Below are 138,583 nucleotides of genomic sequence, written 5' to 3'. Positions count from 1 at the left end.
AATCTTTCTAGACTCTATATTTTTATATAATTATAGTAATCTAGAATTATTATAGACTTAGAAAAGTTGTTCTAATTATTTATTTAAATATTAAAATATAGAAACACTATTTAAAATAGCTTACAACTACTATTAGTTTTAGCAGCTGTTTTATTTAACTTATATATACTTATATATATTTAACAACTTAATCTTTATTATAGAGAGTAATATATAGTATTACCACCTTAGTATATAGTAAATCTATATACTATAATATACCTTACTTTATAGATAATTAAAATCTAGAACCTATTTATTATATCTCTATTTATATATATATATATATTATATTTATAAGTATTTTATAAAATTGTTTTTCTTTCACTATTTTATTATATTCTTCTTTTAAGGTCTTTTAAACTAACTAATAAGTGTATATATTATATCTAGTTTTTCTATAGTTGCTATATTACTACCTATAAAACTTCATTATATCTATATAAATATACTCTTAAAGTATGTTTTCACCTTAAGTATTAGTAATTTCCTTTTCTATTTAGATTACGTCTAATGTATTTATATTAAATAACTCTTTTAAATAATTAGTTTTATTATACCTTCTAGTGCTTACTTATTATTTTATTTACTATATAAAGCTTAAATTATTTAGGTTTAAAAACAGCTAACCTATATTATATTTTATTAATATCTTTAGCTTATAAGGTAGCTACTTTAATATTAAATAATCTTTTTTTAAAAAGTAAAGTAAATCTTTATATAGCTTTATATTCTATAATTAGTAATTTTATGACTCTAAAACCGGCTTATATATTCTTTTTATCTTAAAAAGATTAAAAAATCTATAGTAAATATAAAAAAGAAATTAAATTTTATAACATATATATTCTATATCTCTATTATCTTTTTAACTTTCTTATTATATTAACTCTATTAGAATTAAATTATTAAGAAGTAGAGTATATAACGCTAATAGTATCTATTAATAAGCTTAAGTAAATAATAATAGCAATTAGAATTATATTTACCTATTTAGAAAAATATAGCTTAAACAACGTATTATATTATTAATATATTTACTATATAACTATATATTATATAGTTTTAAATACTTAAGTCTAATATAGATTAACAAGTATTAAAGAGCTAAAGTTTATTTTATAAATAAAAAGGTATATAAAAGGTAATAATATTTAATTTAATTTATTAATTATTAAAGTTAGTAGATTTATATTTACTATACCTATTCAAAGTTATAGTCTAGAAAACGCTTTTTATATAAGAAATATATATATGTATATAAAATTATTTTTATTTATAGTGTATTTATTTTTATTTAGATAAATATATTATTTAGTAGTAAATTATCTATATATATATTATAAAAGAAAGCATTATTTACTTTCTATACTAATATATAAAGATAGTATCTATTTATCTATATACTTAAAATAATAAAACCCTATTTATAATTACTAAACTACTTTATATAAAGCCTTTTATAATAGTAAAAACTTATAATAACTATTATATATATATTAGTTTTTTTATTAAAAGCTTACTCTTATTAAAATATTAAATCTTTAATTTTAGATTTTAGGTTTTATATATATATAACCTATATCTTTATAAATATAATATTTTTACTTAGTTTTTTTTTAAAACCTAATTCTATATTAGAAACTAATGTTTATTTATAATTAGTAATATATAAAGTTCTCTAATTATTATAATGTAATATATATTATATTATATTTATTAAGAAGGTAATTAGCTTTATTTCTTATATTATTAACTTATATTATAAATCTTTAATTTATTAGGATTATAAACTGCTTATAAATTATTCTTTTTTTCTACAGTAGTTGTTTTTATTAACTTTAAATATATTTCTTAGTATATAAGTTATCTAGTATAGTAGTTGTAAAGTATATCCTTATATATATAATAATTAGAGACTAGTTTTTTATAGAAACTTTTAAGTTCTTTTAATATAATTAATTATATATAACCTTATAAAAATAAAAACTTATAGTTATATATAAATAGAAAGTTATTACAGAGATAGAAGATATTTAAATAGATAAATATTTATTACTTACTATAATATACAACTTACTATATATATATATAATATTATACTAGCTTTAATTATATATAATACTACTTACTTTAAACTTTTATTATTTTATATAAAACTATTATATATATTTACTTTAAACCTATTGAAATAAGTATTTTTTAGCTTTATTAAGTATTAAAAAACTAAAATATATTAATTTGCTTTAATAAATATTTACTAACTAGTTACATAATATTTATTTACTAACTTTGTTTCTATTATTATAAATTTTAATAAGTAGATAAAAGCTGTACTAGGTAAACAAAAAGTATAGAAATAGCTTTGTCTTTATTATAATAAATATAATATAATACTTAAAGCTAAATAGAGATAGATAATAATAGATAACTATAATAGTAGTAATACTAAGTTTAATAAAAAGAATATTAACTAAATAAGACAAGATGTATTTAAAGTTAATAATAGAAAACTAAATTTATATTAATATTGTAATATATAAAAATGTTTTATCTTTATTATAGACTCTAAATAATATAAAAGCTTTATATTTCTATTAAGATTAAATATATTAAACCAAGTTTAAACTAAACTTTATAAAAGGTTTAACAACTTATATTTAGTTACTTAGTACTTTTAGATGATATATACATCTTAATAATATAATAAGTATATTATTTTAATTAAAAGTACTAAAACTTAAATATATATATTATTTTTAATATAAAATTAAATAATAATAATATTTAAAGCTATTTATTTAATAGTTCTAATTACTTATATTAACTTATTAGTTGTAAATAAAATTTATTTAGTAATTAAATGCTATAATATACTATAAGTAGAGTTATATACAAAATAATTAAAAAGTAATACTAGCTAGTCTAAAAAGTAGTATCTTTTACTAAAAAGTATTTTTAACAGTATAATAATAATAATAATAATTTAGTTTAATTTAGTTTCTTCTAAAAACATTATAAAATTTAACTAAACATATATAATTTAGATACTTTCAACAAGTAGAAAGTTTACCTTTATTAAAACCTTTTAAAGTAATTCTTTTAAATTTATATAACTAGCTTATAATCTAAAGATTATAACTTTTCGTAATATACTAATTAAGAATTTATTACTTATATTATTATAAATAGTTATATTTCAAACAAAATATTTAGCTATTTAAACTAGTAAAATCTACACTAGTAAAGGTTTAGCTAGATATTTAGAAAACTTACTTAAGAAGCAACAATAAGTTAATATTAGTAAAGCTGATATAAAATATAAGCTAGCTATACTAGAGTTACTTTTTAACTTTATTTTACATATATAAGTAGCTATTATAACTTAAAATCTAAAGGTAATAATAGAAATAGAAACTATTGTATAATAATAAAGATAAGTAGAAGCTAATATAATAATATTACTTAATTAGGTAATATATATATAATATATAGTATAGTTAGCTTACTTAAAATATATAAACTAAATATAAACTAAATATAATTTAAATTATTATAAATCTTAAAAGAGAATTATTTAGTAGTAGTTTAAAAAGAAAATATATAAGGAAATATTAGTAAAGCTGCCTTTACCGCCTTAATAGAGATATACTTTGTTTTTAAGCTAATTAGAAAGATAAATAGTAACGCCTATATATTAGTTTATAACGCTAACTATTAGCTTTTAATTATATTTTAAAGTTAATAATATAGTTTAACTAAGTAGTTTATTCTCTTTTAGTAAGCTTAAATTCTACAAGTTAATTAAAGTCTTATATTATAAATATATAATATTTTATTAAGTATAAAAAGATTTATAAAGTATTAAATAGATTATAGCTATAGCTCTTAAACTAAGTTTAAAGTCTTTTCTTAATAGCCTAAATAGCTAAGATTAGTTATATTCTTTATTTAAAACGATTTTGTTTTTTATAGATAGATATTAAAGATAAAAAGATGAAGTAAATATAAGTTAGTATATAGTCTGCTTTTTAATATAGCTCCTTTACTAATTATATAAGTAGAAAATAATAAATATATAGAGAAAAAAACATTTCAAGTTAGTAAAAATACTTTTATAATTTAACGTAAGTATTTCTAGCTTAAAGCAGCGTTAATAAACATTTATATATATAATATAAATCTATTATAGTATTATAAGTAAATTATTCTTATTTTTTAAAAATATACATAGTTTAAATAGTAATTTTACTATTAGATACTAGTATATATAATAGCTTATATATATAATCTATATTTATATTAAAGCTAGATATATATATATAAATATGTTTAGACTAATTAGTATTATTAATATAATTTTAATATTAACTCTATAATAAATAATTTCTATTTATAACGCTATCTTTAAATACTATATATAATTATTTTTAGTTTTATAATTCTCTATTATTCTCTTTATACTAAAAGCATTAAACTAGCTTCTTATTTACTACTATAATAATATTAAACCTTAAATTTAACTTAGTTAACTTACCTAGTATATAAATCTAGCTATTGTTTTATTTATTCTAGCTTCTAAATAGCTAGCCTTATTAATAGCTAGTTACTTTTAAGCTAGTATATAGCTTAATAATCTATATATCTATATAGATTATTCTTAAATATAGCTATACTATATTTCTTAGCTAGCTATAAAGTAATATTATAATTATAAAGTTTAAAATATAATAATATAAATTAAAAGAAGATATCTTATATAAATGCTATTAAAGGTAGACTTTTTACTTACTAAAAGTTACTATATTATTACTTTTAAAAACTCTTATAATAACAAAAGATATTAAACTTAACTAATATTTAGTAGTTATTATTCTACTTTTCTAGAGATTATAGATATAGTCTTCTTTTAAAAGGTATTACTTTTTATACTATTTAATATTACTTTACCTTAAAGTACTTTAAAAAAAATATTATCTAGAGTTTATTAAGATATTTATAATTAGTGTTTATATATAGGAGTTAATATATAGGCGTTGTAAATTAAATTATAGGCGTTGCTTTTATATAGGCGTCGCTATCTAGCGTTTTAATTAGCTAAAAAATCAGGTATATCCCTATTAAGGCGGTAAAGGCATCTATAGTAATATTTCCTTATCTATTTTATTATTTAACTACTTTTAAGTAATTCTCTTTTAAGATTTATAAAAGCGTAAATTATAGCCTCTTTATATCTAGTTTTATAAATCTTAAATAGGCTAAATATATTATATCTCTTATACTATAGATTACTACTTTCTTAAGCGACGTTGCTATATAAGCTTATATTTATTCTTATTACTAAGAAGTATTTCCTATTTATACTATTACCTTTAAATACTAGGCTGTAATAGCTACCTACTTATATTATTACCTATAGTCTTTCTTCTACTAAAAGTATTAAATTAGCTTCTTGTTTATTACTAAGATAAAGTTAAAATCTAGCTTTAATTTAGCTAAGTTGTCTTTTATATTAGCCTTACTAATATTAACTTATTCTAGCTTTCTATAAGGCAGCCTTACTTATAACTAGCTAAAGCTTAACTAGTGTAAACTTTACTAGTTTAACTAGCTAGCTGGCTTTTTTAAGGTATAGCTAGCTGTAATAAAGTAGGTTGTATTATATTTTTTAGCCTATTATAAAGAAAAGTTATAATCTTTAGGTTAAAAATCTAATAGTATAGATTAAAAGTAGATAACTTCTAAAGGTGCTACTAAAAGTAAACTTCCTACTTACTAAAAATAGCTAAATTAGCTATCTTTAAGTAGATTTTATAATAGTATAAGATATTAAGCTTAACTAAAATAGAATAGTTATTATTATACTTTCTAAAAGGGGTTAGAAATAGCTTCTTACTAAAAGGTATTACCTTTTATACTAGCTAGTATTACTTTCTAATTAATACTAAATAAGTTAATAAAAGTATTATTTAAAGTTTATTAAGGTATTTTAAGCTACTATTTATATACTTTTAGCCTATAAGTATTTTATTTTTTATATAGGTTTATCTAAAGTATAGCTTTTAATTACTAATTATATCTTATATAATATTAATAAGTTAATATAAGTAACTAAAACTATTAAGAAGGTAACTCTTAATATTATTATTACTTAACTTTATACTAGAAGTAATATAAATACTAAAGTTTTAATACTTTTAAATTAAATAGTATACCTATTATACTCTTAAAGGTATATATATAATATAAAAGTATTAAAAAAGTAATTATTAGTTATTAAACTTTTTATAAAGTTTACTTTAAGCCTTTTTAAAAGTATATTTAGTTTTAGTAAATATAATAATCTTCTATATAGTTAAAACCCTATAATAAGTATAAAGAATCGCTTTATCTACTAAAGTATTAATATATATTTAGTTTTTATTACTATATTAAGTTTAGCTATTAGTTATATTACTTAGTTAATATCCTTTTTATTAAACCTATTAGTATTATTATTATAGATATAGTTTTTAATCTACTTTTATTTCGCTTTAAGTATAATATTAAAGTTAATATAATAGATATAAAGCTATTACTAGACTTTAGGAAACTATTTATCTAATATAGCTTTTATCTACTTATTATAGTCTATAATAATAATAGTAGGTTAGTAAATAAAGTATTATTTAATTAGTTACTATATACTTATTAAAAGAAACTAAAACCCTTTTAGTCTTTTATTATTAATAAGATTAAATACTATATTAAAGATAAACTTAAAGTAAGTCTACCTAGTAGCTTAAAATAATAAAAGTTTAAAGTAATTAGTATTATATATACTATTAAAGCTAATTACTTTAAGAAACTACTTTTATATTTAAAAGTAGTAAGAAAAGGGTTATATAAAGCTAATAAAGTAATTAAGCTTATCTTCTACTTATTTAATAATATATAAAATCTTACGTTTATTAAATAACTTAATTAACGCTATAGTTAGTAAATACCTACCTAGCTTTTTATAGTTAATTTAAGCTTTAGTGTTATAAATATCTTATTAAGTAAATATTAATTTAGAAAAATACTTTTAGATAATAGTATATATATTATAAGCCTAAATTCTAACTTATTAGCTTATAGTTTTAATAGTTATTATAACATAGCGTAAGATCCTATTATATTATTTTACTCTAGTAGACCACCCGTCTAGACGGCCGGCCGGCCTATATAAAGTCGGTAGTCGCCTTATATAAAGCCGGCGTATATAAGCCAGCTTTATACAGCCTACCTAGTTTAGAGAAATTAAGCTACTTTTAACTCTAAATTACTTCCGCTATAGTAATCCTGCTTTATAATAATAGTAATTTTAACTAGTTAGGTAAACCTATAATAAAAAAGGTATATAAATACTTTAAAGCTAAAGCTATAATTATACTAACTATATTAAGTATCTAAATAATAATATAATAGCTACTTACCCTCTTTTTAGGCTTCTATAATAACCTATTATTTATAGTTATACTTTTAAAACTTATATTATTAAATACTAACACCTTTAATATATTTAAAGTTATTAAACTAATTATATTAAAAAGTATATTATATAAGCTAACCTTAAGCTTTATATTTATTCTACTTTATAATATATATATTAACTTTTATAAAAGTATTAACTTAATTAAATAACGCTTTATAAGTTAGCTTTAAGTTACTTAAAATTAATAGGTTTAAGATTTTATTTAAAGGAGGAGAAGATGATTTATTACTTTAAGTTTAATAAGAGGCTATAGTTTAAAAGGATGTTAGACTTTAAAAAGAGTTTTATTAAAAGGGTAAATAAGGTAGTAGGTTTATTTAAAGACCCTATTTATCTTACTATAAATAGATATACTTTTATTATTAAAGAAGTATAGCTATTAGGTTTTAATTAATTCTAACACCCTATATAACAAGCTTAAAAACACTATTAAACTATTTTATAGTAGGCTAAAAAGATTATTAAGTTTCTTTATTAAAAAGAAAGCAGCTATATTTTAGTAAGAGTTATAGAAAAGCAGTAGGCTAAATAAAGGTTTTACCTTTTAGATCTAAAAAGTAGTATTAAAGATAAAGTCTAGGTTTTATATTAAGGTAGTATAATAGGTAGTATATAAAAAGGCGTATATCTTATATTAACCCTAATAGGAGCTTAGTAATAAAGTTATACTAGCTTTAAGGATTACTAACTTTATAGAATTAACTAATATTAAGATAGCTGCTTTCTAAAAAGGGAGATAATAATAGTAGGCTAGATAATAGTAGTATATTATAATTTATTAAGTATTATCGTTTTAAATAAGGAGATTTATATAGAAGTATTACTACTAGCTTAACGCTATAGGATATCTTTAATTTCAGCTATAAAAGCTATTATAGACGTATATTATAGGTTGTATATAGTAGAGCTTTCTATAAAGAAAAAAGGTTAGATACTTTATTAATATCTAGTAGAATTTAATTACACTAATAATATTTTTTTAGCTAATTAAAACGCTAGATAGCGACGTCTATATAAGAGTAACGCCTATATATTAATTTATAATACCTATATATTAACTCCCTTATATATTTATAGTCTATAATACTATTATTTAGTTTATAAGCCTATATAAAGTATAGCTTTTAATTATTAAATATATTTTATTTTAAATTAAATAGTTACTATAAGTTATTTAAGCTATTTAAAAAGTAGTTTTTAATATTATTATTATTTAACTTTATTTTAAAGATAATATAAATATTTATTTTTAATATTTATAAATAAAGTAGTAAGTTTATTAAGTTTAATAATAATTATACTATATATAAATACTAGTAGACTTTATATTTATTATTAAACTTTTAATAAAAAGTATTATATATCTTTTTATAATAGGTTTTAGTTTTAATAAAAATAACTAGCTTTTATAGTATTAAAATATTATAAGAGATATAAAAAATAATATTATCTACTAGTATATTTATATATATTTAGTCTTTATTATTAATTTTAGCTCTAGCTTATATTACTAGGTTATTTTCTTTACTATTAGATCTACTATTATTACTACTATAGATAGAGTCTTTAATTTATTTCTACTTAGCTTTAAATATAATATTAAAGTTTTTAGAGTAAATATAAAGCTATTATTAAACTTTAAACTTTAATTTACTTTGTATAGCTATTATTTATTTATTATAGTTTAAAATATGAGTATTTAGCTAATAAATAAAGTATTATTTAAATGTTTAATTACTAATTATTAAATAAATTAAAACCTTTCTAGTTTTCTATTATTAATAAAGCTAAATACTATATTAAAGCTAGACTTAAAATATATTTATATAGTAGTTTATAATAATAAAAGTTTAAGTAATTAGTATTTTATATATTATTAAGCCTAATTACTTTAGAAAACTACTTTTATATTAATTTAGTAGTAGTTAAAATTTTAGCCCTCTATAAGCGGTCTAGTATAGGTTACCCTTTATAAAAGTAAACTATAATATATATTACTTTATAATATAGTATCTCTAGCCTATAATAAATCTTAATAGTATAATTTAGTTAAAAACAGTTAGTAGTATAAAATAGCTACTAGTTTAGACCTTACCTTAACTATTACTATATATATAACGTGTAGAATAAGTAAGCTGCCTACTTAAGCAAGCTGTCTACCTCCTTATTATATCTAAACTACTACTTTTTTAAACCTATATATCTTTTTAAATACTAGAGATAAAACTATAATATCTTGATATTCTTTAAGAAATACTAATCTAAATATAATAGTATTTTCTAAATTATTTTTACTATTTTATTTAAATTAATAATTCTTAAAAACATAAAAGTAGAGCTATAATAAGCTATTATTTCTATTTTACTATATAATACTAATAATTAATAATTATAGATTTATTTACAGCTTTATAACTTTTATTAATTAAGTTTAAAAGTATATAATATTATTTTTAGTTATATAAATATAAAATAGTATTTATATAAAAATATATTAGTTTAGATATAATAAAGAGGTAGATAGCTTACTTAAGTAGGCAGCTTACTTATTTTATATATTATAAGTAAAGCTAAAATAATAGATATATATAATATTAATAAAAGCTTTAGATGCTACCTAGTAATAGCTTTATTAACCTTTTTATTAAGGTTGTTAAACCTTATAGCGTAAGTTATACTAAATAGAGAGTACTTTTATCTAAAGTAATCTAAAGCCTTAAGGAAAAGCTTAATATAAATAGGTATATATAAAAGCCTAATTCCTATAAGCCTACCTACTAACTTATTCTTTATTATCTAAAAAACTAATAATCTTATTCTTTATAATATTATTAAGAAGTACTTCTTTTAACCTATAGGGCCACTATAGCTTAAGAATTATTATACCTTATATACCGCCTATAGAGATCTACTATAAACAGGTATAGTTACTAAACATCTCAGCCTTTAGGCTGTTAATAAGAAGACGTTATTTCTTAAGCTTTTAAATAATCTAAAGCTTAGTATATTTATCTTTAGCTTTAAACTTCTAGCTAAAGATAATAATAGGAAAATAGAAAAGATAATTATAGTCTATATTTCTAAGCTTATAAATATACCTAATAAACTTAATAGCTTTAATAAAGCTACTTACTTTAAGTACTTTAAGAACGTTATAAACGCTATTATCTAGGCTATTAAGGGAATAGATGCTATAAAGTTAGTTCTCTTATAAGGGTAGGTTGTATTAAATTATATTATAATATATTAAGGTCTTTTACTAACTAGAAGAGAACGTAGTAGAATTAAATTAGCAGGAGGTTTATTTAACAACAGCTAGATTTATCTTAAAAGTAGATAGTTAATAAAGGTATACTTAATAACTAAAGTATAAGCTAGCGAGTTATATAGCTAAATAGCTGTTAGCTGACATAATAGCAAGCTAAAATAAAAATCTTTATAAATAATAGTTATATAGATATAATACTAGATTACAGGCCTACTTTTATATTAATAGATAATAAGAAAACGGTTATATAAAGCTAATAAAATAACTAAGTTTATTTTAATCTATTTAATACTATATATAATATATTATTTCTTAAATAGCTAAATTAAATACTTTAGTTAATTATAGAAATTATAGATTATTTATTATAGACAACAGGACTACTTATATAGGCTGGAGCTTACTAAATATTAATATAGTATATTTAAAACCTGTAAATTAGTATATAGAAGAGAAAATAAGAGGTTAACAGCAGTATAAGCAGAAGTGTAGATATATCTATTGGCAGCCTGGCTGCTAAATGCCTGCCTGTATTTTAGTTATATAATCTAATATAAGCAGTCTTCTACACTATACTACTATATATAGACAGCGGCAACAGACATACATATGGTCACAGACATCTAAGCCTCTTTGACAACGTGCTTTCCCTCACGAAAAAAACGACAACGCAAGACATCTTCATCCACAGTATGGAACTACTGAGCCTCATCCGCTATCTTGTGGACTTTTGAAAGCCTACAAAGAGCGTCGAAGAAAGGTTTAGCTATTGCCAAGGCTTGGTTGGCTTGATTTCACTCTAGTCCGAATGGAATTGACATGTTCGCCACTTGACGTACGACTGCACGCGGAGAAATAACTCGTGGAGGCTCGTCGGAAGTACTCTAACGGCTCATGTGGCAGAGTGTGTATGGCCGGCTGCAAACAGCGGGGTGCTTTTGGTGTCGGCGGTGCGTGCTTGTAGGCAGGCATGATTCGGTTCCCGAGTAGGCTGTTCTGCAATGGCCGCTCGTCAGTCTGTATAAAGTGGTATTTAGAGACGAGGTTTGTTACAAGGAGGCCCTAGGAGTCGGAATAGAGTACTTTTGTTATGTTCGGGGTTATAGAGATGAGTATTGTTGTGGGTGACGGATCTCGAGCAGTGCTGATGGAGATCAAACGACAAAGGTGGATATTACGCAAGGACCGGATTGGTGGACTGAAGATTGACATGGCGAGGAACCCGACCGACCATGCTGTTGCAGGCGGTGACAGTGTAGGAATTCAAACTAGATGATTCCGGGTGTTTCGAGTGCTTCTGGGTTCTCAAAGAGGGTCCAATGCCCCGAGCGAGAGTCTTGAAGTATGAATTCGCCCAAGCATGTGGGTGGCGGTGGACGACTGCAGATGTTGGGGGTTTGGGAGAAGGCGATGCAGGCTAGGAGTCTGATAGCTAGATGTCGATGGCGCACACTGCCAATTTCAGCTGGACCGTATTCAGGAATTAAATTGAACGGGAATAGAGAATTCGGAGTGCTGGATCTGTCGCAGACATGGATACGACCGTGGCTGTAGGGTTGAAAGGGACATGGGCGGGAATTGGAGGGACGATGGTGATGGCAGGAATGGCGGCCGTCTCGAAGATGGTTTGACAAGATCTTCCGGAATATCTCGCGCGACGAGAGCATTGCCAAGTAGCTTTGTTGATGTCACGGACACTTTCGGCTGTGTTGGTGGTTGTGGATGGAGAGTTGAGACTGATAGGGAGGCACGGAAAAGGACGTCGAGAAGCGGGGTGGTTCGGCGCAGATGCTGAAAGATGGTATGGGTTGAGGATAGACAAGAGGAAAGCATCCCGTTGTGAGAGAATCCCATAAGCGGTAGTGGTGAAACGTTTGTTTAGGACAGAAAAGCTGGTGGCGAATGGCGATGAATAGACAGCTTGACATGATCCTACGATAATGGAACATGCTACCCTTCTGCTGGTGTCTCGGGTCGACGGCCCAACGTCGTCAGGTTGATCATCTGGAGGTCCTCAAATACTATCCCTGACCAGGCCCGCGTGTAAACCCATCCCTCTCTTGCTTGTCCCACTTTTAATTATTCTGGCACTCTAGGGGAAACCTATCACACGGTGTAATAGGCATGTTATTGCAGCAGTGTCTGGACGGGGTGGAACCTGGGGGGCTACAGTCTGGGTGTTTAGATTGAGGGCAGGCAGCAGACATTAAGCTACGGTGCGCGTTCGCTGTTCCTCAGGCCATTGCGCAAGGCCGAACCAACTGACGCGGCGTCTTCGGATTCCTCCACAAGGCGAGAGGTTGGCTTGTGGACATTGATCGCAGTCCTCAGACGGGACAAAGAGATGGCCATGTTGTGGACGCGTCGGAAGAGCAGGGCCAGGCGAGGGTAAGCTGGGTGGTGATTGCAGATATGAGATGCTGTTTGCAGGAATGAGGTGATATTGCGGCACGTTTCACGGGACACGGCGTCCAAGTCGCCGAGGAAGGTCGGATGGGGTTTGGGCGGGAGCTTGATGGGGAGAAGCCGCGAGGGAGAGAATGAAAGTCTGGCGAAGGCTCTTAAAGGGAGAGCGATGATGTAAATGGCACCGGCGTGGAAGAAAGAAGCCCAGCACGAGGGAGGCCAAGGGCAACGAGGATGATGGGCAGAGACAGGCGCACAGCATGGGAAAGAAGACGCTAAAGCAGCGATGAAATGGCAACTGGAATTGATTTTTCGAGTGGCAGGTGAAGTCAATGATGCTTTGGATCTCGTGGACACAGAAGGGCGGCGTTAGCGACGGGAAGGAGGTCGGCATCGTGGGTGAGAACGGGCTGAAGCCGAGGAGATGAAGTGCACCGAGACGGGGCGGTGGTCGTGGGCCGGGGGGGAGTGGGGACGCGAGGTCTTCGGCGTGGAAATAGAGCTCGACCGAAAACACCGTGGTCTGTATCGCCATTGGCGTTAACGTCCGAGTTAGAGGAGTTTGCGGGCACAAGGGAAGACGTGGTGAAGCAGAGGACGGTGGAGCCATTGCGCGGGTGGAGGTTTGACTGCGCCGGCAGTCAGCACGGCGTCGGAATCGGCATCAGCACCGGTGGTAACGGCGGGTGCCGGAAAGGATTTGGTGTCTCTTGGCTGCGGCGGAAGCCTGAAGAGTTGGGGAGAATTGAGTTCATCTCGGAGGGTGTAAGAAGGCGAGGAGGATTTGAGCTGAAACGAAAATCAAGAAGCCTCTCTTTAATGTGACACGTAACGCCAACTTGCACCTGTCGACGATTTGACACTCGACAAACATATGGTTAATACACTGTTGCCAAATAAAAGTGAAGTTGTGCTCCTTGCTTCCATCTCTCCCTCATTATATTTCCTCCGGCTCTTCGTCCCTAACTGTGTCACGTTATTAAGCTCATTATACTAAACGTGTTTAGGGCCAGTCTAACTATAGATCCCGCTGCCTCCGCTTTGCCTCATTCTCAACGATCCCCTCGGGACTCCCCTGCACACGACGACTGGTGCGCCTTGACGGTCTACATTTCGTCATCTAGCACAGAGATCAGCCTGCCATTCGCGTTCTTGGGCCGAAGCAGTGCGGCCCCTCTATTGTCCATGTCGAGCCGCACACGCACACCATGTACCCAAATGGCCTCAAGCCGGCGGAATCGAAGCGTCACGCGGCCCAGCAGTTCGACACGGGCTCGAACTACCCTAGCCCTCGCTCTCGGCCTCGCTTTCTCTCCGCCCCTCGTTTCTCCTCCCGTTCGCTTCGTCTTGTTCGTGGCTGTGACCTTGACGCCCGACGGCCTTCCACGCCACCGACAACAGCCTGCCATCGCCGACGCTCGCCGCTCGCTTCACCCAGTGCTTCATCGAGCATGTAGATACCCCGAGAGGCCCTTGTGCTTGTACTCCACAGACACTACCACTTTAGCTACTACCGCCACCTTCCCAAAGGCACAGCAACCTGAGTCTGTGTCGTCTTACCCGCCACGCTTATTTCATTGTTCTATACGCTGAGATCAGGAGAGGAGAGTATCCCTTCTGGTGTAATCACAACCTGTAGAGAGCGTCGGGAAATAAGCTGGTGGGACCAAGTACGACTTTCTCCAGGGTTAAAAGACTTTTACGAGTTCCAGGGCTTGAGCAGTGACTTGATAAGTGGATAAATTTTCCCAGTTTGAGACTGATCAATGATTAGGCGAGACTGGGTTTCTACCAAGTGTTATCCTTTGACCCTTATCCACTTCCACGTGCTCCTGACATCTGCTTAGGTAGCCATGACCGGTATCCCTGCTCCAGAGGTGGTGAATTTACGAGTTGTCCGGTTTTGAAATCGTCCTCTGCCGTGGCGTGTTGTCCAGCATCGGACAGCTTGTCAAGCCCTGTCCCGAGATTGGTGTTATCGAGACCTTGCAGATCTGTATCACAAACGAGCGCAAAAAACACAACACCGCAAAGCCAAACTGTTGCAAATAGGTCAATAGGAGGCAACGGTAGGATAGGAAGCACAGGACCGTCAGCTAAAGCCGGCAAGTTGGGCCAGCCACTCAGCCAGAACGAGGGGCATATCCCACTTCACCTTGCTGCTGGCTACGCAGTTAGACTTCCTATCTCCATAACTCAATACGACCACACAGCAATATCACCAAACTTTACGTGACTGTTGCTATCACTCGTACGAGTATCGCCGCCTGTGAGACCAACACAAACGAAACTTACACCAGACTAGCCACCATTAACAGGGCGAGTCGTCCAGTATGCTACTGATATTTTGCCCTCCCCCGTCTCCCTCCCCATCTGGGCTGGACCGAGGCGTTGGCACACCGTTATGCGTGACGATGGTGGGTTGATCTCTCAAAGATCTGCGACAGGAGCACTACGTAACGGATTTGGATTGGTGGCAAAACAGCCCATTGTTGCTTGGCCATGTGACTGGACAGGAAAGGGTTAAAAGTGGCCATGGCGTCACTCATCGGGCGGTGTCGATGCGAGAGCAGCTCACATGGTATGCCTGACGGCAGGGGCCACTACCACACCTCACTTGATCTATTAGTGATCTGATCTTATCTCATAGTATTAGCAAGCACAAGTGTATCCAGACAACTCCCTTCCACAGCAAATTCTCTCCGCAGACTCCAAGCCTAGCTAGGTACCTACCTAACTTTTCCCGACCAGTCCATCCGACAAAGTCTATCCGCTAATCCCACCTTAATCTAGCCCTACCCAAATCGCAATGAACTGTTCAGGATTAAAACCTTGACAATCAGCTGGTAGACGAAAGCCGGCATTTTGGAATCCTAGATAGGTCTTGCAGCAGCAGTCACACTTGGAAAACATAGACTTCTCGGTCCAGAGCGCCTTTATTTAGCAATGAAACGGAGGCAAGGGAGCCAGGTTCATGTCGAGCTTGCCGTCGTCACGGAGTAGTCTCGGAGAGGACGTGGCAGCCATGATCATCATGCAGGTATTCGAGAATTCTGAACCGGTAGCACCCGCAAGCTATAGCGAAATCACTGCCGACGGAGTAGGGGATATGTGATATGGGGTTGACAGGCATCAAACAGACGACGCCCGACATGGGGAAAAAAGGATGCCGTCTTCCGCAAAGAGGTCAGCAGAGTTCTCAATGGATAAATTCAAAGCGGCGAGGCCGCTGCTTCACGAGATGAAGGAAACACCGCCAAGCAAGCTCGTGAACGAGTCATTCACATGGCAGAGCCGGGCAAGCGAGCGGTGGCGCTGGGATGCAATGCCAAGTGCCGCGGTTCCGGGACCGTGGCGTCTACCTCACGCGGCGCAGTGGACCGTCCGGCGCCGCATGGACGGATACCCTCGCAAGCGCCCGCGGGATGATCCAGAAGGTCTATATAGGTTGTGACTTTGCGGTACATGGAGGCGAAGGTTAGGCCTACCACGCACCAATGTCATGACACACAAGCTGTGCACCATGTCCGCAATTCTCAAGGAGAATGTAAGGCATTCCTTCAAGGAAGCAGGCTGACCGACCCGTTCTGCTTGTGTCTCAATCCAACACTGTTCCTAGCCAGTCTGCTCCTAGCCAGTCTGCTGCAATCAGGCTAGGATAGGAAAAGACTGGACCTGGGGCCACCCACAGAACACCTTGAAACACCATTCTCACTCCCGTCAATCCGGACTACTTGCTTCTCAGTTGCTTCGAACAAACGCTCCATTCAGAACTCCCCTAATAGCACAAGCTAGCATTCTGGGCGACCTCGACGAAGCCACCGCCCACCTGCTGCAGCCAGATTGGGGAGGGCAGGCGAGGAGCAAGGCCGGCTCTGCGTCCCCTTGAACATGTTAAAGGGTAGCCCGGCGTTTCTCGAGACATAGGCTCGGGTGGTAGTGCGTGACAGAAGTGGCATTTCGGGCGTGATGCTCAAAGTCGCAGGCCTTGGCACAAGTTTGATCTTGAGAGTTGCGCGCAAACGGCGCGCCAACGGCATCGTTATCAACCCTCCCCTAGCGGCTTCTGTTTAATGTGCCGTCCTTTGCTGTCTGTCGTCGAGTGCCCCAGAAAGCGTTAGAGTGCGTCATGAAGACCCGAAGCGGCATCGTCCCGTACACGTCGGGATTCTAAAGTGGTACATCGCGTCTGTTCCAAGGTGTTAGGCGGTTGCCCCAGGTTGTTCTGCATCGGCAGCGCCTTGGAAGCGTGGTGGTGGTGGCGGCGACGACGACGACGATTTGGAACGAGTGACTATGAAGCACCGTCAGTCGGCAGCAGACGGCATCAGGAGTGTTGGCGATGTCTGGGGAGGTTGAGGTGGAGATGCAGAGGGTAAGGGAGCAGAGGGCAGAAGAGGGCAGAAGAGGGTTCTGACATGCGACAGGTGGGGGTGGAGCATGCGGAGGATGTGGCTGGCGTCGATGTATAGGTAGAAGGGTGTCATGGCAGAAGGATTAGGGAAGGGTGCCGTTTTCGAGATTATTGTCGATGAAGGCAATCCTGCGGCAGATGGCAGCCCACTCTTGCTCGTTGAGCCAGGTGAGCTGGTCCGATGGGCACCAAGCGAGCTTTGCTGAAAGGGGGCCCAAAGGGCTATTGGACGACGATTTCGCCGAGAACACAGCCGCGGAAGGGGTAGCAGTTGCGATTTTGGACAGGGGAGTTAGCCAGTGACTTGATGAAGACGGAAGGAAATAAAGGAGAGTTGGAGAGAACGAGAAATACCGCGGGGCTTGGCTGTGGGTTGGGCCTGCGTATTGCATCAACTCACGAGAGGAGTGTTGACGAGAACCAGGGCCAATACACTGACTGCACTAGACCACCATGCGAGGTACTGGATTGCCCGGACAATCTTGTAGGTCCTAATGAGCGACGCCGTTGACCCAACCAGCTGTTTCTTCCACAGAGTCTGTCATGGGGGCGAGGACTCGTCAGTCAAGTCAAGCAAAGGAAGGACGGGCACAGGCGGGAAGAGAAGGACTTGGAGAACTCACAGTCTTGTGGCCGCGTCTCGTTGCTACGAAATACCAGTCTCTCCGCTGACAATCAAGCCCGGCAGGAACTCCAAGCCGTCAAGGTCGGTATTCCTCCTCTGGGAGACGCGATCCAGATACGCCCAGTACGCGGCTTGCCACAACCCAATCTGCAGAACAGCCTCCTCAAAGCCCTTGTTCTTCTTAGTCTCGATGCTTACGGTGATGGGTTTGTTGCGTAGGAAAAAGTAAGAGGTGGAATTGACGGCATCCGATGGGAAATCTCGCCGGAGCTGCCTGAGCCTCTGCTGGAGCTGCGAGTCTTGCTCTGTTTCGGTGTCGATGTACATGGTGTAATCAATCATTTTAGACGGGCCTGCTGGGTGAAGACGGCGGTGCATGCGAGCGGGTGTCCTGGACGGGGAAGCCAAGAGTGTTAGGACTTGAGGCGACAGCAAGAGGTGTGAGTGAGATGGGCCGTGACACTTACGCAACAGTGACGTTAACGACACCACTATTGATCTCTTCTGGGTCTGGTCGAAGAGCGAGGCTTAGTAGTGGCCAGTGAACCTCGGCGTTCCAGATGGCCTCCGCGACCTGCTCGTCGGTGCATGCCGAAGTGTTGCTCATCACTTTGCGCAGTGAGGCAACTGGGACAATTGGACCAAAGCGTTCCGGCTCTGTCAGTTCGTCGAAGAACGTCGCCGGGTACAATGTCTCGTGCAGCAGGTCCTCGAATCGCCGGTGTCTCGTCCTATGTGCAGCGTGGCATCAGCGAGGGGACTTGATACGGGAGATGACGGGTGTTGTTCCAACAAATCTTAGACCAAGACGGCAGACGGCATTTTTGGGGTTTGTGAGACAGATATATCTTGCCAGCCCTAGGAACAACGCGAAGTCAACTGGAAAACTTGTAGAGGATCTCGCGGGTTGGGCGAGGGATTGCGGGAGCAGGGGTTCCAGAGCCACGTCTGCGTCGGAGAAGAGGGCAAAAACGGGGATGCCGTTTATCCACGTTCCGGGGAGGCAGTTGTTGTACGCCTTGTTGCTGTCGGCGCCTTGGTCATCCCTTTCGAGTCCAAGCATTGTCGAGTTGTTGTCGACGCTAACGGACAGAGCCACCTACGGCCGCTAAGGTGGTGGCTTTGCTGTTCTTTCATTGTTACTGCCGAGAGCTAGAGGTTGTAGTAACTGCGTTATGGTGCTGGGTGCTTATCTGTGGGGCATTGCAGCAGGCTGGGTAGCGACCGGCTTGGCATCGGGATGAGAGCCGATTGGGATGTTCTAGAGTTACTGCGGCACATTAGTTCTCGTTTACACAGATGCTTCCGTGGAGAAATGAAGTGTGCTTCCTGTGGTAGATACATCCGATGGTCTAGAGGCTAAGTAAATACATATTTAGTATGACTAGCTCACGCCCATGCCCATGCCTATGCTTAAGCCTATGCCTATGCCCATGCCCATGCCCATGCCTATGCCCATGCCTAAGCCTATGCTTAAGCCCATGCCTATGCTGCCCATGCCCATGCCTATGCCCATGCCTAAGCCTATGCTTAAGCCCATGCCTATGCTGCCCATGCCCATGCTTAAGCCCATGCCTATGCTGCCCATGCCCATGCTTAAGCCTATGTCTATGCCTATGCCTATGCCTATGCCTATGCTTGAGCCTATGTCTATGTTGCCTATCTTATACCATTTTAGATTAGGGCTGGGGTTATATAGTCCTTGCTAGTTATACCGCCTATGCTGTCTACACTGTGTATGCTATGTATACTAGCTTTCTATTCTAGTCTATATAACGCTAAAAGAAGCCAGCGTATGTTTAAAAGGGTTAACCCACACATCTGCAGCTACAGTAAGCGTACACTTGACTATCCTGCTGTAATAGTGAAGTATAGTGACTGCATCCTAAGGAATAAGACGCTCTATTCCCTCTCCCCGCTTCAGAATGAGCATCCGCGCTCTTAATTAGCGGGATCCTAGCTGTGAAGGTTTCAAGATGTTTATACTGAGACAGTCCTGTTACCTCTGAGACGAGAATGATCTCATCCTCAATGAGGTGTTCCTCTACGAAGTCAATATTCACCGGTTCAGACTGAGCGTTGTCTCTAGCTTGGATTTCCCGAATGAGATTGATGAATTCGGGATAGTTTCTGAAGTTCACACTTGTCTCGATATCTTCTGTAAGATCTATGTGATTAAGAATGCGACTTGGTGTAATCTGCGCACGCGTCTGTTCAGTGACTTGGGTGGCGGTGAGTTGCTAGACCTGGGTGCCTTCAACTATGAGAATCAAGCATGAAGCCGCTATTACTGATGTTTTTTATGTGTAAATATTTTTCTTTTTTGGGGGGGGGGGGGGGGGGGGGGATAGAAGCGGTATAATATTTGAAGAACAAAGGGAAAATAGTCTGAGACTTTAGGAAATACTTGACTTAAAACGGCGCTGGTCAGGACGAACACACCAAGCCCCGGACACCGCAGTGACGTCGTCATCTTATGTATTCGGATAGCAGACTCGCGCGAACTATCGTATAAGGGCCGGTATCAGCTTGACGGCAGTACGATAACTTGTCGGGAAGCAATCGTCGCCAGCAGCAATGCAAAACCAATGCTCAGGTCACGTTCACGGTTCAGAGGTAATGTGACGTTGTATTGGGGGCCAACGACAGCTTTTTTGAAAGCTACTGTTCTTAGGCCCTTTGCTAAGATTGTAAATATTTATTTAGGCAGCTGGCCAGGGTATGCTCAGCTCAAGCGGTCTGACGATGGCCTCCCAGGTCGAAGGCATAGCCGAGAGGGGATTAATGAACTCGCCTCAATGATTCCCAAACAACATGCTCTGCACCCCGGGTTCTGCGACATGCATTCACCACTTGAATCATTGCAGGCGGCCTCCTAGATCCCAGCATGGAGTCGTCTCGTAAAGGCATCGTGAAGAGGGGTTGATTATACATTCTCTTTTCGTCCGACTGCATATCCGAATAGCCCCATTTGCTCCTTGCTTGTATAGAAGCAACGCTTAAACGCCAGTGTGCCTTGCCAGTGGCGTATTCCATCGAGACATCTACCCATGGATATAGCCACCTAAATGTGCAACCACCTTCTCGGATGTCTCTCTGCACAATGGCTCGGCAATGTTCAGAATGATGAGGATTGGTGCCATTCGCAGAAAACCTCCTTTTCATCGAGTCAGAGTATGTCTCATGAACCTGGTATCGTCATCAAATGGCCCCGCTTAGAGGTGTCAGGGTTCTACGTCAATAGGGGCTTCGAGCCGCCTCGTCGTGTTGATAGGATGGATGCTTTGACGGATACTAGGCATTACGCTCCAAGAACTGAGGGGATGCCTTGTCGCATGAACACGAAAAGGGAGAGGAGAGCTTCGATGGGGAGGTCAAACTGGTACTGTATTCTGGTGGTTGTATATCTGTGTAGAAGAGTAGGTAGGTTGGCAGCAGCAGCAGTAGTGTAGATATCGCTGTTGGCAGCCCAGAGGTTGGATCTCCGGGTTCCGCTGCCGCGGCCGGCTGTTGCTGCTGGCCAGCTCCCTGTATTCTGGCTGAGTAATCCAACAACGACATTACAGGCAATCAAGGTAATTAATCAATTAGACAAGTAAAGAAAGGCGCTGTAGTCCGCGTCCACCCGCCCAGTCGTGACTCTCTCTCTGCTCCTCCTGCCCCTTGAAGGCCACGCGACCACGACTCTTGCTTTGCCTTGAGCAGCCGTCCGCTTGGCAAAAAGAAAACCCCACTCGGGCCGGGGCCGGGGCCGCCGGGCCGATGGACGGGAATGTCTCCACTAACTATTTCCATTTCCGAGTTAGGCGCTGCAAAGGGAGCAAACGCCACACATAGAGTGGGGTGGTGGCTAGTGCACGCTGACGGTCCCCCTCTCAACAGACCTCAACGCCGCCTACAGGCACTGGTCCATACCATATCCTTCCGTCCTGCTTGACTTCTGCTTCCTTAACCAAGTATCCTGCACCTTGAGCAGGCCGCGTGAATCATCCGTCAGCTTCTGTAGCCGCAAGGCAGGTACTATAAAACTGCCGGGGGCTTATAATTGTAGGAGCAATAAGATTCTTCCCTTTGATCTTGGGCGCGCCCTTGAATGGGCCGAGATTATGCCAGTTTAACACCCTTCCTAGCCCACGGTGACTGGCAAGTGCTGCTGGTAATTGCTGCTAGGCAGGATGAGCTGCCGCGGGAAGTTGAGAGCAAGTGGCTATGGGCAACAAGGTTCTGGACGGCGTTGAGCGCGCCAGAGATGTTTTTGCTGACGCAAAGGCTAAGGGCACAAGCGATGTCTCCATACTCGGATTGTACACTACACCTGTCCCCCGGTGCAAAAGGCAATCTTGGTTGGGTGGGATTGGTGAATGATGGTGTCGGTGGACTTGGCGGATGAAGATGAAGATGAACTGGCTCGTCGGATAAAGTTATCAGACAAAACTGGTCTGATGGAACAGGTGGGGCACGAATCTTGGACCCGAGCCCCCATGCGACCACCCCCTCTCCCACTGAGACTTAACTTACCATTACCTAAGGAGGTAGGTGTGTGTAGCTGGAGAGGATTCTGTTCTCTTGTTCCCTTGTCCTTACTGGGCCGACTTACTGTTCGCAACACACAGCGGACGTTTCGTAAACGACCAGCGAGACCCCTCAAGCCAACAACAAGCCCTCCAGTCGGAGCTTTGTGTTTACCGTTGTTCACGTTTTCCTTAGATCGCCGCAACCCGAGCATCTTCGGAAACACATCGCTTTTCTTTCAACCCCCTACAACTCTTTGTTGACTTGCCCTGCACCACCTCCGCTCTTCGTTACGAGGAGCACAGCTTCCACGACCCCTCGGGCATTCTTGTAGTGCTCGTCTCCTGCTCATCACAGAGTCCGCCTGCCTCTGTCGGAAGCCTGTCCCCCCGCATTCGCCCAACACTGCAGCCACCTTCGGCTTTCCTGGACCGGAATTCGACGTCGATCTGCCCGTGTTTGCTTGCAGAATGTGGATATACATTGTGGCGTGAATAGACCCCCTCGGCTTGCATCACCACCCCCCCATCCCGGACCAAGGCTGGACAGGCAGGCATGCAGGGGTCGGTCGACAGGTCACACTTTCCAGGCTATATCGCTTCATCATGGATTCACTAGCTTACAAAAGCTCTGGCGGGATATCAAGCACCACGCACTCGTCGACGTACGCAGGCTGGTACTAGTGCAATGGGCCGTTGGGGGAACGATCCACATGGGGTCGGAGTAGCGGTCTTCCACCACAGAAATCGCAGAGGAGCCACCATGTATGTTTGTTATTAAACTAGAAAAAGAGTAGATGCAGACGTCTAATCGTAAAACGTGTATCCCTTGCGCATCAACCCGTGTTTCGCTCTGCCATACGGATGATAGAGGGTCGCCTCGACGCGCCTGTCGCCAGGTATAACCATGCGCAGCCCCTTGCCAGGCTGGTTGAGAATAAGTCGGCGGAGATACCAGGGAATCCGTCGTCCTTAGTCGCTGGCGGCGGCCTCGACCGAGTCGCGCAGAGGGCGAAGATGGCTACCCCAACGTCAAACTTGCTGCGTTATATGGCTTCGCTGATGATGTCCATGCTGAGGGGGGCCGATGTGGTATTTAAACAACAGCAGCAGCTTCTTGATCTCGTCGTCGGTCCAGGGCGCCAACTATACGACAGTCAATTTAGTTGCCTCTACATACACTCAACCCATCTCTTTCCAAGGGAAGATAACTTACAGGTTCGATTGGGGTCGACGCAGCGGATAGGGACGGGGTTGGTAACTCGCCGTCGGCTTCGATCGGGGCGCTCTCGCAACTGCCGGCATCGCTCTCGGACGCCGAAGGCGTCTCCTGCTTCGTCTCTGCGACACCCTTTTGCGGACTTAGGCAGGGACTTGACGATAGTAGGAGAGGAGGCGACATTTTTATCGCTTGTGTCGCAGCGGCGACGGTCACGCGGCGTATCTGAGAGTGGGTGCGTATCAGTTATAGCGAAACTTTGTTAGATTTTTCGAGTTAGGACACGCACTGGAAATCGGAAGACAGCTAAACTTTGGTATCAACGAGCCCAAGCCGGCTTCCGTTCAGGAGCCAAGCGACATCTGCAAGGAGCACTCATTGGTTGTAAAAGAAAAAGAGTTGATGGGGTATCAAGACAATAAGAAAACAACAAAATGAAGTAGCCTAGCGTAGGCTACAGGGTATCATTCGCCACAAGTCCACCTTAGAACGCCAAGTAAGACAACACGAGAAGGACATGTTTGCTTCATGCCATCGCTCCCACGCAACAATGCCATCGTGCGCCTCGTTAGTCACGAGCCGCGAGTTGCGAGTCTTCATTCTCATCCCATCCCATGCGTGCTCGCTTCCGTGGTCCGCTGCCATCTTGATTCGGATTCTCTCCGTCATGGTTGATGCGCACACGCTTCCGTGCAGTATAGCCATCTCTTTCCTTATCTGCCTCCTCGCCGTCGGTCTCTTGGTGTTCGCGCCCGGTTGCACGAGAAGTGAGCAGAGCTTGGTGGAAGCGCTGTTGGAAGGATGCAAAGGGTTGGTAGGGGATCGCGCTGGTGTGAATTCGAAACGCCGCGGACGGCAAGGGACGACGCCGAGTGTGCGCGAGCTTATCGAGGAACGATCGAGAGACGCTTGCCGTATAAACGAGCAGCTGCGACGTGTCGTCGGCATCGCTGAAGACGACATGAACCTGGGATGTTTATAAGCATGGGAAAGGGTAGACCAAGAGCGACACTAGGCGACGGGGGGTGCTCACCTGTATGCTTGCCATGCCCTCGTAAGGTCCCGAGCGCTGCTGGTGCTGAGCCGCGGCAACGACGATGGCCGCAATGTATGGATCGTGGGTCCCTTGGGCAGGCGTCAAGGCGGCAAGGCGAGTCGCATGGAGGGATCGGGTGATGCGATTCCAGTGTCCGCATGATTGCTTAACGAAGCGCTTGCGAGCGGCACGTAGTTCCGAAGAGTCCAAGTATGCCATGCAATCTCGAATGGCTGAGGCGTTCGCGGCCAGCATCAAACACGGTATTCGACTTCGTTCGGACTCGAAGCGGAGGGTGGTATGGTCGCTGGTCGGCCTGGCATGGAAGTGTGTGGTTGACAGTAGCTTGGTGAGAGCAGTCTCTTTCATGCCAAGTAGGTGGCTTTTGGCAAGAGTCCTTGCCCATTGCTCATACTGAGAAGGTGGCGGTAGTGGTTGATGTGGTGGCTCGGAGAGAGGACGATGCTGACTTGGAGGGAGAGTGTTGCCGGATTGCGCTGGCACATTAATGTGTGAGTGCGTCTGATGGCCCTGCGGACTATGACTGCGGCTGTGGCTATGTATTGAGGTAGAAGTAGGGGGCTCACTGCTAGACCCTGAATCTTGGTGTGTTGGTGATGGTGATGGAGATGGAGGAGGAGACAGGGGTAGCGGGCGTGCCTCAACAAAGTCGCAGCGCAGGAGGCGTAGATGTCGCATGGTCCATAGCAACGGGTGCACCTGGAGCCGTTCGCGAGGATGGCGGTGGAGGATGCGCCGTATTGAAAGGCTCGGCAGGTCAGGAGGTAGTTTTGGTTCTGCCATGTTCGAAATAACCCAAGTGCGTGTAAGCGGGCGTGATTGATGGTGATTGATTGATGGTGATGCGCAGGGATGGGGTTTGACGCCGAAGTACCTGGGGTAGGTGGGTCCACGTGTGCCCTGTACCTGCATAGGTACAGAGTACGTAGATACCTCACCTTCCTACACTACCTTAGGTACCGTAGGTAGTTTCAATGCCTGCCGTCGCTTATCTCATCAGCGCTTCGGGCCATCCACCCCACCCCCCCACCTTGATTTCTCCAACGAGGTTCCATGTCTCTTAGCCCCTCCACATTGACATCGGCGTCATACTTATTTACTTTACCTCTTGCGCCGTCGTCTAGCCAACGACGATGGCGCATCGCCCGTACTTCCACGCCGTGACAACACGCTCACACTATTCCAGGTGTAAACCCAAACCAGACGAGGAACAGCGCGAGTCCCAAGAAGGCAGAGCCAGGCGTCTCCCTTGATGTGCCCGACAAGGACCGCGCCGAAAATGCACTCCACCCCAGCAACGGCTTAGATGATGACGATGATGAAAACAAGAGCAACATTGCCAACCACAATCTCCCGTACGAAGAAGACGGGCTTCACTTTAGTCACGGTGCCGATGAAGGCGATTCGGCATGCGACGACCTCGAACCAGCTGACATCAATTCGGAATTTGAGGTGTAACCGTCACCAGCACTCGACAAGACGAAGCCAAGCATCTCGCGAGAGGTCTCTCCAGATTATGGACTTAGAAGCGATCCGTCCCTATTAGAAGCAGCGCGAGGTTATAGGCTCGCCAGGCCATTCACGCCACCAGCATTATCAAGACGACCAACGCGCCATACAGAAAATTAAGAGTCGCCCACAACGCATCGGCGACAACCATGCCGCCGAGAACGGCATCATAGAGAGTGTCGAGTGCATCAAATTTATGGGCCACGAGCGACGTTATGTTGAGCTGTGTCCCTTGATCAACTTCATCGTCGGCAAGAACGGAAGCGGCAAGAGTGCTGTGCTGGCTGCCCTTACTCTGTGTCTTGGTGGTAAGGCCAGCCTCACGCCGCGTCGCGACAAGTTTCATCAAGGAAGGTAGAGACAACTCAGTCATCATTATGAGAATCAAGAATCAAGGCATTGATGCCCATCGACCTGCTATTTACGGCGAAACCATTAGAGTCGAGCGTCAATTCTCCAGGGATCCTTTCCCCGAGACCATCTGCTGTCGAGTGCCAGTTTCCATGGACCTTCACCTTCCGTCTCACCGCTGTTTCCGTCTCCGACTTTGGTACCTTCACTCAAACGGACATTCGAAGACAGCCTGCTCATGGCCCCGAAGCAGCGACGAATGGGTCTACAAGCAGCCGCCATATGTGGTGTCACATCCCGCAGGAGCTTCTCCACTAATTCGAAGCCGCCGGGCCAGAGCGCCCAAGTCAATCGCCATACTCATCTTTCGCCTACTCCATAAACCTCCGCGCATCCAGAGCTGTTGAGACAGAGCGTCCAAGCTAACCGCCATCCCAACCTTTGCCATGCATCCCAAATCTCCACGCGATCTGCGCCGCCGTCACCACCCAACATTGCCGCGCATCAGCCGGATCATCAGCTTACAGAACTCGCTGATAGTCTGCCAAGGCTCGAGCCTGGTCGATTTCTTAATGACTCCATCATTAACACCCTCTGCGCACGCACAAGAAGCGACAGGCTGGGCGTCATTAAGAGTCTCGTGGTGGCAAGCAAGTGGGCAAGCTAGAAGCAGATCCCCAGATGGCTTGTTCGGGAAGCTGAGCGTGAGTAAACTCTTCTTCTTCCAGTTCACGATGGGGACCGACATTGGGTGTTGTACTGTTCCTTGAGTCGCGGTTGGCTACAAATCATGAAGAAACCGAGTACACATAGGACCCATAATGACAGGGGCCATGATTGGCTGGAGGTTGTTCCGACCTATTTTCTTGGTGGGGAAAACTGGGCGGAACGGATTAATTGACCCACCCAAAGTACCTCGTTCTTCATGCTCACTCGCCTACTCTTAGATTCCTAGTCTGCATTATACAGTTTGGCTTTCTAATTGCTGCAATTGATTTCCCTTAGGAATCAACGCCCCCCCCCACCCCCCCACCTGGTAGCCTGACGGACAGCATGTCAACGTCGGACGGGAACGTGAATAGAACGTCTAATGTGCTTCAGCCTGCCACCACCTCCAATATAGACTTTACAAACCAGTCCCGGAATGTCGTTTCGCTCTATGTCCCGAGCGTGTAGAGGAATCACGTAGAGACCTAGACGGAAAGTTGTACTCTAGCTAGATTCTTACTACCACTAGCCTTCTAGAGATAGACTTAATATAGTTTCAATACTTTAATTTGAAGCTTGAATCTCGTGCAGCGCAATCAGTCACACGGGCGAGTCGTGGGCTGAGTACGCGTGGGTCTTGAAGCCCTGCTCCACGGGCGGCTCGGTGATGTCCAGCTTGCGGAAGTCCATGCACTTGAGGAAGGGGGAGAATTTCTCCTTTGATTTTTCGAAGAACGCGGCGGAGATGTCCGTGAAAAAGTAGCTACTGAGGCCGAGCTCCGGGATCGCGAGGATGGAGGCCGCTGCGGAGCCGGTACCGCCGCCTTGGTGGTGTTAGTTTCGTGCAAGCCAGAAACAAGAGTGAACAAAACACACCGATTTCTCGGATGTCTATGTTCTGGAACCGGTGCGCAATCTGGCCAACCAGGTGCTGCCCGTGCTCGCTGCCTGTACTCCCACGTCGGGTCACTGGTCAGATAGCTCGTTTAGAACTCTGTCAAAAAGCCCTTTCTCGTTCATCCAGATGAACGGGCTCTTGTTCTCTCGGATCGTTGACAGGCTGTTGTCGCTGACTAATTTGGCCAGCCGCAAGTGAGGGTGGTACCAGTGCCTGTGATCCGTATGCTAGTAAGTCATATGGTTGTGTGTTGGTGGTGGTGTAGGTGACCTACTCCTGTAGCAGCTTGTCGATGCTTTGCTCCGTATCCTCCCCCTACTCATGGTTGTAAAACAAATGTTTCCCTTCCCTGGCAAGCTTGAGAACATGTTCATGCCAGTATATGTACCGCTGGTTGCCCACACTCGCGTTCTTCCCATCTTCCTCGGCCAGTTCCGCTAAAAACTTGCGGATAAAGTAGTACACTGCCCGCTCGACAATGGGAATAACCTCCTTATCCTGCTCTGTGGCCTACAACCTTTCAATATCAAGAATCTTGTCAGGGTTCAGCGGGCCCCACACAGTCTTGGTAAACGGCCTATGGTCTTCGGGTGCAGAAGGCGGGGGTCAGCGGCTTGAGGTGCATGTCTTTAACGCTGTACAGCACCGCATTGGTCTCCTTGTCGAACACCTCGATGTCACCGGAGAGGTAGTCACCACCATCGTAGTTGTTGTCAGCGTTGTACTGCACTCCTTCAAGCGTGCTCGCGCACACATCTGTCACTAGCACGATCCGCCCAACCCGCGTCGGGACGTACAGCGACCGCAGCCGCTTATCGCCAGGGGAGGAGTACGCGCCCATGACGGTCTGGAAGGCCAGGCCGAGAGTTGCGGGGTGCAGAACAATGGGGTTGGAACCATCGACCAGCCGCGGATGTGCCATGTAGCCAGGGGCCCGTGATGTGGTCCGCGACGTACTGTACACGCAGCAGTAGTTGTTGCTGTAGTTATATCCAATGCTGTCGAGTTCCTTTTAGAACAGCTTGGTGTCGACCGGGTTGGATTAGGGTGGTGCCGGGCTAGGGAGCGACACCGGCTACCTGAGGGTGACGATGATCCGGCCGTGCGCGGACAGAGACAGTGTCGACTCGCGGGACAGGCGAGAGGCAATCCCGAACTTCAGCTCGATTTGCTCATCATCCGAATACATAACGCTCGCAGAAGCGTCAGTTCCGCTTACACCCGTCCACCCATCATGAACTAACAAAAAATTTTTTTTACTCAACCAAGTACGCCTTCTACGACCTCTAATACAACCGCACCGGCGACAAGACAAAGCCTCTCTTCAGCGTTGGCTGGCAGCTCAAGCACCTCAACCACTGCTGGGACTATATGCGGGAGACCATCATGTGTAACCCTGATTTTACAGTCGAGTGGCGGGCTGAACACGAGGGGGCGGGTTGGAGGTATCAGCGGCAGTATAAAGATTAGGGCCTGATTTACAGCTGGCTCGAGACGCACCGGATTACAAATGAATGGGGAATTTTAGCGCTTAGATATAAAAAAAGGGTTAGGGTTAGGGTCAATCTAACGAAGCAGCGGGGGATGTGGGCATGTGGAGTGTTGAAGCGATGGTGTTAGAGGACAAGCACGGCGACAAAGGCTTGCTAGGTTCCTTTTTTGAAAGCTTATAAACAACACGCACGCGGTAGGGATTGTAGATGAAGTGTTTGTATACAAGCTCGCGATGGTCGTCGGCGTCATGCTGTTGTACTTCATGCGCATTGCGCCGCGGTTCTGGGGGAGTACAGGAGGAGGAGGTGGGCAGGTGGAGTGGGCCGCAGTGGAGTTTCTGAGGGCTGCAAGGTTAGAAAGATATGGTTGTGTGATGATATAGAGGAGAATGATATGTACTAGAAACTAACGGCATAGTCTCAGAGTGCGTCGTTAAGTGCTCATCCCCCAGCTCATTAAGCTCTCCCATTCCACGCAGGATCGCTGCACGCCGTCTCATTTCAGGACCGGAACGTGGTTGTCCATCGTCCAGTGCAGCAGCACCGCGTCATGTCGGCCTCGCACTTGGCCGAGGACATGAGATGGTGGGGGCAGTGTGCTGTGGCAACGGTTAGCATCATCAACGATTACTCCACAAAATACACACCAAGGTGGCTATTTTTTCCTCTTCTGCTGCTTCTCGGTGATGTTGGGGAAGTAATAGTCCCCGTGCATAATCTGGTAGATGTAGTTCTGGCAAGAGGGGTGTTGGTACGGGGTTGGATTGGCTTGGGGTTGGACGGGATGTGGTGCGGTTGCTAAGGCTGGCGGCAGTGCCCCGTTGCGCGGTCGGCGTGGTTGATTTAGCGGCTGGATGGGGCTGTGGCGTGAGGGTTTGTTAGGGTTGTGAATTTGATTTATTTTATATTTGGTAAGTCGTTCGTTTTCTAGCGTGTTTGCAACTCATGCATATCTCTCTGAAAAGTCACGTCATTTGAAAACCTCATCCTTCAGTAAAACAGCATCCAACAGCTACCCCATATGCGTCCTGAATATCTTTCTAGTCCCGACGCACTTCGCTCAAGAAAACCTTTAAAACCCCAACCGGACTCTTGAAGCCCTCGACGCGCGCTCGCCACCGCCGCCACGTAGCTGACCGAGTTGACGGCGCTCAGGGTCTATTCTAACCGCGGCCTAGCCCCACTCGGCGCGGTGGCGGGCGAGTGCGTTCTGGAGGGTGTTGCTGACCGCGTAGTTGGCCTGGGAGACTTTGTCCGCCATGCCCGTTAGGGACGACAACATGACAAAGAAGGAGAGGTCTGGCAGGTACTTGTGGACGTTCACACTGCTGGTTAACCTTGGGCCGCACTGCCAGCTGTTACTGGTTACATGTCATGCGTTCTAGAATCTTATCCTGAGAACCGAAATCAAAGCGTGTTGACTAGTTGAAAGATTCGGATAGAATGGAAGGAGGGCAGGGGGAGAGGTGAGGGAGTCAATGTACATCCAGCACCATGGCGCTGTTGATGACTCCCTGGGTAGGGGGCATCGGAGCCAGCGAGTCGTTGGTCGTGGTACGAACGAGGTCAAGGAAGCAGTTCTCATACTAAACATTGCAGTTTTAGATCCAGAGGTGACAGCCTTTGGAACCGGCCTTGCTTGCGAGTTTCTGCGCCTCCGTGTCTAATATACTACTCTAGCACTCATCGTGATGATGTATTCCTAAGGGACTTTGCACTCAGCACTTTTCCGACCATAATGGAGTCTTGGCATTCCTTTATAAACCATCAACAACTAACGTTCCCCCTAAAAAAGCACAGCACTTATAGTGCCGATTAGATAAGGAACTTTAATAGAAGGGCTTCATCTTCAGTTGCAAAAGTGGAAACAACAGGTTGAAAGTCCATAGTAAATTTTCTCTCTGCTACAATGGTCTTGCTCCTCTCGCACGCCCACGATAAATAACCCGGCCCGGTGATTGTAGTCGCAATTTAAGTGAATTACCTCAATACACAGAACTAAAAACAAAAAGAAAGTGTACAACATACAACACCAGGTATTCGCTGGTCGTCACCGACCCAACTACTAATCCGGCCCTCATTGGCTTATCTATGGGAGAGCGGACGGGATCCCGAGTTCTCCAATGGGTATGGTCGTATGTGGTAGTCACAGAAACAAACCTGCTAGATCAAGGAAACTTGGCAGTATCCGCGCCTTCATGTACAATATCTTCATCTTCATTCTCCGCATCCACAGCTGGATGAGATGCAAAACGCTCTACATCGTAAGAATCCCTGTTGTACCTATGGTCGCCAAGGAAGTCTCATTCAAGCAGACTCCAGAGAGCGCCTGGCAGTGAAAGCGCCTTGATCGTAATGAATCGCAGCAGCGCCTCCTTCAACGGCGCGTCGGACTGCATACAGACTTTTCTTCCACATCAACAAGCAACCATGAATCAGCTCTGTGTCCTCGCCCATACACCGGCATGGGGGAGAGACTGTAGCACCACTGCTGCTGCTGCCAACCTACCAACTTTTCTCTTATACACACACACATACAGAATACAGTGCCTCATTGCTTTGTTTACGTTGATTTTACCTCCCGTACGGGTATCCTGTGATTCCAACAGGATACCTACAGGACTGTTTTCACATCCGCAAAGTGCAACTCCAACAGCTGCTTTGTTATTGCGACAAACACCAACGATATCGACATGCAATAAGTAGACATCATGTAGGCAAGCAGACAAACAGACTTGATTTCCGACCCGTCGTCAATGTCGAACGAGAAACCGGCCATCGCCTTGCTCACGGCTATACAGCACGCAATTGACGAAAGTCGGCCAATGGGGAGAGAAAACGACGGCTGACACGGAAAAACAACAAAAAAGGCAGAGTATTCGATCAGCGAGCGCACCGCTTCGTGCATAAGAAGCCCGAGGTCAAGTCGACGCCAGTGTCACGAGTGTCACAAGCTGAGGTACGCCGGGTTTGTTTCAAGTATTATGCATGGTATGTAGTATTTGTCTATCTGTACACATGTCATATCCCGCATCTGCATCGCGCATCCCTTCCAACGCGCGGCATGTATGGAACTGAACGCATAGTCATTCATGCCGGCAACAGCGATGGAAGGTTAGCCACGGCGACTTGACTTGACGGCTAGGCTAAGGTCTTCGCTACTGAAATGAGAAACATCAGGCTGCTCGGGCCCGGGGTAAGACTCAAGACTCTGGGTGCAAACATCATCTACCCATATCGGCATGTCATGGTTGCTGTTCATGTTTGCTGAACTGCGACTTCATTGCAGTTTTCCAATGAGAGAACTGGAGCAGTGTTGAAGGAGTGTGATGGGTGTAGCTGAGTAATGGCCAACTAGAGCTTGGGGAAGCGGGTGTGGTATAGATGGCAATGAAGCCGGCCACAGCCACAACCACCGGGGTAGTGTCATCTCTGTGGATGGGTACCATTGACGACTTGCTCATAGCTGTGCATCGACATGGCCGCGAAGGAGGTCTAGGCTTCGGCGTGGACAGCGAGGGCAGCCATCATAGCTTCGAGGCCTGAGTGAGTACCGAAGGATTAGCCAAAGGGACAACAGGAGTTCTATATCTAATGCAACCAGACATGGTCTAGACATTAGAACCTGTATCAACCCTAGCCATTAGGATTGGAAACCTAGGTACGATCAAGCGTGCATCCAGGACCCTTTTCGTGTCGAAAGCAGAGGCGACGCGGCCCTTGGTTACCTCGCCATTAGATCTTTCCGGGATCTTAATCTGGGGTTGGCAAAACTTCTGATCAACACCCAGCAGCTGGAGACAGGCACCAGAAACCGCTGTCTTGGCTGGCCCGGGATAGAATCGAAGTCGGCCGTTGCATTGTCACATGCGATTCGCCTCGTTAAGCGCTTAAACGCCAAGGCATTTTGAGAGGCTGTCGAGGCTCAAAGCTGCCGACGGCGCTCGCTCCTTGACAGAGGACTGGGATGACGGCGTTGGCGGCCCCGTCACACCGGGCCCGGTATAAGGGCTCATGGTGCAGGAGAATTTGGACTTAAGGCTCCAAACCATTGTGCTCGCAGATACTGTCTGCGGCTGAATGGGCAGGGAACCACCCTTGCTGGCCTACACGACAGCAGCGCCGTCAGGCATCATTTCAGGCATCTCAGCAACATGACCGAGGTCCAGCAGCTCCCTTTTATACCAAGGCCAGTACTCATCTTCTGCCCATCTCTTCAGCCGTTGCAGAGCGGCCACGATTTGGAGAACGCCCAACGGATTGTCAGTGACACCAATGGGAGGGCCCTGCCAGAGGGTCTACCACAACACGCAGCGGTTAGTTTTTATCATGACGGGTGGCGGCGCATAGTTGAGGCTATGAACGTGAACGTACCGTCTTGCCCCCGACGTATGTGGTGGCCACCAGTGTCCATGTCCTGCCGATGACGTGTAAACCGGGGAGATACTCGAGGGTGCTGATGCGGTCGCCGACGTGTGATGCAAGAAAGTTCCACTGGGCAGCGTGCCACACACCCATTTGCACTTGAGCCTTGGCCTCATTCTCCCCACCCCTCTTGGTCTCGATACTAACGGCCAGGGGCCGGTGGCGGAGGTTGTCGGAGTCGGTGTGGTTGACGCCGCCGAAAACCGACTGCTTACGAAAGGTCTCGATTGCTGGGAGAACGCGAGGGTCGGGATCGTGCTCGGGATCGATGCTAAGGGTATAGTCGACCATTTTACCGTACCCGACGGAAGGAAGATAATGTTTGATGATTCGGGCATGCATACTGTCGGTATACTGTGTTAACCTACATTATTCTCGGCAGGGGCCAAGATGAGGAAACATACCAAGGTACCACGCAGACTAGTTCTCCCTTCCTCGGGGGGCCGCCGTAGAGCGCTGCCGCGATAATGGGCGTATGGACGAGGTTATTCCAACCATACTCACCTTCAAAGTTCTTCTGGCAATTGGTACTCATGTCAACAACAGAGAAAACATTATCCAACATGGTTTCGGGGCGGTAACGATGCTCGCGTAGCCCAGCAGGCCTCGTCTGTATTCCGGATGCTTGCGACGTCTCGAACATGAAGTCGTCGAGTTGCTCAAACGCGGGGTCGGAGTCTCGGAGTGGCATCAGGAGGGGCTAAACGCTGGCCGCATTAGTCATGGTACCCGACAGCGGAATGATTTCTCTAATTTCTCGCCCGCGTGCGGGGGAGTCGGCTGAGCTGGGTGAACAATACATGCCTTGAGATTCGACGGTATGAAGCTCCTAGCCACTGCGATCCGGTTGATATCACGTAGCAGGGATAGCAGGCCAGGGGGCGCGCCTTTAGCCCCAGGCTTGAGAACATCCGTCACGATGCTTGACTCGGCGATTTCGAACCTGGCGAGGGCCTTGGTAGGCGACGATCGACCAGAGGCAGAGGTGACTTCTGAAGACTCGCTCGGGGGGAGTGACGGTGTCTTGTTGTACGATCTGGCCGATTTCGCGGCCGGGGCCCTGGGTGTCTCCTGGTCGATGTCGAACCCAGTGTCTTGTGTAGTCTGGCCGCCCCGTGTCTTCCTCTTCTTGTTCTTCGTTGGCGTTTCAGTCGCGGAAGCACCGTCTGACCGATTACTGCTGTCGTTTGTCGACATTATGCCATCGTTGGAGGTCTCGATCCGCTGGAGCGATGCCGGAGGTGAAAGAGGATGGAGCCGCTCGAGTTTGCGTTTCTTGGAAGCAGAGGGCGGCGGAGGCGACGTCGGCGTTGATGTCGGGGAGGGGATGGGCGACACCTGTTGGATCCAGGCAATGATGGCGTCGTAACCTTTCGTCATGACCGTTGGGTATTGACGGTTGCGATGGTGTTGTACTGGCTCGTTGACGAAAGACTTCGCGACGGGTCCAAAGGGTCCATCTGAGTGGGTTGAGTTGGTTGACCACCTTGGGTTCCCACCGTTGACCGGGAGACGCTGAGCAGCATCTTTACGCCACTTCCGAACAATGCCCACCGGTAGTGCACCTTGGGGCCCCCTCAAGGGGAAGCGTGGCGTAACGCACGGACCATGCTGACACACTCCCAGCCACAGCAACCCAGAGGCTCTGCACTCCCATCACTGAAGGGAGGCACGTGACCGCTCGATTGTCACAAATGTGCCCAATTGCGTGTTGGGCGGGCCTAAGTTTGGGCACATTTTTGACAACAGTGTGGGGGGCAGACCTCCGAAGCCGCCCCCACCAAGCAGGTGAGGTACTTTTGGAGGTGCAAGACGAAAGAGGTAAAAGCTGGTCGGAACGGGTTAATTGACCCCATCCTGGCGTACCCAACCATCTACCTATGCTGAGAGAACTACAAGAGGCAAGTGTGTCCCGCCATCTCGCGAGCCACTGCCTCCGTACGTCCCTTTGATGGAATAAGGAATTTCTGGCTCCGGGCATGGTATATTAGACGACAATTTTATTGAGAAGCGCAACAGGAAGGAAGAGTTACCGAGGAATAACAATAGGCATATGGTCACTTGGGGGTTTCGGACCTAAGAGCTTTGGGGTGATGCGATGGATTGAGCTGGTCATCGTTTAGCGCTGAGAAATAGCCATGCGACATCGGGATTCAGCCATCTCAACGCAAATGAAGCTGACCAAGTTGGTGTGACAAGGCATTGATTGTGCTGTGAGTCCCGAAGAACGGAATCCTGGGTGCTGCGGTCGCAGTGGTTATCACTGCAACCGCCGCTCTCTTGAGCCTACGCTTGTAGTCCCCAGTCTGGGTCTGTCACTGCGCGTCTGTCACTACGCGCTGGTGGTTGGTCCAATCCACCGAGGTACCCAAGTACCCAAGGTACGTTCCCTGCTTGCTCGCCCCACGTCCCCTGCCATTCGCAGACGCTGTCGCATCTTTGCCAAATACATCAGCAGCCACGACGAATCCTCACTGCTAGCAAAATGTCAGTTGTCCTGACACTCACTGGCTCTTCCCAAGTCCTACACGTATTACCAAATTCTTCAAGACAACTTCTGTGGAACGTGGTATGCCACTGTGGGCGAGCGAAGGGGCGGTGTTTGTTCAGTTCAGGGCAAAAACCATTACCACTTTGGGTATCTATTATTCGCAGTGAACGCTGCCGCTTTGGTTGTCAAAGGGGCAGTCAAGTCTCCAGCAGCCCTGTGCGCTCTGTAGCCGCCCTTGGTGGCGGGCCGTGTCATCACACAGACACCCACCCGACTGGCCTGGCCTGCTGGAGTCTGCTGCACGCGCTTAGAACTTATGCCAATCGCAACAGCCAGCTACCTATCTATGCCAAGGACTTGGATAGAAGATGCAACTTAATGGAATCACAGAATTCCCATCCCAAAAAGAGAAGAAGAAGAAGAAGAAAATTACTATTAGAGGATTTTTGAATTTTCTTTAACAAGGTCATGCTCTAGGGTGGGGGCGGTTGGCGGCATGGCGGCGCGACCGGGTGAGTTGCGACAGGATTCTGATTCTGCCTTAAAGGTCGTTTTGATATTGAAGGCCAAAGTTCGTAGACAAACGAAGCAAGAAAACACACTTCAACTGACTTCCTCGCCACACCGCGCATCTCGCTGTCTGTAATGCATCCCCCGCATAAACCCACAACTATACCTTTCACCCCTTCTTAATGATGTGGGGCATCTTCAAGTTGTATAATTTGTTTAATGACATCAGCGAGCCTCGACCAGTCTGTCTTTCGTACACATTCGTGTCTTTAAAGACCGCTCTCTGTGATGGTGAACATCATTCTCGACTTTGAGCCAACCAGTACCAGTATGCCCCAGGAAATACTCTTCCATAGGCTAACAGTCCTTCAAAAAGTTGCGTGTCCTTCACACAGCTGTTATTGTTTACAAAATGAAGATTGATATCCCGACCGTGTCTCCATTATCCATCCTATCGTTCGTGCCCGGACTCCGCCCCCACGATGTATTCCTTGATTTCTTCTTGAAGCCCATTTTGATCGTCCAATCCATGCAAAGATGCCCGGGTCGAGACGACTCTCTCAGTTGCCATGCTGCACAGCTCATCAACGTGTGGTCGGCCCGAACGCGGGTGACGCAGTGTAGCAGCAGGAGAGCCTCAATGCGCGATGCGCGCATTGAGTCACATCACGGCTGTGCATCACCATGGCCATCCTCATCCGTCGCCATGTTCAGTACAGAACACACGACTGCACCTACAGATGTAGAGAAAAGCCTGGGCGGCAACGGGTTCCAGTTAAACATCGCCACAACAGCAGCGCGACTAAACACCATGCCGAGTCGAGAAATCGTCAAGTCAAGCTGGTCAGACGTCAGTTAGTCAGTACGGGCTGGCCTCGCTCTCGATGCGGACAGATGGTTATGGCCGGGCGCGGACGCGTTAGTCAGGCAGAGTGATCGTGGCCTGACGAACGAATAGTGTTCGTCAGGTACTTGCCGTTCGTCAGGCCACAACGATGCCGTCTGCCTGACGAACGTTCCTGCGTCTGTTATCGCACGCTTGCTTACCTTATTGGGACAGCCGTGGCCATCCATCTATGTAGACGTATTACTACTTGCTTTGCAACTATCTACGCACCTTTTCATCTTGATGCATGCTTCATTCTCTTCACACATCATCCAGTTTATAACAACCTCGCAGCACTGAGTGGTTCACCACCCGCCGGTCATTCTTGCCCATGCGGCCCGGTCCTGACACTTTTCCCATCCCATCGTCCCTTACTTTCCCTCTTCAGCAACAACCGCGACCGCCCCGGATCGCCGCAGCAACACACCACAACAACAACAATAAAGTAAACCCAACTGCTCTCACTGCCTGCCGGTAATGTCGTGACGGCACATCACCGCCATCCTCCCTCACCTGCGTCGCACAATTGAACAACAAAAACTGAACCTAGCCGGGTCGGCGCGCAATGGAACATACGCCGTCGCCTCTCGCATTAACCACTTCTCGCGCTCCTCGCACGAACCGCGCAGCCCTCATCGCCGCATCGGCAGCGCCTGAAGACGGTGACCTTGCATTGGTAACTATCATCGATGCCCCCCTCTCCCTCTCCGCGCTCCCCATCTTCCTGTATCCCACGAGAAACAGACAACTCAAGTGTGCACGATGGCTGGCTAACCCTCTCTCTCTCTGTGTGTTCTTGCAGTATGGGAACTTCCTCTCCGACATCGGCCAGATCGACCGCGGCATACCACACGATTCTTTAGTCGGAAAGATCCAGGACGCCTTCGACGAGTACCAACCCGCTGCGGCCGATTCCATTCGTATTAACTTGGTTGCCGACGGCCCCAAGCTTCGCTCCGCGAGGTCAGTCGCCATGCGCAGCCTCGATCCCGACCAGCAGCGCCAGGCTCTCAACATGCAGGGCGCGGCACGTAAGAAACGGCTGATAGACGATGCCCACAAGTACCACGACGAACTCGACATCCTCTGCGGCAGCCACTGCTGGCTACCTGCTGGCGTCGATCTCCAGTCCATCTCGTACGACAACCTTCTCAACATCCGCAAGATTGTCAAGTGGGCGTTGAGCAACAACCGCGCGCCCGCCACCTTGTGGCAGCCCGACGGCGAGCTTCACAATGTCAGGTACACCGGCAGACCTCTGCTCCACGTCTGGCAAAAGGTCAGCGGACAGGGAATTCGAGAGGCCTCTTTGGACGCCCATGACCAGGGCAACAGCAGCGAGGGCCAAGCTCTGCCCGAAGATGGCAAGGAGGGCGATGATTTGCCAATGACGCCACCTGTAATCCTACCCTTTCCCCCCTCTTGTCCTCTCATTCTTGCATCTTTATTTTCCATCCTGTCATGGCATCCTCGTTTATGAGTGCTCTTCGCTAACACGCCGGCTATTTTAGGGAAACTCGGGCCATGTGAATGGCAGCGACGCAGGTGACCATCTCCCCCCGTTCGACCCCCTCCTCTCCGATAGCAAGTCCGCCGAGAAGTCCGCAGACAACCCGGTTGAAAGCATTGATGCCGACAACAGCAGTCCTGAAACTGGGCGGCGCGGAAGATTGCCCACGCCCGGCACCGACTCCCTCTTCTCCCCCATCACGTCATTGGCCCCTCACGACGGAGGAAAACAAGGTGCTGCTGCGCGTCGTAACGTTGCCTCGGTTTCGTCATAGAATGGCGACGACAACCATGACTCTGAATTTGACGAGCCTGTGAGCTTTTTGATGAACCCCCGCGTCGCCAGCGCCAGCTTGTCGCCCGAGCCCCCAGAACCCCCCGCATCTGCTCCAGTTCCTCCGACCGTCAACTCGAGCATCAAGACAAGCGTGCCCTCGACTGCGAGTAAGAACACCAAGGCGGATGCATCGTTGCTCCTGCCTAACTCCTCTAACGACGGGGCTCTCCCGGGATGTGTTCCGCCCCTCGCAGTACACAAAGGCAGCCCTGTCCTCAACCGCTCTCCGCCCGCCCCCCTCGCACCGCCCGTGATAGCCCAAGACGAAGCGCCCGACGACAACCCAATTCTGGCAAAGCGGCAGAGATCCCCGTCCCCGGACGCTTCTGCGCCCGCCCCCAAGCATCCGTGTCCCCCGAGGACGCAACGACGCGACCCGCTCCCGCAATCGTTGCCCGGCATAGGACAAGCACCCTACGGGTTTACCATCGAATCCCTTGGTCCTGGCCGCTACGTCGAGGGCACCGTGATTCTCCACATTCTTCGGACCATCGCCGCGCTCTGCCCGCTCTCGGTAGAAGTTCTGGATCCACTCGTGCTCAAAGGCGAGCCTCTTCCACGACGATTGCAAGACTGTCTGGCATCGAAACCGGACGCTGTCGTGATTGCGCCCGTCAATCTTACAGGACCCCCCAAACACTGGGTTCTCGCCGTCGCTTCGGGAAACGTCATGCACATCTCCGACTCAATGCCTGCGGCGACAAACGACGAGGAGGTGATGGAGAGGCTTAAGGGCTTGAAGTCGTGTCTTGAGAGCAGACGGGGAAGAGGGGAACCGGAACCGCCCGGCGCCGACGGCTTCAAGGTTGTCAAGCGGAGGTGTCCGTCGCAGGGGCCCACGGTTGACTGCGGCGTCGCCGTCATAGTCAACGGCATTTATGTCATCGCCGGGCTGGAGACGCCCGATGCGGCCGTCGACTATGGAGTTTGGCGCCGTGTTCTGGCCGCATTCTGTAGCGATAGGCCCGCGGGCCCGTTCTTGCCCGAGGGATGGGACGAGGTCGCCGTGTCAGCGCTCGATATGCCCGAACCACCGTCCCCGCTTCCGGGACAGATTACGGCGGCCAAGTATCGGCGGTGGAAGAAGCGGCAGGCGATGTACCAGCAGCAGGTCGCACAAGCAGTCCGGGACCAAGCCGTCGAGAAGCGCTCGAACTTTCTCCGGCTAAAGGACACCATAGAGGGTGCCGCCGACACATGGGCATCGCTCCAGCTGGTGGGGACCGGTCCGTGGCAGCCACGTTTGACGAGCAGGAGAAGAATAGAGGATTTCGCCGACGAGCTCCAGGTCGAGTCTTTCAAATGCGACTCGGCAGCAAAGGTTCTCTCCTCGTGTCAGATAACTGACACAGAGACGGTCGAAAAACTCCGCGCCAGGCTGAGGCACCTGAAAGAGCTCCAGGGCCGGCGGAAGACGATTCTCTCTGCGGTTGGACGGCTGGCAGCAGTCCTGGCCGAGGAATGGACCAAGGTGGACAGTGCCACCAAAGACGTGTTCGGAGACTGGGACATTGATGATGATGATGACGACGACCAGGAGGCGAAGGACTAAGAGAGGTGGACTGGTTGAATGAAGCATGTGGCATTGTTGAGTCGAAGAAGTAGCCAATAAAACGAATACATACATGGCACACGTTTGCAATCATGGCTGCCCTGGTTTGGCCTGTTTTGGCCTGTTTTTCCGCCGATACCAACTCACAGCAGCGTCATCGAAGCCTGGGTCCAAGAAGTCGTCCAGGCGGCATCCTCCCTGTCCTTTTCGCCCCTCTCGCCCTACACCACGCCCAGAAGCTCGAAAATCCTCGCCGGGTCGAAATACATCCAACCTCCGTCGCCGTATCATCCACTACCCACGACGAGCCGCGTCACATGCAAACGAATGAAGCCAAGCTCGTCTTGCAACACCAGCGCAGCCGCCACCCTCGACACACTCCCCACCGGCCAAAGACGCCGCCGAGCCGCCCTCGCACCCATCGACGCGAGCATGGAAGGCTCTCGAGAACCCAAGACGACGCGGCGTCAGGCCGCAAAGCCAGCTGCCCGCAAGGCAGGCTCGAGAAACACCCGCCGACCCGACGCGACAACAGAGAACAGCGAGGCCTCTGAGCTGAAAGACGACCTCGGCGACGCGCTGACGTCCCCCACACTGCGCCCAGCTCGCCCTCAGACGAGGGCCCGATCGAAGCAAACCACGACAGCAGACTCTGGAACATCCCCGCCGCGGACTTTGGCCACATATGCAACCACTCTCGCGCAGCGCGACTAAGACCAGCTTGCAAACATCAGTAACCCGCCCTCCTTGCTGTCATCTGAACCCTCAACCCGCCGCTCGTAGAGCCCCATTAAGGGTATAGTTGACCTCCTCTTTACTAAGAAACCCATCTAGACCGTCCCTATCGCCAGGCCAGACGACATTCCTAAAGACGTCTGCAACCTCTACACGCGTCTGGCTGAAGTCAGTAAGGGCTGCAGTAGCATCCTGACCGCTATTACAAAACAGGTCGCTACATGTATAAGGCAAACCAACCTGTTCCACTAGCTACAGCCATACAATATATCTTACAATCTATCGCCTTTGTTGCAGGAAGCCCTTCTAGCTGAGCTTTAGGTTCTATTTAAGGTCGTCTAAGAGACAGCATCAGCTACTGACTGCAGTTTCTCTAAAGCATACTAGAACATAAGGGTTTACAAGCCCATGCTTAAGGCTGGGATTGAACTCAATATACAACACGACGGCTGGGTCCTAGAGGATGTTAGGTACTTTAATACCACTACAGCCAGTATTGCTGAGGCGTGCATCCTACACCATACAGCCGGCGCCAGCTTAATGGGGAAGATGGTGGACTATTGCATCATCCTCAACAGCACGCGCGTGCAAGATGTGTCGCAGGCCGCCATCATGACTCAGGAGGGCTAGACCCCGGCTTCTTTAGACACGGTCTCTGCGGCGTCGAGCGCCTCGTCTGCGGCATCCACATCCAGAGGAATCAGGAGGGAGAAGAAGGCCGCCGCTTCGGCGGCGCCGGCAGCGGTGTAGTCCATCAACCACACGGAATACCTGGCCCTGCGGCTGAGCCCGATCGCCGTGAGAATCGAGACCAAGCAGCCCGACAGCTCCAGCGACCAAGCCCGTGCTCAGCTCTCCATCTGGGTGGCGGCTCATTTCCTCCGCTTGCACCAGCTGGCCCGGAGCCCCTTGCCAGTTGGTCTGACGCTGCCTCTCGTGCACGTGTCGGGGGCTTCGTGGCACATTTATCTGGCGGTGGAGAAGCCCGACTGTATCGTAAGTGGTTTCCGACACTTGAAGAAAACCCTTGCCCCGGGCAATTGCAAACTGACATGACTGTTCTTTCGCAGGACCTCATCAAGTGCTTCACGATAGAAGGCACCCAGACGCTCATTGGGTGCTACAAGGTGTTGGCGCTGATCCGCGCTTTGCGGGCGTGGGCCGTCAAGGAATTCCAGGCGCGGTTTTTGGATGTAATGAATGGGGTTTGCCGAGGCGTGATGATGGTGATTGTGATGATGATAATTCTCAGAAGACGCGAAAAATCGGAGTTTAGTCCCAGACTTGTGGTTCCCGCTCTGCAAAGGCATTTCAAGGTGGCAGGTCAGATCAATATCAAGATGCCACGACAAGCATGGGTCCGGATGGGTATACACGTAATTCATCGAGACGCAGCAGTCAGGCATTTTATACCGCCTCTAGGCATCTCCGGGGCCCAAATCGGCGGCCGTCAAAGGCTGTTTTGGGCGCCTCACACGCAACAGGCATGTCGAGGCCCAGGAACTGGAAACTAGCCTTTGGCACCTATCACAGGGCTCAGAGAATGGCACCAGGGAACGAACATGCCCGACTCCGACGTGGTGGAGAGAGGATCGTGGCCATGAGCATATCATTGGCGAAGCACGCCGCGCAAATCTGTCTTATCGGGTCTTGTTGACGGTTGGTGGTTTAGATAGCCGGGACCACCCTGGGCGGTATCTAGAGAGAAGCTGAAGGACATTATGCAGCGAGTTTGAGACTGGGATCTTTTCCTTGGGGATGAGGATTTAACTAAGCCCGAAGAATGCAATGTTGTGAGCAGAGGAGATCATGAGCCCCAGGCCAGAGCCCACCTCTCTTGACATCATCCAACCGACGTTATATAACCAAGAACGCAGCTTGGACTTGAACCCAGTCCATTCAACATGCAACAGCAGCAACAGTTGATTGGTACTCTATCCTGCCTCTGCCTATTGGTGAACATATATCTGTCGAGTTCCACGACGCATTCTGTGACTGTTGGTATCACAGGGTACCTATACAAATGGGCTGCTCGCCGGATAACCCCTGTACTTGAAAACTGTGATCTGGGGTGTGTAAAAGAAGAATGGAAAGGTGGGCAGCGGAAGAAGCAGTTTGGAGATGTCGCTGTTGGCAGCCTGGAGGTGGAATCTCTGGAGGTAGACTCTCCCTGCCCGACTGCTTCCGCGGTCTGACCACCTGCCGTTATCCTGGCCGAGTAATCCACCAGTGGCCGTGTCACAGTCAGATGAGAGAATAAGATATCCCGCCGTCTTTGAAGTGTATCACCTTTCCCCAGCGTCTCTTGGAGCCTTGCGTCCCGTTGTTTCCACTCCTGTTGATTCCCAGTTCGCACCCGGGCCGCTTTTGGGCGTCATATACCCAAGGGCATCCAATGTACGCCTGGCTTCCACTGCGACATAGCATTGCCGGCATAATAAAACCCTGCGTTTGATACCTGAGGAGACAATACGCCGGCTCGAGGGGACGGGGGCCCATGTCGGTCGGCGCGAAGACTGGAATGCAGTTGCGGCTAACTCAAGGTAACAAGTGCGAGAATCTTGAAGATGGCGCCTGCAACAAAAAACCCCAGCTAGGGCGGTATTTTGCTCTCCGAAATAAAGGGCACAAGCCTGACTGAGGTTCAGCAGGGCAGAAAGCAGGAGGTGGACGGTCTGACATATCTGTCATGCTTGACGAAGGAGAGTGTTGCAATCACCAGAGCACTAGTAACAGACAGTGTTGAAGTAAGAAGAGACGCCCAGGTTATATTAGACTCAGACGAGTCTTACGGGACAACATGGGCATCGGCTACGGTAACCTGCCTTACACATGTACACGCAAGAGGGGTTTAACTACAAAGAAATAGACTGCGTGATTCCAATGCCGAAACGAGTCTGATTTTATCTTGACGCTGCTAAAATACTTACGGAAGCCCCTCCGTCATTCTCACACTCGATGCACCGCGGAAATAGTCAACTGGCTGCGTCAGGGCAGTTGAATCGGTCGTCTTGGGGAGCAGGGGTTGTATTCAAGCCGGGCGAGCAAGATTTAGGTCGGGCAACGTTTAGGTCGGGCAACATTCAGGTCGGACAACATTCAGTCTAGGCGGGCAACATTCAGTTCAGGCGGGCAACATTTAGTCCGGGCAACATTTAGGTCAGGCAGGCAAGATTTAGAAAAAAGAGAGCTTGTTTTAGCTAAATAAAGCTATTGTGATATAGCTGAATATAGTAGTTCTGCTAATAAAAAAAATTGTGTCCCTGCCTGAGTACCTTAGTGCTACAACTCTCCTTGTCTGGTCTTGTGGCTAAGAGCTGGTCTCGGTGTCTGTTGACGACACCGGTACTGTTTTTCGTTGCCGTCTCTAACCACCGGATCACGGGCCTTTGATGAATTCAAAACCTGGCGCGGTGTCAGTGTTTCTCTCTCATGCTCACGGCTTTCTTTCATGATGTTGTCTTATAACTATATCCAACTGCTGCAATCGGTTTAATCGCCTCACCTAGTGTTCTGGTACAGTCCAGTCCTTGACCCTCGTACTGGAAAGGATTTTTTTGTCCAAGACACCAAAGGTTGAACGTTTACCAGTGGTTATAAGCAAGTCAGAGCAGCGGAACATGCCAACTTCCATACCTTCAAATGCCGGCGCGTCCGATTCATCGAGATTGGCTCGGAGACTGAAGAATGCACGAAATGGCCTTTTAGCGGGATTCCAAGCTAGAATAGTGTAGTTGGCCTCCCTACTGAAGATTCACCTTTGCGGATAACTATTTCTAACAATTCCTCGAGCGAGTGCAAGCAAACGACATTTGCTCGGTTGGAGGACGGCATGGGATTCAATACGCTAGACGTAGATGTAAATTCGAGAGCGTCACGGACGCACCGCGCACTCATTCATTGCGGATACCAACAATGAGCGCCGGCTTGAGAAACCCGTCCGTGACCAAGCGGCTCTCGCTCAGAAGTAGCCTGCCACCGGCGTGAAGCGAAGGCGGCGGGGAAAGGAAAGTTGAGCAGCGCGTCAGCCATGCCACACTGCCCAACATTTGCTATTTTCCTTAACCGGGCTGTCAGCAACATCCCCCCTCCCCAGGGCCCCTTGCCACGACACCGCCACAGCCACAAGTGACTGTAGTTCCTTCCTGTATGTCAGAGGTGTTGCCAAGCAGAGTGGAGGGCTCAGTATCTTCACATTCGCAGATAGGTTGTAGATGAGACTACTACTGAAAGCTGCCCCCTTGGATTGCCTCAGGTCAATCCAAGCTTCTTATACCCGCCGCTACACTTTCTCCTAGATATCTCCAGCCTAGATCCTTACGCCCTCGCTGCTTGCTCCCCTATAGACCCTTGGTGTCGTCTTAGATGTCTGACACTGTACTTTGCCTTCCTCACCTTCCGCCGCCAGCAACAGACTAACGGATGCGCTGTGCGCCGTGCGCCGTTCAGTGACTTTTCTTGTCTTTATGCATTTTGCCCGGCATAATATTTTCCCTGCATTCTCAGCCGCTGCTGCGTTCATCCACGGGGCCATTGATCGAGAATGCCATCAACGACCAGAAACACTCGCGCGAGAGCCGACAGCCGAGATGGAGACGGAGACGGCGATGGAGATGAAGATGGCGATGGCGACAGTCGAGAACTCGATCGTCTCGTCAAAAATCTTGCTTCCGCCCTTGTCAAAAATGACTCATACCTGTGCTGTGCCAACAGTGGACAGAACCGCGTCCACGTCTGGTTCTCCTGATCACTTATCCACCTGCAGCTGCTTTGCATTCGCGAATCCACTGCAACAAACACTAGCATTTCTCAACGCAAGTTTTCAAGCTTTTTGCTGTGGTGTTGCTAGTCAGTGTTGATGCAGCGTTTTTGAATAGCTTGTCGAGTGAGCATGAGCGCGCGTATGTGCCGCTTTGCTGCTTACGTCACGGCCAGCTCCTACCCTTGTCTTGAAGTGACCGACCGAGGGTGGGTCAGGCTATTATTATGTAAACTCTCAGACGATGACACTTTGGACTCGGGAACATCGAGCCCATCTACGCCGTTCTCACCCCGCAACCTCATGTCGCATCACCACTCCAAAGCCTTGCCTTCTTGGCAGACAGGCAGCTTCCAAAAGACACGCAAGTCCTCAACTAGCGGCCGGCTGCAACCCACTACCGTGCCCTGACCTGGCCACGTTGACATCACGGCGACAATCCTCGAGCCCGAAGACACTTGAACCTCGAACCCGGAAATCCCTGAACTTCCAGTTCAATTAAAGACAAGCTCACCAGCACGCCGTGCACAATCTGTGCTCTAGCCGGGAGAGTTTGACGCCCGACCCTAGAAAGCTGACGCCTCGCAAGACGCATCAGAACGCAGCCCAGGGATAAATCAGGCGCGAAGACGTCAACAGCTGTCGTTCAAGCGCGTGTTTAGCCCACCCATGCCTTGTAACGACTTGTACTAAATCTTGATCAATTCAACCTCTAACCTCCGCCGCAATACAGCCTCTGGCCGAGATGAGACGGCTATTCGCATGGCCCATCCAAGGTGCGACGGATCTGGAGAATAACCTCCAACCTAGCCAGAGGTTAGAAGCGGGTTCTGCCAGCTAGATTGCAAGGGTCCCAGAATATCTAAAGAGATATCTTTATCCTATATATTTTGACTCCTTCGTCAATTCGAGCAGGCACCGCCAACAGCTGGTGAACACACAACGTGTAAGGACATCTAAGTCCTTGCTTCTCACTCTTAGCTAAAAAAAGTATTCCCTAATGCTGTGTGAGACCGCTGTACCGGCGCCACCAGCTTCTCTTCTTCCTGCGTAATGCTCTTCCTAGAACACGCATCACAACGATCACCATCTTGCACAAATGCCCTCAGTTCGGCAAGCTTGACCTGCAGACGCCCAAGGGCCCCTCTCAATTCCGACATCATGTCCTTTTGAGCTTCCACAGCAGCCTTGGTCCGCCTCGCCTGGAGATAGAGGGTCTATTCGACGGCCTGCATCCCCCAAACATGATTGCCAGCCGCCTCCAGTAGCCTGACATCTATCTACCTGAGAAAGCTAGCCGTTGCTGCTACACCGCTTGTGCCCGGCCCCCCCGTCTCCTTTACCTGAATGCTACCCGCCCAGCCTAAATCTTGCCCGACCTGAATCTTGCCCGACCTAAATTCTACCCGCCTAGCTTAAATCTTGCCCACCCGACCTAAACGCTGCCTAGCCTAAATGTTGCCCGGCCTGAATCTTGCCTACCACTTTCTGCCTGCTCACCTCAACAGCTAGCATCGTTGACTCAACGGATTTACTAGAACCTTGCCATGCGCTTCTAAAGCTTTCGGCTCAATTCTATCTATCCCGACCACCAGCAGAACGTTCAGTCCAAGGTCCGGGGAAGCATGAACAGGAAATCGCCCGACATCCCCGTTTCGGATGATTCAGTGTCATCTGCTGACGACTCGATAAGGTTCTTCGCCACCTAGTAGTTGTTGAAGAGCACCTCCGCCGCCAGCAAACAAAGCACTCATCCCGTCCAGCCATTTCTTGAACCGTACTGTTTATGCCCAATAGAAAGTCCACGGGTGTCAGAGACAGCTCTTACACGTTCGCCGCTATCGTCATGGCCGTGGCGGACGCGACAGCCGCCGCAAAGAGGCCAGCATTTACCCCGGCTGAGTGAGCCTCCTCACCCCGCCGTTACGGTTGAGCCGTTGGAGAAATGGTAGGGTAGCCGTCTCTTCGGCCAGGCACGCCTCAAAGTTGCAAAACTCAGCTCAGCTGGCTCGGACCTTCACCATTTAACCTTTACCGAGTCAACAGAGTCTCTACGTGCTGGCTTGCTCGACGATGAACAAGCCGCCAAGTTCTCGGCCGGATCTTATGTTAATAATCGCTACAGGGCATATCACGTGCGGCGTTGGCCATGGATTCTTTCTACCGGCGTGTTGGCCCTCACCGCTGCTGGGCTGTTCATAGACTGCTGGAGAACGAGGACAACGCTATCTCGCTATGCTGAAACATGCGCCTTCGACATCGGTGAGTAGGATCAGCGAGTCTGCCATTTCAAGTCGTCTGAACTATATTTAGTAACTGCCACAGGCCCTGAATCTAGTGTCATCCAACTCGAACCCAAACTCTTTGACGGCGCTCTATCCTACAACTCGACAGGCGATCTGGACCGAGAGCACGCGCCTTATGAGAGAATATGGGTCGGAGATCCAGGCCCGGAGATGGACCGTCCATGGGATCATGTTGAAGTTAGTACAGTCTTTTGGTACTCTTGCTGGTTGCTTTGATACTGATGTTAGCCAGTTGCATATAACATCGACAGTACTCTTGCAAGGGGCCGAGGCCGACCTTGTGCGGGATCGTACTACGCTTGGGAACGGTTACTGGGTAACAGGTCTCGATGTTTTCCACCAGGTCCATTGCATTGTATGCTCTGTCCATGAGATTGAGTCATCTGTTTATAGAGCTGACTCGTGTCTAGAATCAAGTACGAAAAGCTCTTTATCCGGAATACTATCCTCCCTTCCAGAGCAGTCGAGCACACAAGCTTCATTGGGGTAGGCCTCCTCTCCCATTGAACTACGCCTGTGACTCGTTGAACCCGTGGTCCAGGTTCAGGTATAACGTCTAAGACTGACACTAACAATGGAAATCTGGCAGAACACTGCCTCGACTACGTGCGACAGGCCGTCATGTGCAATGCCGACCAACCCTTGTGACTCATAAATGGTTCGAGTCGGCACAGACGTTTGGACCCAATTTCCGCACACAGCACCCATGCAGAAACTTCGAGGCACTGATGGATTGGTCACTGGCGAGGTCACCGAACGTGCGGGCACAGCAAGGTCCCGGCTCCGAGGTTGCCGAGGACGAGACAATGGTCATGTCGGGTGAGCGCCTAGAGAAAACAAAGACCGCACTGGGCGTCAGTGGTCATGGACATCACAGCCCCTGAGAAAGTAGATCACGATGTGAACCAAGACCTTGCATTGGCCCTCCAAAGGGATAATACAGTGCCTCGTTGTGTTGGCAGTGCTCATGTACCTTCGTTTTTTCAGTGGAGAATTTACCTCAAGTTATCATAATTCTAGACCGTGTCTTCTGGTTTACAAATGGCACACTACAAAGCAGGATTGATTGTTGGCTATTATGTAGGTATAGTACCTTTGATAGGGTTATTCCAATAGAAAACTTATATCAAGTAAGTTTGAAACTAACAGTGAAACCTGCCCTGTGCTGTAGGTATTGTTATCACCCCTGCTTATGCAGAAGAAGGCTCGGGTCTTCCACGTTGCACAGCATAGAGCTTCGCGAATGCCCCATCAACCCTCGCCAATAGCTCCTCTGGCTCACCATACTCAAGTAACACGCCCCCATCTAAAACAACAACCTTGTCAAATCTACGGACACCAGCGAGACTGTGCGTTGCCATGATGACAGTGCTAGTCGCGAACTCCGACTTGACGATGGCTTCTATGGAAGATTCGGTGCTGGCGTCAACACTGTGAATTATGAGTGATACTTAGTGTCAGCTTTCATACTGCATCATAATATCTTTTTTCAGATATGAACGCAAGGAGAGGGAAGGTCTGTTACTTACCCGCTGCTCGGTTCATCTAAAACCAGGACCGGGCTCTTGCGCAAAAGCGCACGGCCGAGGCAGAAAAGCTTTCTTTGCCCTTGGGACAAGAAGTCCTCTTCCATCTTCATATCAAGTATCGAGAATTCTAGAGGGTGAGAGGTCTCTGTGCTCTCCTTTGATCGGAAGATGTCCCATAGCCCAACCTTCTGCAGGGCAGAGATGATATCAGTATCTGTAGCCTCGCCATGCGGATCTGCATTCAGTCTGACACTCCCGCCAAACAAGAAAGGGTCTTGTGTGAGACATGTGAGCTTCTGGCGGGTGAAATCTTTAGGTACTAATGCAAGATCGACATCGTCTAAGACAATCCTCCCGGTAGACTCCTCGACCATGCCGAGCAGGGATAAGAGAAGTGAGGTTTTGCCACTTGCGGCACTTTCGTTAGCAAGTTTCTCGTCATAAGGCTTGTGGAATGATTTATGCTTGTGACTCTTACCTTCCTGTCCTGCCGCATATGGCAACTTTCTCCCCGGCCTGAATCGAAATATCGATGTTGCGAAGCACGGGGTGACTGTGGTATGATGTTAGCTACTGCATTAGACTGGTACAAAACTCCCGAAAGTATAAAGTGAGATATAGGTACCCATTATAGTGAGCCGACCAATTCTCAATGACCACCGATCCTTGAGACGGCCAGCCAGCGAGAATTCTTGTATCCACAATCTCGCGAGGTTTCTCGGTCGGGGTATCCTCGGAGAAAGTCTTCACGCGCGAAATGGCACCCAAGGACGTCTCAAGCAAGGTCCAAAAGGTGATAAGGGCAGCCAAGGATTGGCCAAGATTCATCATGCTGACAAGGGCAACGCCGAGGAAACCGGCGTCCAGTCTGCTGCGGAGCGTGACGCCTAGGGTGGTGAGCAGTATCGCGAGCCCAGCGACCGTCAGTCCCAATACAAGAGTCAGCCATCGTTGAATGCAGAGGAGCAAGTAATAAGGCTTCTGGGCCCTGTCGAGGAGGGCGAGATTCTTGGCGACGTGGTTGCTCGTCCAGCCATATGCTCGGATAGTGGCGATGCCCTGGAGAGACTCCAGAACGTGAGAATAGAGAGGTGCTTTCGCTTCCAGGCTAAGCCAGCATTAGTACTTTATATCGTTTGCAAGGTAACAATAGGCATTACTCTAGTAGTCGAAGCTGCCGAGATGTCCTTAGATAAAAGCGCTGGAGGAAGAAGAGAGCGCAGGCGACGAAGGGCAGTACAGCTGCGAAGTAGGAAACAGCGACAATGGCCAACGCGGCAACTGCGAAACACGCAGCAAGCTCTATGATTCTCAAATTAGCGACCAGCTTCCTAGAGGATTGCGTTAAAGTTGCTACGGACGAAAGCTCGCATTCACGAGTGCCCCGGGTAGGGTCATGTCAACCAATTGCATGTCTTGACTGAATCTGTCATGGGAAAGAAATACTCATGGGTTAGTTCATACTCTTGTTGTCTTACGCGAAAGTCATGACATACCTGTTAACCAATACCCCAGTGTCGGTCTTGGCGAGAAAAGACATTGGAGCTCTGTCGTTACCGTAAGAACATGAACAAGCCACTGGAAACAAGAATTCGGCGATCTTACCGTATAACTGCCCGAAGCACAGTCAAGTGGAGAGACTGTGCAGACTTAGGTACGATCACCACGTACATGTAGCTGGGTATAATCATTAGCATAAGAGCCTCAAGCACGATGCTTGGTGAGCCTCCAGGCTTTTATAAGTCAGGCTCGACACCGTAGGAGAAGAACTCACTAGACCGCAGAAATAAGACCGGCCGCAGTAAAAACACCAAAAATTGCATACAGCCCAAGCCAATAGCCAAGCCGTGATGCTTGCGATCCGTCGCTGCTTTGGGCCCACAGTGTGATCCATGCATCTGTACTCACCCACATCAGCTTCGAGCCTGACTTACTGCGGCTGAGTGGCACTACACCAGCACTGATAAAAAGGGGCGGATCTGATGGAAGAAGCATGCTTACATTGCAAGGTGCTGAATGCCACGTTTGAAGCTACGAAGATACCGAACAAGGCGAAGCTAAGCCATCCCAAAGACGAGAAGTAGTATAGATAGATGGAAAAGTCTCCCACCTGTCTGTTGTCATCTAGTTTCGTGCTTGAGCCCTGAGTTTCACCAGCTGGAATTTTGGGAGGTGGGCTATTTCCTGAGCTCGCCGAAGAGCCATCGTTTCCGGCTAGCTGTGGCGCAAGAGAAGCCATATTCTCAGATGAGCTCTGCTGAATGATTTGTCCTTGGTCGTCAAGTATGATAGTTTGGTCCGCGATGGCGCATAGGCTCACTGTGTGTGGTCGTTAGTAGGAACGACACGTTTTCCTAAACGCTATATGAGCTATTCAAAACTCATTGTTACTCACCAGAATGCGTGGCCAAAATGGCTGCCATACCCAGCTTCCGGATCAGTCCATCAGCTCCGAAGACACGCGTGGTGACGATGTCGTGGGTGGCGGCATCCAGGCCGCTCAGTACATCATCCAGGACAGCGATAGGCTTGCGCGCATAAAGTGCCCGAGCTAACGACTGTTTCATCTCAGTACGCAATACAATAGTCAGGCGCCGAGGCAGTTCTTACCAGGCGTTGCTTCTGCCCACCGCTGAGCGAAACCCCTTTGCTCCCGACATTCGTCGCGTCACCGTCTGATAACTGCAGCAGATCCACTTGTAAAGCGCAAGCGTGAATGACAGTATCGTACCAAGCAGCGTCGAAGTCAGTTCCCGAGACAATGTTTTCTCGGACGGAGCCGTTCGAAACCCACGGGCTTTGATCGCAATAGGCTAGCTCCTTGCTACTGATCCAGACAGAGCCGTTGAATATGGTGGCTTCACCGAGAATGGCCTTTAGAATTGTAGACTTGCCACAGCCGACTGGTCCCAGAATGACTGTGAGATGATGATTTTGGCCAATGCGCAGTGACATGTCTTTGATTACATGGCTGGAGCCTTGCCAGCCAACGGTAGCATTATGGAAGATCACATGGTCGGAGTTGAAGATCGTACGAGGAAGAGGCTCTTTTGGTGTTGATTGTGGACGTTGAATCATTTCCACATGGTTATAGCCCGAAGGCGTCTGAATCGTGTCCGGCTCATCGTGGCTCTCCAGATTCGTTGTTTCTAGCGGGCATTCAGGCAGTCGTTTGTCGTCCCAGGACTCGCTAGCAAGAAAGTCCTGGATTCTCTGAAAGCAACCCAAGGCAGCATATGCCTGAGGAATCACCACTAACAACTTGCCTAGAGGCTCCATGAGGATGGAGAGAATGGACAGGCTGGTGACTGCCTGCGACACCGTCACGAAGCTGTTACCCTGAACTTTGGCGGCGATTGCAAAGGCCGCAAATGTGAAGAACTGGGAGAACAGCGAGGGTAAGTTTACTGCGATTCATTAGTGCCTGCGCTGTATCAACTTGGAGGTGCGTTTCAGCTTACCAAGGCAGACATTGAAGCTGGACAAGCGCCTGAACCTCTTGGAGAGGTCCAGTTCGGTAACACGCATACCCTGTATGAGAGATTCAAATTTGTTGCTAAGGCCCAACATCTTGACACTTCTCATCGAGCCTAGGGTATGTGCGGTAAAGTTAATCCTCGCTTGAATCGCCTCGAGCCAGACCTTCTGGCGGGCGGTCACAAACCCAGCCGCTCTGACTGACATGGCGGTCGCCACTACCAAGTGGTAAAGTTAGCAACATAAACCAGTGAATAAAGCAACTCTAAGCCCAATCGACATGAATACATTGACTTACCCAACGCGACAATGACTGGAGTGACACAAACGGGACCGATTTGCATCTGTAAGAACCACACAGCAAAAGCAAGCTGAATGACACTCGCCCAACTTTCGGCGACCACAAGATGCCACGTCTCGCAGATTCGTTCGACGTCTGTACCAATCAAGGTCATCGCAGCAGAGTCACCGACTTGCGTCGACGGCGATTGCAGAATCTTCTCATAGATCAGGGAAATGAGGCCGCCCCTGACCATAGCCATGAGTCGAAAGGAAAGGTGCTGATAAAAGCCTGTCGCAATCTTGTGACACACATATCTGATCAGCAGTAACCCGGGCGGGAGAGAGGAAGTTGAGCTTACGGGTATCCCTGTATAGACTAAAGCCACAGCACCGATCAGGCCATATCCTTGGTTCCAAGTTTGCTGACTGACAGGAGCCGATATAGTCTCTACAATCTGGTGGATGAGGAAAGGCTGTGCAAGGCTAAGTGCAACCAGACAAAGACGAGGAAGCGCAATCTTGGCAAGCTCCAACTGCCAGGCCGAAAGCGTAGCCAGAGCTAAGGCGTGCTTGTGCCGATTGTGGCCTACTTTCTCTGATGCGTGAGGCAAGGTCAGAGTACTAGACGACAATCTCGGTGCAAGAGGGCTCAAATAGTTCTCACTTTTGTTCATCCATCGAACCTGTAGCTCACTCGAAAGCTTGGAAGATCCAAGCTTTTCATTGATGGACTCGAGATCTTCAACGGCCAAGATGCGCCGGGATCCATCAGAAAGCAAGTGTCTCAACCACCAAAAAAGCCCACGACTGAGGAGGCCACTTGTTGCCTCGCGTGAGAAGCTGCGATACGAACCAGCCAGGATTTTCCTTTTGTTCTTGGTCTCTAGGACGAGAATCAGAACCTGGAAGGCTAGAGCAGCGGTGAGAATAGCTGGCATGAGATGTTTGTCCGATGCCAGGAGCCAGGCGGTTCGGACACGCGCGCCATTCAGGGGTAGTGAAATTATGAGATAACCAGTGATTATGAAAGATGGCCGTGGGCTTTTGCCATGTTGAACTTGGGACAGGACAGCGAGGGCGAGAGCGGCGGAGAGACTTAACACGGATGAGGCCAGGGTTGCGCGAGTGGTGAATCCATGTCCCGAAGCCCATAAGACCAGCAAGGCTAAGTTAAGTCCGGCATAAACGAGAGTCGATACCTGCCAGCCTATGTTAATGACATGAACTTGCTGATAATTACTAAAAAAGCGTAACAACAAGGGTGACCGAGAAGTACGAACGAGTTTGAACATCGATAGAAGTAGTGCTGGCCTCACAGCCGAAACGGCTTTGAAGATACGGGCCACCTGAATAGGGGCAATCAGGAGAAACCCAGCCGACAGCGGGATAGACAGGACGCTTTCTTCGAATAGCACTATGGAAAGATCATGTCAGTGACTAGCCACAAAGTATCGCATTATCATTCAAGGGCTGTGTACCTGTGAAGTCGAACCCGCCTCGACAAGACTCCGTGGCGACGGCTGGCCCGAAAAGCTCATCGTGGCAGACATTCGACACATTATTCATGCTGGGTCACAGAATATTGGGTGAAGCCTCGTGAATTATTGAAGGTTGCGTTGGTAAAAGGGGGTGATCGTATGGCCAGGAAAGAATCTGGTCCTCACGGTACTGGTTCAGCTTTGAGCGAATACAAGGACACAAATGAAAGTGAACCTTCCCGAATCTCGTAAGGTGAGGAATGAAGAGGGGCACCGTGCAACCCTTTTAACCAACGTGGGCACATACATAAGCACTACCGGTAATCGGCAACAAGAGCCCCTCACGGCTTCACTCTGATTGGTTTGAGCGGGTGGGTCCCGGGGGGTATGGGAGTCACAATATACCTACTGTGGGCTGAGGATACCTGAGATAAGACACACCCACGGTGAAATAAGCACAACATTAGGAATCTACCTTCTGTATTGGGGGAGGCGCATTATAGATATCACATACCATGTTACATATAGCTGATTAGGGTTAGCGTTGTCCCTGTAACGACAAGCATTACACCTTTTAGCGTCTCGGCGGCAGTAGGGATCATCGGCGAATAATAGCAGCTGAATTCTCAACACCAAGTCGTTACATAAGCCCTCAAATACCATGCTATAGATCCCAGCATGGTCCTTCTTTGTAAAGCCCGACGTTGCATTCTAAACAGCTGTAATGTGTAGTATTCCACTGTAGCTGTTTATTTGCTGACCTCTCGATTAGAGGCATACAATTATTAGGGGTTTATTTCCTTAATCTTCCTAGACGACGAGAATCTTTCTAAGGCTTTTATATCTGAGCTAGTTATACTAAATCAGTTTGATGTGAGACAGTACGAATATATTATCAATATTAAAGGACTTCCTTTTGATACTGCCAGCAGCGACCTAGACTATTTCGAAGTCTAGCCTATATTGATGCTTTAAGAAGCGCATTATAGGAGTCTTAGGAGATATATGCATGGGACGACACTCAATCTGCCATAGATGACACTTACTGCAAGAACACACACAAATGGGAAACAGAAGAAGGCTTGTATAGGTAATCAATCAATAAATCCTCTACCTTCCATTGCAAAGCAAAGTTTGCAGCCAACCGAAATCCACTTCCTCCATCTTCTATCCTCCGTCATCCATCATCCATCTTCCCACTCGTACCTTCATCATTCTTCCTCTTCTTCCTCTTCATTCCCACAACGCAGTACCCTTCATTCAATCATCATCAAAATAAGAGAAATAATGCCTAGATCGAATACACCGGTGCATCATCCACCGTCTCCCTCCGCACCCATCCACCTCGTTCCTCTCGCCGTTTCTTCACTCAAGGTGCTTGCAAGCAATGGCTGATATACCATGCGCGTACTACAGGCCAAGGCACTCTTCAACAGTATGGTGGAAATTCCCGGTTCAGACGATGCCTCGAACGACCGCCCGTCGAACCCCTCGTCCTGCAAACTCGACAAGACCATCTCGGTTGCCGTCAAGTCCGTCTTTCACAACACTGCCAAGAACCTCGACACTGCCGACCGTACCTGTTTGAACCAAGAGGTACAGACCCAGCTGCCGCGGCTTCTATTAGCCGCCAAGATAGCAGGTCGGGAGGACAAGAGGAAGAGGCTCAGCTGCCAGCATCGCGACGGACTCGAGAGGCATTGGCAAAGCCTCGACGCCGCGTTGCCCAAGCAATCCCGCCCGCCCCGCCTCAACGACGACTTGAAGAACATGGGCGTCAACTTTCTGTCGCGTCTACACACCATCACACAACACGCTGTGTCCAAGGGCATCAAGCTGTCGTCTCTTTGGGAACCGGGCTGCTGGCTGCACGACGCATCCCACGCCAGTCTTGACAACAATGGAAACGGAGATGCACCGCCAAAGCTAACCAAGGAAAAGCTCGGCGATCTAAGCAAGAAGCTTGGTATTTCCAACCCCAGACATGCCAATGCTTGCGCCAACATCTAAATGCCACCACCGCCTGCGAAGCATTCGGCAGGCAGCGACCGCAACCGAGACAGGACCCATGGAGAATGCAACAGGCGGGATGCGGCCTCACATGACGGCATAGACCAAATGGAGGAAGGACGCCAACACCGCAAGAACGTGTTCGTTTGTTTGCCTGTATTGTTTAAGAACGCCGGACCTTCCCCTCGAGGGGGTACAGACACATCCAGTGCTTATGTGATGTACGATGTGGGCTTATGTAATGCATGAACTAGCGCAGGGGTGTAATGGAGGGAGGGATTCCCATTCCTCCAACTCTCATCATGGCCTAGTGAGTTGAAGTAATTATGTTTTTGCCATGACTATAGGTATAAAGAGGAAGGTCATAAGACGGTAAATGGGATACAAAAGGAAATAAATTCCAGGAGTTAGCACTGCACATCATTTATACTTCCCTGCTTGAGATGCTGCCGTATCACTTTTTAAACCTGGGTTGCTGGGGCCGAGACATCCAACATGGAAACGTAAGCCTGTTGGTATGACCCAATGGATATAATCTCGGTACTTCGCCTCGACCTTGCACCTCCCCCTCAGTACCCTTGGACTCACTGAAATCCCTATATCAGCCCTCTTCCTCGCCCGGCACGTGTCGCTCATCGTGGTGCAGAGATGGCCCACATGTTTAAGCCATCCTGTAGTGGTGCCTGTTGACAAGCCATGCCGGCAAAAGCTCCTCATGCTCGCATCCCTCTGCATCGCCGCGGCTGGGTCGAGAGACATCCAACGGTCCCAGGGGCGCAGCACACAAAGGGAACCGTTGCAAACTAGGCTTTCCGCCATCTGGGCGCTATACAAGAAGACGCATGTGGGTGGAGGTCGGGTGGAAGCTGGGGAAGTCCTGATCGCAAATCTGGTGGCTGCAACTCACCGGCTTGAGTCTTGTGTCGTTTGTTGGCCGTTCAAGTCCCATAAACGTTGAAAATAGGTGTGCAGTGCCTGCTGGGGCTTCCAGCCGGGCAAATCGGCCCTGTCTCTCATTCCTAGGACCCAGCGGCGGTCCCCACTATCAAGCTAAATTGCGGCTGAGTCAGCTGTTCAACCTTGTTTCAACTCCAACCACCGCCAGGAGGAGCTCTTGAGTCCATGGTTTCTGTAAACTTGGTTAACAACAAATAAGAGAGCAGCCGGCCGGCTAGTGAGAGCGAAAAGGTGAAGGAGTGGCTAGATCTAGAGATAGGATAAAGAGAAAAGAAAAAGGGATAAAAAAAGTTTTAGTGGTATAAGCTCCACCCGTCGCATGAGTCTGTATGTTGGTATCCTCTTGAACAAGGTTATATCTTAGCCATCCAGTCCCACCTAGTCTTTTCCTCTCCTTCATCGCCTGTAGAGGCCGCTTCAGCGGCGTATCAACAGCCGTCTCCCATCCAGCGAGTCCCATTTCCGCATCTTACAAGGCTGCCTGCGACCTCAACTCCCTTATGCGATGGATGACCTGCGACACTTTGCTGGTGAGCACTCTTGGCTTGGGAAACAACCAGTTTGTACTCTTTTTTTCAGCAGCTGTCGCCGCCACTTCCCTCCCCCAGACGACATAGGAACGCAGCCATCAACTCCTGTGCCGTTTGAATTCTAAAGACGGTTTCATTAACCAGCCCCCCACTACGTCATCACAGGCGGCGGCAACATGGGCATGGGGTATCCAGAGAGTATATAGTTAAAGTCGGAGAGCAAAAGAACCAGGTCCAACTCCAAGAGATAAAGGTTGTTAGTGGCAGAGGACTAGATCGAATTGGAAGGCTTTTTGGTGTGTGTGGTGAGCTCTGTGAAAACATTTCGGGTGCCGATGGTCGTCGTTCTATGACGACCAAGGCTGGACGGGTCCAAAACGGCATCCAAGTAGAAACAGATTTGCTGGTGAGGTCACCAAACAGTGCAGGCGGAGGAGGCCCCTATTGTGCTGGGGCATAATGGAGAACTTGAAAGAGGCAAGTCCCTTCAAGAGGACACTAAAGTATAACAGCATGTCGTTTGTGTTGATGACGTAGCTGGGAGATCTACCTGGTAGATGGACATGGTGGCGGGGTTGATGCATGGAAACGATACACCTAAGAGGTGAAATGCCAAGATGAGGCTGGGGACGACGATGACAAGCGGGATAGGCCGTCAAAATTAATTAGGGGAGACAGGCGCGAGTTAGTCCGTCTCGACTTGTGTCAGCCTTGATTGGCTACATGACGATATATAGGCGGAACGCAACAACAGGTATAGGTTCCCACAGTTCAAGCCAAAATTAGCGCTTTCATAAGGGTACCCAAACCAAAAAGAACTTTTACAAACAGCTAGCAATAGCTTTTGCACTAGGCTCAATCAATCTACTAACAGGGTACCTGTTGGATTACTCAGCCAGAATACAGGGAGCTGGCCAGCAGCAGCAGCCGGCCGCGGCAATGGCCGCGGCAGCGGAACCCGGAGATCCAACCTCCGGGCCATCAACAGCAATATCTACACTACTGCCGCTGCTGCCAACTTACCTACTTTCATATAGACACATACAACGACCAGAATACAGTACCAGTTTGATCCTTTGATTATGTTTGATTACTCCCGTACGGGTAACCTGTGATCCCAACAGTACCGCTTATGTCTTGCCATTACACCGCACCCTCAGCTACAGACCGCTCCACCAGCGTACACCCAATCGCCACCTCGTTCACACGCCACACCGCACTAGCGGCAGACCGTCCCGCGCATTAGGGTATAGGTCTTAATTCCCGCTGAATAGTACTTAGGATAGCTGCACTAAATTATAAGCTTATTTATATTCCAAGAGAACTAACGCTGAATGGAACTAGCCAGCCCAGAAAATCAGTAACCTCCATTTATTAAAGGCGTTTCCTATTGACTCTTCACCCCTTAACTACATGTATATTAGTGAAGCCGGTTCTTATGCCGTCGTGAGACGTCCATCAGAACAGCTTAGGATGTATAGCATTCCTTAGTCTTTAACTTTTCAGCTCTTAGCAGGTATATTAGTACAGGCAGAATACGTGTGATATGGTTTCGCCTAAAGATTACTACTGCCTGGCTATTAAGTGCCTGATGGACTATAGGCATTAAAGTTCTTGCTGTCTGGACCAATGACAAGGAGTCTAATCAGCCGGCCTAACCCATGCCGAGGCGCGATGATGGCTGCATTAACACTAATAATTGCCTAGAACGAAATACGCTCAGGATTGCCTCTTTTCTACGTACACTGGCCACGAGTGGGGCGCGGCCACAAAGGCGGCCTTGTAGCTCCATTCTTGACCTGGGGTGACCTGGCGAATATTGTAGTCGCGAATGATGGTGGCCGTGATTTTGGACAGCTCCATCTTGGCGACATTATGTCCGGGACACGACTCGTATCCGGCGCCGAACTGGACGACGGATGATGAGCACAGGACCACGAGTAAGAAGGTTCACCAGCCAGACCAAGGGGGGACGGGATGGGAGGGATGAGAAGAGGAACAGCACGCACAGTCAAGATGTACTTGTCGAGGCGGGCTGCGTCGTCGCGCAGCCAGCGGTCGGGGTTGAACTCGCGGGCGTCGGGCCCCCAGATCTCGGGCGACAGGTGGACGACCCAGGGGTTGACGGAGAGGACGGTGCCGGGGGGGAAGTGGCGGCCGCCGATCTCAAGGCCGGCGGGGGCGGGGGCAACACGCGGCAGGCCTATGGAGACAGGGCTGTGGACGCGTAACGCCTCCTTAACGCAGGCCTGCAGGTACGGCAGCTGCCGGGCATCGGCGTAGGCCACCACGCGCGTCCGGCACCGGCCAGCCGCTAGCGCCGCCGCCATCTCGGCCCGCACCCGCGATAGCGCGTCCGGTGCCCGGAGCAGGTGGTACAGGAATGACTGCACCCCTGTCGACACCGTGTCGGACCCCGCCACCACCGTGTTGGTCGTCTGCGCTTGGATGTTCTGCACGGGTGCTGGGGTCAGTAGGGGAGGGTTGTCGCGTTGGTGACGGGAGCTCAAGCGGCCGCGGGACAAAAGAGGAGGGGGACGAGGGGGTGAGTTGGTGAAGAGGCCCACCCCGAGGGGGCATGATGCCCCCCGGGGTCGCGGGCGGACGACGGACTGACCTTCAGATTCAGCCGCTCGGGCGACTGCTTCATAGTGCGGAACCAGTGGGCGACCAAGTCGAAGCGGGCGTCTGGATCCTTGAGGCGCTCATTGATGGCCTTGATGCACCTGTGGTAAACGCCGCCCGTGGGCAGGAGGCCCAGCCACGTCATGACGGGGTTCGTCAGCACGAGGTTCCGGAGCCGCCGGAAGTAGGGGGTCACGGCCCCCAGGAGGGTCAGCGTCGCGTTGTCACGGATCGTGTTGTCGATATCGCGGCCCTCCTCAATCTGCAAAGCTTTTGCCCACCAGGGGCGCGCGTCAGTTGTCCGCGGCTATTGTTTTGCCCAGGACACTCCTGAGGCCGAAAAACTTACGAATCCAAAAGGCTTCGAGAAGACCACCTCGCCCACAATGTCCAGCGTCGTATACGATAGATACTTGTCTAACGCCATGGGCGTACCGTCGCGCGCGAACACATCCATCCAGTCCATGAGCCGCTCGATAAGCCGCCCGACGGCCTCTTCGGACTGCAAGACGTTGGCTGTGGTTTTGTTGGTCAGATTAAATCTCCTCGACAGACAGCCCCAGGCTCCCTCCCGGCCACGAAACCAAGAAGAGGGGGGGGCGCACTTACATAGGGCATAGCCCGGCGATAGCGCCTTGGACAGTTCTATCTTGGCGCGGGGATCCACGATGGCCATGGGCGACACATAGCGCCAGTCGGGGATGGTGAAGCCGGCGTACCAGTAGCCCTTGGTCAGGGGCGCCAGGAACAGCTTGTGCACAGCGTCCGGATGAGCGACGCTGACCTCGTCAGGCGCGAGGCGGACGAAGTGGCCTAGCAGGCTCGTGGGCATCAGCGAGGAGAGAGGAGGGAAAGGAGGATAAAAACGGAGAGAAGTCATGAACAAGAAAAGAAACTTCCATACCGTATTGGTCGTGTAGGGCGACCAGCGCGAGGTTCTGATCCCCCTTCAAGATCCGGTGGATATGCCACAGCCGCGTGAGCTTGGCCAGGAACGGCCCCGGCACGCCGCGCAGAGGTGAGAGGAAATACCGCCACAGCAGGAGCCCGGCCGCGAACAGGACGAGTTGCGTCGCCAGGGCGGACCAGCTCGGGAGCGCTCCCACCACGGTCAGCAGCGCGGCGCTTGCGAAAGACACCATGATGGGGATGGGACGGTGACAAAGCTTTACTGTGGAGGGTTTATAGATAAGTATAAGAGCTATCTATATATTAGATAAATTTATATAAATATGACTGCTGTACATCTCATTTGTTGACTTGGATGAGATTTGGACCACCTGCTCAAGTACAGTTGAAGCCTGGCATGTAGTGAAGAGGGGGCAAGATCGGCAAGAATGCCAGCAGAAAGACGCCGATTTTGGGACGGCGGGCAGGCAATCGAAAACACGCCGATATTCTAGATGTCGTGCTGCAATGCAACCTTTGCGGTTTCCCTAATTCGCCGGCGGCAATGCAGGCGTCGTGTATTTGAGGGCCGGGACTGTGTTTGGGTTAGTGCTGACGGCTAGATATACTGGGGCCAGATCGACATCTTGGTAGCAATGCTCCTAGGGGGGAACTGGGTAAAGAAGTAAGCAGCCTGTGGGTGATCCGCACGGATATCAATTTTGCTCACGATGGTGGCGATGTTGCCGGACTGATATATACGGATATGTGACACGAGTCTCTCTCTACATATACGCTAAGAGAGATATCATCTATTAATTGCACCATGCGGGCGGGGCATGTAATCCACCATTCACCATCCGACTAAGCTGGGTAACCATTAGCCAACCCTAACCTTATGAAAACTGTAGCACGAAATCACGTAACTAGTGAGCTTGGCTGATCTTCTCAATGGGTTGGTTTTCAGCGCTAACCATTACTGAGTTTCATAATGTATTGGAATATGTGACGAGAGAGCTCACAGCGGGCATAAGAGATTTGTAGGGAAAAGTGTCTTGTATTCTCTGTAAGTGAAAGGACGACAAAGAGCTCGTATAAGTAGGGATCCTGTGAGCTAGTCACGTGCAGGTGTACGGGACATGTGCGCTGCCAAGTGTTGTAGCCAAAGAAAAGGCTTGGCAGAATGAGGCTATCGTGACAGAATAATAATAATAATAATAATAATAATGATCGTTTATTGTTCAACAGGTGCGGTTCCTATGTACTAAGATATCGGATTTTCTTCCAGTGCGCAATGTACGCGCCAAGCAAGGCCTTATCCAGCGCCTCCAGCTCGCGCAACCGACTCGAAAGCTTAGTCGCGACCTGCGTATCCAGGACTACCTCGCCGCAGGCAACGGCTTCAAAGCCTTTCTTAAAGAACAGGTAGAGCTGTTGCACGGGGAATTTCTCTTGCCTGCTTTCTCGGCGTGCCACCTCCTCCAGCCACGCATCGAACGACAGTGAGGGTTCCGGGAGACCCAATTCCTTGCTCATCCAACCCATCACGTCGTTCCAGGGCTGCCGCACGGGATTCTCCAGATGTAGGACTGTGGGCAGCTTGTCTGAGCCCAACGCGACGTCTGCGACGACGCATGCCGCGTCGTCGACCGGAATCCACGATAGAGTCTGTACACCACCACGTCAGCTTGCTTGGCCGAAGCCATATGAGGGCCGAAAATTAGGTTTGGAAGGAGGGAGGCAAACGTACCCCAGTCAACCGAGGGAGGCTGCCCAAGTTCTGTCCAGACTTGAGAAGCATGGGGATCTGCTCCCTCTCGTTCCACATACCCGAGTGTCTGGCACCCGTTATCTGGCCACAGCGAATCGCGGTAACCTCCAGCCGGCCAGGGAAGTCCCGGGCCGCCTGTCCCAGAATCTTCTCGCACACCAGCTTGCCGTCGGCGTACCCAACGCCGCACGCCGAGGTTTCGACTGGCGCCTGGGCTTCTGGGATCGGCACGCCACCGCTGCCGAGGCCGATGCGTGCGACGGCGGCGATGGACGAGACGAACACAAACCGCGCGACTGTGTGTCCCCGTCCATGAGCGGCGAGCTCCAGTAGGTTCCGGAGGAAGGCGAACTGGGGGTGGAAGCCCCGCAGCGGGAGGAGGTAGTTCATAGGCCAGGCGGCGTGGACAACGTGCGTCACTATGCCCTGCAGGCCCGTGTAGACAATGGGGTTGAGTCCGAGACGGGGCGCGGCTGGGTCGACCTCGATGGTGGCGACCTTGGCCCACTCGGGCTCGCCGAGCTGCAGGCCCCGGGTCTTGAGGATGCCGCGGTCGAAGGGGTCGCCGCCCGGCATGGGCTGCGAGTTGGTGCCCCGGTCCTTCCGGACGAGGCAGATGACGCGTACCACGTCGGCGCGGCGGGCGAGCTCCGCCAAGCAGTGCGCGCCCAGGCTGCCGGAGCTGCCCGTCAGGAGGACGACAGCCTGGCCCGGGGCGGTGAGCGGCCTCTCCGCGGGCGCGTCCGCCGGCAAGGTGAGGCGGAAATTCGCAATACACTCGTTCACCTCGGCGATGGCCTCGGCAACCGATGCATCCTCCTCGGCCACGGACCTCTGGGTGATGATGGCAGCCGCCATCTCGCGAATTATTGGGTGCACGTAGAAAAACTGAGGAGGGATCCGCTTCGCCGGTTCGACGACGCTGCTCAGGGCGGGCGTTTTGGAAACAGCCGCTACCAAGATCCGGCGTAGCTGCTGCATCTGCAACGAGTCGACGCCCATATCGAACAGACTGGTCTCGGCATTCCAGTCGGTTACTGAGGTGCGCGTCGTCGTGTGCTGGCGGAACAGGTCTGCCAAGCTGTCCTCCAAGCGGTCCAGGTCTAGTGGCTCGACCGCCTGGGTGGCCGCCTGGAGCAACTTCTCGTAGACCTCGTCAATCTCCTTGGCGAATAGCGCATAGGCTTCCTTGCGCGCGATGGATCCCTTGTCGGTCCGCGGCATGCGCATGCCCGCAGGGATGATGACGATAGCATCGGCTGAGGGCACGCGGGCCGAGCTGTCCAATTTGGCGCCCGCCGCCTGGACGACGGCCCAGATGGACTCACGGAGCGCCTCCACCGCCGCCTCGTCGCCTGGATCAAGTTCCTGCTGAGACTCAATGATGACGCCCAGGTGGAAGCGGTTGTCGCCAAAGGCCACAGCGGCCTTGACGGCGGGCGCCTCGTTCAACATGGACTCGAGGATGAGCGGATCGGCCTTTTCGCCCGTGGCGAGCACGATGATGTCGTCGTCGCGCCCCACGGCGGCAAAGTCCGTGTCGGGGTGCCGCTCGTTGCGCACGAGCTGGTCTGCGATCTCGAACGCCTCCTTCTTACCCGGGGGGAAGACGGCCAGCCGGAATCGGCGCTCACCACCCCGCGGCTCCAGCTCCGTGACCCGGTACTCGATGTCCCGGCGCAGGCGGAAGAAGTGCCAGTCGTAGTCGTCGGACGGCACAAACGTGAGGGACAGCGGCCCCGTTTCCGTCACGCCGTAAAAGTTAAGCAGCCGCACACCGCCCGCGGCGAGCCGGTCGCCCACGCCGGCGCCGAGCGCGGCCCCGCCGGTGCCCACGAAGTCCAGGGGCGCGAGCGCCCGGATTCCCTCGCCGGCGGGCAGGTTACAGATGTCGTCCAGGAGCATGGGTACTGTCATCATGGAGCGGGCGCCCGACCGGCGGACGAGGTCCACGAGGGACCGGGCGTTGGGTATGCCGTCGCTCGCGGGGAAGAGCGTTGTCTTGCCGGCCGCCATGGACAGCGCCGGCGCCACGAGGCCGAACCCGTGGAACATGGGCAGCGTCGTGAGGTTCAGCCCCTGCGCCTGCTCTTCGCTGTCAAACTTGTAGCAGGCCGCCGCAGACAGGAGCATACGGTGTGTAAGCGGGATCGGCTTGGGCAGTCCCGTTGACCCAGACGAGTGAAGCAGAAGAATCATCTCGTCCAGCGCCTTCGGCTTCTCCAGAGGAGGACTGGCCACGCCCCCCGGGGCAGGGCTCGAGAACGCGCCGTACGGCTTGCTGACGACGATCTTGGTGCCCTTTGCAGCCAGGCCGTCGAGCACCGCCTTGAGGCCGATGCTGAACCTCGGCGAGGTTATGAGCGCCTTAGCCCCCACGGCTTTGAGAAGTGCCTCTATTGCCACGAGAGGCAACCGTGGAGACAGTACTAGCGGCTGTTCCATGCGGCAAAGTCATCAGCTTAGGGCCGCACAAAGAGAGCAATAGGTAGCTAAGTACCCACCGGTGTTTCGGCGCTGATTAGAGCGAACTCATGAACCACTAAGCCGAAGTCGCTTTCCATCAGGAGCGCCACAGGCTCACCGGGCGTGGACGGCGCCAATGCGTCCCGCATCCACTCGGCGCACCGCGACACGGCGTCCTTGAACTCGGCGTGGGTCACGGTGTTTAGTGAGCCGTCGGCTTTCGCCTGAACGCAAAACGGGTGCGATGCATTGTGAACCGAGTTGAAGTTAATCAGTTCCGTGAGGGACTGTACGCGACTTTCATGCTGGTCGGGTAACAGCTTGTCGGACGCGACGTCGAATTTCGCTTTCACAAAGACCTTCATGGCTGTCTTGATTTCATTGTCTGGTTCAAGGTAGCCTCTCTGTGTGACGGATAAGGTATTATATGAAAATTCTCTTCCTGATGATATCGTTGGCTCGGGGGGTAACCCTCTGGGCGCTTGAAATCCTCCGAACCCCGGAAGGCGAAGACGTATTGTCTGGTTTATTGAAGCGCCCAAGTCACTTGGCATTACTCGAATGCATCAGCTGCATATTCTCGGTGGTTTTCAGGGGTGGGGGGCTTGTAAGCTGACTTGTTAGTCGCAGCGGGAGCGGGATTCCTAAAATGCCTTGAATTTGGTCAGACCTAGCACAAATCGACCGTGTCGGCGATTTGCGTCCCCGGCTCGTGGATTTTGAACCTTAGGGAAGACGCATGTTGTGAGCAGCTCAATATTTTAGTAAATTGCCTGGTTTTCCTGGAACTATTTCTGCCTCAGTGTCCTCCAATACATACTGTCTGCCCTGTTTTCTGCGGCTGGCTTTTCCTACTTGTCTTCAACCTCGACGTATACATAATTTTACCCAAGAAAATCCACCGAGTGGGACAGAGAGCATCATCGTTGCACAGCCACCGTCATCGACGCTGTGATCCCAGACAGACAGCGTGATGGCGAGCCCGGTTTCACAGCCGGCCAAATCCGGCTCCAAGACGGCCGCCCCGACAGACGTCGGCTATGTGCCCCCGACGCGAGGCCTCTTGTCGACGCTGCCGGCCTCGTGGGTGCCGTACGGCGAGCTGATCCGGCTGCACCAGCCCCACGGCATCTACATCGTCGGGTTCCCGCACGTCGTCGGGCTCGTATACGCCGCCTCGCTACTGGAGACGCCGATGCCACCGGCGGCACTGTGGGAGCGCGCCGCCGTCTTATTGAACTGGGTCTTCTTCTCTCGCAGTGCCGGGTGCGCGTGGAACGACATCATCGACCAGGATCTCGACCGCCAGACGGCGCGGTGCCGCAACCGCCCCGTCGCGCGCGGCGCCATCTCTACCGCCCGCGCCCTTGTCTACACCTTGTTCCTCTACGCAGCCGCACTGGCGCCGCTGTGGTGCTTCTTGCCGCCCGCTTGTACGTGGTCGGCGCTCGTGGCGATCGCGCTGTCCCTGATCTACCCCTTCGGCAAGCGCTTCACCCACTTCGCCCAGGTGATGCTGGGCTCGGCGCTGGGGTCGACCATCTTCCTGACGGCCTACAGCGTCGGCATGCCCGTCCTGACATCCTCCGCGTGGCTGGTGCCGACAAGTTGTCTCACGGTCACGGTCCTACTGCTCGTCGTCTTCTACGACACTGTCTATGCGCGTGCCGATACGGCCGACGACCTCCGCTCGGGCGTCAAGGGCATGGCCGTGCGCTACCGCCACAACATCGAGGGCCTCTTCCTCGTCCTCACCACCGGAATTGTCGCGCTCCTGACCGTGCTCGGCCGCATCGCCGGCATGCAGCGGCCCTATTACGTCTTCGCCGTCGCCGGGCTCGCCGGTTCCCTCCTGGCCCTCGTAGCCCTCACCCGCTGGAACCTGCTCCCCAGCTGGGCCGGGTCGTCTGGCTGGCTGTATGCTTTCGGTATTGCGAACTTGATCGCTGGCTTTGGTAGTGAGTATATTTTGCGCTGGCTTGCTGTTTGAGTAGGGAAAAAGGCCATGGTACCGGCGGGGTCAAAACGTGTCCCAATTGTGGTTTGGAAGAATAGGGCTTTTAGGATACTGTTGGATTATGTGACCAGAATACGGGCAGGCGGTCAGCAGCAGCTGCCGGCCGCCGGCCGCGGCAGCGGAGCCCGGAGATTACGTCTCCGGGCTGCCAACAGCTATATCTACGATTCCGCTGCTGCTGCTGCTGCCAACCTTCTACTTTCTCTTCTACATACCGATTTACAGCTTCCGAATATACTATATTGATATTCAGCGAGCTCCAGCCCATGTGGGCAGTCCTGTTGTATACAACAGATACCCTGTGATTCCAATAGGTACACATTTGGGTAGGAGGAATTGACAACTCTATAAGGCTGATTTACACAGGATAATACTACCTACCTGACGAGCCTTTGCTGGAGCTCTTCTGTCCTCTTCAAAATGTCCTCCTCCCTTTGCCTTATGTCCTCGCAAGTGCTTTCCCAGAGTCCTCGTGTTATTCCTCGACCCGCCCCTCTCACCACAGGCCGCCCCCGCCCGCTGAGCAGGGCAATGCCGCTGTCCGAGACCGGGTCATTTTTGCGATCCCTCGGGTCCTCCGGGAATAGGGCTTTGCGCAAAAGCTTGAAGAGACAGTGGACGGTGTGGACCGCGAGCGACGTTTCGAGCAGGGTCGACAAGAATTTGGTACCGCGTCCGGTCTTGTCATCTTCACGGCTAGGATGATCCCCGTACTGGGCCCAAAGTCTTTCAAGCACGAGCTCCAAGACGCTCAGAAACCCCGCGTAGCAGGCCAGGAGCAGGAAGACGAGGGTCGGGTCGAGTGCATCCCCCGGCGTGTGCCGCGTGCAGTTGTTGCTGCTGGCATGTTCGCACACGGTGACACTGGATGCAGAAGAGGCAAATGGGCTTCCGCCGCCTCCTTCCCCGCTCGACATTTCGCTGGCCGAAATGCTGGAGTCCGAGTTTTCGGTTGTCGATGATCGGGCTGATGGATCATCCTGCCCCTGTTGGACTAAGATCTGCCGGGCCGTTTCAATCAGCTCGCTGGCGAGGCCCACCACGCCTTTCAAGGCCACGACGCTGGCCAATGCACTGTCTTTTGCGAAACCCGCCGCGGCCTCGCTGATTTGCAAGCTGATCCTGCATAACCTCTCGTGGCTGCTTCGTGTACCGGCCGGTAGCGACATGGAAACTGGAGTGGGGGTCTGCTGCCCGCCTGACGTGGTATGCGAGACGGATCCATACTGGTTGCTCAGCGCGCTGGAATCTTGTGCATCATGATCCCTTACGCTCCAGGCACCAAGACATGGGAAGGGAGGGGTCGTTGGGGCGTCGTTGAGGCCAGACTCGAGCACGTCGCCATCGCTGTCGACAGGGGAGCGGTCGGTGGCGAGGAATGGCTCTTGGAAATATTTCTCGACATTCCGAGAGGCAAAGGAGCTGAAACCGAAGTTCTGAGGAAATGGCGTTCCGAGGTCTGGCGGCAGCGTGCTAGACGGTTCCCGGGTATCGATGTCGATGAAGTTAAAGGAAAATGGTGATATATCTGGCGTTGGGTAGAGCCTCGGTGATTGGAGGCATGGGTGCGCCGTCGTCGCCTCGGTGCCGGGCTCCAGGCCGCCGCCGGACAGGGCGGCCATCGTGGCCGAGCGCGTTCCCGGTGGTTCTGCGTCGGGTCCCACCCAGCCGGCGACGGGGGAGGGGGCTCGGTTGACAAAGAGACTTTCGGCCTGTTCTTGCGGCCGGCCATCGTGGTCTGGCATAATATGGTGGTGCGAATCCTCGCAGCTCGGCGCTTTCCTCTTCATGTTCTTTGCTGTTGCTGGCCTCCCCACTTTGCCGCGGAGACCCAGGACGCAGGGGACTTGAGCTTTGAGGCATCGAGAGCATGGCTTGTCCATGCTAGTTCCGTTTTCGTTTTGCACCGTCCGACTGCACCGAACTTTATGGGCATGACACCGGTCACACGCAGAGCGCAGAAGTTGGTCCTGATCCGTAATTGAACTGTCCATAATAGTGGAATCCAAAGTCGATTTCACCAATATGCGTAGCATTGAGGGTGATTTATCACGCAACCGTCTATAGACGCGATGAGGGTCTGTGGTCCATCTATTTAGCCAGAACATGGCTAAGATGAAACACCCATCTGTACACCAGCCTCTCAGTGCACTCGCAGTAAGGACCAGGAGTTCTGAATGGCTGAACACCGGCTGTTAGCCCCCAGAGTTGGTGACCCTGAGGACAAGCGCGCCTACTGATGGACCATCTTCTGGCTCGGTAAGAAAGCAGGAACAGGCAGGCCATGCAGGTGTGTTCCCTCATGCTCGGGCAGAATGATGTAAGCCCTATTAAGCTGGGCAGTGGTTGATTGTAGTGGAATCAGAAGTAGGCAGTAAGCTGCAGCTTACGATAATCCACAGATAACCAGGATGGAATCCCCCCAAAGTAGTGTTTCGGTTCGGACCGGTCTGGTTCACGAGTAGTTCGGTCTGACTAAGCGGGATTTCTATGTATGCGAGGTAATTCGCCCCCCCCCCCCCCCCCAAACATAGCGTCCAAGACTCCAACAAAACAGAGCTGACAGTATTATGTTTTCTCCATTGAAATAGCATACCGGAACAAGAGTCGCTGGGCTATCCAAGCCACGGCGACCGAACGGCTGTATACTGCTCGAAAAGAAGCTCGAGGATTGTCCGACAACGAAGACGGCTGGAATCTTTTCAAACACCTGGTCGGCTGAGTGCACATGCTTATAGTAGCATTCTTGCATCTGAATCCCCCCATTATTCATAAGGCGAAAAGACCTAGTGAGCAGGCTCACTATTGGATGCTGTTTCCTTGTATGCCACGTTTTTTTCGCCGAATATTATTGGTGCTGGTAGATAGTAAGCATCAATTGCACCCCCAACCCGTGAACGAATCGGTCCGTTTCGCACCCTACCGGTGAGTTAGAGTTGAGTTCCTCACTTACCTAGTAGGTACTGGACAGTACCAGGTTCCAGATCCTCCAGGACCTGTGAGCAGGTAACAGCTAGGTAAGATAAAATACAGGTAGAATTACATGGGATTGCCAATCTGGGAGGAAGATATACAGTGGCGTACCTCTGCAGACCTTGGCACGCAAGCGACCGTGAGGCCAAGCAGCCTCAACAATAAGCAAGGCAGACCTGGTGGAGCAAATGTAGAAATGGATGATGAAAATCTCCATCACAGAACTCCGCTGTTGGCCTCTTCCAACCCGCGCAGGACAAACTCGTATGCAGGCTCAATGTAACGGTTCCAGCCCTCGCTGTCAGGGGCCAAATCAAGGTCGAAGATATGCCGCGCCCCGCCAACGGACACGAAAGACGCATCCACACCTTCCTCTTTCAGGGCGCTGATAAACTCCTCCGCCTTGGCGTGCGGAGCAATCTCGTCGCGGTCGCCGAAGACCACGCACGTCGGGGCACGGTAGCGGCCATGGCGCAGCTGCGTGAGCGGGCTGAAGGCCGCGGCGCGCGCCTCGTCCGGGTACGGCAAGGTCTCGGCGTCGCCCTCGCCTTGGCCGGCGAGCGGGTTGTCGTTGAAGAGGAGCGCCATGCCACGGTCCTCCTTAACCAACATGAGAACTAGCTCGGAGCGCGGGTCGCCCACTTGCAGCCAGCCCAGCTTCGTCGTGTCCTTCTCCATGTTCAGAACGTGCTGCGTCGTCTGGCAGTGCCCAACGATACGGCAGAGGTTAGCCTAGCTTCTTTCCGGATGGAAACTTCAAGAGAAAGTTCCTAATGAAAGTAAACTCACCGGCTCTTTCGGTAGCAGGCGAACGATCTCACTGAGAGACATGGTCCGAGGGTGGAATTCGGCGCCCATGTTAATTGGTTCTTCGCACGTGTTATTAGTTTATCTAGGTAGATACCCCTAGACCATGGTCCATGGAGAGAAAAAACGGACGACCTACCCTTTGGATCGTACGATACGGGACAGTAGAAGGCGAGTATGGACGCAGGCGCACTGCCCCCAGCCTGCTCGACTGTCCAGGCTGTGGTCATGGCCAAGGTGCCACCGGTCGACCACCCGACCACGACGTATCTCGACCGATCAACAGTAATGCCACGGGGCTCCATGATGTCGGGCAGGACGCGTTGTGCCCAGAGGCATGCATCCCGCGCGTCAGTCATGGCACCATCAAGGACGTTGACCTGGGGGCATAGCCGGTGGTCCACGCTAACGGGAAGCAATCCGTGGGCCAGCAAGTGTTTGGTCTGGCGTGTCCTGACCGCTTTGCGCGAGAGCGTGAGGAATCCGCCGCCATGAATCATGAGAGCTGCCATGAAGCAATGTATCAGCAAACGATATAGATTCAAATTCTTCTTTCCCGTGAGAGAATGTACTTACCTACACACATGGGACTAGCGGGCGTCTTGGTCGGAACGTAGACGTCCGCAACGATCTCGAGCCCGTCCACCTGCTTGTAGACATGTTGCTCGACCGCAAAGCGCGAATCGAGCGCTTGCTTTGGTCTCGCCCACGTCGCTATCGTCGTCTCGCGGAATTCGAGCAGGTTCCAATCGCCACACGGGGAAGAAGACGTCGTCAGGCGAGTGCTGTCGGATCCCGGCGGCGACGGGGTTGAAGCGCCGCTGCCAGCAGAACCGGACAGCTGGTCCAGTAGAAACTGCAGGGTGTGGGAGTTCAGGTCGCCCGCTCCGTCGCACTGTAGACCCAGCTTGGCCTCCAACTCATCTGCCAGCTCAATTGACGCCAGAGAGTCCAAGCCCATGCTCCCCAGCGTCTCAGCAGTCTCCATATCTTCAACTGCCACGCCGGTATAGGCCGAGACGAGAGAGAGGAGTTGCGAAGCAAGGTCCTCCTCTGTGTTTAGGTCCTTGTTAGGGCCTGCTTGTTGTAATGTGGCCACGAAACCTTGATTCTTTTTGCCCAGCATTCCGACTTCGCTTTCCTTGGTCGAACGAGGAGGCAGTGTCTTGGCTGTAACCATTGATGGGTTTGCGCTCTCGAGAAGCCGTTCCATTGTGGCCGCTTTCACTTTCACGAAGCGGATGTCCGTCGCTGAGAATACTACCTCACCCGCTTCCGACATGACGAAAACGTCGCCGCTCGTGGTCTTGGCATCCATAACAGTGTAGGTGGCGTACGCTTTCCAGTCATGACAATCGCCGCCGTAGTCCACGGGCGCGAGTTCCATGGTGCCAATACTGGAAGCAACGTAGATGTCGTCGTCACAACCCCCCGCCGCCGCAGCCTCACAGATGGTGCTGTGGTTGACCAACAGGCCGAGAACCTGGATGAAAGTGTCGACAGTGATGGCATCGTAGAAATCCATGACCGTGCTCTCCGACGCCGAGAAAGCTGACTTGGGTACTCTTATGGATGCTACCGCCTCTCGTGGGCCCATGGTGATGTTACGAATGCCCCTCAACAGGTCGGCGTACTCGACAACGCGGGAAAACAGGTGATAGGCCGTGGCTCTCTTCAACGACTCGGCGTGTTTGTCATTCTGCAGTCGTTCCATCTTGTTTCTCAGCATCTGCCCACTGGACTGGTGGTCTCTGCCGCTGAGAGGGCCGTTTGATATGTAGATGTCGCCTTCTGCATGAGTTGAGGAGGCGGCAGCAGACTGCACAGCAAAGTGACAGGCAGTCCCGGACGTATCCGCGGTGGAACCATGGGCCCAAGTCAGACTGAGTTGCAGTGCCATTTCGGGGTCGCAGCCGAGCGGTCGGCTGAAAAGGGTGTTCCAAATTGTCAACATCTTGCCTCGGGCAGAGTTGCCGAGCTGCTGCAGTGCCATGACGGCGGCTTCCGCGTACATAGAAGCGGGACATAGCGGTAACCCGCGGACGGAGTGCCCCCGGACGATTCTGTCGTAGCGCTCAGTGGTGGTGTTCAAGCTGAAGTAGTGTATGTCGGACGCCGCACCACGACCTTTGCCCTCGTACGTGACCAGTGCCGGGCCGTCGGGACTGGTGCCCATGCCGCCTACGCTGTAGCCAGCGTTATGCGCCGCCGCTTTGTTGTGTTCTTCAACGGCACGGTCGGCAAAGTGCAGCCAGTGTTTGGGGCTCTCAAAGCTGTACGACGGGAGCCAGATGTGACGCACACCGCTTTCTACCGGCGTCAGAAACGCCCAGCTCGTAATACCTGGGAGACCCTCACGCCAGATGTCAGCTGCGGCCGCCTCGGGCGCCGCCACCGCCATAAAGGCATGCAATGCCGAGTTTTCAACAGCTCTCCTTGCCATGGGAACGATAGGCGTACCGATGCCTGCCTCCACCCAGATGCAAGGACCGAGCTTCGCCTCTAGTCGGTGGACTGCGTCGGAGAAGTACACTGCGTTCCTGGCATGGTTCGCCAAGTACCCCACGGGGGCTACCTGGCCCCCAAAATCGACTGGGTCTTTGGTGCTCGTCTCCAGAGGAATAGAGGGCGGTCGGAATGTAATCCATTTCTCGACATCGGACAATCCGTCGAGGAGTGGCTCCGTGAACTGCGAGTGGAAGCCATGCGTCACATGGACACGGTGGAAGCGGATACCACGATGGCGATCGTCCTCTTCCAGCACCTTGATGGTGGCTTGTATGTCCGCTTGCGAGCCCACGACGACGTGGCTGTTGATGCTGTTGTAGCATGCCACCTCGAGACCACCGCGATCCGCGACGTCGCCCATGACGGCTAAAACCTTCTCAAGTGGCGCGTGCAGGGCCACCATGGCTCCTCCTTCCAGGCCCCATCGGCCCTTCATGAGCTCTGCGCGCAGGTAAACGACCTTCAGCATGTCCTCGAGAGACCAAACGCCTGAGACGGCGAGTGCCGCTAGCTCGCCCAGGCTGTGGCCCACGATGCCCGCTATATCGAGCCCACCCTCGATCCAACAGCGTGCGCAGGCGTACTGTACCGCCACGAGGCCGCACTGGAGGATGCTCGGGTCGGAGATGGGCTCGGATTGGTGCAGGGCTCCTGACATGATGTCTGGCCCACCGAAACCGAGTAGGATGCGGCTGCAAACTTGGAGATGGTGGGTGAGGCGGGGGTTGTCGCGCAGGATGACCGGGTCGAGGCCAATAGTAGTGCCGCTTTGACCGGAGAGGGCCAAGACAACCTTCTTGGTCGTCTTGGAATGGGCCACGATGGTTTGTGCATCCAAGGTTCGCAGCTGCTCGATAAGGCTTGCCATGCCATCGGCCACTGTCGTCCAACGAAAGCGGTGGTGCTTGCGGCGTTGACTGAGTGTGTATGCCACGTCGCCAAGGGATACGTCGCCCATTGGTTGCGTAAGATAGTTGGCCAGGGCTTGGGCTTGTCTTGACACGCTCTCGGCGGTGGCGCCACTGAGAAAGATTGGATACCGGGCCCCAGATGCGGGCAACCTAGCCAGGCTGGGGGGTGATGGGTCGCATGTGTCGTCTTGACGCCATTCGGCACAGAAGATTGCCGAGTTACTCCCAGACGCACCATAGCTGCTGATACATGCCGCTCTTCTTCTTGAAGAAGTCCATTCGATTGTTTGCGTAGGAATAACAATCTTGTCCGGCTCAAGTGACGGTATGTTGCGGTTAAGTTGGCGGAAACCACAAAGTGGCGGAACACGTCGGTGCCGGATCATGGCGAGGACTTTCAGGAGACCTGCTGCGCCCGCCGCCGTCTCGCTGTGTCCGATGTTGGCCTTGAGTGAGCCTACATAGACAGGACTTGATCGCTGGGGTCCGCCGAAGACGTCGCGGATGCTCGACATCTCGATGGGATCGCCAACACGAGTCCCCGTTCCGTGGGCCTCGATATACGAGATGTCCTCGGGTGCCCAGCCCGACTGGTCGAGAAGTTTTCGGTAGAGGGCTTTCTGGGCGGTTCCGTCCGGCACCGTGATGCCCGGTGCGTGCACGCCGCCCTGGTTCGTGGCCACGGCGGGGATGACACCCATGATGTTGTCGCGGTCGAGGACGGCCTGGCGCAGCGGCTTCAGAGCGACCAAGCAGACACCATCGGCGCGGCAATACCCATCGGCGGCGTCGTCGAACGGCTTACACTGGCCCGTCGGGCTGAGGAAGTTGGCGCGGGCGAGGTCGAAGTAGTTGTGCACGCCCGTGATGATGTTGACGCCCCCGGCCAGCGCCATGGTGCACTCACCGGCCTGCAGGGCGCGGACTGCCCGATGCACCGCCACCAGCGAGGCGGAGCACGCCGTATCGATGACCTCGGAAGGACCCGTCCAGCCGAAGTGGTAACTGATCTTGCCCGACAGGAAGGCCCGGATCGTGCTCGTGGCCGTAAAGGCCGAGGGCGTGTGCGCGCTCGTGTTTTCCAGGTACTCGGTATAGCTGGCGCCGATGAAGCAGCCGACGGGATCCCCGCGAGCGCGGCTATGGTCGTAGAGGTAGCCGCTCGAGTCCATGGCCTCGAAGGCCGTCTCGAGCAACAGCCGCTGTTGCGGATCCATATTTGCAGCCTCGCGCGGGCTGATGCCGAAGAAAGCATGGTCGAATGCTGCTGCGTCGTCGAGAAAGTTGCCGTAGAACTCGCGCTTAGCTGTCCACGCTGGGTCTTGGAGCGCGCGGTATGTCTGCTTCGGATCGCACCTCTCAGGGCGGAGTTTCTCCAATCGGCTCTGTCCCTGTGAGATGATGTCCCAAAGGTCGTCGAGCGAGTTGGCGCCGGGCAGTCGGCAGCCAACACCAACAATAGCGATGGCATCATCCGGGAAACCATCGGGCGTTGGTCTGGGCGACCCTGTTTCCCAGGTTAACTGCTGTTGTTCTAAGTTCGAAGCCATGGGCGAAATGGAGGATAATACCATATTAGCAAGTCGGGGTCGGTCTGTCTGTCTCTGCTGTCATTCAACGATCAAATGCGGTTTTGAAGCCTTTTAGGCAGCGTGATACCATCGCCTGCCCATCCATCATCAGCAAGAAACCGTCAGTAAGCCAAGTCTGCAAAAGACCGTCAGTAAGCCTTGGCGTTCGGGTCAGAGTCTAGACTTTCAAACAAATTCGCCGACATCTCTTGGAGGCGTAGCAGAATGCTGACTAAAACCCCCGGGTACCGTAATTCATCTTGCCGCGGCCTATCACCTCAACTACTCCATTAACAGCCATGATCCACCATTGACAGGGTTCGGCCGGAAACCCACCGACACGTAGTATCTAGATATGTATTATGCAGATTCATCACCACGTCTCCTTGTTATATTCAGTGTACCTAGTCTCAAATGCGATTGAGTACGTACCAGAAGGATTGAAGGGGGGCTACCTGTCGAATTCATGCCGAGCTATTCTTAGGTACGAGACGAAGCAACCTCCTAGACATAGGTGTAGGGCGATTTATTATTTAGTAAGAACTCCCTACGCCCAAAAGCCATGCCTTCATCTCATATCCTGACATTATTCCTTAGGAACTATGAAATAAACTGAGACAACATCAAAATGACGCGCGCCATTGATAGATTTCCCGACTCAGGCCGCCGCCGAGAGAAGAAAGTATTGGTGACAGCTACGAGCCGGTGCGCATAGCCCCTCCCTCCCTCCACCTCTCCGCACGTCTCTGCTATTAGAACGCAGGAAAATACCGCCGGGCTGACACGAGAGACAATACTGCAGGACCGGGACTTTCTCCCTCTACCAGGCCCTGAACATGCTGGGTTACCGGACGTACCATGCCTACGAGATGTGCAAATCTGGTGGGCCGCATGTCGATTGCTACACCGAGGCCCTTAAGGCCAAGTACATGGGCATCGGAAAGCCTTATGGCAAGGCCGAATTCGACAAATGGTTCGGGGATTATGAGTAAGGCTCGAGACATTATTACCGCCTCCTTTACTAACCGAAAACCCCCCCTTGCTTTCCCTTCGCACAGTGCCATCGTCGAGATCGCCGCCTTCTTCGTCGAAGAGCTTACCGAGTTCTACCCCGAGGCGAAAATTCTGCACGTCGAGCGTGACACAAACAAGTGGTACACATCGCTAGTTACCACGGTCGGCCAAATGATAAATGACTGCTCCGCCTTTCCGCTGCACCAGATCCGCCTCGTGGATCCTTTTATTAACTCCTTCTGCGAGCACCATATGATATTCGCCAAGGTGATCCATTGGAGCGAAGGGCCCGAGGCGTGCAAGGAATACTACGACGAGACGTATGTCAGCTCGTATTTTTTCCTTTCTTCTTCTTTACTCCCTCCTCCCCCTTCTTATTCTTGTTCATACATTTTCAGCCCCCCTTCTCGATGCGGCATGCTCGAAAGAGGATGGGGAGGTACCTAGGCACAGTATGGCTCATGAGCTGACTCCTCGGCCCTTTGGCTGACAACAGAAACCGAAGAGTCAGACAGCTGGTGCCTCGAGAGAAGCTTGCCATTTTTCGGCTGGAGGACGGCTTCGGCTGGGAACAAATCTGCCCGCACCTTGGGAAGCCGATTCCCGACAGGCCCTACCCCAAAGGCAACGCACCAGCGCAGTTTAAAGAACTTGCGACGACGGAGCTGAACCCAAAGATCGCCGTAGGCCTTATCAAGTTGGCTATAGTATTGCTTGTGCCGACGGTGGCAACAGGGACCCTGCTGTATAAGTGGTGGTGAAAAAAATAAATTTTTTTTTTTGCGCTGTTTCTTAGTTACTGTTGGATTACTCAGCCAGAATACAGGGAGCCGGTCAGCAGCAGCAGCCGGCCGCGGCAACAGCCGCGGCAGCGGAACCCGGAGATCCAACATCCGGGCTGCTAACGGTGATATCTCCACTACTGCTGCTGCTGCCAACCTACCTACTCTTCTACACATATATACAACCACCAGAATACAGTACCAGTGTTGACCTTTCGTTGCTTACGTTCGATTACCTCCCGTACACGTAACCTGTAATTCCAACAGTTACTAAGACTTACCAAGATTACACACACTATTTGAAACTGAAGCACTTTAGTTCAGCTTTTGTTGCTTATCACCTCGTATACAAGCTCTTAACTAGCACCTAACGACGGTCTAGGCGACAGTTCGACTGGTTGTAGACTCTAAGTGACTTACGGCCGCCGGATAGTATATTAAATCTTTCTGTTCTTGTGACTAAATTCTCAAGTAGAGCCCGTGGTTGATTGAGTAGGCCTGATTGGCATAGAGGCTCGTGACTCCATACGCTCATTCCAATCTTATGCCTTGAATCATTGAGCTGTAACTAGATTGTAGTTAAGACTATTGCTAAAAGCCGCCCTCTTGGATTGCCTAGGGCAATCCAAGCTTTTTATAATCGTATGGCTATAATTTCTCCTTGCCGCCTCGGCCTTAGATCCTTGCGCCTGCGCTGATCGTTCCTCTGTATGCCCCCTGATGACATCTAGGTGCCTGACACCTGCCAAAATCTCCGTGACATCTTGGAGATTGCTGCTGAGTAACCTAAAGACCTGTCGCGCCGCCTTTTCGCGCCACGGCGCCGGCGAGCGAGTTGCCGTCACCGTCCGGCATCAGTCTAGTCCGCCGGGCCCCCGAGTTCAACATGGACCCTCCCATGGCAAACGGAGGAATCTAGTGAGGGATGGAAGGGGTGGGGGGAGGCATTTTTAGTAGCCCCCCAATCCCACCAGCTCCACTCTAGATAACGCACCAGCTCTTCTTTGCAAATTTGCGTTTGAAAACCATCAGTTACATCCGATATGGTGTAGTGGCCAACATGATGCCCTCTCATCTCTATGAGAGGTTAGGCATAGCCCCGAGTTCGATTCTCGGTTTCGGAACGTTTAAATTAGTATCATTTGTCTTTTTTGGGTCTTGACTCTTTTCAAGAATGTGTGTACGTTGCGTGTCCGCCCATTTTGCTGCTGTACTTGTTAATTATGCCTAATGTCGTGTAAGTGTTGAAGACCTTAAGGAAGTAGATCATTCTAGCTATTTCAACAACTTTTTTCTGTTACTACAGTTAATTACTATTAATTACTGTTATAAATCATTAGAGTTATTCCTCTAGTAATTAAGAAATACTTTACAGTTAAAAAGAAACGTACTAGCGTAGATAGTTGCTGAACGTGACAGTTCTGAAGAATTGAGAACAAGAACAACGTGAGATCTGTCAGTCAGTTGTGGTTGGCTGTAAGTCGTGATGCAGTCGTGGTTTTAGAGTCTTTCGAGTTCATTGAGGGAGGACCCAAAGGCTTCTTTCCAGTCGTTTGTGTAACTTTTCTCTGAACCTAGTGCTTCAATGCTGACGACGAAGACTTGGAACTTGTTTACATTGGATTCAATTGATATAACCGAATTGTAACTATTGAATCGCAAGTTTGTGTAAGCGACATAGAGGAGTATCATTAGCCGGCAGATAGCATGTGAAGAAGGACAAAATTGGAAATTCGCCGCTGTGCCAGCCGCCCCCCCCTAATTGCTAGGTGCTAAAATGCACGTGCTATCAGATTTTGCGTATTTAGTTGGCGAAACCCATCTTAAGTAAATATCCGTTATTTTTCTCAATGGTCCGTCCCACTCTCGCCAGGCGCGCAGCCATATTGCCTACTTTAATAAAAAATACAGGAAATCTGATGGCACGGGCATTTGACACTAAGCCAAAAGGGGCCTGGCACTTGAGGGTATTTTCCTACCTAGATAGTCACAATACCTAGGTATAGAGGCAATAGTTATAACAGGGATATTCTATCCATTAGCGTGCTTTACCCTAGATGAATCTGGAGAGTTGCACAATAAAGTACTATGTTTACAAAATTATCACACTAAGCCACATGCGTGAAGGAGACCACTTATATTGGCATGGTATCTCAGTCCACCGGTACCAAGAAGTCTTGGCAACAATTGCCCCACTCCAGCTTAATTAAGTCCTGGAGAAACAGGTTGGTGGTGCATGGCTCCAGCCGAATATATAAACACCGCCTACGTGCTCCCAGCAATCAAGCACCACAACCTTGCAAGCACCTTGTCGCTCCAATGCGAACACCATGAGCCCAATGCGAACAGCAGTAGCCCAAAGGCTTTTGTCGCGCAGGACTCGGCAATTTACGCATCAGGTCATTTTCAAGCACTGGCAGTCACCATCGTCGTTAGCCCTCCATCACCGCGGTTCGTTCAGGAAGATGAGCACTGAAAACAAGCCATTAGCCGGCGCAGATGCGGCCGCCCCCTACAGCTTTACACTCAAAGATATCAGCATATCCAATTGGTCGGAGCACCCGTTCTCCCTCACAGCCTTTGGAATGAAGAACTCGGGCTTCCACCGCTTTGGGTTTGTTATTTACCGCACTACCTACGACGACGAGGCGGCGTGGGAACGCTACCTCAAGGTGCTCAAGTTTGCTGCACACCAATCTCTTGTAAGGTCAGGCAACGACGTGCTTCTCGAGCAGTATATGGACTGTAGGCCTAACTTTCCACCTACTTATAATTATGCATACCGACATTTTTAACATTCAATTAACAGGGCTGGTGATTTCCGATCGAGTTGCACTTAATGGTGCATCTAAGGCCGACGTACGACAGTCCTTTAATGCTTGGTGTGAAGGCCTCAGCGAAGAGCGTGACGGCCCCGGCGCCATCAGTCCTAGGGTTAAATGGCTGCCACGGTTTAAACACTGCGTTTACGTGGACCGCAAGTGCCTCGATACGCTAGCTAAAATGCCGGCAGATTACCTCGAGCCCCAATGGCTGCGCCGTCATTCCGATGTGTTGGCCGTGGTTATTGATGGTGCTTTCGACCAGAGGATACCGGGCCCAGATCAGGGCATGTATCCTGACCTTGAGGGTTGCACTGAGAGATATGTGGGTTGGAAGTACGAGGAAATTGAGATGCTAGTCAACACGTACGACGAGGCTCATGTATTACCCTTGAGCGAGATCGAATACCAGCGGCCGCTGCTTAGCGGGCCTACTGGGTATAGGCCTATGTTTTCCTAGGCACCTATTTGCTGGTCGCTAGGTCACGGCTACTTTATAGGAGACTCCTCCTGTGTTGGTGAACGAATTGAAAAGTTGATATCTTTGATATATTACTATTCTACTCACCACCGACGTCCCCTAGATATCAGGCGGAGCTTTAATATATTGAATTTGATCTGCGAGTTTGTCGGTGATATCTTGAACTTCTGCTGCATTTGGTGGCAAGTTGCCACTTTGCTCGAGATTGCCAAACTCCAAGCGAATGTCAAGTATACGTTCCACCACCCAAAGTCGTGTTCTTTCAGCACCCTCGCGGTACCAAGCGGGATCAAATTCTCGTTGGATATCCGCAGCGTCGCGCAGGGGCGCGACATTCTCCGATATAAGTCCAATGGCTGTTCGGAGTTCCCTGCGGTTACGTTGAACCGTAGCTTGTACGTCTGGGTGATTAATATAACGGAAGACAGCAATAGCCAGCCGGATGCCTTGAAACATTTCATTCTGCGCAGCCACATCGCCTCGTGTAGTCCGATCTAGTAGAGTACTAAAACGGTCGTTAGACATAGGAAGTGGTCGATTCCCAACGGCGTTGGTTCCGCCTTCAGCGTCGGACTGGTCGTCATTGCCTGCGATAGCGGTCGCGGTGTCGGGCATGCGCAGGTTGAATATACGACCTTTCATTAAATTCAGATCACCATGGCAGAGCAGCAGCGGCTGTCGGTTACCGTGCGACCCAAGGCGATCAGCGAAATAGCCGTGGGGTGTTAGGATTGTATGACTGGAGCCCGCCCGGGGCATGTTACGCGGCAGAACGGGTGCGAGCCAGTTGGTATGTAGAGAGAGACCGTCCATAGCGCCTTTTGTTGTTGGCAAGCCGTTTGGTAGTATCCCAGTGGCCATAGTCCTCACAAGATCGCGGAGATATTGCCCGTCAGGATTGTGCTCTGTATGAAACGCCGAAATTAAACCTATCCTATCCTTATCTAGGACCTGGATCTCAGTGGAGCGGCAATTATTCTGCTCCGGCATGAAACAGTTTCTGCTGGCTGGGGTGCTCTTGGTCGGATAATGAAGTTTACTGGATGATGGATGTCCTCTCATCGGCAATCGTAGGGTGTATTGACGAACTAAGCCGTTGACGATTTCCCGCCAAGTGACTTCAAATGGCTTTCTTACTCCACGCCTGTCGAGCTGTGAGCTGGCCAAACTCCCGTCGCAGAGTACCGGCTCGCACTGGTCTTCGTCCGAGTAGTCGTCAGCGTATGGGTCGGGTCCACAACTGTAACCTGAGTCATCGTATTCACACAATTTCTTGTCGCATATGGGGGTTGCGAAGACGTCGGCGTTGGGCGTGCAGCAGAGCGCCTTCTTCCTGCCCCAGAGGCAATTTACAAGGCTGTCTCCCTGTGAATTCGTACGCAATGTTACCTCGGCAGCTGAGCATGTGTTGTCCGCACAGTCACCTTGCCCGACCCAGTGACATCTTTTGAGTGGTGGTTCAGCTGTTTTGCAGCAGTAGTGGGACATATACTTGAATAGGTTACAGGTTTGATCGGGCGTGTCGACGGATGTTGCGATGTCATGCTCATCATCTTTACAACTCTGTTCGCTTTTTGTACTGTCAGTAACGGCGGATAGATAAGGAGCGTCAGGAAAACTTACCAGCCACTCCAGTAGCATTGGTCCGTTAGCTCGTCATAAGAATCCATACTGCAACAGAAGTACTTGTACCCGCGGCTACACTGGTTGTTGTTGGCACCGGACTCAACAGGCGAGCCGCCGTTGCCAGACTTATACAGCGTGACTTCACCCTCATGACATTGTCCATTACAGTCGCCGCCGTTTCCTCTCCACATACACTTTTCCGGGGCCTTATCCAGCTTGCAACAGATAGGCAGACCCCAGGTGCCCCCAAGGCCACTGCAAATGCTCTTGTCCCAGCCGACAAGCTTATAGCTTAGGCCACATGTTTCAGAGAATCCAAACTTGTCAGTGTCTTGTTCGATGTCAACACACTCATTGTGGCGGAAGCAGGTAGAGTTGAGATTCACCAGCTCGATGTCGCGGCCACTGTCTTGCTCATTGCCCTGATCCCCACTAACGCTGATCACGCATTTCTCGAAGGGACAATAGCCACGTGAGCAGGCAAAGGTACACAAGCCGTGACCATCGTCCCTAATGGTGCCGTCAACAAGATCAACGGTAGGATCGAGCCAGTCGATATCGCCAGTGGTATGACACACGCAGGCGGCAATGGGACAGTAGCCATGCCTGCAGGTGAAGCTGCAGAGCGCAGCCAGGGCGCCGTTGCCGGTGCCAGATGTGCATGCCGGGGGCTGAAAGGGCGACACCGCGGGCTCAACCAAAGGATATTGCGTGGTGCCGCAGGCCTCCTCCGGGCAGAATCCATAGGAGCAGGCTGAGGAGCACAGGCCGCCGTAGCTTGAGCCCCTTCCTTCGAGGGGAAAGCCTGGAGGCCCGGTTCCGTTTGGATAGTCGAACTTGGTGCCCAATCCGGTGCAGACGCAGGCGCCCTTAGGACAGTACGCGTAGCTGCAGGTGAACTCACAGAGCCGGCCGAAATCGTTCGCGCCCCATCCTGAGATGCATATCTGACCTGAGAGCGATGGCACCGTCACACTACGCGGGGCCGCCATCAGCTTGCCACCAGTATGGGGGTTGTAGTTGTGGTAGCCGCCCTCGCCGCACTTCCTGCCGATGTCCGGGCCGGTAATGCTCATAATGGTCTTGCCTCCGCGGACTAGCCTAATCTCGACGTCATCCTCTCGACCTGAAAACAGCACGCTTCCATGGTAAATACCTGCGCCGCCCTCAGGCTTGTTCCTCCAGTCGCCCCTATACGCGGCCCCTCCGATGACGACGTGCACCTCGGCATTCTCTGTGAGAAGGGCCGAGAAGAAGACTTCGACCAAAACCAAGGCCGAGGGCTCGAACTCCAACTAGACCTGCAAAGCTGTGTTGCCAGTTGTGCCTCCGTCATTACAGTCCTTCCGGTATACTCTGCGATACCAGAACTCGACGCCCTCCTGCATAATGGTGGCCACGTTATTCTTGTACAGGTCGATGGTAAAGGGCAATAGAGTCCTCCAACCGTCGTGGGGATGGTCGAGGGCGTAGTTGTATGGTGATTTGCCTACGTCGAAGGCAACTAATGTGTGGTTTCGGACGGAGCCGATGTGATGGGACTCGCCGTAGTCGTTCCATGAGATGATCTGTACCCACTCGGGCTGCCACCAGTTTACCTGCACCCACCGGTCGTACCACGTGTGGTCTACGCGCCAAAGCCAGTTCTTACCGAAGCCCGGCATGTTGGTGTAGAACCAGGGCGAGACGGCCATCATGTACGGTTTGCCACCTAAGAATTGCTGGTATGAAGCGTCGGTGTAGGTGTCTACGTTGTGATCCCCCCAAGCCTAGGCTGCCTAGCTGAAAAGCCTATCGGCCACACCGCCGGCCTGCTCCATTGCCCGCATAGCTCCCAGCGAGCTCCAGTCGGGCACGAAGAAGCAGCCTGTTATGGCTTTGATCTCGACCCAGTCCTCGGCCTGCGCAGGACCCTCAAAGGTCGACACGAAGGGCTTACCACCGTGCCGGAAGTGCGCTGGGCTGTTGATGTACTTCTGCAGCATCTTGATGACGACATCTTTGGCCCAAGGGCCGTTCCCTGCGTAGTCGAAGCTGAAGAATAGCTGAAAGCCTAGTTGTTCGGTTTTGGCGAAGACAGCCGCGACTGACCTCTCGTTCATTTCTTCGCCCTGTGCCATGTTGAGTGCAAAGGCGTCAATATGCGCCTCTTTTGCTTTGTTGATGTCATCTGCCCAGTCCGACTCTGTATACTCGGCTGTATTACCAACCTGTCTTGAAGTTAGAACTTCTCCAACTTGTCATCTACCAATGATCCCTCAGACGTACCATAAAGTGTGCGAAAACCGCTTTGGCCCTGACCTGGAGGATCCATGTCAGGAACACTATGACCACTAAAAGGGCCTTCATACCGCTCCAAATTGGGCTGCGAGTTAATACTACTGCAAGAGACGTAGTGATTATGGGTTAAAATAAACAAGAAGCTGATATGAAGGGGAAGAGGACATCTAACAAATCTTTACTCCTCTTATATCCATCAAGATGGTAAATACATTTTCACCAACTTACCATATCGCCGTGCCCACCCTTCTCCAAAATCGGGCTTTTCCCTTAAAGTTTTGGCCGTCTCCATTTCTAGGGTACATTTGAGCTCATCACTTCTTTGCGATGACACGGGTCGTCGGCACCGCCCGATGCGCTTTGTCTCCAGTGGTATCTGCAGTTTTTGATATTGCAATATCCACTTGGCGTCTTGGCGGTCTTAAATGTGACTCTGTACCAACAACACCAACGTTCACATGGCTTGATTGGGATTCCTACCCCGTGAACGTACGATTTACGAAGTTTGGTATCACTATCGTCCTTATGCTTGACTCAAACTCGACATTACTTGGCAGGGATTAAGCGGTTTGACGTACCGGTGAATCTGGTGATCTGGACCGTCCCACAAGGCTTGTCGCTAACTACAGTACATAATTGGGCCAGTATTCAATATTACCGGGGTTGGGACTCTTAACGAAGGGTCTACCTAACTATTCAAAGGTCCTCTTGGCTTAGTTGGTTTCTAGCTAAGTCTCGGCTCGCAGACGGGTGGAGATCGCCAGGGTCTAGAGCAGCCGATTAACGCAACCAAGGACAGGGGTATGAGTCTCAACACTAAAAGATTACTAGTACTATGGTTAATTAGATGCTTAAATTCATGCACATCTTCAAATTCCTGGTTAATGCGGGGGTGGAAAATTTTAAGTGTCTAGAACATGCCAAACGCCCACAGAGCCGCACGGCGCCCAGACAGGGAATGGTTAAGCAATTCTTTTTTTTTATAGTTCCTGTAGGACCTGCCAATGGTATGCCTCTTTCAAGGCATGCCCGAGACTGTGGCTGGGCCCACGACCTCGCAGCGTCATGTATCAATTAGGCAGGCCGTATTGAGAGAATCAAAGAAACGAGGCACAGTTACAGGGGGAAACGACGCTTAGCATGGTGCATATATGCATAGTTCAGGTAGCAATCTTTCAGAATAAGATGATAAAAGGGGGAGGCACAGCTCTCCCCACCGTGACTCCCCTCGAGTTAGACTGCAATTGCGGCTTGTTCAAGTCCATGGTCTGCCTGCATTTCTGTTGAAAAAGTTCATGATTCAGCATTCATTCGTTTACACAACACTTCCATTTATTTACAATCATGTTTAGCAATGGTCTCTTCTTCGCTGCGGCTTGGCTCCTCTTCGCCCCGTCCGCATTTGCACAGCAGTTTCCCATCAGAAAGACGGCGTACGACACGTTAGGCCTCAGCGGACCTTGTCTTGAGGCCCTTAACACTACGATCGAGTGTTCTGATCGACTTGCCAAGCACGTTGTTTGGGAGTATGTTTTCAGACCCATGTCTTCCTCAACCATCCGTCTCGATAAATGCCCCAGATATTCTTCCTCAGTGCCTGACTAAGCCCTTTATGCATAGAGCGTCTAGTGTTGGCCTTCTCGACCATGATGGCCTAGTGGCCGTTTGCGAGGACGCATGCAGAAAATCACTTACCGACCTGCGCACAAAGATCTCGAATTCTTGTGATGCCGCAGCCGATATAATCCAGTACAACCACCTTAGGTACCCGGCAACGTACATAGTCGATCGTTACCGGTACTTCTACGACGTCTCTTGCTACAAGGACAGGTTTTCGGGTGAATTTTGCGACGACGTGGTGGCCCGCTGGCGGAACGAGACGGGTGGTTCCGAGGCACATTTCTGCAACGACTGCTGGCTAGGTCCCATGTCTGTCCAGCTGAGCTCGCCTATCGGCTACAACATAGAGCGCGCCGATGAGTTTGCATCGCTGACTAGAAGCTGCTCTGCTGATATTTATTCCACCGCCACCACGACCTCTTATGGAGGGACTAGCACGGTTGCTGGAGAGGGACTCGTTACCTCGGCCACGACCACAGACGCAGCCAGCGAGACATCATCCGCTATAGAGACGCCACTGATATACCCTCTCCTGGAGTTGGGCACTGAAGCCAGTATCAAAGCTATGGAGAACAAGCAGGAGACGAGGAGGCATCAGAGGAGTTCTTTTAAGAAGAAGGCCCCGCAGCAGAAGAGAGATGGCCAACTCAACCCGCATGCCCCCAACACGGCCGAAGACTGCCTAGAGTATCAAAACTTCCTGCCTTTTGAGCTTCTCTACAAGAGCGTCGACAGAGATCTAGAAGATTTAGATGACTATGGTATCAACGGTTGCAGGTACACGGCGACCAAGCACGGCATTAGTCGTAAGTAACCCTATACATCACTTTCACTTTCATTTTCGGTCTGCTTTGTATTGTTTTGAGGCTATGCCCTATACATTCAACATTGTATAACCCTTACGATAGTACCTAATGTTCTTCAAAACGCAACAAGTAAATACTTACTCTCAGTGTTCAAGTGCCTCACTTTTTAGCCTGGAACCCGAGCCTTGTCGAGATGCAAAACTGCAAGCTACAGCGAGGATTTAGCTATTGTGTGAAGCGGCTAGGATCCTCCACCGAACCAACTAGTAAGTAGATTGCTTCATCTCCCCGTCATTTTTACTGTTTTTCACTATCTCCTAACTAAGGGAGCTTTGTGTTGAATGTTGTTTGCTGAACTCTTGTTCCTAGCGCCTTTATATTAACGTGCCCTATTCCGGCGCTTTTATGTTTGGCCTTAAGTCTAGCTCTAGACTCAGTAGTATTTATGCTGCATCTGTCGGTGGAGCTGGTTGTTTCTCAAACTGTCAAAATGTAGAAACATTGCTGCGCCTATTAGGGGTATAAGGGAGAGACAGGGATAGTTGGGGAGCATTGGGGACCATAGGGGAGAAGACAGATTCGAATAATAGTCACAACCGACTCCAAAGGAAGCCATCGTTGACCTCACTACTCCATAAGGACCCAGCCTTTAACAATGCTCTCACTGCCGGTCTTTTAACATAGTTTTAGCCAGAACATTCTCTTTCCATTGATTCATCTTCTTTAGCGGATCTGATTTCTTGATCTTTCTCGAGAGGCTCCTCGCCTTCTTTGAACTCGGTCCAGGCGGGCGCACTCTCACAATACTTGTAGGCGCTCGATCTTTTGGACCAGATTGCACTGCTCGACCGCTTTATTGACGAAGAAACGGGAGGAGAGCAGTTGGAGATCCTTGTCTCGCTCGGTGCGGCGGCGTCGGGTTTTTGATCAAGTTCGCCTTGTTCTCGTAGGCTGGAAGACGCAACATGAAGTCAGCCCACGATTTTATCTAGCAGCGGGGGAGGAGGGGCCCGCTATATTGATTGCTTGGAAGATCACAGTCTTTTTGTCTCGTTCGCCGCACCTTCGCATTCTACTTGATGAGGGCTAGCTGTGCTGGATATGGCTTCCGTTGCCATGCCTGAGCCAACGCATGGCAACGTAGGAACGGCATCGGAACAACTCAACACTGATAAGCACGTCTCAATGATAAGAATGATGTAGGGGCACTTTGATATGAGGCTGGCAGGACAGGCTTGGAAAAAGAAGAACAAGGCCCGAGTGGCGACAGAGGATGTTGTGTGTCAAGCGGCAATTGCCTAGTTATCGTTAACATGAAGACAGAGATATCACCGAACTTCTTTTAGTAGAATGCTAGAACTAACCTTATGAGCGCACCTGTAACATAAAAGCAGAGGTTGTGAGCATTCAGAGGGTGCTCTTGTTTCTATCGTTAAGATCAGTCTTCTTGCATTAGTAAGATTTCTCAATCGTGAATTTCACAAAGTCTCCGGCCTTGACTCATTTACGCAGGTTATCTCTCTCCATATAAACTACAAGAAAAATTCCAAATGAGAGCAAAGTTAAATAGATACATCAGCCCTAATATATCGGCGTGTTAAAGATGATTTCACCTGCTGCATGGAAGGAGAAGTGCAGTCTAGGATGCTCTTTCTAGCCATAAGAACAGGTCAGGGACTTAACTGCTAGAAAATCATATAGTCAATAGAAGTTTCTTTAATCCAGTCTTTGCCTCAGACACAGGGAGCAGGAAGTAAATTCTCTGTCGCACAAACAGTCTTATTATCATTCCCAAAAACGATCAAGGCATAAACGGTGTCTAATAGGCGCCAGAACGTGAAAGAAATGTAGCTTAGCATACGGAGATCAGGTATCTTCGTAGCGTGTATGACTCAGAGATGTATTTCGTTAGGAAGACTGATGGTGCGGCTTTGTCGAAGATTGTCATCAAAGTTGATTTTCTAAGAACAGGCGCTTTCTCAGTCCTTTACAGCGAGTTTGATTCTAGTTCCTAGATAATAGTGCTCCCCTCTTCCTAAATCAGAAACTTATCGTATGTTTTGTCAGTTGGCTGGCTGCTTGTGTGCCGGCCTGGCATCGTGTGCTGGCTCAGCCAGGTCATATGCGTGTTGGGTCAAGTTCTCGACCTCAATTGCTTGCTTCTTTAGATCAAGACTTGCGTCTTGCACCCCTGGCAATATACATTATATCGGAAAGGCTTTTGTTCATGAAGAAAGCTGTAGCCAGCGGCCGCATCTCTGCTTTCGTTGCAAGGAAGTCCTTACGGCAGTTCCCCCATGTTGTTATCGTGTCACACAACGCCGCCAACTCTATTAGCGCCTCCTAGGCAAGAGAAATACTCGGGATGAAAGGTTCTGAGTTGTTGCTCAAGGTACAGGTTAATATGTAGGCAGAATATGCTGCCATGTCCGCCCTTCCATAATGCCAAGGTATTCGTGAATGTTAGTAATCTCAGTGTCATCCTTTCACATAGAGAGAATTGACAAAGCAATCCAAACTCAACGGTAGGATTTGCTCTTCCGCAAGGTCAGTAAACACTGCCGCAGGTTTGTTGTATGCGTAGCTGGTTCCAGCAGCGCTTGAGAAAGCCAGGTATCTGTAAATTCGACATTCCAGATAGGTTAAACCTGGCGAGCCCCAGCTGCGTGTTTTACTACGTTGTCTACTGGTTGAGGTTCTTAAAAGAAGCCTTGAGATAAACGTAGATTTTGATTGTGTCTTTACCAATTCGTAAGTACTTCCTCTATGATTTGAAGTATGGTCATGAAGTTGACATGCAAAACGGTAATTTTAACATATCCTGAATATTTTGACAAGACTCATCGCAGAAATGGTTTATTCAAATAGCGGCATTGTAAATCGCAAGCGCCAGTAACTAGTTAAAAAAAATAATAACTTGGCAAGGAAGCGATGGGAAGAAGACAACCTCAGATTGGCTTGACTGTTCTACAGGGGGAAATGACAGATGACTCCAGATAGCCAAATGTGTCTGATATGTATGGGCTCGGTGCCAAAGAGGTGCCCTGGCTCAAGCTAAGGGCCAAACCTTGCCATTCAGAGGTGGGGCATAAGAGGGTGGCAAGCCGACACCGAACCAACCTGAAGCAGGGAACGAAAGAAGTTGAGACTTGTTTATGGTTAAAGATGTCTACACGTCTATGAGTCTGTCAAATTTTGCTAAATTGCTGCCACTGAAGGCATAGTCGGGGTAACTTGAATCAATTCATCCTCGCTTGGTCGCGGCGTCAGCCGCTCAACCTTTCTTGTCAGCCGCCAATGCACTGTTCCATATCGGTAAAGCTCCCCAAGGGTTCCTGGTCTGTGAACTGCATCCTGAACACCCTCCTTCTTGATGAGATCTCCTAGTGCAGGCAGCCCACCTGCCGAGTTGTGATACACCTTGTACATATGGCTGTTCTCCAGCATATCGATCACAAATTCCTCAGCAGCCTTCCTCTTTCCCTCGTCCGGTTCATCCAACCTTGTTGTGAAGATATCGATCTGCTTCGCGCCATCGTAGTCTGTCTTCATGGCCCCGAGAATGCCGTTGTTGATGCCTTCTACCATGAACGCCTTCTTCTCATAGAAGTCGCGTCCGTTCCAACCTGTCTCATCATCGAGGAGGTTTCTTGTGCGGTCGCCGATTAGCATCTGGGCCACGTAGTCGCTCATCTCCAAGACCTTCTCTTCAAAAATCCAGTCAGCCATGCCGTCGGAAATACCAATCTCCCGAATCAAAGGGTGCTTGTGGAAGCCGCGTTCGTTCGTACGATCCTTCCACTATTCCTTAAAGCCGTTGTACCAGTTCTTAATGAAGATGGATTCCTTTCTGGCGGCACACATGAAGTTGCCAAAGCTGCCCCATTTCTTCCTGATCTGGCTAGTAATGATCCAAAGACCGATCTCATATCGCGATTCAGAATCGGAAAGAGCGTTCCAGAAGAGGTCATCGAGGTGGGTGTGCAGCATGTTGCAGACGTCCATCCATACGTCGTCGTGCTCGAAGAGTAATGGGAGCCGGATAAGGTCTGACGCATGCTGGGCTTTGTGGGCTCCGTCCATGGTCATGCTTACAAGGCAATCTGGAAGCCAATCTTTGCAGATGAAGTTGTAGATGTTGTTTGGGGAGCCATCGATGAGATCGACAAGTCGAACAGTCCAGCTGGGACCCAGTTTGCGCACCCAATTCAGGACGGTGCATCTGTAACTTGGGTACATGGCGTCGAGTCCTTTGTCTCAGAAAGCCCAGACGTTCTTCTCAGAGGTTACAGGGCGGAAAGTGTTGAGTTCTGCAATGATATCCGAGGCGCTTCTGAGGTCAAGTTGGGACCGTGGCACCTCGCGCAGGCCGGTGGCCCCGTCTGGAATTGCAAAGTACCGCACGCTTGGTGATTGGAAGTGAGATGATGTTCTAATGTGGTTTGGTTCGGTTGGTTCGATGTCAGGGAAGCTTTGCTGTTTCATATGCTTCTTGGAAAACTGAGAGTCATTGGACGGTTCTTCTCTAACCTGAGCTTTGTGGAGCCCCTGGTATTCAACACAAAAACTCACGTTGCATACAACATGATCCTCGTCAGTACCACTCTACTGGTATGCCTATGTGTAGCAGTCAAAGATCGCACTGCCAGACAAAATTCGGTTGTTCGTTGGAGCAAAATTGCCAAATTCCACCCCAGTACTCCCGGTTTTGGTCTAGCGGCGCACGACAATCCGCTTCGGTCTTGGCTGTGTTGCCCCTTTCAGGGCATCTTTCTGGAACCTTGCCGCGTGGCTGCAACCTAGGCGGTGTTGTTGGCTGGAGGGCCGAGTTGAGCCACCAATTCTTGATGTCCAAGGCATGTACGCCACCTCGGGCAGGTATTCAAGTGTCACGAGAAGTTCAAGATATCGTGGCTGACTAGCTCAGCCACGTCACCTGCCTCATCGCAACTCGGCGCACAACCTGTCATGGCCGTCTCTCTTTCAACATCTTCATTACAGCCAACACTTACGCGCTAAAAATATACGGGCCTTCCGGGCCAATGCCCAGCGCGGCGTGCCCAGCTTGCAAGATCATGAAGTGGCCCCAGATCGGGTTCTTGTCGATTTCGTGTGCACAAGCTTAAGGGAGTCTTATTCCGTATTCTTTCTCTCCTAACCTTCCTGCGACGAGCGTATACGATGGTCTAGGAGAAGTCACCGCTTCGATTCTTGTGTGTCAACTTCCCAGTCGGCGGCAGCAGAGAAGTGGTTTGTAGATTTTGACAGTATCTCTACGCAGGGGCCTAATGGAGGCGGGCAGTGGCAGAAGGAGAACCCAGAATACCGTTGCTAAGCTCCAAAGTTCAGCCTTCAAGCCTAAAATCAACTATTCCATATTTTGCAAGAGCAGTGCGAAATCAATATTTATTTCAGTACTTGAAAGGCGGAGAGGCGCGTGATTGCAACCTTGATTCCTCTGCTATTTGTACGACAATTTCAGCTGGGTTTCTTACTCCCCTTCTTACTAGTACCACTCTTGGTGTTTTTTTTGTTGCTTCCCTCGTTGCTGAGCTTGGCGAGGGCCTTGTTGGCGTTGTTCTTGTTGATCTTGTCGCCGCCTCCAACATTGAGGTCTCCCTGCTTGAATCCACCAAAGACTCCGCCTTCAACATTGCCTTTGACATCGAATTTGACTTTTCCACCCTTACCAGAGTTAGAGCCGCTACCCTTGATATTATGATCTGCTGAGCCACCCCTCTTCAGTACATCACCAATGTTATCATCAATGCCGCGCCTCTTGGCGGCATGGCCTTGCTGGGCTTCCGCGTCAACCTGTAAATCGGTTAGTTTATTACACGTCGCAACTGTACTATGGACAGCTTATAGTTGGCATGTTGCTGGAAACTTTTGGAAACATGTAAGGAAATTAAGAGTCATGCATTATAGATAAAATAGCTTAAGAACATATCTCACCTTAGCGATGCCAACTGCTTTACTAACAACATCTACTGGCCAGGGTACGGGTAAAGCAACAGAGGTTACTGCATAAAACACTAGACCAAGGATGACTGCTTGATGGAGGTGTGGAACATGCATCGTTGCGTGGTGGGCTTGTGTTGAGTAAAAGCGGTAGATGAGAGGTAGATAGGAAGATGAATGCAAGTTAATTCTGTCCTTAACAAAAGAATAGCAGAAGGTGAAGGAAAAAAACCCGGACGGACATTTATACTTAGGTGGCTTTCCTTAGCCTGAAACCCAGTTCCCCTCGACTAAGGAACTTAATCATTACGATATGGGACAGGTACTAAAGTTAATTCCTGGGCGATTACAGAACAGGCCTCATCCTTGAAGCCTGGTGTCGGAATATAGGTTATCCTGCCGGCCGGATGACTCGTTGCCCAAGATGTTGTTTAACGGCCTCCGGCCATGAACTCTAGTGACGGGTCTATGTGATCTCTCTTAACTTACCCCCTCGGTGGTTCCTACAATGACACCCTGCATCGGCAGCTCGGCGAAGATTACTGGGCCTTGTTCCGTGGTTGTCACTCGCGAGACGATCATGGTTGGACTGCGGGCCTCCCTGATCTGTCTGTCATTGCCGCGTGCATACGTGTTGTCCAAAGTTACTTGGCTGTCTACCAGTACGTACAGTTGAATGAAGCAGGAGATATTCATACAGTCACCGAAAGACGTGTCTGCTACAAAGTTTTTTATGCAAACCTCCCGATAGGCGTAATCTGCTCCCCACTCGGAAACCACAGTAGGAGGAAATGAAGTCTAGATAGAGTTAGGTTGGGCGTAGCTCGCTCTTAATAGGGTAGCTGTCCCTCACAGTAGCCAGGTCCACTATACGAAGCATCCCGCCTTGCGACCTCCTCTCATCCGACGAGGTAGATGCTTTTTGTTTTGCAGCAGCCTCTCAACAATGGTCTCGCACTACACCCGGTGTCATCAGTACAATTGAAGAGGCAGACCTACAGCGCACAGACACACTGTAGTGGTAGGAAGGTCACTCTCTTCAGCACAAATGGTCACCACCACTAGTGCCGAGCTACCAACTGCTGCATATCATTTCGCGTAGTAGCTTTCTTGGCAGTTCTACGATACCGACTGCTGTTGAAGTGCAGGAAGGGAGAGGCTGCAAATGTCAGTGAATGAAGCCGACTGACTGTCTTAGCAAATTCATTAAAGCCAAGCTGGCTAGCCCGATCAACCAAGGAAAAGCGTATGAGGGAAAGGGTGCCCCTCCCCCGCGCGCAACCGACTGCGTACTTACTACTTGCAGCTATCAAGTTAGTTCTCCTTTATTTCTTCCTCCTCTTTCCTGTCCCTCTCTCTTTTCTTTTTCAACCCAATTATAATTTGCTTCATTTTGTCTAGTTGTCGTCGTCCACTGATTCTTCTGCTTGCCGGAACAACATTCAACAAGAAAAGAAGACCACCGCCTACCGCCTACTGCCCGCCAACACCGCCCGCCCAGCAGACAAAGGACCTACAAAGCCTCATACGGATGGTAGCATAGACACGACACATCGCAGCAAATACCATCACGGTGTTCATATCCAAAGTACAATTCCAAGCTGGAACACGAAGATGAGAAATTCACTGTTGCGCGCGCTTGGTGCCTATCACATCACCCACAACACCCATCTCATTGAAACATGACTGCCGAGGTGGTTTTTCTGCTCCACTCTACCAGGAAATATACCACGGGTGCGTTTTCCCAGACTCCCGTCTCTCTTGCTGTCTCTGAAATTGACTATTTTATTCCGTCATTTCAGACTACCCCGTGGACGCTAGCTGACAGAGGACAGGTTGAATAGTAAGAACTGGGCGCACAGACTACATTCTACAAACGACAGGTCGAACCTATCAGGGAGCAGCAGGTGCACTCACAGGCTACAGGTGGCAGATAACAACAACGACAGGTTAACTGACCAACTCACCGACCCTACTGAACTACCAGTCAACCTGATACATCGAACCCTACACCAAGAGATGGACCTGTCAGGCGGCCGACCTTTCGCTGGCTGTATGCGAGATAGGGCTGGGCAAGTTGAAGGATAACGCTTTTCAACACAGAGCAATAAATCTATGCGTTATTTTGTGGTATAAACTTAGAACTAAAGTAATTAACGTAGGGGCTCATATCAGATATCTCACTATCTTACACTCCTTTTTGTATAATGAGTTAGAATATGCTACATTTACTTTGCTAGCCTACTAAACACTTTACTACAGATTAAAGATATAGGCATAACGCTCACATGAATACTGCCTATACTAGTTATGATATCTATAGCTAAGCCTATGACAAATAATGTCTGTCTCTTCATTGTTTTACTGGTTACAATAGCAGTCACATCCACCAGTAGCACTACTGTGTTGCTCTCCAGATCAGCTTGATTATTGAAAATCAAAATCTTGTTAAAACTTACTTGTAATACGCTTGGGTACGTAGTGCTTCAAAGGGACCACCGCACTACAATCAAATAATTAGCCTAATATAAGTAACAAATGTTACCACATGCTAGCATACCGGTTGCTGACCGCATCTATTCTGGCATTCAGTAATATCTTGAGGTGAGCAGTTGTTTGGCTGTATGCAGTCAGCTTATATAAGTGTTACATTTTGTTAGTATACCCACTCCTCTATAATCATCGTTTGGATAGCAATATAGTACAACTGCAGTGGCTTGAGAAGCCATAGCTGCACTAACAAGAAGTCGAACTAGCTGCATCTTTTATTGAATAACTTCTGATCTTAGAGGCAGCTAGAGAGGTGATTTGGTATGAGAGAGAGATTGGTAGCAAGATGAGATCTCAATAGGTACTTATACTAGTTCAGCCTATCTACATCCTGTGAACTGCTGACACCCCTGCTTTCTTTTTTAAAGTTTTGCTAATTTATTTGAAGTTTTCTAGCCAGGAAGTAACATTGGAATTAATGAGGTGAATGCATAGTGCACTAGCCTGTTAGCTGAAATAGTTAAGTATAGTCACTTGCAAGGCTAAGCGCTTAGCTAGAACGGATCTAGCTATAGAAATGGGTAGTTTCATGCTATGTATATCTAACCACTTACAGCATGAAAATGCTGAAAGTCGAAATGCTAGAAGAATAGGCATAAAGAATGACAATTCACTTAATTGACTATTTTAAGATACATACAATGTTGCATGCTCCCCTCGCGCTTTGCCTACTTACTTGTCGATAATTTCTCTCATAGGCGAGTTGTACCGCCCTCCTACTGCATGCAGACCCCTCAGTACTCCTGAGATGCCCTTCCGATGCACCTAACAGATCTAGTAACTAAACCCCTTATACAAGATTAGTGTTACGGCCTTCTTAAAACTATAATATAACGAACGGTATGAGTAGTTATAAGTAATGTATAACTAATAAGACTTTGGGTATTAAAGTGGAGGGCATATCGTATCAGGTGCGGCTAAACGGCATTTTTGCAATTTATCCCCTCCTTTACTCCTCATTTTAACCAGTACATGACGAGATATCATTTACCGCTACGGTTTTCCACTCCCATAACCTCCCAAATTGTCATTTCAGTCAATCCCGCGATGTCGTCAGGTTATTCTGGTGCTTCCGGTGCGTCCAGTATGTCACCTTCAGGATGCATGGCGATATTTGCCGAAAGTCTAAATTCTGTAGCATTCCGAAGAAAAGTATGTATCCGGTGAGCCACCGGTGCTTAGATTTCCCGAAGCGCTCTAGCGCCTTGATGCGCGTAGGCAGCGCCCATGCTATTCACCGTGGCAGTGCTTGTAACATTTCTGTCAAATGGGCTGTATGGGCACTGTTGGCCTTGTGTATTCCAATTATGTTGACACTGTGTGAGACTCGCTCAGAATTCTAAAGGAGTGTTGAAAAAGAGAGAAAATGCTTATGCTTAAACTGTTCAGATGATATTGCCCTACAATTTGACAGCTTTACTTTTATCTTCAGCAAGAGACTGATGAATGCGATGATGGAGTCGGTCCAGTTTTGCCGTACAGGTCGCTATACCTATCTAGCGCCGGGGTTAATGTAAAGTGGATGGATACCCCTTGAGGCTTCGGCCCCCCCCGTGCCGAGACTAAGCGGGTTCCGCGGCCGGCCGACCTTGTTCGTGTCAATTCAGGAGTCCGCGGGAAGCCAGTCTGTGTTTTATGAGTCCAACTCAAAAGTTAAAGTCCAACTCATTAAAAATATAGAGGCCTGAGCTGACTCTACGTAAATTGCGTACGAGTTTATGATGAATACGACCGATAGATTAGTGGGCCAACATATCATATAACGTCAGTCACCCACGACCAGGCCACCCAAAAATCCCTCACCACCATGGCTCCTATTACAGTCGAAGGATTAGAATGTCCTCTCATAACTGTTACAAGCAGGTCACGGCAACTAACTGTGGCACAAAACAAAAGCTTCAATAATAATGCAGGTGCATTATTATCCCCTATTCTACATTAAATAGCTACAACGCGACCAGGTAGTAACAATAACTGGCGGTGTTCGGTAGCATATCGCTCTAAGAATATGAGGTATGAGTTGTTACATGAGCCTAGTGTTAAGATTTCAAGGCACGAAATACCATTTAAGCCTGTTCCGAGAGACAGTGAGGCCGAGATCTTCAGAGCAACTTAGATTTTTAGATGGGTTCAAGGAAGCATGAGGCAGTGGTCAACATATGAGCAATAGGTAGAGGAGATAGAACTGTGAGTAGGGGCAGCAGAATAATAAATATTTTCCAATAAGTCAGGGAAGTAGGGCAAGCCTAGATAAACGCAAATCGCCTGGGCTTAACATCCTTCAAACATCTTAGCCGCCTTCTACGCAGTATATAACCTCGAGCAAGGAGACATGATACGTTCGTAGCTGAGATAGATTCTAAACATAGGGCTTCGATGCCGAATTAGTAGACAGGCTTACACGCCAAAGGCCCATTGGTAGCATTTGCAGTCTTGCTGGAGCATGCCATGCGTAGTATCCTAGACAGTTGCTGATAAAGCCGACACCTCAGAGTCGGTCTGGTAAAGGTGCCTGCGCGCAAGCCCACCCTTGCACATCTTCGAATTTCGGGTTCCGCGGCTTTACTAATCTGGTTAGGCTGAACCGAAGGACCCAGTTTATATCACTGTGCCGGACATACATCAAGTATCTCGATGCCGTGTCACTTCCCTCTGCTGATTGGCCCTCTTGTATGGCTAGAGTTTATCCGTCGACGCACATTTACGGCTGACCAAACATGGTTCGAAAGGTCATGGATCGAAAGACGGGGGCGAAAGATGGCGGTGGGCGTGGTGCCGGCCACTGCTGGGATGCCGAGCTCGGACCGAACACGAGCCGATCATGGTGAAAGCGCACCAGCGACCAGTCAGAATCGCGGCGCATCCACGACCGCAAGCCCAAGCAACCATCTCAGACGCCCTTCACCCCTAGCCATCGGCCGTAGGTGAGTAGATGTATTGTAATTTCTCACGCAAGTTGAGGTCAATGCGAGTTCTGAGCAAAAAACATGCAACGCCAGGTATTCGCTGGTCGTCGCCGAGCCATCTTCTACTCCGGCCTCACTGGCTTATCTATGGGAGAGCGGACGGGATCCCGAGTTTTCCAGTGGGTATAGTCGTATGTACTTGATTCTGAAGGATAAGACGCTTAAACACACACGCACCAGACCATGCGAAGATTCAGTGCACCTATCCAGTCTGGCTTACTAAGCTTCTCACTCTTCCGAATGCTAGTGTTAGGGGCGCAACCATCAGCATTTCGGATACCACCACCCCATGCCAAGTCTTCGAGCGTGGGCATATTACACGAAGGAGAAGTCACAGACCCACGGGCTCAATCGACTCTTTGACAACTTCAAGAGAGATTGCATCTCGACCTCTGTCACGCCGTCGAGACTGAAAGGCATACGAAGGAGCGGCGGCTGGAGGGGCAGGAAACATAGGCCGATCGTATCCGCGTCATCCATGCTCAGCATGAAGACCGACTCGGCTGCAAAGTGTGGTGCAACTTTGGCGCAACTCGCAACCGTCTCTGCTAAGCAAACACAGTTATCACAACAGCTATTGAATGTAGTACGCTGAGGCCAAGGTTCTTCAGTCTGGCTGCGGGCTTTTGGGGGCCTAAAGGTGCGGGTCGGACAGCGTGCTATTGATGTAAGATGATTGGTCAGCTTGTGTCGCGATGCGAGGCCGCTGGTTGTCGACAAGCCAAAGCGCTTTGGTCTCAGATCAGCGACCCAGGCCGTGGGGCATTGGGAAATAGACTACTGAGACCCGACCTCCTAGTTCAATTTCTTTAATCTTCTTATTTTGTCCTGGGAAGCCTGTTATTCGCTGCGGCCATGGCGCCAAGGCAAGGTGGCAGTAGATTGCAGCCGCACCTAGTTGTGGCTGTGGCTGTGGTGTCGGTTGTCAGACTGACTGTCGGGTGCTAGCTACCCTTTAGGTACCTTACATAAGCTTGCAGAATGCGCTGGGCCAAGATCGTAGAGAAGGACGCCCACCTGAAGCTGCGCGCGTCGTACTTCTCAGGCGCTGCCATCAACCGGCTCATGGAGAGAAAGAGTCTCAGGTAAATATTTCTCTACCAGTTGCTCGTCCGTGATGCCACTGACAAGGATGGAAACTCTCCAAGAAGTCGTCGTCGCACTATATGTCATGGAGAGAGGCTACCATCAATATTGATCCCTCAAAGGAAAGGTGGGTTGTTCCTTCGGATCTCGACGGCTGACCCTGTCAGTCATAAGCCATTGTCCAAAGACGCTGATATCCTTGTGTCCAAAGAGAAAACCAACAAAGTAAGCCAGACTCAGTGATTACAAAGCGACATTATCAAGACCATTCGCACACTGCCCACACGAGTAGTCCTGGGTCAAGAAGACGACCCAGGAGGTTGATTAGATTCATGAAAGGAAGAGGGCTATTGAGACACCTTAGTGACTGAAGTTCGTTGATCGTCATTGGGTTGTGGCCTGTTTAAAGGCATTTATCTCTCGTTGGCAATAGGTAATTTCCCCCAGGTTAATCATGATTTATATCAAACCTCAAGCTGTAACGACAGGCCTATATCCTCACGAGCATAGGCGTAGACCCTCAACGTCTGCGTTTTTGGCCGGTGAGCCAACTTAGAAATCACAGAAAGCCGTAGCTGCGTTGCCGCGGAAAGGTGCAACTCTTCACTCGCCCGGCGAGTTGTCAGCGGCGCCAGATATTGTCGGGAGGAAAGAAAAGGAACATGGCCAATCTACAGAACTTGTGAACGCGCAAGGGTCCTCTTGAAGTATGCGGTGCATTCCTGCTGTTGGATTACGTGACCAGAATACTGGCGGGCGGTCAGCAGTCAGGCTGCCGGCCGCCGGCCGCGGCAGCGGCCGCAGCAGCGGAGCCCGGAGAATACGTCTTAGGGCTGCCAACAGCTATATCTACACTTCCGCTGCTGCTGCTGCCAACCTTCTACTTTCTCTTCTATATACCGATTTACAGCTTCTGAATATACCATACTGATATTCAACGAGCTCCAGCTTATATAGGTAGCCCTGTTGTATACAATAGATACCTTGTGATTCCAATACTGATCAGTAGTTAACTTCACAACTACTACGATTTATAGATAGCTTCACTGCTACAACTATAATACTGTAGATCAGCAAGGTTAAGTAGAAGAGACAGTGCTGTTAGATCCCTCTATCCGTTCCAACTGGTCTAGGTAGAACCAACAGTACTATACTAATAAAGCCATTATAGGTTATATTTAGTCTGTTCTAACCAGCCTGCCTAGAGATCTTATAATACCTTTAAATCTCTAGAAGAAACAGGCTGTAACTCTAACTAGCTCGTAGAGTATCTATTATATAGTCCCTCTATTTACCGCCTTATTTATCTACTTCACCTACTTTACAACCTACCTTTATAATCTCTTAGTAAATAAAGATTATTATCAATAACTTCACCTATACCGCTAGCAATAGTAAGGGATTAGTAATTACGCAACTTTAGTAATAATGAAGCCTAGCTAGCTATACTGAGAAAACCCAACTTCAATAGGGCTAATAGCGGTAACGGCGGCTCTTCTATACAGCTGGCAGCAGTAGATCTTCCACCTAGCTGCTGGTGAAGTAGGTAGTAGGTAGTAATAGCTCTGCTCGTATAAGTGCTGCAAATAGCTTCCTTATCTATATGATAGACGCTCTACTAGCTAGTTGGAATTAAAACCTGCTTCTTCTAGAGATTTAAAGGTATTATAAGGTCTTCAAGCAGCCTAGGCGGAACAGACTAGGTGAGGTTCGTAATAGCTTCATTAGCATAAGACTGTTAATTCTGCCTGGACCGGTTAGAACGGATAGGGGGAATTAACAGCCTGTCTCTTCTGTTGAACCTTGCGGATCTGCAGTATCGTGGTGTAAGCAGTAAAGCTGAATACAAATCTAGTGGCGATTATAAGGTCAACTACTGATCAGTATTAGATTACAGGTTACCTGTATGGGAGTAATCGAATGTAATTAAAGGATCAAACTGGTACTGTATTCTTCTGTATATCTTGTGTGTAGAAGAGTAGGTAGGTTGCAGCAGCAGTAGTGAAGATATCACTATTGGCAGCCTGGAGGTTAGATCTCTAAGTTCCGCTGCTGCGGCCGTTGCCGCGGCCGGCTGCTGCTGCTGGCCAGCTCCCTGTATTCTGGCTCAGTAATCCAACAGATATATTAGTAAATTCGGTGTCTTTCCAAAGTTTGAATTGCTAGTCTGACGGCTATAAACCCTGCTATCTTATACTTTAGTCCTTGATCCTTTAAACTAAGGACAGGCTATAGCTACTATTAATCTCTTCCCAGGAAGACTTCCTGAACTTGACCGACATCGTCTAGAAGGGTTCATATATTTCTTTGACTCGCCTATCCACTCCTTCACATTAATCTACGATTCTAGACAATTGAAGTTACCGAAATTTTAAAAAGAGACCTAATAACCCTGTAACACCCCTTCAATTTCCTATGTATGTATCATATTTATTTGCGGATGACCCCCAAGCTATCTTCACGTCGAAAGAATAATTCTATCCCTTCACGGGAAACTATTAGGGACGGAGAAACTTGCACGCCTTGCGTGTTCTATACCGTCATAATATCATCAAGATCTTGCCAGACATTAGACGAGGTATATAGAAACAGCCTCAGGTAACCGCGAAAATAACTCAAAGGGGCTGCTGAGATCGTAACTTAGCGCATGGCACCTATAGCAATTCGTTGGCCGCTTCCTACATGTAAGGCGTGAGAAATGTCAGATAACACAGACGTGTTGATGCTGACACTTCAAATGAACGGGCTTCAATTAGTACCGGAAGAAGCACTTTGAGCGGACTTGGTGCATTCTGATTGGAAGTTGGCAGCGGGCATCTAAGACAAAAGACCAGAGTGCGGGGTTGAGAGGTGTTGGCGTCGTTGCCTACATCCTGTTTGGTTACCGCAGGATCTGTGAATGCCCCTCATCCCAACCAACTTCCGGGAAAATTATTGCAGCCAATAGAAACGACATGCATTCGGTTAAACCCAGTCGACTTCTGCATGGCCAAACACAATGCCTTGGCGTAAGAGTCGCTAATTGCGGCATTTTATATTCCCATCTTGGCTAACAGCCAATTCCCGTATTTCTGTGTGAATCAGCCCGATTCTCTCGGATTTCGCATGTGGTGTATCGAGGGGATCTGAATATGGCAGGGATGCCGCCCAGAGTTACCCCACTCCAGGCCTCGCTCTGAGTCGCTTTGTTTGTTCTCCCGAATGTAACGTTTCTGGAGTATATCCTGTCTCCGTCTTGGGCCTTGGCAGCTGTTGGAACTTGTTATCAGGCCCCATTATATAAAGATTGCGGGGAAGAACGACGCGGTTAAAAAAAACATGCCTATTACATACATTGAAAGGTTGTGGGGATAACCCAGTTTTCCTCATCATGGACAAGTGCAGTTCGCCCACGGAGTATCACATCGAGGCATCGACCTCCGCCCTCGAAAATGACCACGGCGACAAGCTGACCAAACGCCATGGGAAGCAAGCCAACGTCCAGTCGGTTGCGCTCGCTGATGCTATCGCTAAGGATCAACCCAACTACAAGTCGCTGAGCCAGTTTAAGCTGTACGCCATGATGGCGTTCTGCGTTCTGAGTGTGTGCCTCGAAACCTATTGTACTTTCTCCAATGAAGAACCCCGCTAATTATTGAAATCGCAGATGGCGTTATGAACGGCTATGACGGATCCGTCATGAGTGCCATTAACGCCATGAATCCTTTCCAGGACCGCTTTAAGATCGGCACGACTGGTGAGCTGAATGGTGCGGTCTTCTCCATATACACCGTCGGAAACATCGTTGGCAGTTTGGCCTGCGGTTACATCATGGATCGATGGGGCCGTCGTACCTGCATGTTCTCCGGTGCCACCTCAATCATCATAGGTTCCGTCCTGCAGGCTAGCAGTTATCAGCTTCCTCAGTTCTTCGTCGGCCGCTTCATAGTTGGTGTCGGAACTCCCATGTGTGCTACTTCAGCGCCTGTATATCTTGTCGAGATGGCCTACCCGACTTGGAGAGGTCTGGCTGGTGGACTTTACAATGTGCTAGGTTGGTACATTGGCGCAAATAGTAAGTTCCGTGTCGAGGACAACTAGAAATTTTCCAAAGCATTTTGTGATTGACTTTTACACTAGTCGCTGCATGGGCCTGCTACGGCACCAACTTCATTCCTAATGATTGGGCGTGGCGTATCCCCTATATCGTGCAGCTCACTCCGGCTACTATTGTCGTGTCCGTTGTCTGGTTTCTCCCGGAGAGCCCGCGCTGGCTCTGGTCCCAGGGCCAGAAAGAAAGGGCGACTGCGATTTTGACCAAGTACCACGGCAACAACAATCCTGATTCAGTTCTAGTTAAGCTCGAGCTTGATGAGATTCAGGAATCTCTGGCGGCTGAGCTTGAGCTGAAGAACGGTCATTGGAATTACAAAGCGCTCATCGATAACAGGCCTAATTTGTACCGAATGTGGCTTATCATGCTTGTGTCCGTGATGGCCATGTTTATTGGCGGCAGCGTCATATCGTACTATTTGCCAGGTCAGCCTTCTTCTTGTACCTTTCTTCCTCTTCGAGTTTCCCTTGTAAAGCTTTTCGTTGATTAAGTCTGGATTTTCTATATTTCTAAATATGTTTTGCAATAACTATAACTAACTTATAATAGTCATGGTGAAGGGCGTCGGTATTACAGACTCCAGCCGTCAGCTGCTTATCAACGGACTGAATACTGTCACATCATTCATTGCCGGCATCTTTGGTTCCTTCTTTGTCGATAAGGTCGGCCGCCGTCCTCTGTTCTTATGGGGTACTTTACTCACCGGGTTGGTGTACATTCCGATAAACGTGCTTGCCGCGAGGGCAGAGCAACTCGACAAAACTGAAGGCACTATACCTATAGCGCAATCATATGCGTTTATCGCCATGATATTCACATACGGTATCTTCTGGTCCTTCTGTTGGACTCCACTGCAAGCATTGTATCCAGCCGAAATTCTCAACAATGTGATCCGCGCTAAGGGAATGGGCGCCAAGGGCTTTATCTCTGGTGTCGCCAGCTTTATCAACACATACGGAACTTCTGTAGCTCTCAAGCACATTGGCTGGAAAACCTACACCATCTTTTTAGTTCTACATTTTGTTCACCTCGGCCTGATGTACATGTATTGTGTGGAGACAAAGGAGCGCACGCTGGAAGAGCTTGAAGAGATCTTCAACGATCCAAAGCCGGTGAAGAGGAGCTTGAAAAAGACTCAGGTTATCATTAACGACGGCTTGGGCGTCGCGGTGAAGGGCGATGCCTGATGGAGTATACGTATTTCTTCGAATTCAACTACCGTATCCCCAGCAAACTCGTATATTTCTTGGAATCTAGAAGGCACCTATGGTTTTTATAGCGACTTTACTGCTGTTGCAACCATTGTGGTGAGGTGCAGCAAATCTGACTCAGCTATACCGACTCGCATCACCCTACATTCTAAAAGGTGTTACATCTAGGTCTTATATATACAAGCGCACCCTATTCCATATTCAATCTGCGGATTCTACCCCTTGTCGGATTCTACCCCCTGGTTTTTTACTTTTTTTTTTGCCACTTGGCAACCAACCCTGCTGACGCCTCGTGCCAGTGCCAGAAATGCAGCGTCACAAACCATGTAATTGAATTAAAATTCGCGTCAAAGGAGACCGCGACGCGGTTTGCGCGCTGGATCCCTTTTCCTACTCTGCCGAGCACGTGATATATCTAGATGTGTTCTTAAAGCCATCCTGGACGTCATGTTAGGCTTTGAAATTGGCGGTGCGCATCAAGTACCCAAGAAGGCCTCGAGAAATTATGTTAAAGACATTCAGTATTAGAAGCATAGTAGCCTTATTAAGTGTAGCCAGAAAGAAGCAAACGAACGCAGCAGAATGCTAAACCCCTCCAAGTGACAACGTAACTTCAGATATTAGGCCTGATGTATTATAGTTAAGCGCCCCGCTTTACTACCTTAACAGTATGCTAGGAGCTAGAACAAACGTAATAGTTGCAGGCAACGGAGTCCGTCTACTTCGTCTGCTTCCTCTAGCCACTCTCGTATATGCTCTAGCCTATTTAACTCTAGTCCTGTCTAATCTAACCATCCCATCTCTTCTAGGACCGTTACCCCTAACGTGCTCACCCCAACACCGGCTTAGATATCTCCGATTATTATATACGCCGTCACGAAGCGCTGCACGACTTTAACCCACTCGCACTACGTCTCCTTATACAAGATGCCCTTCCTCACCAGCGCCTCTACCTCGTTGCCGTACTTCTCATCCATCCATCTCTTCCCTGTAGACTGTCCGTCAACATAGCGCCATTGGGAACCGGCACTTGTAGCACCGCGCGCCCGTGCCACCATCGTGGTAAGACTGGAACATGTCTAGCCAGCTTTTGATTTTGTACGACTTCGCCCGATGCTGACATCTTTTCAGTTTGTACGTGTTCACAATGGGTCCCCGGTCGTAAAATACACAGAGCGTACACTTAATACTTCTCTGTTGGATGAGGCTCCGAAACCTGCCGATTAGGTCTTCGGATTTCGTGTGCCCGCTGCGGTCGCCGAAAACATAACTAGGTATGGTTGATAGCTTCGTACGTATCCGTTGTGGGTCTGAGACGTCGTCTTTGGGCGTGGGCTGGCCTTCTCTTGCTGGTCACAGCGGCGGGCAACCTACACAAATGCCTTCTTAAGGGAGCACAAGATTGGTTCAGCGGCGCCCTTACACCTGAGGAGCACAAGGAGCTTGGAGACCCCCTGCTGGGAACAGATAGATAGATTGCAAGGCTTAAGAGACGCTTCAGAACACCACGTGAAGTAGCTAAGCAACGACCTAGGCGTGAGTTCTTTACGCTAAGAGATATAGTTTAGCATTAGGATATCAATCAGTTTGCCAACCGAATTGTCCGCTTTACAAAAGCTGTAGAGGAGTTAGAAAGCTGCTTTACAACCCTAATTTATAACAAGCTAGACGCCAATTTAGCAGCAGGCATCCCCCAGCCGACCCCCCTTACAATAAGGGACGACTTCATCTGAGACCTCAAGTCGAAGATGCCTAGATAGCATCAGAACTGCCTGTATAGTGTATAGAAGCCTTTAGTCTCTTTATTTTAAAAGAGTAGCAGAATAGCCACCTGTTACGACCCAATCAGTTGGTGTGCTGGCCGGTGTAGCTATATAGTGTAGAACAAGGGATAATGATGCAGGTGCATCATTACCGAAGCTTTTACTTTGTGGTGCAGCTGGTTGCCTTGACCTGCTCGGGACACAATGATGCACTTACCCCACGTAGAGGTTGCAGGTTTGATTCCTGTACATTGCATGGTAGATTGGTTGCACTCCGCCAATTGAAGCAATGCCGACTGTAGGCAGGCTGTACTGTAGTTGGGTGCTCACTAGCCTGGAGTTTCCCTACTTATACCCGCGATATGCCCGATTGGTCCTCAACATAGGGATATACCTCTTGGAGGGGAGACATGGTGTTACAACCCAACCAGTTGGTGTGCTGGCCGGTATAGCTATATAGTGTAGAACAAGAGATAATGATGCAGGTGCATCATTACTGAAGCTTTTGCTTTGTAGCGCAGTTGGTTGCCTTGACCTGCTCGTGACAGGTGGCTAGTGATGAAGGAAGCGTCGAGGCGTAGGAGGGATAGCTTAGGGAAAGAGGTATACTATAACGGCATGGAGATTGGGTTTAAATGCAAGGAAGCTTGAACAGCGGCTCAAGGAAAACTGTGGGCTTGTTGTTATCAAATGGAAAAGTTTCCTGGCTCTGTGAGAGAGTATTAAAGGCTGCAGCTCTAATGTTAAAGTGTTAAATTAGGTTTAAAGCAACCCACTCTCACTCTCAACTCTATTCTTAAACTATTAACTATATAAAAGTACCAAATTTGCTGTGGAAAATAAGCCTTTAGATAGTTAATCTACCCTAGCCTTAGTCTAATATTCCTACTTACCTAGTAGGTCACTGTAGGTCCTGCCATAGTTAGGTTATGTTTATAATAGGTTGTAATACTAATGCCTTCTTTTCTTCTTCCTCATCCTCCTTTTTTACCTGCCTGCCTGCCTAATCTACCGTTTTTCTTCTATTCTCTCTCCCTAGCCTGAATGTATGCAGGCTGTAGAGTAGGGTGGTGCTACTATGCCCCATGCTTATACAATAGCTGTCTCTCTATAACTAGCTAGCCTATTCCTAGCTCCCTGTGCTTCTTCATAATATTATCTTCGAGCAAATCCTAAATTAGGCTAAAAGAATAGTCTCTAACAGTCCAGATAACCCGCTTTTCATTCGTTATATTACTTAAACACTTAGCTGGACCTTTTTCATAGACGACGGCCCAACAATCATGCGCGTGCAGGCAGTGACAATGTGCCCACGCCCTGCCCCACCGAATCGCTCAAAAAGTCCAAGACTGACACGAGAATCACCTTTTTTTGACCTTGGCATAAATGATAAACTTTGTATCTTAGTCTTCGCTTCCCTGGCTGTTGAGTTCGTCCGGAACTCGGCAACTGTGATGCGACGACGTCGCGTAGCCCGGAAACGTACTAGCTCACAACACGGGCCGCCGGCCTGATGTCGGTTATCTCGGAAGCAGGTAATCTATCCCAAATGGAAGCAAGCCAATTTCCTTGGCGGAATAAATATCAGGTGCAAGGTCCCAAGTACCCCATCAATTTCCCACCATTCAACCCCAGAGCCCCCCGCCACGATGTTCTCAATATGACACCGGGAGGGAATTTAAGTTTGAGCGCTCATCTCTCCTCAGTACCTTAATAGGGGCAAATCAATCTGACAGCTGTTGATCAGACGGGGAAAAAAACGTAAGGTCACAGAGTTGCTCCGGGGAAACTAATTGTCATGAGACGAGCTGGTGGTGTTTGTGGATATGGGGGGAGGGGATGGGCGATCTGGGGTTGCATATAAAGTTGACGTGTCTTGGCATCTAGAGTAGAAGCTTGGCATGCTTGCAAATTACGCACCGGGTCGATATATCAGTCGAGAATATCGTTTTAGCTCTTCACTATGGTTTCTCAGGCCCGCATTGCCCTACTTTACGCCGTTGGCTCGGCTGCAGCTCTCACATGCCAAGTTGCTGGTAAGCATGTCTCGCAAAGCTATCGTGCTGGCCATGAGCTGATGGATTGCAGGCGGAACTTCTGACGACTCACCTGCCATCCTTGCTGCCCTGAAGCAGTGCAACAATGGAGGAACGGTGCGCGGCATCCAAAATATCTCATATTGACTGGATATGTTGTCACTAACCTGGGGAATTCCTTCCAGGTCGTGCTCGACAAGACCTATACCATTGGCTCCGTGCTCCAGACAGAATCTCTCTCCAACATCGCCATCCAACTTTCTGGGACCATCAGCCTCAGCACCGATCTCAGCTACTGGCAGAAGAACTCCATACAACTAACCTATCAAGATGCCTACACTGCCTGGGCCATTGGTGGAACCAACATCCACGTAGGTCTTTGTGTTTTCAAAAATAAATGTAGCAGCGTTCTGACACCCACCCTTGTTCAGATCTTTGGTGGCGGTACCTACAACGGAGGTGGCGACGGCAAGTATTCTATTATTCTCCAGAATCGACAAGCATTTGCTGATCAAGTAACATAGCCTGGTACTCTGTCGGAAAGACCGGCCCCATTATGTTGACCTTGCTCAACGCGAACAACGTTCTCATCGAAAATATCAACATGAACAAGAGTCCATTTTGGCATAATCTGGTTGACGGCTGTACCAACGTCACTTACAGTCACGTCAACATGAACTCCGTCCAGACCAACGGCAAGCAGGCGCAAAACACCGGTAAGCCTTTCCCACCCCTCGGCTCTTAAGGGCATTGCAACTAACATGCTAGCAGATGGGTAAGTGTTGGTGGACGTATTGGTCAGACGAGAGTTACTAACCATCACAGCTGGGACACATACCGTAGCTCCAAAGTCACAATCACAGACTGCAAAATCATAAACGGCGACGACTGCGTCTCCTTCAAGCCCAACTCGACCGACATCCTTGTCCAGAATCTGTAATCATCCTCCTTCCCTCTTCCAATTTCTGCCGGGAACTAACAAACCCCAGCTACTGTCAAGGCTCCCATGGAATCTCGGTTGGCTCCCTGGGCCAGTATGCAGGCCAAGTCGACATTGTAAAGAACATCCACGCTAAGAACATCACAATGGTCAACGCCTCCAACGGCGCCCGCATCAAGGCGTGGGGCGGCAGCGCCTCTGCGACCTCCGCCAAGGGCGGCGGCACAGGCCTCGTGCAGAACATCACCTTTGAGGACTTTACCATGCAGAACGTTGACCTCCCCATCGTCATTGACCAGTGCTACCAGACCAGCGCCGCTACTTGCGCCCAGTACCCCTCGGGCGTCAGGATCAGCGATATCCACTACATCGACATCACAGGTACTGGCGGGAAGGCAAGCGAGGTCGTCACCATGGTCTGCAGTGATATCTGCGATGACATTACCGCCACTGGGACGAAGCTTGTTGGAACAAAGGGAAGCTCGGAGTACATCTGTCAGAATATTGCGAGCGTTGACAAGTTGGACTTTCCGTGCAGTGCTGCCGGGCTTACTGTTGGGGGGACGACCAAAAGCACAAAGTCTGCGAAGGCTACGGCGACCAAAATTTAAGAGAGAGAAATGCGGAGGCATGAAATTCACTGGCCGTGGGTAGACCGTGGCTCATGTGGCGTCGTGGATTATGATTGTGATGGGGAGACTGACGGAGTAATACTGTGAAATCAGAACAGAACAAGTTCAGCAGTTACATACAATCTCCTGAGGCCAACCGAGTTAATACGCATAAAGCACAAGGACTCGAGTCTACTACTTTATCCTTGGTCTTTATAACATTGAATTTATTTATACAGCTCGTCAAGCTCTATGAATATAGGTAGGAAGGTGTAATGGTCTAAGGCGAGTGTATTTGCAACTAGCTATGGCGACTACTACGAGTATCCTTAGATGAGGAATAGAAGGGGAAAACTATGAATCTCTACCCTGCTGCTGGCCTGATCAGGGCTATGCCGCACTGGCTATCGGACTGTCGGCATCGTGGATTCCGTGGTAGGCCTGATCAGGGTTGGTGTGTGGGTATCGCCAATGTGATCCTTCTAATCAGCCTTATCCTCCTATTTTCACGTCAAGGGCTTTACTAAGCAGTAATCTTTTCTGTCCTGTGTGGAGAGCAAGTAACACGCTAACCTGCATAATTCTATAGTAGGTATATCTTACATGATCCATTATAATACTAAACTACCGCCATAGAATATGCCTCCGTTTGCACTTGTTGCTAGTAAAAATAAAGTCGAACTTCAATCACTATCCAAGCTAGGCCGCCGTCACTGCCAACTGTTTCTCGTAGTTAATATACACTGCCGTGATCTTTCGCTTCCAGTCTTCCAAGCTTAGCTTTTCTCCCCTAACAATCACGTGGCCCTTTTCGACGTTGGTGACCTCCTCTACAGTCTGCTCCGGAATGTAAAAGAATTTGTGGTCTTTATCACACACGTTATTCTCCAGGGTGCCCGCCTTCAGTTTCTTGTAGCATTCTTCGTCGAATTGAACCTGACCACAATCGTCCATGCAGGTCCAGATAGCGCTGGGATAAACCCATTCATGGCCACAGCCGTCACAGTAAACACCGATTTTCCCATTGGGCTCTTGGGGCTCCTGTGGCATTTCGTGTTGGTCTTCACCCTCAATCGTATACAGCTCAATAGCTGCGACTGCAGCAGATGTGTTTGTACTTTCGTTGATAACAACGGCACCGACAGCATCACTGGCCACTTCGTCGTCTCGGCTCCGTTCAGCGACAGCTTCAGTCTCCGCCTTTCCATGGCCTTCATCTTCCGATGCTTTTTGGGCCACGTCGGGCTGGCTGCTGCTGCTGCCTTTCATGTTGATATGAATCTCCCTTCTTGCCATCTTCGCTTCCCATTGACGCTTGGTCTCCAGATAGTCGTCATGTTCTGCCTTCCTTGCTACTGCCATCATGTTCCACGCTGCTTTGGCATTGTCGATATCTCCAAAGGTGGAAAAGACCGTCTGCAGCTGCCAGAAACAGTCATGATCGTCGCTCGGGTCGTCGTTGGACATCATCTCGAGGGATTGCACCACAGACTCTTTAGCCGACGCCTTGGCACGTTGTAGATCACCGAGGAGAAAGAAATAACGTGAAAAGTACAGCACGTTACTCGATCCAACAGAACTTTGGCAAGTTTCGTACAAGAAGTTGATCTTTTCGGCGGTCGTGGAATCAGGGACAGCCGGCGGGGCAGAGGTGGCATCGAGATGCTTGAACTCCGTATTTTTCGTCGCCAGCGCCCGCTTCATGTAGATGGGCATAAGCTTCGCTGCCATCAAGTCAAGGATGTAGCGCCTGGCTCTTCCGAGATTGTTCGGTGCCTCTTGCTTCAAGATGTCCTCCCACACCTTGAGCCCATCATCCTGATGCTTCGTGTCACTAGTAAGAACATTTCCATAATAGTATCGAATCCAGCAGAGTGGCCAGTAGGCGGCTGTCTCTTTCAATCCTTTGTCGTAGACGCTTCTCACAAGGTCCCACCGGTCTAATGCCTTAGCAGTTTGTCGGAGGCTGTTGCTGAACGTGGCATAATTAACGGCTACCATTTTTCCAATTGCCGTTGCGTGGCCTTTTGGAGGGTCCTTGAGCAGAAGATCTATCAGTGATGCAATTTCGCCCCATAATCCTCTCTCTGCGTAGTGCTGTATTATGTTCAAGTATCGTCTGTAGTGACTCTTGTCCTTGCCGACACTCGTAGAATACGCATTAATAGCTTTCGCTTGCTCTGGCAAACCGGCCATGTTCCAGTATTTGTCGCCCAGCTCGAGAAATATCTCGGCCAGAATTGGCTTGTCCTCGGAAAGGCGACTGATGATGCCAACAAGAAGAGTGGCGGCCTCGGCATCCGACTCGACAACTCGAGCAAGAGTATATGATGATTGCCAGTTCGACGGGTCCATACTGAGTGCCTTCCTCGCGCGGGTTTCGGCGTCTTTCTTGGTGATGTGTTTGTTTTTGCCGAAGCTGTATCGATGGAGCACACTAGCTATGTGGGCTTCCCAGGCTGACGTGGGCTCTTTGACTGAAGCCAGGTTCAATGACCAGGACTCAACGGCGTTCACATGCTCCACAGTGGGATTCCAAAGATACATGCTCTGGCCTTCATGGCTGGCTATGTCCTTGTTTTGCGACTATCATGAAGTTATCAGCTCTGATGCTTCTTGTTTAAGGCAACAAAGGGGGTCCCAAGAGATATGTACTGGCTCACCTTAGCCTGGACAGCAAGAAGGAAAAGAAATGCATTTTCCACTTCCCGGCTCGTGGCATCCTCCCGGAGGAGATGCTTCACTGCTGTCTTGGAAGCCGACTTCAATAAAGATAGGGATTTGTTGCCGTCAGCAGCGTTGAACGTTTTCACCAAATCCTTGTCTCTAATGTTTTCTAGGATCGCTCGGTCTTTGAAGTACCTTGTCAGGAGGTCTAGTCCCTCCTTATTTGTAACCCAGTTATACCAGCTTGTGGGTATTAATCCATGGGATAGGGCGCTCTGCCCCTCCTTGTCATCGGAAGGACAACCAATTCCGAATAGCGAGTCGACGGCATAATCTTCCGAGAAGAGCCTGACTAGTAGAGTCCCTATCTGGGCCCGTAGGTTTCGGTCTGCCAGCGAGAGACAACCGTCTTTCTTAGCCTCAAATTGAGAGTCATACTCGTACTCTGCCGAATACAAGTGATTGTACAAGGAATCCGCAGCGTAGCTGTGAAGCGCCTCGGTCGTTCTAGTCCGCTTCTCAACGAGACACGTAAGACAGCGCAACGCAAGGGTGAGCTCAGCATTATTCGGATCCCTGCAGATAAAATTCTTGCGAACGAGCTTTTGCTCGAAGAATTCTGTGAATCCAAATTTGCCGTAAATATCGTCAGGACAAACTGTTTTCAGGTAGTGCTTCACCATTCTCACCTCAGACGGCCGGATAGTCACTGAGTCTCGGTGGCCGTCATCGTCGCCGGTGTTTCGCCTTTTGTGTGGAATGCGTTTTTTGGCATCATCGATGCTTGTGTTGTCCTTGAATTTGACCTCCACCCCATTAAAGCCTTCAACTAGTTCAAAGAGCGAGTATCGCCCGTCTCTCATCTTGGACTCCAGGGATTTGAAAATAGCCGTGTGCGTATATGGAGGCTGGGGACTATTGCCTGAAGCTGGTGTCGTTGAAATGGAAGCTTTCAGCAACAGTGCCGCATCCATTTGGAGCGGCTTCAGCCAGGTTGTTCCATTGATGATCCACAGAACCATCTCGTTGATATCGGAAATATCGCTAGGTGTGCTGTTTTCGTTGAGCGTTTGGATTATTGTGCCAATCTGATCCGCAGCTGCATTGCCCGCTCGCTTGAGACAGCTGTTGATCCCTGCTTCATCGTCTTCTCGGGCAATTTCGGCCAAAACAAGGTCAATCTTGCGGTAGTTGCCTCCATCCAAATTCTTGAGCTTGTCTTTGATCTTGCGCCTCATCTGAGTGATGCTGTTTTCCACACTAACTTGTGTCATGTCGCTCTGTGAGCGATCTTGAAGCATATCTATGTCATCCATACGACGCTCAATAAAACGCTCAATGTCTGATAGGTTTTTGTCTCCCAGCTTAATAATCTTTAAGCTGATGTCGATTGCATTTCCCAAGAGTTTGAAGTAGTTTGAACTGCCTGTTATCAGTATGCGGGTTCTTTTGCAGACCTGGGGATTATCCTTCAGCAGCATCAACAACGGCCGTAGGAACGTGACGTGCGCGTCCTCCGAAAGGCCATCAATGATGATAAAAAAGGTCATGTCCATGCAGTAACGTTCCTCATTGCACAGGAAGCTTTTCCACATTTCGCGCGGCGCACCTATAGCTCTTTCTTTGTCGCATATACTAGCAGCCAGCTTCAGGAAAGGCGGATAGGCATCGGCGTATTGCCATATGAGGCTGCGTCTGACGGCGGCAGCGACCTCGTTCTTGGACGCCGATTTGGCCTTTGAGTCCGTTTCCATAAAGTAGTATGCCACCGCAGACCGTGTGCTCGCTCCGGGCGGCTGTTGTAAGTCCTTGATAATCTTGGCCGCCAGGTGCGTCTTGCCAGAGCCATCAGTGCCCTCGATGCCGAGGACGGGCAGATCATGGCTCGTGCCGTAGGCCCATTCCCTGAAGTTTGAATTCCTCTCAATCCATTCGCCAGTCCTTTCCACTACCTGTTCCATGTAATGTCTCCAACGTGTCTCCCAAACACGCTTAGGTACTTTGCCATCCACGCTGTCAGCCAGGTCAGACTCCGGCCACCCCAGCGTACGGAGCAAGGTCGCTTTCCACTTCTTCGTGTCTTTTTCCGTCTTCTGCTCTGACCTATCCTCATTTTGCTGTTCCAAAAAAAGGCCAACGTCCGTCGCCAAGCCATCCACTCCTTTTTGCACATTGCTGACCCCTATTTCAACATTGTGGACAACGAGTAATGTCTGTGAAATGACTAGGCCGAACTCCTTCTCGTTTAATATTTTCATCTTCTCCAAAAGTTCCTTCACACCATCATCGCTAAGAAAGACGATTTTGGCCGTCTCAAGAATTCTGGAGATCTTATTGTGGCGTAACTTTAGGGTATGATCGCAGACTTCGATGAACAGTTTCAATTGTTCGCATGCAATGTGCTTCAGGTTCGCGCTCATGGCCGTTTTCGTGTAATTGATGAACCTATCGAAGAAATCGAGGCATCTTCCCAGCAGGTCGGCCAAGCTCTCGAGTATGCCATTGTAGGTCTTATAAGCTTTGATGACAAAAGCCAGGGCATTGTAGCATATGTTTGCTGGTCCGCCAACCACCTGGGATGAGGTGAGTACAATATCGTCACGAGGTGAATTCACTTACAAATGCAGCGCCACCCGCTGCAATCTCGCCCAATGCCTGAATGCAGGAAAGCGTATGGTCAAACACCACCTTCGTCTTGCCGAGGGAGGTGGACTCTTTCTCGGCAGCGTGAAGTTGGGCATCGGCGAAGTACTTTTGGACACCGCCAATGTCAAGGTCATCCTTGTACTTGAGTTTAACACCTTTCTCGCCGGCCATCTGGCGTACACGATCTTGAACCTTTTTCCACGTTTTTGCAATTTCATCGTCTTCGTCAGAGATGGGCTGAATGACATCCGGGACAGTCTTGGAGGGCATGATCGTCGCGATCTGTTGGAGGGGAGTGCGACACGTACGAAGATTCGGTTTTTCGAGGAGAAGAACGGTTAGGGTGCGTTGAAGAGCTGGTGAACGAGGAAGGAAGAGCAGATGAACGAGGAGAAAAAAGCAGTCGGCCGACGAGGGGATGTATGCACAGCTTTAATAGCCTTGGGACCGGCAAGGCTGTGACATCCACTCCGCCAGCCTCAGCGGCAGTCCCCCAATTTCCATTCTTAGAAGCGCTGCAGCTTAGCGGCGAAGCGTGTATATGGTCAGTACTATTGGCTCAGCGAGCATTTGCCAAGTAGGCTTTATTGGCTACATCCGCGAACTCTTGAGATAATCTCGTGCCCACCACATCTGGGGCTGAAACGGCCTCGATAACCATGGTCGGAACAGCAAAGTGCAAAAATCTAAATGCGATTCAACGCGTTTATTGGATGAGAATCCGTCTGCAGCCAGCATTGTCTGACATGCGGCCAGAACCTAGTCATAAGGCTGAGGCAGGTAGAAGCTGGCCTTGCAGCCCAAGGCTTGCAACAAATTAATTTTTTTGCGACGTATCTGATTGCATCGCATCATTAAGGTAGATTTGTAACAGATAAGTTGGATACAGCGATGTGGTTAGACACAGATAGACTAGGCTTTTCCGTCGCTGGTCTGTATATACATTAGACCTTAAAGCAACTCTTCGGGCGACGAACTTGCAGGTGAGAATTCTTAGTCAGGCTGCTGTGTAGCGGTACCAGAGGTTGTGTCTGTATCGTGGCTGTAAAGCAATAGGTTATTCTATTAATATCTACCGATATAGTAGAGAAACATTTAAGCGCGTAACATTGCAGGCGGCTGTACTGTGACAAAAGGGGCAAAGATCAGCGCGTTAGCAGCCATTTGTGCTTAGCAAATAGCCGCTCAATATTCATTCGCTGGGGCTAAATATTGACAATACAAGTCTCTAAGTACTGACTGAGAGCCTTTCCCGATAATAGATTTCCTAATTCACTTTTCCCCGCTCATTAAGTACCCCGGCTCGCATATTATCTGTTGCTGCGCAGGTAACGAACTTGATTTGTTCGCTTCAGTCACCTACCTCGATCGCGCGACCTTTAGGCGGTGCTTGTCGACCCAACATAGTACAACCTCTACTAGAACACAATCTCTACCGCAAAAGGTTATAGAGATTCAAAGCATAGCTAGTGGGGGTTGCAGAATTAGTACTAGCATTCAAGATGGGGCCGATTGGATGTTAAATACCTCGTAATCGGCAAGGCGGCTCGGCGACGAGCTCTGCTGTAACGCCGGCCCCGCGAAGTCCCATCTACCGGCTCTAACTAGGTACTCTGCCGGCATGTACCTAATCGTTTCGCAGGAGCGATCGCGGACCGCACTAACTATAGACCGGCCTGCATATTAAGGCAAGGCAAAATATTAAGCTCACCTGCATATATAATTGTGTCGACAGCCTACCTAAAACTTCCCCTACATCTTTCTGTTGGATTACGTGACCAGAATACGGGCACGCGGTCAGCAGCAGCGGAGCCCGGAGATTACGTATCCGGGCTGCCAACAGCTGTATCTACACTTCCGCTGCTGCCGCTGCCACCCTTCTACTTTCTCTTCTACATACCGATTTACAGCTTCTGAATATACCATATTGATATTCAGCGAGCTCTAGCCCATACGGGCAGTCCTGTTGTATACAACAGATAACCTGTGATCCCAACACTTTCTAAATAGTTCTACGTTACTATTCACTATATTGTCGAGGCAGATAATGCGATCAAAGCGTACTTGAAATCTTGCGTAAAATTATTCGATCTTACAGACACACCGACACGCTCTCGATAATTTCGTATATTATCACATTCTTCCTTCTTCTACTTGAACACCCTATAATTTCTCGCAAAACAAGTTGTTTAGCCTCTATTATAGACCCGTTTTTAATATCAAGCGGCGTCTCTAGGCTTATATCTCTCGGAATAACAATCTGCAAAGGCCTTTACATCTACTACCATGATTACCGATCTAAAGATGTCGACGTACTTCTTCTTGGTCAGCATGCAGATAGGTTAGAGGCTTTCCTGCATCTAGTAAGAAGCCGAGCAGAAGGACGCATTAATATCGACCTTATCTACAATTAGTTGTATATTCTAGATAGAATATAATGAGAATTAGGTGTAGGTGGTATATATAAGAAATATAGTAGAGGGTAGAATATAATGAAAATAGGGGTAGAATATAATGAGGTTACTTAGGTAGAAATCCAGTAAAAACTTATATGTTACAGTCCGGTATCCAACAGTGGTGTTTTCTACTAACAGGGCGTTGCGGTAGATACTTAATAGTGGTCGTGCGTGCTGTAAGTCGTTATAGCGTAGCGGGGGTCTGTAGGCGTATAGTGATCAGTTATACAACAGTAGGGGGGTGTTACAACCCGTTAGACGTAACAGGACCAAGGGACGCCCCACAGGGCGTCGGGCTGTTACAAACGAGTTATAAGCCGTAGACACAGGAACCAGGGTGACTCCTCTAGGAACAGAAGAACTATAATGTAAGGTCACGTGGAGATAAGGAAGTAAGCAACTGATTATACGTAAGCACGAATGATCACGGAGTAAGCGCTCACGCGCCCCACTTTGGGTGATCACTCCATAGGACGCCTGGATTGCTGGTAATCAGATGTAAGCTAGGCTTCATGATTAGCTACACAGGACTTGTATATAGACTGGACTTAGGCACGCCTAAGAAAAGACTCCTATAGCTCTTCAGCAATCAACTTTGTGATTCATCCCTAAATGACTCTCTCTATCCTACATTAAGTGAACTACTACTGACCCCCATCGACGTATAACTGATCATCATACGGCTACGACCCCAGCTACGCCATAACGACTTACAGCACATACGACCACTGTTGAGTATCTACCGCAACGCCTGTTAGTAGAAAACACCACTGTCGGATACCTGACCGTAACAGGGGGTCAGTAGTGGTTTACTAATATAGGATAGAGAAAGTCATTTAGAGATAAATTATAGAGTTGATTGCTAAAGAGCTAAGGGAAGTAATCTATCTAATTTTAGTTATAGAGTCTGTCACAAAAACGACGCCGTTAATTGCGGGCAGCAATTAACGCCTTATATCTCTCGTGACAGAGTCTTATACTCTTTTGTAATCCTTGCGGTGTGCCTAGGACTGACGCCTAGAAGTTGGTCCTAATGTTGGACCGCTTTCCGTCCGTCGGTCCTACCCTATAGGACCGCTTATCGTTTGTTAGTCCTTCTTATCATCACGTGACTTCTTGTAGTTCTTCCGTTACCGATTAGGCTGAGCCTGATCCCTATGTTCTTACGTATATAAAGGCTTGTGCCGCCTGCGTCCTTACCGCTAGGTGGGGCGTTATGTTGGGTAACTTCTTGGGTCGTAACATATAAGTACTTAGCTATTACTAGGCTGTCTAGTTTAAGTTGCTAATAGTAACTAAAAGAATTAAGCTATCAGCTATTAGTAGTACTTAGCTATTAAGTACTTAGCTATTAAGCACTTAGCTATTAGGAGTACTTAGCTATTATTAGGCTGTCTGGTTCAAGTTACTAATAGCAACTAGTCCTGCGGCAGGTTGAAGCGTTTACGTGTAATATAATATATAGAGTCTCCTAGATAAAAAGGGAAAAAAGGAAACCACAGACTGAGAATATTTATCTCAATCTACTATGCTAATGAAGAAATCCCCATGGAAGAAACAATTCGCGACAAGGAGAGATGGTAATCCTCCGCCACCCTCTCAGCATCCGCTCTCGTCATACTCTGATCCCAGTAGCTAATGGAAGCTACCGTTTCCCTACCCTTGTCATCAATAGCGACAACAATATCAAACTGTAAACAAAGTTAGCTTTCTGTCTGTTCCCAAAGACTGACTGACTGATCGTCACTAAAGGGGGTTCCTTGGTACTTACCTCCATAGGGTCACGGGAGTAAACCATCTCATAAGAAAGATCAGGCTCAGCAGTCAAACCGACAGACTCGACACCCTCCTTCGTAGAAGTTCCATGTCTCCTAAAGTTCAACAGTGTGTTGAACAGCGGCGGCGCGCGAGCGAGCGAGCGCCCGATTTGCGCGGGGGACACGAGCCCGTGGGCCATGCTGTCCAGGTAATCCTCGTGCACGCCTCGCAGGAGATCCGGCACCGCAGAGGCGGAGGCCGCGTCGAGGCTGGTCCGGCAGGGGAGCATGTTCAGCAGCGGACCGGCCATATGATCCGCGCCCGCGACCGGGACCTGGCGGCCGGCGGTGACGTAACCAAAGACGACAACGTCGCTGCCGGTGTACTGGTGCAGAAGCAGAGCCCAGGCGGCGCGGAAGACGGAGGCCAGGGTGGTTTTTGCGTTTCTGGCGAGTGTCTCGAGGTCCACGATCTGTGTGACTGGGAGGGAGACGGTTTGTGGTTTGCCGGAGCGGGCAGCGCACTTTGGGTTTGTGAAGGGCGATGAAGTGGCCGGGTTGGGGGCGTTGGTGAGGTAGTTTCGCCAATATTTGAGAGAGAGGGTGAGGGGGCTGTGTTGGACGTGGGAGATGAAGTCCCTGTAGACGGGGAGGGGACTTGAGGGACCAAGGCCGTGGTATGCGTGCGAGAGGTCGGCGATGATGGTTGATATTGTGGGACCATCCATGATGGTATGATTAATATGGAGAGATGCCAAGGTCTTGCCGTCGTCTGTGGCACAGAGGGTGAACTTGTGCGAGGGGCGGAAGCCTCGTGCGTCGACGCGTGGGAGCGATGCCAAATGTTCTTCGGCGTCCTTGCCTTGAGGAATGGTGATTGTGGACGCGGTGGAGGGTATGGTTTTCAAGACGACCTGGGTGAAGAGGTCACCGCGGGAAGAGTCCTTGAAGAAGACTGTGCGGAGAATGCGGTGGCGATCGACAACTTGGTGCCAGGCGTGCTCGAGCTTGGTTGTGTCGATAGGGACACGTTCGGAATCGCCAATCTTGAAGATGAAGTGGGCGTTGTAGTATCCTCTCTGCTTCTCCTCTGACAGGAGCATATCTTGCTGAAGGGGCGAGCATGGGTAAATATCCTCCACATCGATTGGGCTGCTGGAGCCGGTAGAGATCATCTGTTGCGCGCTGTGGCCATGGCAAACGGGGTAGCCCTGGTTCGAGCCTATCTGTGGCTGAAGATTCTCTAGATGATCAATAAGTTGTAAAAGAGCGGCTTCGGTTGCAGATACCCAGTCGTTGAACTTGCTGGTGCGCGACATACTGCCAGGGAACGCAAAGTCTAGTTTCGCTCCATCGCTTTCGCCCAACGTTGCGGAGATGTTGATGAGGCCTGGCAGGCGAGCGCTCTCCGCGAGACTAACCATCGACAACTGGTTGTCCGGGACCTTTTGCAAGATGTCATGGGCTTGCCCGCGGTGACTGATAGTCCGAACATCATCGCATGTAAATGTGATCTCGAAAGGTAACTGGCTCGCGAAGCCCCGATTCACCGTGCGACTTCTCTGCTCCAGGCGCGCTTGCTTGGTGGAGGCGAGCGCGTCGATCGCGTCACCTGCACCAGCGAGGACGATATCGAGGTTACACCAGTCGGTGAAGGAGCCAACCGTGTTGGAGAAGTCCTGTAGCACGTCCACGTCGTTTCGAGCGTCGATGTGGAGCCAGAGGGAGGGGGGAGCGCGGTCGGCAAAGGTCGTGCGGAAGGCGTAGGTGATGGCCGTCAGGAAGACGACAGTTGGATCGACTCCCGTCATCTTTTTGCTAATGAATCGGAGGACTTCCGTCCGTTCGGCGTCCACGGAGAACCCGGTGTGAAGTTGCGGGTCAAAAACGTCCTGATTCTCACTGACGCCCCAATAGGATAGATCGCCGGTCGGTCTCACGTCCTGGGGATCCTGTTGCTCAATCGATAGCGAACGGCACCAGTGCTCATAGGGCAGCGGCGCATCCTGGTTCCTGAGACGTTTGAATTGCAAAAAGTGTTTAATCTCGTCCAGGACGATGGACCACGAGGAGGAGTCCATGACGAGGAAGTGGGCAGTCATGAAGACGTAGCGGCCGTCGTTGCCAATGTCGATGAGATCTGCGGCAAATAGCGGGCCGAGAGATGAACTCAAACAGGAGCGCGTCGTCGTGATAATGGCCTCCATCTCAGAGGGCGAGGAGATGGAGTGGACACTGTAGCGGTAGGATCCCTCCACGTTTGTCGTGATACGCTGCGTGCGCGGATCGCTCTCGTGATCGAAGCGAGCACGGAGCATAGGTTGATGGCGAACAAGGGCGTCCAGGACGTCGCGGAGGTCGCTTTCGGGTACGTCTATACCCAGACGGAGGACGTTTTCGTTGAAGCGGATGTCGTCTTTCAGTGTGTTGCTGAAGAAGAGCTCCTGCGTTGGGGACAGCAGGAATGATGCGTCGGGGCGCTCTTGCGAGTCGATGATGCCGTCCTGCGGCAGAATCATAGTCATTGTGAGAGCTAGCTCGGAGAGGTCCTTTGCAAGGAGGATGTCTTCCACTCTGAGGATGAGGTCACGGCCTCGGGCGCTGGAGACGGTCTGCATTGCTGTTATGGAATCACCGCCGGATGCTAAGAAGGACCGACTCATGTCGATGAGGTCGGGGGTCGTGTTGAGCACTTTCTGGAGGATATCATGGAGGGCGATTTCCATGGAAGTGACGGGCGGGCGGAATTCAGACAAGTCGTCGACAGCAAGATCCATCATCTTGCGGTATGTTTCCTCGTCCACCTCTTCCATGAACTGGCTGATGCGCTTGCGGTCGACCTTCATAGATGTCGTCTTGGGTATGTCATTTACAACGAGCCAAGCCTCTGGAACCATGTACGAAGGGAGGCTGTCCGATGCCCGCTTGCGCAGCTGTGAGACCAGGGTTCTAGCAGCGTCGAAATCTTGCGACATCTCCAGCATGTCTGTTTCCGATTCGACGGCCATGGACTGTGAGGGGCAAACGATCGCCACGAGAGACTTGTTGCAAAAACCAGTCTTGGGGATGACAACGGCGGCTTGCTCAACACCGGACTCGTTGAGCAAAACAGAAACGATCTCGTCAATCTCCACACGCTGACCGCGAATCTTGACCTGGCTGTCCTTTCGACTGACGAACACGAACGTTCCGTCCTTATTTTGGAAGACAATGTCGCCAGTCTTGTACATTCGGCGTGCAGAGCCATCTTCGGGCTGTGCCCAGGCCGGATTTTCGATGAATGCCGCGGCAGTCTTTTCGGGCTCGTTCAAGTATCCCTTCCCGACCTGAGGACCTTCCACGAGCAGTTCTCCGGCACACCCGATTGGTACGAGTTTGTTGTGATCGTCTGCCTCGACCACCCAAAGTCGACTCGCCAAGGGTCGACCAATGGTGCCATGGGCGTCGCTGCCTTTGAGAGGGCCGTTGCTAGAGCAGTAGATTGCAGTCTCAGCAGGACCATAGCAATTGTGCAGATCGACCTCTGCGTGCCACGTCTCAATGTTGGACTTCGTCAAGGCCTCGCCCGCGAGCGCGAGAGTTCGCAGCGTAGGCACGTCACCCGGGTAGAGCAATGAAGCGACGGTGGGTGTCAGGCCGGCGAAGTTGACGCTGAGAGAATTGATGGCGCCAGCGAGATTGTTGACCCTGTCCGAGTAAGAAATGACGCAGACACAGCCGCCGCGGGCGAGGGTTGTGAAGACGTCTTGGATACTGATGTCAAAGGTGTAGGCGGAGAATTGGAGGACACGGGAACCTGGGCCGATACCGAGGATCTGGCCGTGGGCGGCGGAGCTGGTGCTGATGGAGCGATGTGAGAGGATGATGCCCTTTGGTTTCCCGGTTGAGCCAGAGGTAAAGACTACAAAGGCTGGGTCTTCTGGGTTCACGGGACTGAGGGTTGGCGTGGGCTGGTTTGACATGTCGGCGGAGAGAAGTTCCGGCGTGACAATCATGTCGTCTTCAAAGATGCCGCGGAAGATGTCCTTTTCTCCGGCGGAAGTCAGGACCATGGTCGCTTTGACTTCTCCGATGATGGTCTGTAGACGGCCGATGGGGTGAGTCGGGTCGATTGCCACGCACGCGGCGCCGGCTTTCAGGATGGCCATGGCGGCCACGGGCATCCACGCCGACTTGTGGAAGCAGAATGGGACAAATTGACCACTTCCAACGCCCTTGAGCTGGAGTCGGTGTGCAAGAACGCTGGAGAGGTGGTCTAGCTCGGCATATGTAAAGTCCCCGTCGAACCCATTGACTGCCGGGGCAAGCGGCCGAATCTTTGCCTGCGTGGCGAAAGTCTGGTGCAGGCATTGGTCGACGGCAGCAGGCATGGGACCGTTCCACCGGACTAGTTGTTCCACCTCGCCGGGCGTAATGACAGTGATGTCTTCAACAAGTTGATCCGTAAGTACCTGTGTCTGTAGCTGGTTGATGACTTGGTCAATCTGCTCCATCAAACGCTGGACCTCTGTGCGACTCAGCATTGCTGAGTCGTATTGGGCATGCATAATCATCCCCTCGCTCCCGAGTATGCATTCGATTGTCAACCCGTAAGTCTGGAACTCCTTAGAGTCTGTCAAAACGCTCATTTTACCCATTATGCTGCCCCCAGAGACCCGCTCCTCTTGACCCACGGGTTGAATCACGAGCAGTGTTTGGAAGTCGCATGCCGCTCGACAGTGGGTAGTCAGGCGACGAATGCGTTGGAGACCGAGCTGCTCGCAGGGAATCATGTCGGTTGCTTGGCTCTGGACTGAATGAAGGAAAGCAGAGACGTTGGTGTCTTGCTCCCAGGCAGCTTTGAACGGTATAGTTGTGATGGTCGGGCCAGGCAAAGTGAGTATGCCTGAAATAGGCGCATTACGACCTGTCAGCGTGATACCAAAGGCCGACTCGCGAGAGTTTGTATGCCGGGCAATAACGATACCCAATGCGGCACGGATGAAGGTCGAGTCGGTGATGTCGCTTTGCAGGCGACTTTGCTGGAACTCGATATGGCGGTCAACGATGTCATCTGCCCTGGGGCTGTATGTAGCACTGGGTAGCGCAGGGAATGAGGGGCCTGCGAATCCATCAAATGTCGATGCCCAGAAAGTTTCAGATGCCTCCGTGTCATTAGTCGTCAGGTATTTGATGAAGTGGTTGAACGGTATTGGCGTCGGTGACTCGAGACCCTGGTAATGCGCTTCCATGTTTGTCAGAATCAGAGGTAGACACCATCCGTCGTAAAGTGCGTGGTGAATGTTCCAGATGAGGGACTTGTGCCCGTCAGGGTGGCACAAGACCGTCAGGCGACAAAGCGTATCACCATACCGGACAGCTCGCTGACGATCCTGGCTGACAAAGTCAGAAACATCTTTGTCTAAGACTGTGGTCCAGTGGAATCCGCCAGCGATGACGACCTGCAAGACTCCCTGTTCTTCAGTCTGGAAGATCCTCGTTCTCAGAATGGGCATTTGTTCGTGCGTCGCTCTCCACGCTGCTTCTAGACGATGGAGGTCAATGTCTTCTGGTAATGCAAAGCTGTTGTGAAGAACGTAGGATCCTGGAGTCTTGATCGAAAGTGCCATGAGTCCTTCTTGGAGAGCAGTGCAGGGGTAGACATCCTCGATGTGGTGTTTATCAACGCCACAGGCGTTTGCAGCTTGCTCAATGACGGCATGAGATCCATCAGTGAGAGAAAACGGCTCGATTTTGGATGGAAGGGATGCCGGATCTCCATCGATACGTTCCACATGGAGTGCAAGTTCGCTGAGAACTGGATGTTGGAACACGGTCGGCACTTCCACGGAAAGACCTTCACCTCTCGCCAGTGACGACAGCTCGATTGCCAGAATGGAGTCACCACCAATCCTGAAGAAGCTATGGTCGGCACCTATGCTGGCGACGTTGGTCTTGAGAACGACAGCCCAAAGACGAGCGAGCGTAGCTTCCATAGGAGTTGACGTTGCAAGCTTGGCCGATTCGTCTCCGAGAGAATACAAGAGGAATTCTTCTTCTGTAACCTCAGCGATCAAGCGGCGCAAGCTCAATCGATCTGTCTTTCCAGCTGTTGTGAAAGGCATCCGGTTGATTGGGATGAATAGCGTCGGAACCATATAAGAAGGAAGAACCTTTAAGAGGGCAGCTTGGAGCCTTTTGAGTTGTGATTGAGACTCTTCTGATGGCGGCATCAATATGGCTTCGGACTGGGACTCTGGATCTAGGACCAAGAAGAGCGCAACACTAGGGGCGGTGGAGCGGTTGGGATGCTTCACAACGTCGGCGACAACGTTGATGCCGCCGGTGAGAGACGTCGCTTGATGCTCGATCTCACCTAGCTCGATACGCTGACCGCGAACCTTGACTTGGGTGTCCTTACGTCCCAGGTACTGCAATTTGCCCCCAGTGGTATACCGAACAAGGTCACCAGTCTTGTACATGCGCGGGAGCAAGTCGCTAGAGAAAGACGCAAGCCAAACCGGGCTCTCGATAAAGACCTCGGCAGTCTTATCCGGGTTCTTGAGGTAACCACTCGAGAGCGTAGGACCTTGGACCAAGAGCTCGCCAATCGCCCCGATGGGAACGAGCTGGTCGTGGTCAGCAGCGTCAGCGACCCAGACACGCTCGCTGACAGAGACACCGAGACTTGTTGGATCCGTCGTCGGTGTCAGCTCTTCCACGCAGCAGAAGATGCAGGTTTCAGTTGGCCCGTAGCCGCCAAAGAGCGAGACGTGGCCTGCCCACGTGCTCAGAGCTTCTTGAGTGACGGCCTCGCCTCCCAGGACCAGCGTCTCGAGCGTCGGCACGTCCTTGGGTTTGAGAAGCCTGACAAAGGAGGGGGTGAAGAAAGCCCAATTGGCGCGGAGGTCGGTCATTGTCTGTGCGAGGTTACCCATTCTAGCATTCTCGGAAGGTACACAAATACAGCCGCCATAGTAGAGGGCGCCAAAAATCTCCATGATACAGGCGTCAAATGTGTACGAGGCGAATTGGATAGTGCGGGTTTGGCGGGACATCTTCATAGCCTTGCCGTTGGTCGAGAGAGATGAGAGGAGGGCACCATGTTCCATGATGACGCCCTTTGGTTTGCCGGTCGATCCGGACGTGAAGAGGATGTATGCCTTGGCCTTCGGGGGTATGACTGGCACAACTGACTCTTCTAGATCGGCAGAAGCCATCGCGTCGATGGTAGCTCGATTCACGGTCAGGAACTTCAAGACTATGGCATCCTCAAAGTCCCATTTCGACAGCAACTATTAAATCTTGTTAGGAGAAAATCACTTGTGATTGCTAGAGGGTGCCTTACATCTTCAGCCGTGAGAATCAATTGAGCGCCGACTTGCCCAATAATCTCAAGAAGGCGAGCGCGGGGATGTGCGGCGTCGAGAGGCACAAAAGCAGCACCGGCCTTCAGGATACCCATCATGGAGACGATAGCCCAAGCAGACTTTTCAAAGCACACAGGGACAATGGTATCGGAGCCAACACCCAGGTGGCGAAGCTGTGTAGCCAGGATCGATGAGCAGTTGTCAAGTTCCTCATAGGTGAAGTCGCCATCCCACGAACTGATCGCAGGAGCCGAGGGGGCGAAGATGACCTGTTGCTGGAAGGCGTCATGCATGGAGGATGGTAAACTCGGCCAAGTCTCTGGTTCGCGGTGCCAGGATGTCAGTTTCTTACAATCCTCCGGGCTTAGAAGACCAATTTTTTTGATCGACTGCGCCGGGTCAGATTGTACCAGCTGCCTGAGAACATGTCCAAACTGTTGGAGCATTCTCTGCATCTGCTCCGGCTTGATGACTTCGGGATCGAATCGAGCTTCAGCCGCAACGCTGTTGTCAGTAACTCTGAACTCAATCGTCAAGGCGAAAGTCTCAAATTTGGAGTTGTCAGCTTCCATGGGCTCCAGCAGCTCCTCAAACTCCTTTTCGATCTGCTGATCAAATTGGATGACGAGAAGGGTCTGGAAGTCGCAGCTCGAGGTCCCGTCAGGACCTAACTTTTTGATGTTCTGGATGCCAAAGTGGATGTGTTGCGACATATCGTCCGAATGCTTCTGTACTGACTCCAGGTAATCACCAACAGTTGAGCCCGACACCATCTTGACTCGGAAGGGAACTGTTGTAATGGTTGGCCCGATAATACCGGATATTCCATCGACTGGAGCGTCTCTTCCGGACAAGGTGACACCAAAGACTGCCTCATCCGAGTAGGTATACTTGGAAACTACCTTAGCCCATGCGGCACGAATTGAAGTGGATATGACGACGGCGGAACTCCTTGCGTCTGCTCCTCCAATGAACGTGGTGTGATGAGCTGTTGAGCTTGCCAGAGGCTGATAGGTGGCTGAAGGAAGTTGAGGGAAGGTCGGGCATGAAATGCCCGCAACGGAAGTCTCCCAGAACTTCTTTGATGCATCGGCCGTTATGGTACCTTGATGAAGGTAGTGAATGAAGGACTTGTAGGGGGTCTGCACTACAATGGGTTTGCCGTGGTATGCTGCGCTGACTTGGGCAAAGAGCAGCCCCATCGACCATCCGTCATACAGCGCGTGATGCACACTCATGACAAAGTAGCGATCGGTCAATGACTGCTTAATCAGAGCAAATCAGCAGAGTCGCCCGCCGTACCCTGGCAAGTTGGTGCTGTCGGCGTTGAGATAGTTTGAGAGGTTGGTACCGTGAGTCCAGTCGGCTGGACTCCTGGTCACCACTTGGTAGGTTTTTGAGCCTGATATTATCATTCGTGTTCGTAATATATCCGTGGCGGCGGTAATACTGTTCCAGGCGTCGATGAGTCGCTCCGACTCCACCGTGTCTGGCACCCTAAAGACCATCTGGAGGAAGTAGGCTCCCGATTGTCGGGCGGACAAAGCCATAATGCCCTCCTGCAGCGGCGTCGCAGGGAAGATATCTTCAATGTTGTCTGCACCAATTCTGCATTCTGAGACAGCATCCTGTACGAGGGAAGATTCATCATCAACCATGGAGAATGGTATTAGCTCCTGCTTGGTTGCACGTTGGGTGCCCACAAGTACAACCGCCATCTTGGCCAGCGTCGGGTTCTGGAAGATGTGGAAGACCTCGAGCGCGAAGCCAGCTTCTCTTGCAGCTCCGACTAGTTTGATAGCATTGATGGAATCACCACCAAGACGGAAGAAATTGTCGTCGGCGAAGATTCTCTCCTGAGGGATGTTGAGGGCATGTGTCCAGAGAGCGCGGAGGAGTAGCTCCGTCCCGGCGAGGGGTCTCTTTTGGACGACACCACCGTCCCGTAAGGCGAGCAGGAGGTGGTTTTCCGACATTGGCATCTCTCGGAGGCGTTTGCGATCTGTCTTGCCGGAGACGGTCATTGGGAAGCAATCGACAGGGACAAAGAGTGACGGGACCATGTATGATGGCAGGGACTGCGAGAGGTGTTGTTCCAACTCGACTAGTTTGCCTCTCATGTTGTCTGTGACATGGGTAATGATATGCTCCGAAGTCGAGACTGCCAAGTTGGCTTCGTTATCCTCGTGTGCGGTGTTATTCTCGTCGCTCTGCAGTATGAAGATTGCAAGTGCTTCATTGTTGTTGATGGGATGAGCGACGACCTCGACAACGACGTGGGAAGTAGCGAGATGGATCTTGGCAGAGTTCTCGATCTCACCCAGTTCTACTCTCTGACCTCGAATCTTGACCTGAGTTCCCTTTCTCCCCAGGAACAGAACCTCGCCGCTAGGACTGAGACGAACAAGATCGCCAGTCTTGTAGAATCGTCGCGGGCTAGCTCCAGTGGATTCAAGATGCGAAAAGTGTTTCTTGGCCCAGACCGGATCCTCAATAAAGACGGAAGAGGTCTTACTGACATCACCTAGGTAGCCACGTGCCAGTATCGGCCCCTCGATTAGGAGCTCACCGACGGCTCCTACAGGAAGAAGCATGTTGTGGTCGACGGCGTTGACAACCCAGGCCCGAGATGCCAGGGCCCTTCCGATGTTTGCTGGGTGTGCCGGTCCCGAGGCGGGAACGTAGCTCACCATACAAGTGATGGTTGCTTCGGTAGGTCCATATACTTGTATAAGCTGTCTATCGCCTTCTCTCCAGGACTTAAAGACATCAGATGGCATTCTTTCGCCACCAACAATGACAGACTTAAGGGTCGGTACGGCATCCGGATTGATGGTGCGTAGGAAAGAGGGTGTTAGAGATGTCCATGTGATCTTCATGTCGTTGATAATGTTCGTGATGTCGCCCATACGAGCGGACTCGGTGGGGGTACAGACACAGCCCCCACACAGCAAGGTGGAGAAGATCTCGACGAGACTGGGATCAAAAGTGTACGAGGTGAACTGGAGTGTGCGTGTGTCACAGTTCATCTGCAGAACACGACCTTGCTCGAGGATGCTGGTTGTGAAGGAGACATTTTCGATGATGACGCCCTTGGGCGTTCCCGTTGACCCCGAGGTGAAAAGGACATAGGCAGCGTTGCGGAGCCTCGACGGGCTTTTGATGAGTGCAGTAGAATCTGTAGAGGTAGGCAGGCTTGAGAAAGTTGCAGATTCGACAACAATGGCGCGGACATTTGGGAACCCATCCCAGAGGTCGCTGCGGTTTGCGGAAGTCAACACATAGCGAGCGTCAACCTGGCCAAGAATCTCCTCATGTCTCGCTTTCGGGTGAGAGTGATCGATGGGAGTCCAAGCAGCCCCGGCTTTCATGACAGCCAACATGGCGACAACCGCCCAAATTGACTTTTCAAAGCAGATCGGGATTATGTCTTCGGGCCCGACGCCGGCAAGTCGCAGGTATGCCGCCAACTGACTCGAATTGTGATCCAGAGTGCCATAGGATATCGATCCATCCCAAGAGTCAATGGCAATCTTGCTGGGCTGCCGAGAAGCTGCCAGCGTGAAGAGCTCGTGGACGCACGCATCGTCGGCGATTGGCTCCAGAGCGAGGGTTTCATAGATCGTGTTGATGTCGTGGGAACTCAGAGGATCCAGAGTTGCAACAGTTCCGGAGACATTGGCCACGATCTCGGAGACGATTTGCGCGAAACAGGACGCAATGTGTGCTCCGTTGCTTTCTGAGACCTGCGCGGTCCAGAAGGAGAGAGCTGCGCCTACAGTGTCGTTGTTGGCGGCCACGTTGACAATAAGATCGTACTGTCAAGAGGGTCAGCCATATGTAAAAGCAGGACAATGGGGCTCGGGGGTGTGACTTACCTCTGTTGAGTCCTGCCCGCTAAGGTGTTCAAAGTTGAGGCTTGAAGATCCCTCACCCGACGCGCACGGGAGTCTCTGGAATGAGATACCCGTATTGAACAGAGACTTTCCAGCCATACCTAGATCATGCTGCACATGCGCAAGAGAGCAGTACTGGTGATCCAAATTCTGGAGGAAACCCCGCTGGGCTTCTTGAAGCAGTTCGAGTAAGGGGACCTCGCCCTGAACGCGGAAGCGACACACCATCATGTTGGCAAAAAGACCGATGGCGTCTTCGATGCCCTCCACCGGCGTCTCGCGGCCTGAGGTGAGGTAGCCAAAAAGGATATCCTCGGTGCCAGTGTAGGTACGAAGGAGTAGGGCCCATGCGACCTGGAAGAAGTTGGAAATTGTGACTTCGTGGGCGGTGCAGAAGTCGATGATGGACTTTACGGGGATTTGAAAGTCGACGTCGATGGTGACAAGGCTATTCTCAGAGCTGCCAATGTCTGACAGGTTCGGCAGACTGCACGGCTCGGCACCTGATAGGTATTGCTTCCAGTGCAAGATGGAATTTTCCATGGGCCTTCTCTGGATGTAGTCGACGTAATCTCTGTACTGGGGCCCCGTGCCCTCGAGAAGAGCGCCGTCGTAAGCTTTGACAAAGTCACTGAGAAGTGGACCAAGGGATCCTCCGTCGATGAGTCCGTGATCGATGTCAAGTCGGATGAAAGCCTTCTGGTCTTTGGTGGTGCAGATTGTTAGCTGGTGCAGCGAATCTGCGGTCTCTCCAGTTCCCTTCTCGCAGCATTCGAAAGCCTCGGCTTCATCGTTGACGAGAATCTGTGCAACAGAGGGAAGATAGTTGCTCAAAACGATCTGGTCAGTAAGTCGCTTGGTGCTTGCGGACTTGACAAAGACGGTTCTCAGCGTGGAGTGACGTCCAACGACCTGTCTCCAGGCAGCCTCCAGACGTTCCGAGTCGACAATGCCGTTATTATGCGACGTGGTAACCTTCCACGAGAAGTGACACTTATAGTTGGTGGCATTTTTGGCTTGGCTCATGACGATGCCGTGCTGCATCGGCGACAAGGGGTACGCGTCTTCAATGTCGGCGAATGATCCAATGGATGGCACAGTCTCCCGGTTGAAAGTTCGGAGTTCTTCCAACGTAAGATCGAGAAGCGGAACATCAGTTTGCGTGAACTCAGGCTCCATCATCTCAATGCCGTGAACAGAATCGCGAAGCACCACCTCGCACTCCTTCACCCAGGCTTCGATCTTGTCGATATGTCGCATGTTACGATTGAAGACAAAGGTCATCCTGGCCCGACCGTTCTCAATGCTGGCACCTATTTCAAAGAGCGAGATGCGCTTGGTCTGGTCGCTAATCTCGGGAACGTCGTCCGCTTCGTCCCAGACTTCGCGGTGGAGCAATGTGTCTTGTCGCTCGAGCTGCTGGTACAAGCCCGCGTAGTTGAACATCATCTCAACGCGGTCGTGTTGCCCAAATGCTTGGCGCCCCTTGTCGTTGAGGAAACGTGATGCAAAATAAGGCCAGCCGTTTTGTGGTATAGACCGGCGGACACCCTTGATGAGTCGGACGGTGTCTACAACATCATCCGTAGACACGTCGGCGTAGATGGGATATATCGTCGTAAACCAGCCAACGGTCTCTGTAATGTCGATAACAGGATCCCAAGACTCTCTTCCATGGCCCTCGTTGAAGATGGCTGGGGTATCGCGGTCCTTGAATATTCGCCGGAAGGAGTGCATGATTGAAGACAAGAAGATGTCAATGGGTTCTGTGCGAAGAGCGTCGTGACAGGGGCCCAGTAGAGACGTTGTCGTGGCCGCGTCTAGCATGAAGCCAATGCTTGTCACATCACCGTAGGAGTTCGCCTTGTCTTCCATACCCCAGTAATTGTAGTCGATTTGGGGAACGGTAAAAGGAAGTGCCTTTTGAGGCAACATGTCGTCAGACTCGCGTCCAAAGCTGGCCTGTAGATTGGTCCAACTTCGGAATGAGATGGACTCGGCCGAGGCAATGGATCCCTCGGACAGGAACTCTTCCAGGTTTGCAAGGATAACTCTCCAAGAAACAAGGTCAATGACAAGGTGGTGTGCCACAAGGAATACGTAGTCGCTGTTTCCAGCGTAGAACACATCCGCAGCGAAGACAGGACCGTCGACTGACAGAGCCGTGGTTGTATCCCGGGCAATGGCTGCCATCTCATCCTTCGATGCCACCTCGTAGGAATGGAATCGGTAGGAGGCTGAGGTAAAAGTTTCAATCCGTTGAGTCCAAGCCTCGTTTGCCTGTCGCTGGAACCGCGAGCGAAGCATGGCGTGTCGAGATACGATGGCATCGACTGCTCTTCGCAACTCCTTGGGGGAAGTCCTATTCTCAAGTCGTAACAAAAAGCTCTGGTTGAAATGATGGGTTCCCTGAGAGGCAATATGCGAAAAGTAGAGAGATTGGATCGGCGACAGGGCAAAAGGCTCGGTCGTGTCCTCGATCATGGCGGCGACAAGAGGCGCAACCGAAGCCCCTTTGGCGCCGGCTGCGAGCTGGGTAAGGGTGCGACTGCGGAGGACGTTCTGCATGTTGACCGAGATGCCTTCTGCTCTGCTCTTTGTGACGACCTGCATTGCAGTAATTGAGTCCCCGCCAAGTGAGAGGAAGGAGTTTTGCGTGCCAACGATCTCGATGGGCAGGTTAAGGACTTGAGACCAGACTTTCTGTAGCGATACTTCAACCGCGGTCTTCGCCGCGACATCTTCTTTTCCGGTCTTGGCTTGCTTGAGGATTCTTGTGTAGGTCTCCCTGTTCAGACCCTCGATCCATTGGGTGACGATACGACGATCGATCTTCATGGAGGGCGTGAGGGGGACATCTGCCACCATTGCCCAGACCTCGGGGATCATGTAAGACGGCAACTGTTCTGAAATTTGGCTCTGCATCGTTTTCAAGTCCTGAGTGGTGATGGATTCGTCGTTCAGACTCGCAAGTTGTATCGCCTCTGGAGAGTTGCTTGTTGAAGCGAGGAGAGAAGCGGATATCACTGCAACCAGCTTTCCCTTGCACTCTCCTGCCTTGGGGAAAAGAATCATGCTGTGTCGTGAGCCAGCACATGTTGATAATACGTGCTCAATTTCCCCCAACTCAACCCGCTGACCACGGACCTTGACCTGCCGGTCTTTACGTCCGACAAAGCAGATGGAACCATCGGGATTATGGCGTACGAGGTCGCCAGTTTTGTAGATCCTCGCGCTCTCGCCCTCGTAGAGACCGCTCAACCAATTCGGAGAATTGATGAAGGCTTCTCTTGTTTTCTCCGGCTCGCCAATATAGCCGCGGGCGACGATGGGGCCTTGGATGACGAGTTCGCCGATCGCCCCTATAGCTGATAACACATCATGATTATGTGGATCAGTGACCCATAGGCGACAAGCTACCGGGTTTCCAATGTTGGACGCCCTACTGTATGCTGTCGTTGAGCCGGGGTCGATGGTCATGGCAGCGCTGATGACGGTGGCTTCCGCGGGGCCGTAAGCTTGGATCATCTCGACCTTGGGCGCCCAGGTCTCGACACACTCATCAGTGCACGACTCGCCTCCCACTACGAGGGTCTTGAGGTGTGGCACATCGCCTGGGTTAATCGTCTTGAGGAAAGACGGAGTGAAGAGCGCCCAGTTGACTCGCATCTGCTCCATAACGGTGACGATGTCAGGGGTGCGATCGCCGTCGGAAGGAACGCATACGCAGCCCCCGTATGTTAGCGTAGCAAATATCTCCATGATGGAGGCGTCAAAGGCGTAAGAGGAGAATTGTAACGCGCGCGTGTCGGGGCCGAATTTGAGAACGGATCCATGACCAGATGCCCCGGCGCTGGCCATCGAGTGTTCAATGACGACGCCCTTGGGTCTGCCTGTGCTGCCGGACGTGAAGATGAGGTAGGCGGTGTCGCTGGGACCGGGTTCAGCCGTGTTCAAGGCGGCACTGTCGTCGTCGGAGAGGATCTCTGCGCCAGTGTATCCTATGGTGGCATGCTGGTCGACAGCCAAGACCTGAACGTTCGTGAAGGAGTCCCACTTATTCACGTCCTCCGCGGAAGAAAGCACAATGGTTGCGCCAGTCTGATCTAAGATGTCTGACTTGCGGCTAAGAGGGCAATTGACGTCCAAGGGGACGAAGGCTCCGCCGGCTTTCAGAACAGCGATCATCGAGACGACTGCCCAGGATGACTTCTCAAACGCCAAAGGTACCAGAGTTTGAGGGCCAACACCCATCGACACCAGCTTCCTCGAAAGATCCCTGGCTGTTTCGTCGAGCTCTTTGTATGTGAAGTCAGCGTCCCAGCCGCGGATGGCTGGACGCAGGGGTTGCTTCATTACCATGTCTTCGAATAAGTGGTGAAGACATGTTCCGGGACTCACCATCGGAGCTAGAGAATTCCACTGCATGAGTTTCTCAAGGGAGAGAGCATTCAGCGACTGAAGGCTAGTCACATCTTGCTCAGAGTCGTCGACGGAGAGTTTCCCGAGTATGTGTTCCACTTGGTCGAGAAGGCCCTGCAGCTGAGTCTCCGTGATCAGGCTGCCGTCGTACTTAGGGTTAGGGTTAGGGTTAGGGTTAGGGTTAGGGTTAGGGTTAGGGTTAGGGTTAGGGTTAGGGTTAGGGTTAGGGTTAGGGTTAGGGTTAGGGTTAGGGTTAGGGTTAGGGTTGTTAATTTTTCTTTTCTTTTTATTTATTATTTCAATTTTTTTTTTTTTCATTATCTTTTTCTTTTTCATTTTTTTCCTTTCTTTCTAATCCTTATTTTTCTTTTATTTCTTTTTTTTTATTTTTTTTTTTTTTTTTTTTTTTATTTTTATT

The 138,583-nt window shown here is 49.5% G+C and overlaps 26 protein-coding genes across 26 annotated transcripts, besides 2 other annotated features; 12 read left to right on the top strand and 14 right to left on the bottom strand.

The window, feature by feature from the left end:
• Positions 1-18,289: 18,289 nt before the first annotated feature.
• On the bottom strand, positions 18,290-19,331 carry EsH8_XIII_000027 (uncharacterized protein; the record flags this gene model as incomplete). The annotated part of the gene is made up of 3 exons (XM_083273738.1): positions 18,290-18,659; positions 18,736-18,999; positions 19,138-19,331. The coding sequence occupies 3 exons, from the start codon at positions 19,329-19,331 to the stop codon at positions 18,290-18,292; spliced, it is 828 nt and encodes a 275-aa protein (XP_083120501.1).
• A 5,235-nt stretch (positions 19,332-24,566) lies between these two features.
• On the bottom strand, positions 24,567-25,253 carry EsH8_XIII_000026 (uncharacterized protein; the record flags this gene model as incomplete). The annotated part of the gene is made up of 2 exons (XM_083273737.1): positions 24,567-24,965; positions 25,032-25,253. 2 exons carry the CDS (start codon positions 25,251-25,253, stop codon positions 24,567-24,569), a joined length of 621 nt encoding a protein of 206 aa, XP_083120500.1.
• A 289-nt stretch (positions 25,254-25,542) lies between these two features.
• On the top strand, positions 25,543-26,922 carry EsH8_XIII_000025 (uncharacterized protein; the record flags this gene model as incomplete). Its single annotated transcript, XM_083273736.1, has 3 exons — positions 25,543-25,546; positions 26,242-26,507; positions 26,602-26,922. 3 exons carry the CDS (start codon positions 25,543-25,545, stop codon positions 26,920-26,922), a joined length of 591 nt encoding a protein of 196 aa, XP_083120499.1.
• Positions 26,923-28,223: 1,301 nt separating this feature from the next.
• Positions 28,224-30,285, bottom strand: EsH8_XIII_000024 (class I SAM-dependent methyltransferase; the record flags this gene model as incomplete). Its single annotated transcript, XM_083273735.1, has 5 exons — positions 28,224-28,447; positions 28,500-28,567; positions 28,841-29,031; positions 29,168-29,519; positions 30,206-30,285. 5 exons carry the CDS (start codon positions 30,283-30,285, stop codon positions 28,224-28,226), a joined length of 915 nt encoding a protein of 304 aa, XP_083120498.1.
• A 903-nt stretch (positions 30,286-31,188) lies between these two features.
• Positions 31,189-31,369: a sequence feature (Protein overlapping with rRNA (EsH8_XIII_000023, WYZ36371.1) was converted to a misc_feature.).
• A 673-nt stretch (positions 31,370-32,042) lies between these two features.
• Positions 32,043-32,095: a sequence feature (Protein overlapping with rRNA (EsH8_XIII_000023, WYZ36371.1) was converted to a misc_feature.).
• Positions 32,096-34,120: 2,025 nt separating this feature from the next.
• EsH8_XIII_000022 (uncharacterized protein) lies at positions 34,121-35,819 on the bottom strand (the record flags this gene model as incomplete). Its single annotated transcript, XM_083273734.1, has 4 exons — positions 34,121-34,312; positions 34,389-34,782; positions 34,844-35,139; positions 35,277-35,819. The coding sequence occupies 4 exons, from the start codon at positions 35,817-35,819 to the stop codon at positions 34,121-34,123; spliced, it is 1,425 nt and encodes a 474-aa protein (XP_083120497.1).
• Positions 35,820-38,891: 3,072 nt separating this feature from the next.
• Positions 38,892-40,110, top strand: EsH8_XIII_000021 (uncharacterized protein; the record flags this gene model as incomplete). Its single annotated transcript, XM_083273733.1, has 3 exons — positions 38,892-39,002; positions 39,129-39,725; positions 39,838-40,110. The coding sequence occupies 3 exons, from the start codon at positions 38,892-38,894 to the stop codon at positions 40,108-40,110; spliced, it is 981 nt and encodes a 326-aa protein (XP_083120496.1).
• A 51-nt stretch (positions 40,111-40,161) lies between these two features.
• On the top strand, positions 40,162-41,724 carry EsH8_XIII_000020 (uncharacterized protein; the record flags this gene model as incomplete). Its single annotated transcript, XM_083273732.1, has 1 exon — positions 40,162-41,724. One exon carries the CDS (start codon positions 40,162-40,164, stop codon positions 41,722-41,724), a length of 1,563 nt encoding a protein of 520 aa, XP_083120495.1.
• A 327-nt stretch (positions 41,725-42,051) lies between these two features.
• Positions 42,052-42,438, top strand: EsH8_XIII_000019 (uncharacterized protein; the record flags this gene model as incomplete). The annotated part of the gene is made up of 1 exon (XM_083273731.1): positions 42,052-42,438. One exon carries the CDS (start codon positions 42,052-42,054, stop codon positions 42,436-42,438), a length of 387 nt encoding a protein of 128 aa, XP_083120494.1.
• Positions 42,439-49,004: 6,566 nt separating this feature from the next.
• Positions 49,005-50,172, top strand: EsH8_XIII_000018 (oxidase ustYa family protein; the record flags this gene model as incomplete). Its single annotated transcript, XM_083273730.1, has 6 exons — positions 49,005-49,120; positions 49,176-49,480; positions 49,544-49,701; positions 49,757-49,879; positions 49,935-50,010; positions 50,114-50,172. 6 exons carry the CDS (start codon positions 49,005-49,007, stop codon positions 50,170-50,172), a joined length of 837 nt encoding a protein of 278 aa, XP_083120493.1.
• Positions 50,173-50,714: 542 nt separating this feature from the next.
• Positions 50,715-56,378, bottom strand: EsH8_XIII_000017 (uncharacterized protein; the record flags this gene model as incomplete). Its single annotated transcript, XM_083273729.1, has 18 exons — positions 50,715-50,955; positions 51,054-51,461; positions 51,532-51,606; positions 51,679-52,161; positions 52,214-52,355; positions 52,415-52,479; positions 52,550-52,600; positions 52,659-52,730; positions 52,828-52,951; positions 53,055-53,372; positions 53,449-53,611; positions 53,664-54,460; positions 54,515-54,748; positions 54,829-55,111; positions 55,172-55,407; positions 55,477-56,011; positions 56,093-56,226; positions 56,291-56,378. 18 exons carry the CDS (start codon positions 56,376-56,378, stop codon positions 50,715-50,717), a joined length of 4,449 nt encoding a protein of 1,482 aa, XP_083120492.1.
• A 1,349-nt stretch (positions 56,379-57,727) lies between these two features.
• Positions 57,728-58,300, top strand: EsH8_XIII_000016 (uncharacterized protein; the record flags this gene model as incomplete). Its single annotated transcript, XM_083273728.1, has 1 exon — positions 57,728-58,300. The coding sequence occupies one exon, from the start codon at positions 57,728-57,730 to the stop codon at positions 58,298-58,300; it is 573 nt and encodes a 190-aa protein (XP_083120491.1).
• A 3,206-nt stretch (positions 58,301-61,506) lies between these two features.
• EsH8_XIII_000015 (uncharacterized protein) lies at positions 61,507-63,554 on the bottom strand (the record flags this gene model as incomplete). Its single annotated transcript, XM_083273727.1, has 6 exons — positions 61,507-61,695; positions 61,797-62,240; positions 62,405-62,719; positions 62,762-62,928; positions 63,022-63,225; positions 63,317-63,554. 6 exons carry the CDS (start codon positions 63,552-63,554, stop codon positions 61,507-61,509), a joined length of 1,557 nt encoding a protein of 518 aa, XP_083120490.1.
• Positions 63,555-64,557: 1,003 nt separating this feature from the next.
• On the bottom strand, positions 64,558-67,902 carry EsH8_XIII_000014 (uncharacterized protein; the record flags this gene model as incomplete). Its single annotated transcript, XM_083273726.1, has 3 exons — positions 64,558-64,968; positions 65,051-67,507; positions 67,576-67,902. 3 exons carry the CDS (start codon positions 67,900-67,902, stop codon positions 64,558-64,560), a joined length of 3,195 nt encoding a protein of 1,064 aa, XP_083120489.1.
• A 608-nt stretch (positions 67,903-68,510) lies between these two features.
• On the top strand, positions 68,511-69,527 carry EsH8_XIII_000013 (4-hydroxybenzoate octaprenyltransferase; the record flags this gene model as incomplete). Its single annotated transcript, XM_083273725.1, has 1 exon — positions 68,511-69,527. One exon carries the CDS (start codon positions 68,511-68,513, stop codon positions 69,525-69,527), a length of 1,017 nt encoding a protein of 338 aa, XP_083120488.1.
• A 404-nt stretch (positions 69,528-69,931) lies between these two features.
• Positions 69,932-71,437, bottom strand: EsH8_XIII_000012 (uncharacterized protein; the record flags this gene model as incomplete). Its single annotated transcript, XM_083273724.1, has 1 exon — positions 69,932-71,437. The coding sequence occupies one exon, from the start codon at positions 71,435-71,437 to the stop codon at positions 69,932-69,934; it is 1,506 nt and encodes a 501-aa protein (XP_083120487.1).
• Positions 71,438-72,743: 1,306 nt separating this feature from the next.
• EsH8_XIII_000011 (uncharacterized protein) lies at positions 72,744-78,303 on the bottom strand (the record flags this gene model as incomplete). The annotated part of the gene is made up of 4 exons (XM_083273723.1): positions 72,744-73,259; positions 73,317-73,396; positions 73,474-73,839; positions 73,911-78,303. The coding sequence occupies 4 exons, from the start codon at positions 78,301-78,303 to the stop codon at positions 72,744-72,746; spliced, it is 5,355 nt and encodes a 1,784-aa protein (XP_083120486.1).
• Positions 78,304-79,160: 857 nt separating this feature from the next.
• On the top strand, positions 79,161-80,099 carry EsH8_XIII_000010 (sulfotransferase family protein; the record flags this gene model as incomplete). Its single annotated transcript, XM_083273722.1, has 3 exons — positions 79,161-79,312; positions 79,383-79,658; positions 79,850-80,099. 3 exons carry the CDS (start codon positions 79,161-79,163, stop codon positions 80,097-80,099), a joined length of 678 nt encoding a protein of 225 aa, XP_083120485.1.
• Positions 80,100-82,585: 2,486 nt separating this feature from the next.
• Positions 82,586-83,402, top strand: EsH8_XIII_000009 (uncharacterized protein; the record flags this gene model as incomplete). Its single annotated transcript, XM_083273721.1, has 2 exons — positions 82,586-82,865; positions 82,930-83,402. The coding sequence occupies 2 exons, from the start codon at positions 82,586-82,588 to the stop codon at positions 83,400-83,402; spliced, it is 753 nt and encodes a 250-aa protein (XP_083120484.1).
• Positions 83,403-85,042: 1,640 nt separating this feature from the next.
• EsH8_XIII_000008 (glycoside hydrolase family 71 protein) lies at positions 85,043-87,398 on the bottom strand (the record flags this gene model as incomplete). Its single annotated transcript, XM_083273720.1, has 4 exons — positions 85,043-86,344; positions 86,405-86,796; positions 86,854-87,259; positions 87,318-87,398. The coding sequence occupies 4 exons, from the start codon at positions 87,396-87,398 to the stop codon at positions 85,043-85,045; spliced, it is 2,181 nt and encodes a 726-aa protein (XP_083120483.1).
• A 1,275-nt stretch (positions 87,399-88,673) lies between these two features.
• On the top strand, positions 88,674-89,763 carry EsH8_XIII_000007 (uncharacterized protein; the record flags this gene model as incomplete). Its single annotated transcript, XM_083273719.1, has 2 exons — positions 88,674-88,855; positions 88,950-89,763. 2 exons carry the CDS (start codon positions 88,674-88,676, stop codon positions 89,761-89,763), a joined length of 996 nt encoding a protein of 331 aa, XP_083120482.1.
• Positions 89,764-92,953: 3,190 nt separating this feature from the next.
• On the bottom strand, positions 92,954-93,484 carry EsH8_XIII_000006 (uncharacterized protein; the record flags this gene model as incomplete). The annotated part of the gene is made up of 1 exon (XM_083273718.1): positions 92,954-93,484. One exon carries the CDS (start codon positions 93,482-93,484, stop codon positions 92,954-92,956), a length of 531 nt encoding a protein of 176 aa, XP_083120481.1.
• Positions 93,485-93,556: 72 nt separating this feature from the next.
• EsH8_XIII_000005 (uncharacterized protein) lies at positions 93,557-96,298 on the bottom strand (the record flags this gene model as incomplete). Its single annotated transcript, XM_083273717.1, has 3 exons — positions 93,557-94,005; positions 95,263-95,569; positions 96,206-96,298. The coding sequence occupies 3 exons, from the start codon at positions 96,296-96,298 to the stop codon at positions 93,557-93,559; spliced, it is 849 nt and encodes a 282-aa protein (XP_083120480.1).
• A 9,390-nt stretch (positions 96,299-105,688) lies between these two features.
• On the top strand, positions 105,689-107,598 carry EsH8_XIII_000004 (general substrate transporter; the record flags this gene model as incomplete). The annotated part of the gene is made up of 4 exons (XM_083273716.1): positions 105,689-105,899; positions 105,965-106,372; positions 106,438-106,836; positions 106,961-107,598. 4 exons carry the CDS (start codon positions 105,689-105,691, stop codon positions 107,596-107,598), a joined length of 1,656 nt encoding a protein of 551 aa, XP_083120479.1.
• Positions 107,599-111,348: 3,750 nt separating this feature from the next.
• Positions 111,349-112,972, top strand: EsH8_XIII_000003 (uncharacterized protein; the record flags this gene model as incomplete). Its single annotated transcript, XM_083273715.1, has 8 exons — positions 111,349-111,421; positions 111,474-111,538; positions 111,607-111,792; positions 111,853-111,880; positions 111,946-112,137; positions 112,193-112,196; positions 112,265-112,357; positions 112,411-112,972. The coding sequence occupies 8 exons, from the start codon at positions 111,349-111,351 to the stop codon at positions 112,970-112,972; spliced, it is 1,203 nt and encodes a 400-aa protein (XP_083120478.1).
• Positions 112,973-113,671: 699 nt separating this feature from the next.
• On the bottom strand, positions 113,672-118,555 carry EsH8_XIII_000002 (uncharacterized protein; the record flags this gene model as incomplete). Its single annotated transcript, XM_083273714.1, has 3 exons — positions 113,672-115,558; positions 115,636-118,212; positions 118,259-118,555. The coding sequence occupies 3 exons, from the start codon at positions 118,553-118,555 to the stop codon at positions 113,672-113,674; spliced, it is 4,761 nt and encodes a 1,586-aa protein (XP_083120477.1).
• Positions 118,556-122,267: 3,712 nt separating this feature from the next.
• On the bottom strand, positions 122,268-138,304 carry EsH8_XIII_000001 (uncharacterized protein; the record flags this gene model as incomplete). Its single annotated transcript, XM_083273713.1, has 6 exons — positions 122,268-122,432; positions 122,513-129,772; positions 129,826-131,023; positions 131,150-133,665; positions 133,726-137,111; positions 137,190-138,304. Coding segments are annotated over 6 exons (15,640 nt in total), but the record flags the coding sequence as incomplete, so codon positions are not given.
• Between the last annotated feature and the right edge of the window lie 279 nt (positions 138,305-138,583).

Source organism: Colletotrichum jinshuiense, chromosome 13, assembly GCF_051148585.1.
Source record: "Colletotrichum jinshuiense chromosome 13, complete sequence".
Lineage (NCBI taxonomy): Eukaryota > Fungi > Ascomycota > Sordariomycetes > Glomerellales > Glomerellaceae > Colletotrichum > Colletotrichum jinshuiense.
The sequence above is the reverse complement of the archived record's forward strand: the minus strand, read 5'-3'. Positions and strand labels throughout refer to the sequence as shown.